Source organism: Ranitomeya imitator, chromosome 2, assembly GCF_032444005.1.
Source record: "Ranitomeya imitator isolate aRanImi1 chromosome 2, aRanImi1.pri, whole genome shotgun sequence".
Classification (NCBI taxonomy): Eukaryota; Metazoa; Chordata; class Amphibia; order Anura; family Dendrobatidae; genus Ranitomeya; species Ranitomeya imitator.
The window spans coordinates 652,740,762-652,863,282 of record NC_091283.1 but is presented as its reverse complement, the minus strand read 5'-3'; the positions used below and the strand labels follow the sequence as shown (position 1 = coordinate 652,863,282).

Sequence of the window (122,521 nt, the reverse complement as noted above, 5' to 3'; positions counted from 1 at the left end):
CGTCGCTGTGCCCGTCGCTAATTGGTCGAGGCCTGGCGGCCTCGACCAATCAGAGACGCGGGATTTCTACGTCGATACTGTGCCCGTCGCTGATTGGTCGAGGCCTGGCGGCCTCGACCAATCAGAGACGTGGGATTTCCAGGACAGACAGACGGAAAAACCCTTAGACAATTATATATATAGATGGAGGACTGAAATGCACATTATAATATATGGAGGACTATGGGGTGTATTATGCTAAACAAGCAGAATGCTGCCTATTCATCGAGTGATTGGATTGTTTATGGGGGAACATAAATCCTTGTTCTCAGCAGCACATCACCGGTGTAAACTGTAGTTGTGCTGCTGATAAAATGATACTGTATGGGGACAGATTAATCTAATTGTAACATAGCATATTAAGGTTGAAGGAAGACTTTAAGTCCATCAAGTTCAATCCATAGCCTAACCTAACATGCCCTAACATGTTGATCCATGTGATTGTTCTGTTCCCTTCATTCGTTCTCAGTTAGTGTAAAGAGGCCGGGAAACAAGCGAACAACTTCAGTATTGTCGATCACACTCGTTTAGCGGCCTGAGATCAGCGTATGTAAATACAACAGAAATGCTTCGCAGGGAGATGAGGTAAGGATGATGACAGTTGTAGTTAGCGCCTGGGAATAGCACTAACTCTACTGCTTTTCTCAGCCACCAAAGCATTTAATTCCTATATGTGTAATGATTTTTAGGGTTGATATCAGCTGCGCAATGTCAACTGCTATCAATCGATGGTGTAAGTAATGGAGAGGTGTCTATCAGACACCACCACTACTAGCCCAGACCTGGCGAGACCCAGCGACTCTGAAGAGCGGTGACGGTAGTAACAATACTGCTCTTCACAGTCGCCGAGCTCAGCGCAAGACCCTCGTGCTGCGCAGCGGAACCAAAAGTGGCTAAAGGCAAAGTTTATGGAGCATCAGAATGAGGTTTCATAGCCTTTGGTCGTCTCAATCCCTTCATTATCTACGAGATCCCATTAGGATTATTATTATTTATTTATATAGCACCATTGATTCCATGGTGCTGTACATGAGAAGGGGTTACAAATATCACATACAGTAAACAAACTAACAATGACGGACTGATACAGAGGGGCGAGGACCCTGCCCTTGCGGGCTTACATTCTACAGGATTATGGGGAAGGAGACAGTAGGTTGAGGGTTGCAGGAGCTCCGGTGTTGGTGAGGCGGTAGCTCCGGTGTTGGTGAGGCGGTAGCTTCGTTGGTGATGAGGCAGCAGCGGTGTCAGTGCAGGCTGTAGGCTTTCCTGATTGAATTGAGGAAAGGACTGAGCTGTAATGCTGGATACAGCTGGGATTATATGTTATATAGTCATGTTACACTCCCCTCACTTCTTGTAACCTACAAGTGTACAAAGTTATTATACAGTCACCATGTGACAAGTGGGCCTGTGTAACTTCAAATGCCAGGGCTGAATTTTAGTCCCAGTCCGGCCCTGCTCGCGGCAATGACACCAGATGACGTTGCATCACGCGAGACCGCTACGTCATCACAGGTCATTGTCGCAAGGCATTACTGGGAGCGGGAGCATCATGAGGGGCGGGAAGGCTGCGGGGGCCGCCGGAAGGCGAGAATATCACGATTTTTTATTTTAATCCTTTTTTTTATTTTTAACAGGTATATGGTTCCCAGGGGAGACTCTCCTCCACCCTGGGTACCAACCGCATATGATCCGCTTACTTCCTGCATGGTGGGCATAGCCGCATGCGGGAAAGAAGCGGATCAATGCATTCCTATGTGTGCAGAATCGCTGCGATTCCGCACAAAGAATGAAAATGTTGCGTTTTTTTCCGGAATGCGATTCCGCCGTGGATAAAACGCAGCAATTGCACAAAATATGCAGAATGCATTAAAAATGATTGGATGCTTATGTTAGCTTTTTTTTTAGCAGAAAACGGCCGAAAAAACTATATGAAAAAAAAAAAGCTAAAAATCCTGAACGTGTGCACGTAGCCTTGCTGTTTCTTAAAGCCAGAAAGTTGCCATTTGAAATGACTTTAGTTTTGTGCCATGTCTGTGATCTGCTTTTTTTCTACAAAATTAAACAACTGAATGAACATCCTCCAAGGCCGGTGATTCCATAGTTTTTGCCAGGGGTTATATTAACACATGAACGTGCTCACTCACCACTTGTTGCCATTAGTCAGGATTTGGCCTAGAGGCTGATATTCAACATGTCAGGGCAAAGGGCAGAAGTCTTGTGAAATAAGGGACAACACTGAAAATATTGAGTATTGTAGAAACTTGATGTATTTGTCAGTAAAAGTGGAAACACTTCTGAAATGCTTATAATTTGTAATTCAGCAACCATAGAAACATCTCACTAAAAGATCTAACAATACGGAGCAGGAAACTTTGTGATATGCAAAATTTGTGTGAGTTTCAAAACTTTTGGCCACGACTCTTTGTTTCTGTTAATATAACTGAGTTTTGCTATAAGTCAAGTTGTACACCATGTGATTAAATTTGTATTATATTTTTAAGCTATCATTTGGTAGCATTTCTCCAGTAAATTTTTATTTAACAAGATATTGAAATAATGTTATTGATGATTAAACATCTACAGTTACTATCTAAAATATTCACCCCCCCCCCCCCCCATTGCAAATTAGGAGTATTAGTAAAACTTACAAATGTTCTGCTCTTTGCAAAATTAACAGTCAAATAATAAAAATAATTTGGTTACCTGAAATTTTGTTTTCCTGTAGTGCGAAGGGCAGCACACGATAGGTTAAATCCTTGTACTATCCTGTTGATGGAAAACAACTGATCATAGTAGTTAAATGACTTAATGCATCACTCTCCATAAAGACAGACCCCACTCAACACAATAACCACATGCGGCGTATGCAGCAGTATCATTCATTGGGAAGGATGTTGTGGTGCCTTATCTCTCCAGGAAAACAAAACCTCATTAGAAAATTTTGAATATTTCTGCACATGCTCAGTCCCCAATGAACTATTAGAATGGTTTCCACTCTCCGCCTTGCCCATATATACATCTGCCTAGAACATGGTATAGCTGATTGTAACATGATCGAAGTTGTTCATGTCTCTTTCCCCATTAAAAATAAAAAAATATATATATACTTGGTATCGCCGCATCCATACAAGTATTATTTATCAAAATATTTAAAAAATGCTCTCAATTGGAAAACGCTGTAACGAGAAAAAAATTGAATCACCAGAATTGCATTTTCTTTCAGTCACCAAAACTCCCAAAAAAAATTCAATAAGAAGCTATCAAAATGTTGTATTTACCCCTAAATTGTATCAATAAAAGCATCAGTTTGACATGGAAATAAACAAGACCTCGAACCTCTCCTATGAATACAAAAAAAAGAAAATGTTTCAGGTCTTAAGAAATGGCAAGATTTTTTTTGTAAGTTTCCACACTTTTTTCACATTTAAAAAAATAAATATACTTTTGACATCACTGTAATCACAATGGCATGGAGAATTATGTTATCATATATACTCGAGTATGAGCCGAGATTTTTAGCCCATTTTTTTAGGCTGAAAGTGCCCCTCTCGGCTTATACAGTGGGGCAAAAAAGTATTTAGTCAGTCAGCAATAGTGCAAGTTCCACCACTTAAAAAGATGAGAGGCGTCTGTAATTTACATCATAGGTAGACCTCAACTATGGGAGACAAACTGAGAAAAAAAATCCAGAAAATCACATTGTCTGTTTTTTTTAACATTTTATTTGCATATTATGGTGGAAAATAAGTATTTGGTCAGAAACAAAATTTCATCTCAATACTTTGTAATATATCCTTTGTTGGCAATGACAGAGGTCAAACGTTTTCTGTAAGTCTTCACAAGGTTGCCACACACTGTTGTTGGTATGTTGGCCAATTCCTCCATGCAGATCTCCCCTAGAGCAGTGATGTTTTTGGCTTTTCGCTTGGCAACACGGACTTTCAACTCCCTCCAAAGGTTTTCTATAGGGTTGAGATCTGGAGACTGGCTAGGCCACTCCAGGACCTTGAAATGCTTCTTACGAAGCCACTCCTTTGTTGCCCTGGCAGTGTGCTTTGGATCATTGTCATGTTGAAAGACCCAGCCACGTTTCATCTTCAATGCCCTTGCTGATGGAAGGAGGTTTGCACTCAAAATCTCACGATACATGGCCCCATTCATTCTTTCATGTACCCGGATCAGTCGTCCTGGCCCCTTTGCAGAGAAACAGCCCCAAAGCATGATGTTTCCACCACCATGCTTTACAGTAGGTATGGTGTTTGATGGATGCAACTCAGTATTCTTTTTCCTCCAAACACGACAAGTTGTGTTTCTACCAAACAGTTCCAGTTTGGTTTCATCAGACCATAGGACATTCTCCCAAAACTCCTCTGGATCATCCAAATGCTCTCTAGCAAACTTCAGACGGGCCCAGACATGTACTGGCTTAAGCAGTGGGACATGTCTGGCACTGCAGGATCTGAATCCATGGTGGCGTAGTGTGTTACTTATGGTAGGCCTTGTTACATTGGTCCCAGCTCTCTGCAGTTCATTCACTAGATCCCCCCGCGTGGTTCTGGGATTTTTGCTCACCGTTCTTGTGATCATTCTGACCCCACGGGGTGGGATTTTGCGTGGAGCCCCAGATCGAGGGAGATTATCAGTGGTCTTGTATGTCTTCCATTTTCTAATTATTGCTCCCACTGTTGATTTCTTCACTCCAAGCTGGTTGGCTATTGCAGATTCAGTCTTCCCAGCCTGGTGCAGGGCTACAATTTTGTTTCTGGTGTCCTTTGACAGCTCTTTGGTCTTCACCATAGTGGAGTTTGGAGTCAAACTGTTTGAGGGTGTGCACAGGTGTCTTTTTATACTGATAACAAGTTTAAACAGGTGCCATTTCTACAGGTAATGAGTGGAGGAAAGAGGAGACTCTTAAAGAAGAAGTTACAGGTCTGTGAGAGCCAGAAATCTTGATTGTTTGTTTCTGACCAAATACTTATTTTCCACCATAATATGCAAAAAAAATGTTAAAAAAACAGACAATGTGATTTTCTGGATTTTTTTTTCACAGTTTGTCTCCCATAGTTGAGGTCTACCTATGATGTAAATTACAGACGCCTCTCATCTTTTTAAGTGGTGGAACTTGCACTATTGCTGACTGACTAAATACTTTTTTGCCCCACTGTACTTGAGTCATTGTCCCAGGGGGAGCGGCAGCTGTCAAATCATACTCACCTGCTAACGGCGCGTCTCTGCACGTCCCTGCTTGTTCGGCGCCCGCATCGCTTCCTGTGTTCAGCGGTCACATGGTACCGCTCATTAATGTAATGAATATGGACTCCCATAGGGGTGGAGTGCATATTCATTATGTTAATGAGCGGTACGATGTGACTGCTGAACATAGTCTCCGGGCCAGGCAGCTTCTTCCTATCTGTCAGTGAGAAGCTGCCGGGGACCACGCTGGGAGCAGGTGAGTATAACTGGGGAGGGTGAGCATTCCGATATTCACCTGTCCCAGTTCCACCGCCGGGCTCCATCTTCCGCGTCCTCTGGCTGTGACGTTCAGGTCAGAGGGCACGATGTCGTGTTTAGTGTGCACACCATCTTCCTGAACAGTCACTGTGGAGGACACGGAAGACGGAGCGGCACACAGCGGTGGAACGGGGACAGGTGAATATCGCAAGTGCCAGTGTCCCCTCCTGCTCAGGACAAGAGGTGTGTCCTTTTTTTTTATCGCAGCAGCATATGGGGCAAATGTTTCTATGGAGCATCTTATGGCGTCATAATCAACCTTTGTGCAGCATTATATGGGGCAAATACTTCTATGGAGCATCTTATGGGCCATTATTAACATTTGTACAGCATTATTTGGGGCATATTTTTGTATTAAATATCTTATGGGGCCCATCATAAACTATAACCCCTTTCTGCCATCGGACGTACTATTCCGTCCATGTGGGGTGGGCCTTAATTCTTACGGACGGAATAGTACGTCCAGCGTGATCGGCAGCTGACATCTATCGCAGCTGACATCCGGCGCTATGTGCCAGGAGCGGTCACGGACCGCCCCGGCACATTAACCCCCGGCACACCGCGATCAAATATGATCGCGGAGTGCCAGCGGTATAGGGAAGCATGGCGCAAGGAGGGGGCTCCCTGCGTGCTTAGCTGAGCCCCCCGCAGCAACGCGATGTGATCGCGTTGCTGCGAGGGTCTCCTTACCTCCCTCCCTGTAGCAGGCCCGGATCCAAGATGGCCGCGGCATCTGGCTCCTGCAGGGAGGGAGGTGGCTTACCAAGTGCCTGCTCAGAGCAGGCGCTTGGTAAGCCTGCAGTTCTGTAAGGCAGATCGTTGATCTGACAGAGTGCTGTGCAAACTGTCAGATCAGTGATCTGTGATGTCCCCCCCTGGGACAAAGTAAAAAAAAAAATTTCCACATGTGTAAAATAAAAAAAATTCTAAATAAATAAAAAAAAATATTCCCATAAATACATTTCTTTATCTAAATAAAAAAAAAACAATAAAAGTACACATATTTAGTATCGCCGCGTCCATAACGACCCAACCTATAAAACTGTCCCACTAGTCAACCCCTTCAGTAAACACCGTAAGAAAAAAAAAAAAACACGAGGCAAAAAACCGCTTTATTATCATACCGCCGAACAAAAAGTGGAATAACACGCGATCAAAAAGAGAGATATAAATAACCATGGTACCGCTGAAAGCATCATCTTGTTCCACAAAAAACGCCATACAGCATCATCAGCAAAAAAATAAAAAAGTTACAGTCCTCAGAATAAAGCGATGCAAAATAATTATTTTTTCTATAAAATAGTTTTTATCGTATAAAAGCGCCAAAACATAAAAAAAATATAAATGAGGTATCGCCGTAATCGTACTGACCCGAAGAATAAAACTGCTTCATCAATTTTACCAAACGCGGAACGGTATAAACGCCTCCCCAAAAAGAAATTCATGAATAGCTGGTTTTTGGTCATTCTGCCTCACAAAAATCGGAATAAAAAGCGATCAAAAAATGTCACGTGCCCGAAAATGTTACCAGTAAAAACGTCAACTCGTCCCGCAAAAAACAAGAAGTCGTATGACTCTGTGGACTCAAATATGGAAAAATTGTAGCTCTCAAAATGTGGTAACGCAAAAAATATTTTTTAAAATAAAAAGCGTCTTTCAGTTTGTGATGGCTGCCAATCATAAAAATAAAACTGAAAAACCCGCTATAAAAGTAAATAAATCCCCCCTTCATCACCCCCTTAGTTAGGGAAAAATTAAAAAATTTAAAAAAAATGTATTTATTTCCGTTTTCCCATTAGGGCTAGGGTTATGGTTGGGGCTAGGGTTAAGGCTACAGTTAGGGTTGGGGCTAAAGTTAGGGTTAGGGTTTGGATTACATTTACGGTTGGGAATAGGGTTGGGATTAGGGTTAGGGGTGTGTCTGGGTTAGAGGTGTTGTTAGGGTTACCGTTGGGATTCGGGTTAGGGGTGTGTTTGGATTAGGGTTTCAGTTATAATTGGGGGGTTTCCACTGTTTAGGCACATCAGGGGCTCCCCAAACGCGACATGGCGTCTGATCTCAATTCCAGCCAATTCTGCATTGAAAAAGTAAAACAGTGCTCCTTCCCTTCCGAACTCTCCCGTGTGCCCAAACAGGAGTTTACCCCAACATATGGGGTATCAGCGTACTCAGGACAAATTGGACAACAACTTTTGGGGTACAATTTCTCCTGTTACCCTCGGGAAAATACAAAACTAAGGGCTAAAATATAATTTTTGTGGGAAAAAAAAGATTTTTTATTTTCACGGTTCTGCGTTATAAACTGTAGTGAAACACTTGGGGGCTCAAAGTTCTCACAACACATCTAGATAAGTTCCTTTGGGGGTCTAGTTTCCAATATGGGGTCACTTGTGGTGGGTTTCTACTGTTTAGGTACATTAGGGGTTCTGCAAATGCAATGTGACACCTGCAGACCATTCCATTTAAGTCTGCATTCCAAATGGCGCTCCTTCCCTTCTGTGCCCTCCCATGCGCCCAAACGGTGTTTCCCCCCCACATATGGGGTATCAGCGCACTCAGGACAAATTGGACAACAACTTTTGGCGTCCAATTTCTCCTGATACCCTTGGGAAAATACAAAACTGAGGGCTAAAAAATAATTTTTGTGGGAAAATTTTTTTTTATTTTTACGGCTCTGCATTATAAACTTCTGTGAAGCCCTTGGTGGGTCAAAGTGCTCACCACACATCTAGATAAGTTCCTTAGGGGGTCTACTTTTAAAAATGGTGTCACTTGTGGGGGGTTTCAATGTTTAGGCACATCAGTGGCTCTCCAAACGCAACATGGCGTCCCATCTCAATTCCTGTCAATTTTGCATTGAAAAGTCAGACGGCGCTCCTTCCCTTCCAAGCTCTCCCATGCGCCCAAACAGTGCTTTAACCCCACAAATGGGGTAGCAGCGTACTCAGGACAAATTGTACAACAACTTTTGGGGTCCAATTTCTTCTCTTACCCTTGGGAAAATAAAAAATTGGGGCGAAAAGATAATTTTTGTGAAAAAAAAAAAAAAGATTTTTTATTTTTACGGTTCTGCATTATAAACTTCCGTGAAGCACTTGGTGGGTTAAAGTGCTCACCACACCTCTAGATAAGTTCCCTAGGGGGTCTACTTTCCAAAATGGTGTCACTTGTGGGGGGTTTCAATGTTTAGGCACATCAGTGGCTCTCCAAACGCAACATGGAGTCCCATCTCAATTCCAGTCAATTTTGCATTGAAAAGTCAAATGGCGCTCCTTCGCTTCCAAGCTCTGTCATGCGCCCAAACAGTGGTTTACCTCCACATATGGGGTATCGGCGTACTCAGGACAAATTGTACAACAACGTTTGGGGTCCTGTTGTGAATTCTGTGGCTGAATTCACTCCTGTGGTCACAAGTGGTACTGCAGCTTCTGAGCTTCCTCCCTCAGGTGTTCTGGTGAGCTCGTTAACTGCTTCATTACTTAACTCCGCCTGATGCTGCTATCCTTGCTCCTTGTCAATGTTTCAGTGTTGGATCTGAGCTTCTCCAGATTGTTCCTGTGACCTGCTGCTCTGTATAGCTAAGTGCTTTTTGCTTTTTTGTTGCTTTTTTTTCTGTCCAGCTTGTCTTTTGTTTTGCTGGAAGCTCTGAGACGCAAAGGGTGTACCGCCGTGCCGTTAGTTCGGCACGGTGGTTTTTTTTTGCCCCCTTTGCGTGGTTTTGCTTTAGGGTTTTTTGTAGACTGCAAAGTTCGCTTTACTGTCCTCGCTCTGTCCTAGAATATCGGGCCCCACTTTGCTGAATCTATTTCATCCCTACGTTTTGTCTTTTCATCTTACTCACAGTCATTATATGTGGGGGGCTGCCTTTTCCTTTGGGGAATTTTTCTTGGGCAAGTCAGGCCTATTTTTCTATCTTCAGGCTAGCTAGTTTCTTAGGCTGTGCCGAGTTGCCTAGGTAGTTGTTAGGCGCAATCCACAGCCGCTTTTAGTTGTGTTTAGGATAGGATCAGGTTTGCAGTCTACAGAGTTTCCATGTCTCAGAGCTCGTTCTTGTATTTTTGGGTATTTGTCAGATCACTGTGTGCGCTCTGATCGCTAAGCACACTGTGTTTCTGGATTGCCTTCATAACACCTGTCATTAGCAAACATAACAGTACAAGGAGCCAAACTAATGATTCTCAATAGAGGGAAAGAAAAAGTTCTGACATCATTTTTTTTTTTTTTCTCTGCTCTGTGTTCACTTTTTTTTTTTCCCCTAGACATTTGGGTGATTCTGGACACAGGTGTGGATATGGATATTCAGGGTCTGTGCTCTTCAATGGATAATCTCGTTATAAATGTACAAAAAATTCAAGATACTATTGATCAGAAATCTATGTTAGAACCAAGAATTCCTATTCCTGATTTGTTTTTTGGAGATAGAACTAAGTTTCTAAGTTTCAAAAATAATTGTAAGCTATTTCTGGCCTTGAAACCTCATTCTTCTGGTAATCCTATTCAACAGGTTTTGATTATTATTTCTTTTTTGCGCGGCGACCCTCAAGACTGGGCATTTTCTCTTGCGCCAGGAGACCCTGCATTGAGTAGTGTCGATGCGTTTTTCCTGGCGCTCGGATTGCTGTACGATGAGCCTAATTCAGTGGATCAGGTTGAGAAAAATTTGCTGGCTTTGTGCCAGGGTCAGGATGATATAGAAGTATATTGTCAGAAATTTAGGAAATGGTCAGTACTCACTCAGTGGAATGAATCTGCGCTGGCAGCTTTGTTCAGAAAGGGTCTCTCTGAGGCTCTTAAGGATGTCATGGTGGGATTTCCTATGCCTGCTGGTTTGAATGAGTCTTTGTCTTTGGCCATTCAGATCGGTCGACGCTTGCGCGAGCGTAAATCTGTGCACCATTTGGCGGTACTGCCTGAGGTTAAACCTGAGCCTATGCAGTGCGATAGGACTATGACTAGAGTTGAACGGCAGGAATACAGACGTCTGAATGGTCTGTGTTTCTACTGTGGTGATTCCACTCATGCTTTTTCTGATTGTCCTAAGCGCACTAAGCGGTCCGCTAGGTCTGCCGTCATTGGTACTGTACAGTCCAAATTCCTTCTGTCCATTACCTTGATATGCTCTTTGTCGTCGTTTTCTGTCATGGCGTTTGTGGATTCGGGCGCTGCCCTGAATCTGATGGATTTGGATTATGCTAAACGTGGGTTTTTCTTGGAGCCTTTGCGGTGTCCTATTCCATTGAGAGGAATTGATGCTACACCTTTGGCCAAGAATAAACCTCAATACTGGGCCCAGCTGACCATGTGCATGGCTCCTGCACATCAGGAAGTTATTCGCTTTCTGGTGTTGCATAATCTGCATTATGTGGTCGTGTTGGGGTTGCCATGGCTACAAACCCATAATCCAGTATTGGATTGGAATTCCATGTCGGTATCCAGCTGGGGTTGTCAGGGGGTACATGGTGATGTTCCATTTTTGTCGATTTCGTCATCCACCCCTTCTGAGGTCCCAGAGTTCTTGTCTGATTATCAGGATGTATTTGAAGAGCCCAAGTCCGATGCTCTACCTCCGCATAGGGATTGTGATTGTGCTATCAATTTGATTCCTGGTAGTAAATTCCCTAAAGGTCGATTATTTAATTTATCCGTGCCCGAACACGCCGCTATGCGCAGTTATGTGAAGGAATCCCTGGAGAAGGGACATATTCGCCCATCGTCATCACCACTGGGAGCAGGGTTCTTCTTTGTAGCCAAGAAGGATGGTTCGCTGAGACCGTGTATTGATTACCGCCTTCTTAATAAGATCACTGTTAAATTTCAGTATCCCTTGCCATTGTTATCTGACTTGTTTGCTCGGATTAAGGGGGCTAGTTGGTTCACTAAGATAGATCTTCGTGGTGCGTATAATCTGGTGAGAATCAGGCAAGGAGATGAATGGAAAACTGCATTCAATACGCCCGAGGGTCATTTTGAGTATCTAGTGATGCCGTTCGGACTTGCCAATGCTCCATCTGTGTTTCAGTCTTTTATGCATGACATCTTCCGTGAGTATCTGGATAAATTCCTGATTGTTTACTTGGATGACATTTTGATCTTCTCAGATGATTGGGAGTCTCATGTGAAGCAGGTCAGAATGGTTTTTCAGGTCCTGCGTGCTAACTTTGTTTGTGAAGGGATCAAAGTGTCTCTTCGGTGTGCAGAAAGTTTCATTTTTGGGGTTCATCTTTACTCCTTCTACTATCGAGATGGATCCAGTTAAGGTCCAAGCCATCCAGGATTGGATTCAGCCGACATCTCTGAAAAGTCTGCAAAAGTTCCTGGGCTTTGCTAATTTTTATCGTCGCTTCATCTGTAATTTTTCTAGCATTGCCAAACCATTGACCGATTTGACCAAGAAGGGTGCTGATTTGGTTAATTGGTCTTCTGCTGCTGTGGAAGCTTTTCAGGAGTTGAAGCGTCGTTTTTGTTCTGCCCCTGTGTTGTGTCAGCCAGATGTTTCTCTTCCGTTCCAGGTCGAGGTTGATGCTTCTGAGATTGGAGCAGGGGCGGTTTTGTCACAGAGAGGTTCTGATTGCTCAGTGATGAAACCATGTGCTTTCTTTTCCAGGAAGTTTTCGCCCGCTGAGCGTAATTATGATGTGGGCAATCGAGAGTTGCTGGCCATGAAGTGGGCATTCGAGGAGTGGCGTCATTGGCTTGAAGGAGCTAAGCATCGCGTGGTGGTATTGACTGATCATAAGAACTTGACTTATCTCGAGTCTGCCAAGCGCTTGAATCCTAGACAGGCCCGTTGGTCGTTATTTTTTGCCCGCTTCGACTTTGTGATTTCGTACCTTCCGGGCTCTAAAAATGTGAAGGCGGATGCTCTGTCTAGGAGTTTTGTGCCCGACTCTCCGGGTTTATCTGAGCCAGCGGGTATCCTCAAGGAAGGAGTCATTGTGTCTGCCATCTCCCCTGATTTGCGGCGGGTGCTGCAAAAATTTCAGGCGAATAAACCTGATCGTTGTCCAGCAGAGAAACTGTTCGTCCCTGATAGGTGGACTAATAAACTTATCTCTGAACTTCATTGTTCGGTGTTGGCTGGTCATCCTGGAATCTTTGGTACCAGAGAGTTAGTGGCTAGATCCTTCTGGTGGCCATCTCTGTCACGGGATGTACGTACTTTTGTGCAGTCCTGTGGGATTTGTGCTAGGGCTAAGCCCTGCTGTTCTCGTGCCAGTGGGTTGCTTTTGCCCTTGCCGGTCCCAAAGAGGCCTTGGACACATATTTCGATGGATTTCATTTCTGACCTTCCCGTTTCTCAAAAGATGTCAGTCATTTGGGTGGTCTGTGATCGCTTTTCTAAAATGGTCCATCTGGTGCCATGGAACTAGAGAGAGTACAAAGGAGGGCAACAAAATTAATAAAGGGGATGGGAGAACTAAAATACCCAGATAGATTAGCGAAATTAGGATTATTTAGTCTAGAAAAAAGACGACTGAGGGGCGATCTAATAACCATGTATAAGTATATAAGGGGACAATACAAATATCTCGCTGAGGATCTGTTTATACCAAGGAAGGTGACGGGCACAAGGGGGCATTCTTTGCGTCTGGAGGAGAGAAGGTTTTTCCACCAACATAGAAGAGGATTCTTTACTGTTAGGGCAGTGAGAATCTGGAATTGCTTGCCTGAGGAGGTGGTGATGGCGAACTCAGTCGAGGGGTTCAAGAGAGGCCTGGATGTCTTCCTGGAGCAGAACAATATTGTATCATACAATTAGGTTCTGTAGAAGGACGTAGATCTGGGGATTTATTATGATGGAATATAGGCTGAACTGGATGGACAAATGTCTTTTTTCGGCCTTACTAACTATGTTACTATGTTACTATGTGCCCTTGGCTAAATTGCCTTCCTCCTCTGATTTGGTACCTTTGTTCTTTCAGCATGTGGTTCGGTTGCATGGCATTCCTGAGAATATTGTTTCTGACAGAGGTTCCCAGTTTGTTTCAAGGTTTTGGCGAGCCTTTTGTGGTAGGATGGGCATTGACCTATCCTTTTCCTCGGCTTTCCATCCTCAGACTAATGGCCAGACCGAACGAACCAATCAGACCTTGGAAACATATCTGAGATGTTTTGTTTCTGCAGACCAGGATGATTGGGTGTCCTTTTTGCCGTTGGCTGAGTTCGCCCTTAATAATCGGGCCAATTGGTTTCTCCATTTTTTTGCAATTCTGGGTTCCATCCTCGTTTCTCTTCAGGACAGGTTGAGTCTTCGGACTGTCCTGGTGTGGATTCTGTGGTGGATAGGTTGCAGCAGATCTGGACTCGGGTAGTGGACAATTTGATCTTGTCCCAGGAGAAAGCTCAACTTTTCGCTAATCGCAGACGCTGTGTGGGTCCCCGACTTCGTGTTGGGGATCTGGTTTGGTTATCTTCTCGTCATATTCCTATGAAGGTTTCCTCTCCTAAATTTAAACCTCGTTTTATTGGTCCGTATAGGATTTCTGAGGTTCTCAATCCTGTGTCTTTTCGTTTGACCCTCCCAGACTCCTTTTCCATACATAATGTATTCCATAGGTCGTTGTTGCGGAGATACGTGGCACCTATGGTTCCATCTGTTGAGCCTCCTGCCCCGGTTTTGGTGGAGGGGGAATTGGAGTATATTGTGGAGAAGATTTTGGATTCTCGTGTTTCTAGACGGAAACTCCAGTATCTGGTTAAATGGAAGGGTTATGCTCAGGAAGATAATTCCTGGGTTTTTGCCTCTGATGTTCATGCTTCCGATCTTGTTCGTGCCTTTCATGCGGCTCATCCTGGTCGGCCTGGGGGCTCTGGTGAGGGTTCGGTGACCCCTCCTCACGGGGGGGGGTACTGTTGTGAATTCTGTGGCTGAATTCACTCCTGTGGTCACAAGTGGTACTGCAGCTTCTGAGCTTCCTCCCTCAGGTGTTCTGGTGAGCTCGTTAACTGCTTCATTACTTAACTCCGCCTGATGCTGCTATCCTTGCTCCTTGTCAATGTTTCAGTGTTGGATCTGAGCTTCTCCTGATTGTTCCTGTGACCTGCTGCTCTGTATAGCTAAGTGCTTTTTGTTTTTTTGTTGCTTTTTTTTCTGTCCAGCTTGTCTTTTGTTTTGCTGGAAGCTCTGAGACGCAAAGGGTGTACCGCCGTGCCGTTAGTTCGGCACGGTGGGTTTTTTTTGCCCCCTTTGCGTGGTTTTGCTTTAGGGTTTTTTGTAGACTGCAAAGTTCGCTTTACTGTCCTCGCTCTGTCCTAGAATATCGGGCCCCACTTTGCTGAATCTATTTCATCCCTACGTTTTGTCTTTTCATCTTACTCACAGTCATTATATGTGGGGGGCTGCCTTTTCCTTTGGGGAATTTCTCTGGGGCAAGTCAGGCCTATTTTTCTATCTTCAGGCTAGCTAGTTTCTTAGGCTGTGCCGAGTTGCCTAGGTAGTTGTTAGGCGCAATCCACAGCCGCTTTTAGTTGTGTTTAGGATAGGATCAGGTTTGCAGTCTACAGAGTTTCCACGTCTCAGAGCTCGTTCTTGTATTTTTGGGTATTTGTCAGATCACTGTGTGCGCTCTGATCGCTAAGCACACTGTGTTTCTGGATTGCCTTCATAATACCTGTCATTAGCAAACATAACAGGGTCCATTTTCTTCTGTTACCTTTGGGGGTAAAGGGGTTAAGGAGCATTATATAGGGCTCCTGTTTCAATATGGATATTCAAAAACATTTAACCTACTGATGTCTCAATTAATTTAACTTTTATTGGTATCTATTTTTATTTTTTTTTTAAATTTACAAGTAGCTTCTGCATTTCCCACCCTAGGTTTGTACTCGTCATTACGTTTTCCCATTTTTTGTGGCAAAATTAGAGGTCTCGACTTATACTCGAGTATATACGGTAAGTCTTTTTTACAACAGTGAATGCCATAAAAACAAAACTTAAAAAAATTGTGCAAAATTGCAGGTTTTTTTTTTTTTTGCAATTTCACCGCACTTGTATTTTTGGCCCGTTCTCCAGTAAATGATAATGAATGGTTCCAATAAAAATTAAAATTTTTCCAGGACTATGGCTATATGGATAGAAAATTGAAAAAAGGGAGGAAAATCAATCGGGTAAAAATGGAAAATAGCTATGTCAGAAGAGGTTAATGGGATGAGGAAAAGTGAAAATGTATGATTTATTAATATAGCGCCATTTATCCCATGGTGCTTTACATGTGAGGAGGGGTATACATAATAAAAACAAGTACAATAATCTTAACAACACAAGTCACGACTGGTACAGGAGGAGAAAGGACCCTGCCCGCGAATGCTCCGTAGGAGGTACACTGGGTCTGCTATTCAGACCAGAACTTTTCGGATTTTCTACTTTTTTATTCCTTTTGGACGAAGGGGCGACAAAACCTTTCAAGGCTTCGATGATCTCCCCGAACCAACAACAGGCGAGCATGGGAGTATTACCTCTCCGTATCCTCTCCTGCGACGTGGGATGCCACTGCCTGAGCTGATTCTAGGGGCAAAGGGCCCCTTCAAGGGCACCGATTTCCCCCCTCCCTATCAGACGAGCACTGGAGTGATACCTCCAGTATCCTCTTCTGCAGCCAGGCCGTATTGCTGGACATTTTGCCCTGCCCACCAGGTTTTACCCTCGGCTGTTCAGAGACACTTTTCCATTGTGGCGTCCGTTCAGCCCCCACTGCATCACCACTGTAAAGGCAGATGATGGAAGCAGGCGGACGGTTCCTCTCCTCCCCCCTTTCAGGGGATGGTGGATGGAGGCTCCCTAACCCTGCACCATCCTAACTACCCCGTGCACAGCTCTGACCTGCTGAACCACCCCCTTCATATCGGGATAAGTGCACCGGGAGGGGTCATTTTTTCGGCAGCATACAAGGGCTCTATAGCGGCAGGGTCCCCACAGAGCTCCACGGCACATTTCCCGGCGGTCCGCGGGTGCGCACCGCCCGAAGCCATAAATTTAGTCCCCAGCTTCGGCCTTGTGTAGGCCGTATCCCGGTAAGCTCCGCCCACCACTCGCATAATTCTGGCGGCTCCGCCCCCAGTCCTGGTGCTTCTCGCTCCTTGCGAGACTACCTCCCAGCTCTCGGCAGCCATCTTTTTTTCCCACTGCAGTCAGCTCTGCCGCCCTCTGCACGTGTCGCCATGGATGCCGGTTAACTCAGCGCCATCATCTTCAGATTGTGGAACACAGGACTTGGGTAAGGAGACGGCACTAGGTGCTTCCCTGCAGCTTTACCCCACATCGCTTCCACTAGCAGTGTTTTTTCACTTACCGTATATACTCGAGTATAAGCCGACCCGAGTATAAGCCACAAAAAACTGGGAAAACTTATTGACTCGAGTATAAGCCTAGGGTGGAAATGCAGCATTTACCGGTGAATTTCAAAAATAAAAATAGATCATTATTTCCCCATAGCTGTGCCATATAGTGCTCTGCACCGTTCATTTTGTCCCATAGCTGTGCCCCATATAGTGCTCTGCACCGTTCATTTTGTCCCATAGCTGTGCCCCATACTGTGCTTGGCACCGTTCATTATTGCCCCATATCTGTGCCCCATATACAATGCTCTGCACCGTTCATTTTGTCCCATAGCTGTGCCCCATACTGTGCTCGGCACCGTTCATTGTGCCCCATACAGTGCTCTGCACCGTTCATTTTGTCCCATAGATGCTCCACATAAATCTGTGCCGCCGCTGCTGCTGCAATAAAAAAAAAAAAAAACACATACCTCTCTTGCTTGCAGCTCCCGGCGTCTCGTTCCGGCGTCCGGTCCCGGCGTCTCTGCACTGACTGATCAGGCAGAGGGCGCCGCGCACACTATATACGTCATCGCGCCCTCTGACCTGAACAGTCAGAGCGCAGAGGCGCCGGGAAGATGGAACGACACCCGGCGGCTGGAACGCGGACAGGTGAATATTACATACTTACCTGGTCCCAGCGATCCTGATGCTCACTCTGCCTGGCACAGCTGGTCTTCGGTGCCGCAGCCTCTTTCTCTATCAGCGGTCACCGGCACCGCTGATTAGAAAAATGAATACGCGGCTCCACCCCTATGGGAGGTGGAGCCGCCTATTCATTTTTCTAATGAGCGGTCCCACGTGACCGCTGAAGAGGGGAAGAACTGCAGCACCGAAGACCGTGGGACAGGCAGAGTGAGCGTCAGGATCGCTGGGACTAGGTAAGTATGCCTCAGCGCCCTCTCCCCCTCACCCGCCGACCCTGCCACCCACCTTGACTCGAGTATAAGCCGAGAGGGGCACTTTCAGCCCAAAAATTTGGGCTGAAAATCTCGGCTTATACTCGAGTATATACGGTATATTGGGGTACATCATGTCGCAGTCAAAGGCTAAAAAGACTACAAAGGTACATACTACCTTTTTCACTGTGTGTACCACCTGCCAGGCTCCTCTCCCTCAGCCTCAAAGCTCCCCTCTCTGCTCAGCCTGTGATACCCAATGTGCCCAAGAGCCCTCCGCCTCTACCGACCCCAGTGTATCTAGCCCGCCTGAGTGGGCCGCGTCACTGTTACAATCCATGGCTCCGCTGGCCAAAGCGATTGAATCCCTCCATGACCCCTCTGGGGAGTGGGGCACTCGTCTACCTGGGTTAAGAGACTTTCAGGAGGATCATCGGCCAGCAGGGGCCGCTCTCACCTGAAGGAGGTACGGACATGCAAAAAACAGATCCGCACTACCTCTCCTGAGCATTTACCACGCTATTCAGCCTCTGGTAGCTCCACTTCTCGCTCTCCCTCTCCAGGGGTTCACAGCGATCATGACTCTGAGTATGAGTCTGAGGCATCCTTGGACCCGGATTCTCCGGAGTTTCAAGCGACTGTGGATTCCCTCATTGAAGCTGTCAATCATGCACTAAAGGTTGATGATGAGCCTAATTCCGGACTTTTTGGAGATAGGCGACACAGGGAGCGACCGGATAAGCGCTTTACGGGTAAAAAGACCCTGGGAACGAAGTATCCCTTTTCCCCAGATCTTGTCAAAGATTGGATGGAACCTCCACTAGTAGATCCTCCGGTATCGCGTTTGGCTACCAAAACGCTTTTGTCTGTACCTGATGGTGCTTCAATTAAAAATCCCACAGAACGCCAAATAGATTGCATGGCTCGCTCAGTGTATGAGGCCTCAGATTCCTCCCTATTCCCTTCCTTTGCTGCAGCATGGGTCGCAAAAGTAATGGTTTTCTGGGCAGATGCCCTTGCAAAATCCATTCAGGACCAGGCTCTTCCGTCTGAGGTGGCAGATCTCGCCAAACAAATCGGTATGGCTGGAGACTATGGGATGTATGCGTCTTTAGACGCAGCAGACTGTGCGGCAATTGCTTCCTCTAACGCCGTCACCATTAGAAGAGCACTATTGCTTAGAGAGTGGCGCGCGGATTCTTCTTCTAAAAAGTCTCTGATTTCTCTACCTTTTCAGAGCGGATGTCTGTTTGGAAAAAAACTAGACCAGCTTATTTCCGATGCTGCAGGAGGGAAAAGCAAATTCCACCCTGCTTTTTATCGTCAGCAACATTTTTCTGGTCCTCCTCCACAGCCTCGTCCAGATCAGAACATTCTCCACGTACAGACAGAGACTCTCGGCCCTCATACAAAATCAGTCCTGGCGAGGTTAGCCTAGGTAACCCAGAACTAGGGGATCCAGGTCCTCCAGATTTCCTTCACAATGACTCGGGGAGTAGACGGATGCCTGCTTCTCTTTCAACATGTCTGGCTTTCCGTCATTCACGGCGAATGGGTCAGAGACCTGGTGTCTTCTGGTTACAAAATAGAATTCATCGCCTCCCCTCCAGCTCTGTTTTTTCCCTCTCAACTTCCAAGTCCAGTAGCTCAGTCTCATGCGCTTCACCGCGCCATCGAGTCTCTCCGCCAAAGCAGGGATATTGTTCCAGCATCAACAGACATCAAAGATGCTTATCTCCATATCCCAGTCTTCCCGCCACATCAAAGGTTGCTGCGTTTTGCTATCCAAGAGGACCATTTTCAATTCACGGCCTTACCCTTCGGCCTTGCCACCGCGCCCAGGGTATTCACAAAGGTCATGGCGGCAGTCATGGCCATTCTTCACTCCTGAGGAGTGGTGGTGTTGCCATACTTAGGACAGACCTTTGATCAGGAGGTCGTCTATCTGGCCTGCGAAGCAGGCGTCCACATTACCTTGGATACCCTTTCATGCCAGGGCTGGCTAATCAACCTAGACAAGTCCTCCCCCATTCCATCCCGACGAATCTCCTTCCTAGGCATGATCCTGGACATGTCCAAGGGGCTGGTCCTACTTCCTCGGTCCAAGGCCCAAGCGCTTCAACAGGGAACCCAGACACTTTGTCGTCCCTTCCCTCATTACATTCGTTTTGCCATGAGGATCCTGGGGAAAATGCTGGCCGCAATGGAAGTGGTTCACTTCGCCCGACTGCATCTCAATCCCTTACAACAGGCTCTTCTGGACAATTGGACAGGAGTCCCTTATCCCTCGATCGGCCATGTCCTCTGCTCCCGCGGATCAGGCGAGTGCTCAAATGGTGGACTTTGGAGTCATCTCTCAGCCAGGGAAGGCCTTTTCTCCCAATTCACTGGCTGGTGGTAACTACCGACGCCAGTCTCCTTGGTTGGGGGAGCGGTATTTCGCCACCACACTGCCCAGGGACGTTGGACGATTCAAGAGTCGAGATTTCCGATAAACATCTTGGAGAATCGAGCGATCAGATTTGCTCTGAGACATTTCTACTTCTTCCTTGCGGGTCACCCAATTCGGATTCAATCAGACAACTTCACAGCTGGGACGTACATAAACCATCAGGGGGGTACCCCGCAGCAGGGCGGCGATGCGGGAAGTCTCACATTCTCCACTGGGCCGAGCTCAACTGCTCCACCATTTCTGAAGTGCACATTCCAGGCGTCGAGAACTGGGCAGCAGACTTTCTCAGCCGTCAGGGTCTTGCCTCGGGGGAGTGGGAACTCCATCCGGAGGTCTTCCAGCAGATTTGTCTTCGCTGGAGGACTCTGGACATGGATCTGATGGCGTCCAGACTGAACGCAAAGGTTCCCAACTTCATAGCGCGTTCTCGGGATCCTCAAGCCATCAGGGTGGACGCACTGATATTCCCATGGCATCAGTTCCATCTCCCGTATGTGTTTCCTCCGCTTCCTTTACTACCGAAGGTAATCCGGAAAATCAAGATGGAGGGGGTTCCTTTGATCCTAGTCGTCCCGGATTGGTCACATTGCGCGTGGTATGCAGAGCTCGTGCAACTCGTATCCGACGTTCCCTGGCGGCTACCAGATCGCCCAGATCTGCTTCGCCAAGGGCCGATCTACCACCAGAACTCAGGGGCCCTACGTTTAACGGCGTGGCTGTTGAAACCTGGATCCTAACTCAAGCTGGTTTCTCCCAGCAAGTCATTGCCACCATGATGAGCGCTCGCAAGATGTCTTCCGCTCGCATTTATCGCCGCACCAGGAAAGCCTTCTTCCCATGGTGCAGGCTCCATGGACGTCTTCCTCTCGCCTTTTCTATTCCCTCCATCTCCAGTCCGGCTTGGATTCCGGTCTGGCGCTCAGTTCTCTCAAGGGTCAGATCTTGACATTATCCATGTTGTTCCAACGTAGGATTGCTGCTAACCTGCAGGTCAGGACTTTGGTTCAGGGGGTCTCTCACGTGGTCCCCCCCCTATAGAATGCCGTTAGAGACTTGGGATCTCAATCTGGTTCTGAGTGTTCTTCAGGAGTCCCCTTTTGAACTTCTGCAAGATGTCTCGCTGATTGTCCTCTCCTGGAAGGTCGCCTTCCTTGTGGCAGTAACCTCTATCAGGCGAGTCTCAGAGTTGGCCGCCCTCTCTTGCCGAGTGCCCTTCCTTTCCTTCCACCAAGATAAGGTAGTCCCTATGTCCATCTCCGTCTTTTCTTCCCAAGGTGGTTTCATCCTTAATGAATATATTGTTCTTCCCTCCTTTTGCCCACAGCCAAGACATAGGGCTGAAAAGGCCCTTCACACCTTGGATGTGGTAATGGCCCTCAGGAGGTACATTTCTAGGACTGCCCCCTTCCCCAAGTCTGACTCCCTCTTCGTGCTCCCAGAGGGTCACAGAAAGGGTTTAGCTGATTCTAAAGCCACGATAGCCAGAGGGATCTGATCAGCTATTCAAGAATCTTATCGGATCAGGGGCAGACCTATCCCGGCACCAGGCATCGGCAGAGCAGGTTTGCAAGGCCGCAGCATGGTCCAGCCTGCATACCTTCACGAAGCACTACAATGTCCACACTCCATCTTCTGCAGATGTGGCCCTTGGAAGACGTGTTCTGCAAGCGGCTGTTGCGCATTTATAGTCCGTTGGTACACGGAGTTATTGGGTTTTATTGTTCCCCACCCAGGGACTGCTTTGGGTCATCCCATGGTTCTGTGTCCCCCAATGTGGCGAAGGAGAAATAGGGATTTTTGTGTACTCACCATAAAATCCTTTTCTTCGAGCCACTCATTGGGGGACACCGCTCCCTCCCTGTTAGCCTTATGGCTTGTTTTCTTTTTGGCTCTTTGCTTACTCTGTCATGTTGTACTCTAATATTGTTATGTTATATGTTGTTAATAATCTCCTACTGCTTTTACATTGAAGTGGGTCTCTGAAAGCCAGCATGAGGGTGTATACTGCAAGGGAGGAGCTAACTTTTTTTGTCTCAGCTTAGTGTCAGCCTCCTAGTGACAGCAGCATGACACCCATGGTTCTGTGTCCCCCAATGAGTGGCTCGGAGAAAAGGATTTTACGGTGAGTACACAAAAATCTCTATTTTTTGTTTTACAAACTGAAAAAACTAAACTTGATAAGCTGTCTTGGTATTGCAGTCCACCCATTCACTTAATAACCTTGGTCAATTTTCTTTGCACCCTTTTGAATTTAGCTATGTCCTTATACACTGGAGCCCAAAGTTGTACACAGTATTCTAAGTGTGACCGCACTAGTGTCTTGTATAGAGGCAATCTGTGTTCTTAGGCCAGGATCACACATACGCGTGATACGGTCGAGTCTCGCAGGTGAAATCCCTCCTCTGGCGCAGGCACTCCAGAGCGGAGCGTGCAGCCGCACAGCAACACATGGAGCTGCACGCTCCGCTCCCAAGTGCCGGCGCCAGAGGAGGGATTTCACCTGCGAGACTCGGCCGTATCACGCGTATGTGTGATCCCGGCCTTATCATGAGCATATATTCCTCTTTTAATGCCTCCCATGATTTTATTTGACTTGGCTGCAGCTGTCTGACACTGATCACTAAACTTTAGTTTGCTGTCCACCTATACAATAGTCTTTTTTTTTACTGTTTTACCATTTAGTACATAATTATACATTTTATTTCCTCTGCCCAAGTGCATGTCCTTACATTTATCTAAACTAAACTTCAGTTGCCATTTCTAAGCCCAAGACTCCAGTTTACAGAAATCCATTTGTAATATTAAATTATCCTCTTGTTTATTACCTGTAAGTTTAGTATCATCTACAAATATTGAAATTCTATTGTGTATACCCTCCACAAGGTTCTTAATAAATATGCAAGAATGAAAAGTGACCAATACTGTCCCCTGTGGTATCACAGTCAACTGAAACATACCTACTAGTGATGAGCCAGTGTACTCGTTGCTGGGGTTTTCCCGAGCACGCTCGGGTGATCTCCAAGTATTTGTTAGTGTTCGGAGATTAAGTTTTCATCGCCACAGCTGAATTATTTACAGCTACTAGACAGCCTGAGCAACGAGTACACTCGCTCATCACTAATACCAACCCTCTATATCACATCAATGAGCCAGTTATTAACCCAGTTACACAAATTTTTTCCCTAGCCCCATTTCTCAGTTTGTTCCAACTTTTTATGTAACATAGTATCAAACGCCTTTGAAAATTCCCAATGTACAACATCCATGGCGTTACCCTGAACTTACCTCCTCGTAGTAACTGATTAGATTAGTCTGACAGGACCAATCCCTCATAAACCCATGCTGATGCTGAGTCGTGAGGCTTTTCTTATTAAGACACTTCATGATTGAAGCTCTTAGGCTACTTTCACACATCAGGATTTTTGTTTCAGGCACAATCCGGCTAATTTTCTAAAAAAAACGGATCCGTCGCAAATAGTGAAAAACTGATGTGTCGGATCCGTTTTTCTGCTGGATTCGGTTTTTTGTTTTTTTTTTTCACCAGAATACAGTAACTTCCTGTTCCAGGGTGGAGGAGAGAGAGATTCCAATGGAAAAATGCATGACTTCTTTTAAAAACTGGATCCGGTCGTTGGATTTGGCCATTTCTACCTGCGTTTCATAAGTTTTTGGCCAGATCAGTCACTGTGCGGTTTTCCACCAGACAGAAAACACATTGCTCTGGACGTTTTCTCCGTCCGCTGGAAAACTAATTTTTGACGGATCCGGCAAAAAACGGATGAAAGTCGGAACATCAGGCACAATCCGGCACTAACACAACTCTATGAGAAAAAAACGGATCCGTCGGGAAAAAAAATGGATCCGTTTTTTTTTTTTTTAAATTCGCAGGATTGTGCCTGATGCAAAAAACCTGATGTTTGAAAGTAACCTTAGAAAACCTTCAAGGGTTTTGTCCACAATAGAGATTAAATTTACCAGCCTTAAATTTCCAGGCTCTGTTTTTGTCCCCTACTTGAAAACTGGCACCACATTTGCTATGCACCAGTCCTGTGGTACAGACCCTGTAATTATGGAATTATTGAATATTACACATAATGGTCTGGCCAGGGCCACCATTAGGGCCTTAGTGCCCTACCCTCTTTTGCTTCTGCTAAATGGGCCCAGGATATAATGTATTGTGCCATCAGTGGCGCATATCTCGGTGCAGGGAGTTTTCCTGGTGCTGCACAGCCGTCAAAACAGAATGGCAGAGCAGCTCCAGTGCTTCCTCTGCCTCTTCTGGGATGCGCTGGTGACTGCGCCTATGTGATGACGCCATCGTGTATGCGCACCACTTGCCAGGATACCAGAAGTGGAGCTGTGCCTGCAGAGGATCATCTGAAAAGTATGAAAACTTTTATATTTTTAATTAAACAGGTGTGTGTGTACGGGAGAAAATAATGATTAATTGAGGGTGGGTGACAGTGAACAATGAACTTAAGAACTGTCCCACACGTCTAGATAATTCCGGTACCGGAAAAATCAGTACCGGAATTATCCGTGTCCGTGTGCTTAGGTAGCACATCAGTGTGGCACACGTGCGGTAGCCGTGTGCCGACTGAGGACCACACGGACCGTGCAGGAGACAGCGCTACAGTTAAGTGCTGTCCCCTGCGTGTGGTGCTGAAGCCGGTATTCATCCCTTCTTCCTCCCACTCCCTCGGCGCTTCCATCCTCTCAACGTCACAGCTCTTCCTGTATGAGCAGTCACGTGGTGCCGCTTATTACAGTGATGAATATGCGGCTCCACCCCTATGGGAGGTGGAGCTGCATATTCATCACTGTAATGTGCGGCACCACGTGACCGCTCATACAGGAAGAGCTGCGACGCTGAGAGGATGGAAGCGCCGAGGGAGCTGGGCAAGTATTTTAATGCCAGTGGGAGGGGGGAGATTACCAGGAACTTTATTTAAAAAAAAAAAATAAATAAAAAGATTTTTCATTCCTTCTCTCCAGCGAACGCTGCTGGAGAGAAGAAATGAATGGGGCTTCAGTACCACAAGCTGGGGGGACAGCGCTTACAGTAGCGCTGTCTTCTGCATGGCACACGGACTGCACACGGACAGCATCCGTGTGCGGTACGTGTTTTACACGGACCCATTGACTTTAATGGGTCCATGTGATCCGTGCGTTCCCACAAACACTGACATGTCTCCGTGTTTTTCAAACGAACACACGGTCCGGGAAAACACGCTGACATGTGCAGAGACACATTTATTTTAATGTGTCTACGTGAGTCAGTGTCTCCGGTACATGAGGAAACTGTCACCTCACGTACCGGAGCCACTCACGTGTGAAACCGTCCTAAGGTGGTGAGCAAATTATTAATTGAAGGTGGAGAGGGCATATAATGATGAATTGAGGGCGGGGAACAGCAAATGATAATGAATTGAGGGTGGGGGGAGTAAATTATGTATTCAGACTGGGGACAACAACTTATGAATTGAAGGTGGGATAAGCAAATAATGATACATTGAGGGTATGTGCATACGTAGAATGGTCCTCTGCGGATTTTTCCGCAGCGGATTTGATAAATCCACAAGGCAAAAACACAGCGATTTTATAGCGGATTTACTGCATTTTTTGTGCGGATTCCACTGCGGTTTTACACCTGCGGTTTTCTATTATGGAGCAGATGAAAAACCACTGCGGATTCCACACAAAGAATTGACATGCTACGGAATGTAAACCGCTGCATTTCCGCACGTTTTTTTCCGCAGCATGGCAACAGCGTTTTTGGTTTCCCATAGGTTTACATTGTACTGTAAACTCATGGGAAACTGCTGCGGACCCGCAGCTGCGGATCCGCAGCAAAATCCGCATCGTGTGCACATACCCTGAGGGTGGGGGGAAAGCAAATGATGAATTGGGGATGGCAGAAAGCAAATTATGCTGTATTGAGGGTGGGTGGAGACAAAATGTTGCCGCATTGAGGGTGGGAGAGAGCAGTTGATAATGAATAGAGGGTGGGAGAGAGAGGACATCACATGAATTGGGGAGGAGGGGGGCATGTAAATATGAATCAGGGGGCCTGGAGGCACAGACTTGGGCATTGATGCAGGAGTGTGACTTGTAATGAATTGGGAGAAAGAGTACAGAGACTATATATTTATTGGGTGGGGAACGTGGCTATTTATCGTTACAGGGGGACCAGTGGTGAATTACAATTTATATTTGGAATGGTGGGTATAATGGTTGTGTAGAAATCGCAGGAACGCGGGATGTCACCAGACAGGATCAACATCGCAGGAACGCGGGATGTCACCACAGATCAAGAGTTAAAGAAGTTGTCCACTACTATAAAGTTTTTTGTTTTTTTTTCATAAATCTTGCTATTATGTGCCACTGAAAACATCTACTGTGTTTATTTTAGCAATATTAGCTGTTATCATGCTGTAGCAGCACATCTTCAGTGCTGGATTCACCTCTCATGGGGTTAATCGACAACTTCCTTTCTCCTGAGTTATTGTGCTCTAATACTACAAGTTCCATGATGCTTTGCACTGCCACTGAGCCCGAACCTAGCACACCCACTCCAAAAACACACCCAAACCTCTCCCTCCTCTCCCTCCTCTGCAAAAAGATTTGTGGTGTCATTTCTGTCCAACTCCTCTTTTACATTTGTCCAAATCACACTCCATTACACACAGAGATAGATAGATAGATAGATAGATAGATATTAGATAGATAGATAGATAGATAGATATCAGATAGATAGATAGATATGGGATAGATAGATAGATAGATAGATAGATAGATAGATAGATAGATAGATATGGGATAGATAGATAGATAGATAGATAGATAGATAGATATGGGATAGATAGATAGATAGATAGATATGGGATAGATAGATAGATAGATATGAGATAGATAGATATGGGATGGATAGATAGATAGATAGATATGGGATAGATAGATGTGGGATAGATAGATAGATATGGAATAGATAGATAGATATGGGATAGATATGAGATAGATAGATATGGGATAGATAGATAGATAGATAGATAGATAGATAATGATAGATATGGGATTGATAGATAGATATGAGATAGATAGAAGATAGATAGATATTAGATAGATAGATATCAGATAGATAGATAGATATGGGATAGATAGATAGATATGGGATAGATAGATAGATAGATATGGGATAGATAGATAGATATGAGATAGATAGATATGGGATGGATAGATAGATAGATAGATATGGGATAGATAGATAGATAGATATGGAATAGATAGATAGATATGGGATAGATATGAGATAGATAGATATGGGATAGATAGATAGATAATGATAGATATGGGATTGATAGATAGATATGAGATAGATAGATAGATATGGGATAGATAGCTAGATAGATAAATAGATATGGGATAGATAGATAGATAAATACATACAGACATACAGATATATCTATATATCTACATATCTATTTTCATAGATATGTCCATATCCATGTTTCTAAACCCCTTCACCCCTGGAGCTTTTTTCGTTTATCGCTCCCCTTCTTTCCAGAGCCATAATGTTTCCGTCAATATGGCCATGTGGGGGCTTATCTTTTGCGAGACAAGTTCTACTTTTGAACGACACCATTGGTTTTACCTTGTCGTGTAACAGAAAATGTGAAAAAAATTCAAAGTGCGATGAAATTGCAAAAAAAGTGCAATCCCACACTTGTTTTTTGCTTGGCTTTTTGCTAGGTTCACTAAATGCTAAGACTGTGTGCACACGTTGCGGATTTGATTGCAGATCCGCAGCGTTTTTTGCCGTACGGAATTGCATCAAATCCGTAGTGTAGTGCACAACCAATGTAAGTCTATGGGAACTGCAGACTTGTAGTGCACATGCTGCGGAAAAGGCCGCACAGAAACGCAGTTTTTTTTTTCTCCGCAGCATGTCACTTCTTTTGTGCCGAACTGCAGCGTTTCTGCACCCTTACGCCGGGATCACACACAGCGAGATACGGCCGAGTCTCGCAGGTTAAAACCAAGCTCTGGCACCGGCACTCTGGAGCGGAGCATGCGGCCACATAGCAATACATGGAGCTGCACGCTCCGCTCCGGAGTGCCGGTGCCAGAGCTTGTATTTAACCTGCGAGACTCGGCCGTATCTCGCTGTAGTGTGACTCCGGCCTTAGACTTTCATTGAGATGTAACAAATATCTGCAGTTTTGCTGCGAATGTGGGTCCAAGAAACGCTGCAGTTCAGGAGGAGGGAAGTGTGTGGGTGTTGACCAGGGCCGGACTGGCCATCGGGCACTTCTGGCAAATGCCAGAAGGGCCGGTGCCAGTAGTGGGCCGCTGCACTCTTTCCCCCCTACTCCCGCCAGTGCCGCCGCCGCATTCAACTATACCGGCGTCTATGACGCCGGTATAGTTCAATGCAATGATGAAGGAGAGAGCGTCCGCTGACGCTCCCTCTCCCATCATTCCCCACTGTGCCTCTGACACTGCGGGTGCGCAATGACATCATATCATATCACAGACCTGCTGTGTCCCGGGCAGACTGCAGACGCCGAGACAGGAGACAGGAGCAGCGTGGGCAAGAGGAAAGGTGAGGAGTGTTTTTTTTTTTTATTACTGGACTGTGGAGCCATTATCGGGGGGATGAGATGTGGGTTGTGCTGTATATACCACTGTGTGGGCAGTGCTGTGTATATACCACTGTGTGGGCAGTGCTGTGTATATACCACTGTGTGGGCTGTGCTGTGTATATACCACTGTGTGGGCTGTGCTGTGTATATACCACTGTGTGGGCTGTGCTGTGTATATACCACTGTGTGGGCTGTGCTGTGTATATACCACTGTGTGGGCTGTGCTGTGTATATACCACTGTGTGGGCTGTGCTGTGTATATACCACTGTGTGGGCTGTGTGGTGTATATACCACTGTGTGGGCTGTGCTGTGTATATATCACTGTGTGGGCTGTGCTGTGTATACTACTACGCGGGCTGTGCTGTATATACTACTACGCGGGCTGTACTGTATATACTACGACCCGGGCTGTGCTGTATACTACTACACGGGCTGTGCTGTATACTATTACGCGGGCTGTGCTATATTATGCAGGCTGTGCTACAGTGCATACAAGTAGTATTCAACCCCCTGCAGATTTAGCAGGTTTACACATTTGGAATTAACTTGGCATTGTGACATTTGGACTGTAGATCAGCCTGGAAGTGTGAAATGCACTGCAGCAAAAAATAATGTTATTTCTTTATTTTTTTTTAAATTGTGAAAAGTCTTTTCAGAGGGTCATTTATTATTCAACCCCTCAACCCACCAGAATTCTGTTTGGTTCCCCTAAAGTATTAAGAAGTAGTTCAGGCACAAAGAACAATGAGCTTCACATGTTTGGATTAATTATCTCTTTTTCCAGCCTTTTCTGACTATTTAAGACCCTCCCCAAACTTGTGAACAGCACTCATACATTGTCAACATGCGAAAGACAAAGGAGCATTCCAAGGCCATCAGAGACAAGATCGTGGAGGGTCACAAGGCTGGCAAGGGGTACAAAACCCTTTCCAAGGAGTTGGGCCTACCTGTCTCCACTGTTGGGAGCATCATCCGGAAGTGGAAGGCTTATGGAACTACTGTTAGCCTTCCACGGCCTGGACAGCCTTTGAAAGTTTCCTCCCGTGCCGAGGCCAGGCTTGTCCGAAGAGTCAAGGCTAACCCAAGGACAAGAAGGAAGGAGGTCCGGGAAGATCTCATGGCAGTGGGGACATTGGTTTCAATCAATACCATAAGTAACGTACTCCACCGCAATGGTCTCCGTTCCAGACGAGCCTGTAAGGTACCTTTACTTTCAAAGCATTATGTCAAGGCTCGTCTACAGTTTGCTCATGATCACTTGGAGGACTCTGAGACTGACTGGTTCAAGGTTCTCTGGTCTGATGAGACCAAGATCGAGATCTTTGGTGCCAACCACACACTTGACGTTTGGAGACTGGATGGCACTGCATACGACCCCAAGAATACCATCCCTACAGTTAAGCATGGTGGTGGAAGCATCATGCTGTGGGGCTGTTTCTCAGCCAAGGGGCCTGGCCATCTGGTCCGCATCCATGGGAAGATGGATAGCACGGCCTACCTGGAGATTTTGGCCAAGAACCTCCGCTCCTCCATCAAGGATCTTAAGATGGGTCGTCATTTCATCTTCCAACAAGACAACGACCCAAAGCACACACCCAAGAAAACCAAGGCCTGGTTCAAGAGGCAAAAAATCAAGGTGTTGCAGTGGCCTAGTCAGTCTCCTGACCTTAACCCAATTGAAAACTTGTGGAAGGAGCTCAAGTCCACATGAGACACCCAAGGAACATAGATAACTTGGAGAAGATCTGCATGGAGGAATGGGCCAAGATAACTCCAGAGACCTGTGCCGGCCTGATCAGGTCTTATAAAAGACGATTATTAGCTGTAATTGCAAACAAAGGTTATTCCACAAAATATTAAACCTAGGGGTTGAATAATAATTGACCCACACTTTTATGTTTAAAATTTATAAAACTTTAACTGAGCAACAAAACTTTTTGGTTTGTAAGATTTATGCATCTGTTAATAAATCCTGCTCTTGTTTGAAGTTTGAAGGCTCTCACTTATTTGCATCTTATTAAACCTGCTAAATCTGCAGGAGGTTGAATACTACTTGTAGGCACTGTATATACTATGCAAGTTGTGCTATATTATATGCGGGCTTTGATATATACTGTGGGAGGTATATTATATTCTATGAGGGAGGCCGTGTTATATACTATTGCGGGGGTATATTCTATTCTATGGGGGAGGCTGTCTTATATACTATGGGGGTATATTCTATTCTATGGGGGAGGCTGTCTTATATACTATGGGGGGCTGCATTATATTCTATGGGGGCTACATTATATATTATGGGGAGGTGGGCTGCATTATATTCTTTGGGGGGGTTACATTATACTCTGGGGTGGCTGCATTATACTCAGCAAATTCAGATGTAAGGCTACTTTCACACTTGCGTCGGTACGGGGCCGTCGCAAACCTTCGGCCAGACGTACCGATGGACGTTATGCTAAATTTAGCACAACGTGGGCAGCGGATAATTTTACAATGCATCCGCTGCCCATTGTGATGAGCGTGGAGGAGGGGGCAGAGTTCCAGTCACGCATGCGCGGTCGGAAATGGCAGACACGTCGCACAAAAAAAGTTACATTGAACTTTTTTTGTGCGTCGCGTCCGCCAAAACACGACGGATCCGTTGTTAATACAAGTCTATGGGTACAAAACGCATCCTCCGAGCACATTTGCAGGATCCGGTTTTTTTCGCCGGATCTTTTTTTTTGCGCCGCATCCGTTTTTTTCCACCTGATCGTTTTTTTCCGCCAGATCCGTTTTTTTCTCATAGAGTTGTATTAGCGCCGGAGTGCGTCTGATGGCCACACGTTTCATCCGTTTTTTGCTAGATCAGTCACTGTGCATTTTTTCGACGTACCGAAAAAACGTTCCTCTGTATGTGTTTTCTGTCCGGCGGAAACAGCTTTTTTGACGGATCCTGCAAAAATGGATTAAACGTGTGGCCATCAGGCGCAATCCGGCGCTAATAAAACTATGAGAAAAAACAGATCTGGCGGAAAAAAAAACATCCGGTGGAAAAAAATGGATCCGGCGGAAAAAAGCGGATCCGGTTGAAAAAACGATCCGGTGCAAAAAAACGGATCCTGAAAATGTGCTTGCAGGATAATAATAATAATAATAATCTTTATTTTTATATAGCGCTAACATATTCCGCAGCGCTTTACAGTTTTGCACACATTATCACCACTGTCCCCGATGGGGCTCACAATCTAGAATCCCTATCAGTATGTCTTTGGAATGTGGGAGGAAACCGGAGTGCCCGGAGGAAACCCACGCAAACACGGAGAGAACATACAAACTCTTTGCAGATGTTGTCCTGGGTGGGATTAGAACCCAGGACCCCAGCGCTGCAAGGCTGCTGTGCTAACCACTGTACCACCGTGCTGCCCAGGATGCAGGATGCGTTTTACCCATAGACTTGTATTAGCGACGGATCGTGACGGATGGCCAGACGTCGCCTCCGTCGTGCAACGGATCCGTCGTGTTTTGGCAGACCGTCGGCACGAAAAAACGTTGAATTGAAAACTTTTTTGGCCGTCGCGCGCCGCCATTTTCTACCGCGCATGCGCGGCAGAGACTCCGCCCCCTCCTCCCCGCACTTCAGAATGGGCAGCGGATGCGTTGAAAAACTGCATCCGCTGCACACGTCGTGCACAAATTTCACAGCGTGCGTCGGTACGTCGGCCCAACGCATAGCAATGGACCCGTATCGACGCAAGAGTGAAAGAGGCCTTAATGAGCGTTGAATTTAAAAAAAAAAAAAAAACGGCGTGGGCTCCCGCGCAATTTTCTGCGCCAGAGGGGGAAAGCCGACGGCCGGGGCCAATATCTGTAGCCTGCTATGAATACCAGCCCGCAGTGGTCTGCGTAGCCTTTACTGGCTATTAAAATAGGGGGACCCCCCCCCAAAAATGACGTGGGGTCCCCCTATATTTTATAGCCAGAAAGGCTACGCAGACAGCTGCGGGCTGATATTCATAGCCTAGAGAGGGGCCATGGATATTGCCCCCACCCCGGCTACAAATACCAGTCCGCAGCCGCCCCAGAAATAGCGTATCTGTAAGATGCGCCAATTCCGGCACTTAGCCCCTCTCTTCCCACTCCCGAGTAGTGGTGGGATATGGGGTAATAAGGGGTTAATGTCACCTTGCTATTGTAAGGTGACATTAAGCCGGGTTAATAACGGAGAGGCGTCAATAAGACGCCTATCCATTATTAATCCAATAGTAGGAAAGGGTTAATAAAACACACATTTGGAAAAAAGTATTTTAATATTCTTCATTTAACCATACTTCAGCGCCTGCAAAAAAAAAAGTAAAATAATAAACCGTATACTACCCGTCCGCCGTAGTCCAATTAATAACGAGTGTCCCACGACGATCTCCCCTATAGAACAGTGACATCGGGTGATGTCACTGCTCTATAGCAGGGGTCCCCAACTCCAGTCCTCAAGGCCCACCAACATGTCATGTTTTCAGGATTTCCTTAGTCTTGCCCAGGTAATAATTGCATCACCTGTGCAATGCAAAGGAAATCCTGAAAACATGACCTGTTGGTGGGCCTTGAGGACTGGAGTTGGGGACCCCTGCTCTATAGGACACTCAGTGACACACTGACAGGAGACAATGGCTCCTGCAGTGCATCACTGAGGTTACTCTAGTTTACTGGTCTCTCTTTATGGCAATTGCTGCGTGGGAAAATGTCTCACCCAGCAATGCCAATAGTGAGACTAGGGACTATTTTCTCACAGGGGCGTAGGAATACCTTGTGAGGAATACATGATGGAAGGATACCTTCCATCATTGTGTTCCTGGAGCCCCTGGAGAGCGATTGCATCAGTTGATGCTCCTGCTCTCCACGGGATATCGTCGTGGGACACTCGTTTTAATTGGATTTCTGCGGACAGGGAGTATATTGTTTGTTTATTATTTTAATATTTTTTACAGGTGACAATGGCTTTGGGGAACAAAGTGACAAGTGATGGTGAGTATGTACTGTATGTCTGTAGTATGTATGTATGTACTGTATGTCGCATGTCGTTGCATGGTGCATGTCGCCGCATGGTGCATGTCGTTGCATGGTGCATGTCGCATGTTGCATGTCGTCGCATGGTGCATGTAGCATGTCGTCGCATGGTGCATGTAGCATGCGTCACATGGTGCATGCAGCATGTCGCATGTCGTCGCATGGTGCATGTCACCGCATGGTGCATGCTGTCGCATGGTGCATGTAGCATGGTGCATGTCGTCACATGTTGCATGTCGTCGCATGCAGCATGTCGTCGCATGGTGCATGTAGCATGCCGTCATATGGTGCATGCAGCATGTCGTCGCATGGTGCATGTCGCCACATGGTGCATGTCGTCGCAATGTGCATGTCGCCGCATGGTGCATGTCGCCGCATGGTGCATGTAGCATGTCGTCACATGGTGCATGTAGCATGTCGTCACATGGTGCATGTTGCATGTCATCGCATGGTGCATGTAGCATGTCGTCACATGGTGCATGTAGCATGCCGTCACATGGTGCATGTAGCATGCCGTCACATGGTGTATGCAGCATGTCGCATGTCGTCGCATGGTGCATGTCGCCGCATGGTGCATGCTGTTGCATTGTGCATGTAGCATGTCGCATGTTGTCGCATGGTGCATGTAGCATGTCGTCGCATGGTGCATGTAGTCGCATGGTGCATGTAGCATGCCGTCACATGGTGCATGCAGTATGTCGTCTCATGGTGCATGTCGTCTCATGGTGCATGTCGCCGCATGGTGCATGTCGCCGCATGTTGCATGTCGTCACATGGTGCATGCAGCATGTCGTCGCATGGTGCATGTCGCCGCATGGTGCATGCTGTCGCATGGTGCATGTAGCATGGTGCATGTTGTCACATGTTGCATGGTGCATGTCGTCGCATGTTGCATGTCGTCACATGGTGCATGTCACAACATGGTGCATGTCGCATGTCGTAGCAATGTGCATGTCGTCGCATGGTGCATGTCGTCGCATGGTACATGTAGCATGTCGTCGCATGGTGCATGTAGCATGCCGTCACATGGTGCATGCAGCATGTCGCCGCATGGTGCATGCTGTCGCATGGTGCATGCTGTCGCATGGTGCATGCTGTCGCATGGTGCATGCTGTCGCATGGTGCATGCTGTCGCATGGTGCATGCTGTCGCATGGTGCATGCTGTCGCATGGTGCATGCTGTCGCATGGTGCATGTAGCATGGTGCATGTCACATGTCGTCGCATGTCGCATGTCGTCGCATGCAGCATGTAGCATGTCGTCGCATGCAGCATGTAGCATGTCGTCGCATGGTGCATGTAGAATGTCGTCGCATGGTGCATGTAGCATGCCGTCACATGGTGCATGCAGCATGTCGTCTCATGGTGCATGTCGCCGCATGGTGCATGTCGCATGTCTTCACATGGTGCATGCCGTCGCATGGTGCATGCCGCCGCATGCTGTCTCATGGTGCCTGTCGCCGCATGGTGCATGTCGCATGCCGCTGCATGTCAGTGCATGTCGCCGCATGGTGCATGTCGCCGCATGGTGTGTGTTGTATGTATGTATGTATGTACTGAGTGTTTTTTTTTTTTTTTTCATTCAACACATTAGCCGGATGATGGGACTACAACTGTCCCATCATTGGCTAATGTGTCACTCACTGTCAGTGTAGCAGGCAGAACCCGATGGGACTTGTAGTCCCATCGGACGATGCCTGCACACACACACACGACAACACACACGACAACACACACACACATGACAACACATACATGACCACACACACACGACAACCCCCCGCAGCAGACCCCGGCGCCGAGCGGCACATGCGGGCACACAGACCCCGGCGCCGAGCGGCACATGCGGGCACACAGACCCCGGCGCCGAGCGGCACAAGCCGGCACACAGACCCCGGCACCGAGCGGCACAAGCCGGCACACAGACCCCAGCGCCGAGCGGCACATGCGGGCACACAGACCCCGGCGCCGAGCGGCACATGCCGGCACGCAGACCCCGGCGCCGAGCGGCACATGCCGGCACGCAGACCCCGGCGCCGAGCGGCACATGCCGGCACGCAGACCCTGGCATCGGGCGTCCACACAATCATCCCAGCAGAGCCAGAACAGCCCCGCCCGCCCCCAGCACAGCCCCGCAGGCAGCCCCCAGCCCCGCCCACAGCCCAGTCACTCTTGCTGAGTGACTGATGACTGTGGGGGCTGGTCACCCCTGCTCCTGACGTCACGTCAATTTCGAGAGTCTGGAAATTGACGTGACATCGGCGGAAATAAGCGGCGGATGCAGCCTGGGGGTCATGTGACCCGTACCCAGCCGCCGGAATAGCGCCGCTCACAGGCGAAAACGGCAACAGAAGGTATTTACACAATTCATTAGGGGCCCTGGGGGGATACATTGGGGGGTTATATGAAAGTAGTGGACAACCCCTTTAACCCCTTCCCGACCTGTGACACAGCGTATGCGTCATGAAAGTCGGTGCCAATCCGACCTGTGACGCATATGCTGTGTCACAGAAAGATCGCGTCCCTGCAGATCGGGTGAAAGGGTTAACTCCCATTTCACCCGATCTGCAGGGACAGGGGGAGTGGTAGTTTAGCCCAGGGGGGGTGGCTTCACCCCCTCGTGGCTACGATCGCTCTGATTGGCTGTTGAAAGTGAAACTGCCAATCAGAGCGATTTGTAATATTTCACCTAAAAAAATGGTGAAATATTACAATCCAGCCATGGCCGATGCTGCAATATCATCGGCCATGGCTGGAAATACTAATGTGCCCCCACCCCACCCCTCCGATCGCCCCCCCAGCCCCCCGATCTGTGGCCCGCTCCCCTCCGTCCTGTGCTCCGCTCCCCCGTCCTCCTGTCCGCTCCCCCCGTGCTCCAATCACACCCCCCGTGCTCCAATCAAACCCCCCCGCACTCCGATCCCCCCCCGTGCTCCGATCCACCCCCCCTGCACACCGATCCACCCCCCTGCACACCGATCCACCCGCCCGCACACCGATCACTCTCCCCCATGCTCCGATCCCTCCCCCCCCGTGCTCCGACGCCCCCCCGTGCCCTGATCTCCCCCCCCCTGTGCCCTGATCTCCCCCCCTTATACTTACCGATCCTGGCGGGGTCCGTCCGTCTTCTTCCCCGAGCGCCGCAATGTTCCAAAATGGCGGGCGCATGCGCAGTGCGCCCGCCGAATCTGCCGGCCGGCAGATTCGTTCCAATGTGAATTTTGATCACTGTGATATAATCTATCACAGTGGTCAAAATAAAAAAACAGTAAATGACCCCCCCCATTTGTCCCCCATAGATAGGGACAATAATAAAATAAAGAATTTTTTTTTTTTTCCACTAAGGTTGGAGTTAGAACTAGGGTTAGGGGTAGGGTTAGGGTTAGGGTTAGGGGTAGGGGTAGGGTTAGGGGTAGGGTTAGGGGTAGGGGTAGGGTTAGGGGTAGGGTTAGGGGTAGGGGTAGGGGTAGGGTTAGGGGTAGGGTTAGGGTTAGGGTTAGGGGTAGGGGTAGGGTTAGGGTTTCGATATGTGCACACGTATTCTGGTCCTCTGCGGATTTTTCCGCAGCGGATTTGATAAATCCGCAGTGCTAAACCGCTGCGGATTTATGGCAGATTTACCACGGTTTTTCTGCGCATTTCACTGCGGTTTTACAACTGCGATTTTCTATTGGAGCAGTTGTAAAACCGCTGTGGAATCCGCAGAAAGAAGTGACATGCTGCGGAATGTAAACCGCTGCGTTTCCGTGCAGTTTTTCCGCAGCATGTGTACAGCGATTTTTGTTTCCCATAGGTTTGCATTGAACTGTAAACTCATGGGAAACTGCTGCGGATCCGCAGCGTTTTCCGCAGCGTGTGCACATACCTTTAGAATTAGGCTATGTGCACACGGTGCGGATTTGGCTGCGGATCCGCAGCGGATTGGCCGCTGCGGATCCGCAGCAGTGTTCCATCAGGTTTACAGTACCATGTAAACCTATGGAAAACCAAATCCGCTGTGCCCATGGTGCGGAAAATACCGCACGAAAACGCTGCGTTGTATTTTCCGCAGCATGTCAATTCTTTGTGCGGATTCCGCAGCGTTTTACACCTATTCCTCAATAGGAATCCGCAGGTGAAATCCGCAGTAAATCCGCAGGTAAAACGCAGTGCCTTTTACCCGCGGATTTTTCAAAAATGGTGCGGAAAAATCTCACACGAATCCGCAACGTGGGTACATAGCCTTAGGGTTAGGGTTGGGTTGGAATTAGGGTTGTGGTTAGGGTTAGGGGTGTGTTGGGGTTAGGGTTGTGGTTAGGGTTACGGCTACAGTTGGGATAAGGGTTAGGGGTGTGTTGGCGTTAGAATTGAGGGGTTTCCACTGTTTAGGCACATCAGGGGGTCTCCAAACGCAACATGGCGCCACCATTGATTCCAGCCAATCTTTTATTCAAAAAGTCAAATGGTGCTCCTTCCCTTCCGAGCCCCGACGTGTGCCCAAACAGTGGTTTACCCCCACATATGGGGTATCAGTGTACTCAGGACAAACTGGGCAACAATTACTGGGGTCCAATTTCTCCTGTTACCCTTGAGAAAATAAAAAATTGCTTGCTAAAACATCATTTTTGAGGAAAGAAAAATGATTTTTTATTTTCACGGCTCTGCGTTGTAAACGTCTGTGAAGCACTTGGGGGTTCAAAGTGCTCACCACATATCTAGATAAGTTCCTTGGGGGGTCTAGTTTCCAAAATGGGGTCACTTGTGGGGGGTTTCTACTGTTTAGGCACACCAGGGGCTCTGCAAACGCAACGTGACGCCCGCAGACCATTCCATCAAAGTCTGCATTTCAAAACGTCACTACTTGACTTCCGAGCCCCGACATGTGCCCAAACAGTGGTTTACCCCCACATATGGGGTATCAGCGTACTCAGGACAAACTGGGCAACAATTACTGGGGTCCAATTTCTCCTGTTACCCTTGAGAAAATAAAAAATTGCTTGCTAAAACATCATTTTTGAGGAAAGAAAAATGATTTTTTATTTTCACGGCTCTGCGTTGTAAACGTCTGTGAAGCACTTGGGGGTTCAAAGTGCTCACCACATATCTAGATAAGTTCCTTGGGGGGGTCTAGTTTCCAAAATGGGGTCACTTGTGGGGGGTTTCTACTGTTTAGGCACACCAGGGGCTCTGCAAACGCAACGTGACGCCCGCAGACCATTCCATCAAAGTCTGCATTTCAAAAGTCACTACTTCCCTTCTGAGCCCCGACGTGTGCCCAAACAGTGGTTTACCCCCACATATGGGGTATCAGCGTACTCAGGAGAAACTGGACAACAACTTTTGGGGTCCAATTTCTCCTGTAACCCTTGGGAAAATAAAAAATTCTGGGCTAAAAAATTATTTTTGAGGAAAGAAAACGTATTTATTATTTTCACTGCTCTGTGTTATAAACTTCTGTGAAGCACTTGGGGGTTCAAAGTGCTCACCTCACATCTAGATAAGTTCCTTTCGGGGTCTAGTTTCCAAAATGGGGTCACTTGTGGGGGGTTTCTACTGTTTAGGCACACCAGGGGCTCTGCAAACGCAACGTGACGCCCGCAGACCATTCCATCAAAGTCTGCATTTCAAAAGTCACTACTTCCCTTCTGAGCCCCGACATGTGCCCAAACTGTGGTTTACCCCCACATATGGGGTATCAGCGTACTCAGGAGAAACTGTACAACAACTTTTGGGGTCAAATTTCTCCTGTTACCCTTGGGAAAATAATAAATTGCAGGCTAAAAAATCATTTTAGAGAAAATAAAATTTTTATTTTATTTTCATGGCTCTGCGTTATAAACTTCTGTGAAGCACTTGGAAGTTCAAAGTCCTCACCACACATCTAGATTAGTTCCTTTGGGGGTCTAGTTTCCAAAATGGGGTCATATGTGGGGGATCTCCAATGTTTAGGCACACAGGGGCTCTCCAAACGTGACATGGTGTCCGCTAATGATTGGAGCTAATTTTCCATTTAAAAAGCCAATTGGCGTGCCTTCCCTTCCGAGCCCTGCCGTGCGCCCAAACAGTGGTTTACCCCCACATATGGGGTATCAGCGTACTCAGGACAAACTGGACAACAACATTTGCGGTCCAATTTCTCCTATTACCCTTGGCAAAATAGGAAATTCCAGGCTAAAAATCATTTTTGAGGAAAGAAAAATTATTTTTTATTTTCATGGCTCTGCATTATAAACTTCTGTGAAGCACCTGGGGGTTTAAAGTGCTCAATATGCATCTAGATAAGTTCCTTGGGGGGTCTAGTTTCCAAAATGGGGTCACTTGTGGGGGAGCTCCAATGCATAGACACACAGGGGCTCTCCAAACGCGACATGGTGTCCGCTAACAATTGGAGCTAATTTTCCATTCAAAAAGTCAAATGGCGCGCCTTCCCTTCCGAGCCTTGCCGTGTGCCCAAACAGTGGTTTACCCCCACATATGAGGTATCGGCGTACTCGGGAGAAATTGCCCAACAAATTTTAGGATTCATTTTATCCTATTGCCCATGTGAAAATGAAAAACTGAGGCGAAAATAATTTTTTTGTGAAAAAAAAAAGTACTTTTTCATTTTTACAGATCAATTTGTGAAGCACCTGAGGGTTTAAAGTGCTCAATATGCATCTAGATAAGTTCCTTGGGGGGTCTAGTTTCCAAAATGGGGTCATTTGTGGGGGAGCTCCAATGTTTAGGCACACGGGGGCTCTCCAAACACGACATGGTGTCCGCTAACGATGGAGATAATTTTTCATTCAAAAAGTCAAATGGCGCTCCTTCCCTTCCGAACCTTACCATGTGCCCAAACAGTGGTTTACCCCCACATGTGAGGTATCGGTGTACTCATGAGAAATTGCCCAACAAATTTTAGGATCCATTTTATCCTGTTGCCCATGTGAAAATGAAAAAAATTGAGGCTAAAAGAATTTTTTTGTGAAAAAAAAGTACTTTTTCATTTTTACGGATCAATTTGTGAAGCCCCCGGGGGTTCAAAGTTCTCACTATGCATCTAGATAAGTTCCTTGGGGCGTCTAGTTTCCAAAATGGGGTCACGTGTGGGGGAGCTCCAATTTTTAGGCACACGGGGGCTCTCCAAACGTGACATGGTGTCCGCTAAAGAGTGGAGCCAATTTTTCATTCAAAAAGTCAAATGGCGCTCCTTCCCTTCCAAGCCCTGCCGTGCGCCCAAACAGTGGTTTACCCCCACATATGAGGTATCAGCGTACTCAGGACAAATTGGACAACAACTTTCGTGGTTCAGTTTCTCCTTGTACCATTGGGAAAATAAAAAAAATGTTGCTAAAAGATAATTTTTGTGACTAAAAAGTTAAATGTTCATTTTTTCCTTCCATGTTGCTTCTGCTGCTGTGAAGCACCTGAAGGGTTAAAAAACTTCTTGAATGTGGTTTTGAGCACCTTGAGGGGTGCATTTTTTAGAATGGTGTCACTTTTGGGTATTTTCAGCCATATAGACCCCTCAAACTGACTTCAAATGTGAGGTGGTCCCTAAAAAAAATGGTTTTGTAAATTTCGTTGTAAAAATGAGAAATCGCTGGTCAAATTTTAACTCTTATAACTTCCTAGCAAAAAAAAATTTTGTTTCCAAAATTGTGCTGGTGTAAAGTAGACATGTGGGAAATGTTATTTATTAACTATTTTGTGTCACATAACTCTCTGGTTTAACAGAATAAAAATTCAAAATGTGAAAATTGCGAAATTTTCAAAATTTTCGCCAAATTTCCGTTTTTATCACAAATAAACGCAGAATTTATTGACCTAAATTTACCACTAACATGAAGCCCAATATGTCACGAAAAAACAATCTCAGAACCGCTAGGATCCGTTGAAGCGTTCCTGAGTTATTACCTCATAAAGGGACACTGGTCAGAATTGCAAAAAACGGCCAGGTCATTAAGGTCAAAATAGGCTGGGTCATGAAGGGGTTAAAGTATTTAACAATAAATGCACTCCACGCAGGGAGTAGTGGGTTGTAGGGTGGTGGTAGGAAATGGGGCAGATCTGGGAGAGTGGCAGGGCAGGACAGGGACGAACGATAGTTCAGAATTAAAGAGGTGAAACTCATGAGATTGTAGTCTTCTTTGCGGCGTCTCTGGGTTCCAACGGTGGCACCGACAACAGTGGCATGTGACATCTCAGCGAAGTCTGTAGCAGGAGGGAATCCAATGGCGGCGCCGACAACAGCGGCGCGTGACATCTTAACACAGTCTCTGGGAGTGGGTGCATTTCCTGTACTTAAAGGTGTCTAGCACGGTACTGAGTCCAACATAAGAGACCGCAGGAACGGGACTTCACTGCGCGGCGTACACTGGTATTGGGTGACAGGGCGTGGACGTAGTCACCTGCCTCCCTTGGCGTCGCACACCTGATACAGTCCCCGATGTCAAGGCTGCATCTCCTCCAGCTAGTAGTACATCAGCGGTGGGCCTATGTGAAGGAGTACTGTCGGGTTGGGATATACGCACGGCACACTCTGCCCTGTCAGCAGACACTGCACCCGACTCATCACTCAGCTTTCCTGCCCCAGCTCTGCTCTGTGCACATGGCTCTGCACGGCTCCGCCGGCACACTAATCTCCCCAGCACTACAGCTCCTTTCCTCCTGGATGGCAGCAGCACGACCGGTAATAGGCCTGGTACTCTCAGGTGGGGGAAGGGGCAGCCCAGCGCGCCGCTCACTGCTCTCCTCCATGCTGCTCTGCGCCGACGTCTGACTGACTGGCTTCGCATGCTTTTTCCCTTTTTGTCCCTGATGCTGTGTGCTTTCCAACAGCTCTCCCCGCCCCCTTCTGTCAACAGGAAACTCCATCTTGCAAGTGCTTCCGCTCGGCTGCAGAGAAAGGTCCGCCTCCTTAAAGCTTCCCCTGGGAACAGAGGTTGCAGCCCTTTCAGTTCCGGACCCGACATGCAGTTATCCGCGGTCCGGTCTATCTCCTCACATTTGCATAATAAGTAATTATATATTATTGTTGGGTGTACCTCTGTATTCAGCTGCGTAGTGTAGAAGTTGGGGGAAAAAGTGGATAATGTGCGCTGGTAGCACAAAAACTACCGCTGGTAGCGGTAAAAACTTAAATAAGATGCACTCAAGAAAGCCATTGAAAGAAAAAGGGTAGTATATGTACACTGACTAGCACACTGAGGGGTAGGTGACAAACCAGGCTGCAAATAGATGATTTATAAAAATTAAAGTTTGGAGATCAGCCTAATTTGACCACCCTGCTTTCATAGCATATGTGCCAATATGTATCCAGTTACAAATTTAAAAAAAAAAAATCAACAAAAATAGTGAAAAATACTATACACTAACAAAGTAGGTAATCACTTAGGCTAAGTTCACATTAGCGTTAGGGGGCTTTGCCGAGGGCTGCGTACGTCCTCCATTAAGCCCCGCCTACTTCAGCAAACTTCTGCATGCTTCCTGCATACCTATTTTTAATAAAACAAGAAAAAAGCAGCAACACTCCACTTCTTGATGAAAAAACAACCTTAGTCCTTTATTGCATAATGAAGATCATGGACAAGGTATTACGGGTAAAACAAGTGCAGGTTATGCAGGCAAATGAAGCAGGATGACGGCCGTTTCACGCAATATGCGCTTCTACGGGTCTATCATTTAGAATGCATTCTGCATGTTATGTGCACATGGATGCATTTTTTTCCGCGAAAAAAACGCATCGCGGTAAAAAAATGAGCATGTTCATTATTTTTGCGGATTTTCTGCGTTTGTCCCGCAATTCTATGCATTTTGGAAAAAACACACCAAAAACGTGTAAAAAACGCGTCAAAATCACGGTAAAATCGCATGCGGATTTCTGGCAGAAATGTCCGGTTTTTGTCAGGAAAATTTCTGCAAGAAATCCTGACGTGTGCACATACCCTAAGGTTGTTTTTTCACCAAGAAGTGGAGTGTTGCTGCTTTTTTCTTGTTTTATTGGACCCTGTATGCACCTTCTTCATAGCAAGCACCTCCAGCAAGGTGAAGGTTTCTGGAATGTGTCCGTGATTCAGAGCTCATTCATCCTTTATCAGTGAGTATTAAGAGCAGTTTTTCTCAGTGCCATTCATATCTCTTTTTATTGATACCTATCTTTAACATTTGGTATGCAGGACATGCTGATGTGTCACAAATGTGGACCCGGCCTTACTTCGTTAGTGTATAGTGTTGATTTTTTTTTAACAGTGTACAAATACAGGCCTTTTTTGTTGTGTTTTTATTGTTCATTTATATATACCTGTTGTGCTGTTGATGTGTATATATACATTTTTTTTTGTAATTTAGCACTTGTTGTGGGTCCTACGTGTGTCCTAGGGGCAAAGGTATAGACCTATTTATGATTTCCAGAGTGTATCTTACAGGACAAAGGACATTATTACAGGATGAGGGACCATTACTGCAGATTGACGGACATTATTAGAGAATTGGGGAGATTATTATAGGTGACCAGAATTAATATAGGGGGCTAATTGTAAAACAATAATACTGTATGGAGCAGACTGGGGGGAAAAAAAAAAATATATATATATATATATATTGAACAAATAGGAACAGCATCCAATACTACCTCAATGGTGTGCAAAGCTCTCCCAACCAGCAGTCCAAATGGCCTCCAGTAATAGTATGAAAAAAAGAAAAGCAGCACAAAAAATAATAGAAAACGTGGACTTTATTGCCTGAGCAGGCGTGGCAACGTTTCGGATATGAGAATCCTTTTTCAAGCAGTGAACATGTGAGTGAAACATCTCTTTATTTTTTGTGCTGCTTTTCTTCATACTAATCTATATATATAATTGTCTAAGGGTTTTTCCGTCTGTCTGTCTGTCCTGGAAATCCCACGTCTCTGATTGGTCGAGGCCGCCAGGCCTCGACCAATCAGCGACGGGCACAGTATCGACGTAGAAATCCCGCGTCTCTGATTGGTCGAGGCTGCCAGGCCTCGACCAATCAGCGACAGGCACAGCGACGATGATGTCATAAAGGACGTAGACATCCCGCGTCTGATTGGTCGATGCCGCTAGGCCTCCGACCAATCAGCAACGGGCACAGTATCGACGTAGATGTCATAATGGTGGCCATGGCGACGATGATGTCATAAAGGTTGCCTCGACCAATCAGCGACGGGCACAGCGACGATGATGTCATAAAGGACGTAGAAATCCCACGTTTCTGATTCAGCGACGGGCACAGTATCGACGTAGATGTCATAATGGTTGCCATGGCGACGATTATGTCATAAAGGTTACCTCGACCAATCAGCGACGGGCACAGTCTGCCGCGAATTCTGGAATCATCATTGTCCATATACTACGTGGACATGCATATTCTAGAATACCCGATGCGTTAGAATCGGGCCACAATCTAGTGTGTATATATATATATATATATATATATATATATATATATATATATATATATATATATATATATATATATATAATTTATTTTTATTTATTTTTTTTAACCCCTTCATGACCCAGCCTATTTTGACCTTAAAGACCTTGCCGTTTTTTGCAATTCTGACCAGTGTCCCTTTATGAGGTAATAACTCAGGAACGCTTCAACGGATCCTAGCGGTTCTGAGATTGTTTTTTCGTGACATATTGGGCTTCATGTTAGTGGTAAATTTAGGTCAATAAATTCTGCGTTTATTTGTGATAAAAACGGAAATTTGGCGAAAATTTTGAAAATTTCGCAATTTTCACATTTTGAATTTTTATTCTGTTAAACCAGAGAGATATGTGACACAAAATAGTTAATAAATAACATTTCCCACATGTTTACTTTACATCAGCACAATTTTGTAAACAAAATTTTTTTTTGTTAGGAAGTTATAAGGGTTAAAATTTGACCAGCGATTTGTCATTTTTACAACGAAATTTACAAAACCATTTTTTTTAGGGACCACCTCACATTTGAAGTCAGTTTGAGGGGTCTATATGGCTGAAAATACCCAAAAGTGACACCATTCTAAAAACTGCACCCCTCAAGGTACTCAAAACCACATTCAAGAAGTTTATTAACCCTTCAGGTGCTTCACAGCAGCAGAAGCAACATGGAAGGAAAAAATGAACATTTAACTTTTTAGTCACAAAAATTATCTTTTAGCAACAATTTTTTTATTTTCCCAATGGTAAAAGGAGAAACTGAACCACGAAAGTTGTTGTGCAATTTGTCCTGAGTATGCTGATACCTCATATGTGGGGGTAAACCACTGTTTGGGCGCACGGCAGGGCTTGGAAGGGAAGGAGCGCCATTTGACTTTTTGAATCAAAAATTGGCTCCACTCTTTAGCGGACACCATGTCACGTTTGGAGAGCCCCCGTGTGCCTAAAAATTGGAGCTCCCCCACAAGTGACCCCATTTTGGAAACTAGACGCCCCAAGGAACTTATCTAGATGCATAGTGAGCATTTTGAACCCCCAGGTGCTTCACAAATTGATCCGTAAAAATGAAAAAGTACTTTTTTTTCACAAAAAAATTCTTTTAGCCTCAATTTTTTCATTTTCACATGGGCAACAGGATAAAATGGATCCTAAAATGTGTTGGGCAATTTCTCCTGAGTACGCTGATACCTCATATGTGGGGGTAAACCACTGTTTGGGCACATGGTAAGGCTCGGAAGGGAAGGAGCGCCATTTGACTTTTTGAATGAAAAATTATTTCCATCGTTAGCGGACACCATGTCGCGTTTGGAGAGCTCCTGTGTGCCTAAACATTGGCGCTCCCCAACAAGTGACCCCATTTTGGAAACTAGACCCCCCAAAGGAACTTATTTAGATGCCTAGTGAGCACTTTAAACCCTCAGGTGCTTCACAAATTGATCTGTAAAAATGAAAAAGTACTTTTTTTTCACAAAAAAATTCTTTTCGCCTCAATTTTTTCATTTTCACATGGGCAGTAGGATAAAATGGATCATAAAATTTGTTGGGCAATTTCTCCCGAGTACGCCGATACCTCATATGTGGAGGTAAACCACTGTTTGGGCACACGGCAGGGCTCGGAAGGGAAGGCGCGCCATTTGACTTTTTGAATGGAAAATTAGCTCCAATTGTTAGCGGACACCATGTCGCGTTTGGAGAGCCCCTGTGTGCCTATGCATTGGAGCTCCCCCACAAGTGACCCCATTTTGGAAACTAGACCCCCCAAGGAACTTATCTAGATGCATATTGAGCACTTTAAACCCCCAGGTGCTTCACAGAAGTTTATAACGCAGAGCCATGAAAATAAAAAATAATTTTTCTTTCCTCAAAAATGATTTTTTTAGCCTGGAATTTCCTATTTTGCCAAGGATAATAGGAGAAATTGGACCCCAAATATTGTTGTCCAGTTTGTCCTGAGTACGCTGATACCCCATATGTGGGGGTAAACCACTGTTTGGGCGCACGGCAGGGCTCAGAAGGGAAGGCACGCCATTTGGCTTTTTAAATGGAAAATTAGCTCCAATCATTAGCGGACACCATGTCACGTTTGGAGAGCCCCTGTGTGCCTCAACATTGGAGATACCCCAGAAATGACACCATTTTGGAAACTAGACCCCCAAAGGAACTAATCTAGATGTGTGGTGAGGACTTTGAACCCCCAAGTGCTTCACAGAAGTTTAGAACGCAGAGCCATGAAAATAAAAATAAAAAATTATTTTCTCAAAAATGATCTTTTAGCCTGCAATTTTTTATTTTACAAAGGGTAACAGGAGAAATTTGACCCCAAAAGTTGTTGTCCAGTTTCTCCTGAGTACGCTGATACCCCATATGTGGGGTTAAACCACTGTTTGGGCACATGCCGGGGCTCGGAAGTGAAGTAGTGACATTTTGAAATGCAGACTTTGATGGAATGCTCTGTGGGCGTCACGTTGCGTTTGCAGAGCCCCTGATGTGGCTTAACAGTAGAAACCCCCCACAAGTGACCCCATTTTGGAAACTAGACCCCGAAAGGAACTTATCTAGATGTGTGGTGAGCACTTTGAACCCCCAAGTGCTTCATAGAAGTTTATAATGCAGAGCCGTGAAAATAATAAATACGTTTTCTTTCCTCAAAAATAATTATTTAGCCCAGAATTTTTTATTTTCCCAAGGGTAACAGGAGAAATTGGATCCCAAAAGTTGTTGTCCAGGTTCTCCTGAGTACGCTGATACCCCATATGTGGGGGTAAACCACTGTTTGGGCACATGCCGAGGCTCGGAAGTGAAGTAGTGACGTTTTGAAATACAGACTTTGATGGAATGCTCTGTGGGCGTCACGTTGCGTTTGCAGAGCCCCTGATGTGGCTTAACAGTAGAAACCCCCTACAAGTGACCCCATTTTGGAAACTAGACCCCGTAAGGAACTTATCTAGATGTGTGGTGAGCACTTTGAACCCCCAAGTGCTTCATAGAAGTTTATAATGCAGAGCCGTGAAAATAATAAATACGTTTTCTTTCCTCAAAAATAATTTAGCCCAGAATTTTTTAATTTTCCCAAGGGTAACAGGAGAAATTTGACCCCAATATTTGTTGTCCAGTTTCTCCTGAGTACGGTGATACCCCATATGTGGGGGTAAACTACTGTTTGGGCACATGCCGGGGCTCGGAATTGAAGTAGTGACGTTTTGAAATGCAGACTTTGATGGAATGGTCTGCGGGCGTCACATTGCGTTTGCAGAGCCCCTGGTGTGCCTAAACAGTAGAAACCCCCCACAAGTGACCCCATTTTAGAAACTAGACCCCCCAAGGAACTTATCTAGATATGTGGTGAGCACTTTGAACCCCCAAGTGCTTCACAGACGTTTACAACGCAGAGCCGTGAAAATAAAAAAATCATTTTTCTTTCCTCAAAAATGATGTTTTAGCAAGCATTTTTTTAGATTCACAAGGGTAACAGGAGAAATTGGACCCCAGTAATTGTTGCGCAGTTCATCCTGAGTACACTGATACCCCATATGTGGGGGTAAACCACTGTTTGGGCACACTTCAGGGCTCGGAAGTGAGGGAGCACCATTTGACTTTTTGAATACGAGATTGGCTGGAATCAATGGTGGCGCCATGTTGCGTTTGGAGACCCCTGATGTGCCTAAACAGTGGTAACCCCTCAATTCTACCTCCAACACTAACCCCCCCACACCCCTAACCCTAATCCCAACTGTAGCCATAACCCTAATCACAACCCTAACCACAACCCTAATTCCAACCCTAACCCTAAGGCTATGTGCCCACGTTGCGGATTCGTGTGAGATATTTCCGCACCATTTTTGAAAAATCCGCGGGTAAAAGGCACTGCGTTTTACCTGCGGATTTTCCGCGGATTTCCAGTGTTTTTTGTGCGGATTTCACCTGCGGATTCCTATTGAGGAACAGGTGTAAAAAGCCGCGGAATCCGCACAAAGAATTGACATGCTGCGGAAAATACAACGCAGCGTTTCCGCGCGGTATTTTCTGCACCATGGGCACAGCGGATTTGGTTTTTCATATGTTTACATGGTACTGTAAACCTGATGGAATACTGCTGCGAATCCGCAGCGGCCAATCCGCATCCAAATCCGCACCGTGTGAACATAGCCTAATTCTAAAGGTATGTGCAGACGCTGCGGAAAACGCTGCAGATCCGCAGCAGTTTCCCATGAGTTTACAGTTCAATGTAAACCTACGGGAAACAAAAATCGCTGTACACATGCTGCGGAAAAACTGCACGGAAACGCAGCGGTTTACATTCCGCAGCATGTCACTTCTTTGTGCGGATTCCGCAGCGGTTTTACAACTGCTCAAATAGAAAATCGCAATTGTAAAACCGCAGTGAAATGCGCAGAAAAAAACGCGGTAAATCCGCCATAAATCCGCAGCGGTTTAGCACTGCGGATTTATCAAATCCGCAGCGGAAAAATCCGCAGAGGACCAGAATACGTGTGCACATACCGAAACCCTAACCCTAGCCCTAACCCTAGCCCTAACCCTAACCCTATTCTAACATTAGTGGAAAAAAAAAATTTCTTTATTTTTTTATTGTCCCTACCTATGGGGGTGACAAAGGGGGGGGGGGGGTCATGTATTATTTTTTTTATTTTGATCACTGAGATATAATCTATCTCAGTGATCAAAATGCACTTTGGAACGAATTTGCCGGCTGGAAGATGGCGGCGCCCAGGGAGAAGACGGACGGGACCCCGGCTGGATCGGTAAGTATGATGGGGTGGGGGGGGGACCGCGGGGGGGGAATCGGAGCACGGGGGGGGGGGGGGGATCGGAGCACGGGGGGGGGGGAATCGGAGCACGGGGGGGGAATCGGAGCGCGGCAGGCGTGGAACGGAGCACGGGGGGCGTGGAACGGAGCACGGGGGGGCTGGAACGGAGCATGGGGGGGTGGAACGGAGCACGGAGGGGGTGGATCTGAATGCAGGGGGGGTGATTGGAGCACGGGGGGGTGATTGGAGCACGGGGGGAGTGGACAAGAGCACGGGGGGGGAGCGGAGCACTGGATGGAGGGGAGCCGGAGCAGTGTACCGGCCAGATCGGGGGGCTGGGGGGGCGATCGGTGGGGTGGGGTGGGGGCACACTAGTATTTCCAGCCATGGCCGATGATATTTCAGTATCGGCCATGGCTGGATTGTAATATTTCACCCGTTATAATGGGTGAAATATTACAAATCGCTCTGATTGGCAGTTTCACTTTCAACAGCCAATCAGAGCGATCGTAGCCACGAGGGGGTGAAGCCACCCCCCCTGGGCTAAACTACCACTCCCCCTGTCCCTGCAGATCGGGTGAAATGGGAGTTAACCCTTTCACCCGATCTGCAGGGACGCGATCTTTCTGTGACACAGCATATGCGTCACAGGTCGGATTGGCACCGACTTTCATGACGCATACGCTGTGTCACAGGTCGGGAAGGGGTTAAATATTAAAAAAAAAAAATAGTGTGAACAAAAAAAAAACAGAACTATTTGGCCACTAAAAATGCTGTTTTATGTAAAAACTGAAGTAAAAAGGAAGGCCTGTATCATAACCTGTATGATAAACACCATTAAAAATAAGCTAAGTTTGAGACCCGTGTTGTAGGCCGGGATCACACATACGAGTGATACGGCCGAGTCTCGCAGGTGAAATCCCTCCTCTGGCGCAGGCACTCCAGAGCGAAGCGTGCAGCCACACAGCAACACATGGAGCTGCACGCTCCGCTCCCAAGTGAGAGTTGATCTTCTGTAATGGTGGAGAAGTTGGTTTTGGAGGTGGAGGGCTGGGAAGTCGAAAGGAAGGGCTCTGGGGGTTGTTGACCAAAACTGTCTCTGATGCTATCAATCTTCTGCTTGAAAAATGAGGCAAAGTCTTCAGCGGAGATAAGTGGGGAGGGAAGAGGTGCTGGGGGAGGGAGGAGAGAATTGAAGTTGTGGAATAACTGTTTAGGGTTGTGAGACAGGGAGGATATGAGAGTTGAGAAGTAGGTTTGTTTAGCTGTGGCGAGTGTGGTCTTGAAAGTAGTGAAGGACTGTTTGAATGCGATGAAGTGCTCGTTTGAGTGGGATCTTTTCCATCTGCGCTCAAGCAGCCCTGGAAGCTCGCCTCAGTTCTTTGGTCAGGCTGGTGTGCCAGGGCTGTCTGTTGATTTTGCGAGCTTTGGTATGTGTAAGTGGGGCAGCAGATTCCAAAGCTACAGCTATTGTGGTGTTATATAGAGCGGCAGCGTCATCCGCATTGTGTATGGAACTTATGTCTGTGAGAGGGAGGAGGGATTCAGAGAATGAATGTAGGTCAAGATGTTTAAGATTTCTGCGAGGGTGTGAAAGTTTGTGGGGTGGGGATTGTAGACATGGAGTGGAGAGAGATGAGAATGTGAGAAGGTTGTGGTCAGAGAGTGGAAGAGGTGAGTTAGAGAGGTTAGATAGGAAGCAGAGGCGGGTGAAGATGAGGTCCAGTGTGTGACCATCTTTGTGAGTGGCTGCAGAAGACCATTGAGTGAGGCCGAAGGAGGAAGTGAGAGATAGAAGTTTAGTGGCAGCTGAGAGGGAAGTGTCAATGGGTATGTTGAAGTCGCCCATGATGATAGTGGGGATGTCCGCAGAAAGGAAATGAAGTAGCCAGGTGGTGAAGTTGTCAAAGAAGGTGGTGGCTGGCTCTGGGGGGCTGTAAATGACAGCCAGTTGGAGGGGGAGTAGATGCGCACAGAGTGCACCTCAAAGGAAGGGAGGGTAACAGAGGGTGGCAGTGGGATTGGGGTGAAGGAGCAGTTATCTGACAGGAAAAAAACCAACTCCTCCGCCATGCTTGCTGCTGAGGCGGTGTGTGAGAAAGGTGGAAGCCACCGTAAGAGAGTGCAGCAGGGGAGGCGGTGTCAGAAGGGGTGAGCCAGGTTTTGGTGATGGCGAGGAAGGAAAGTTTGGTAGTAACAAAAAGATCATGGATGTAGGAAAGCTTGTTGCAGAGCGAGCGTTCCACAGAGCTCGTTAGTGGGACTGGGGAAGCGGGGGCTGGGCGAATGGGTATAAGGTTAGCGAGGTTACGGAAGTTTGGGATAGAGCGTGGATGGGAGGTAGAAATGACTGTGGAAATATGCTGAGGAGGACCACGATTTGGAGTGATATCACCAGCAGTGAGAAGGAGCAGAGAAAGTGTTAGCAGGTAATAATGACACCATGCCGGGTCTATTTATGAGAAAAGGTGCCAGGAGGATGGTTCACAGGGGCTCTGGTGCGGCAGTCACATACTACAGATGGACCAGTGTCTTGTATATCTTTTTTTTCCTCAACTCTAGTGAATCAATTAGGCTTTTGGAAAAGTAACAGAGTCTACACAATTTGTGAAAGTTGTAAACTTTTTGCGCAACTAATCATTACTAGTAGAGGTGGCCCTGACTGTAGCCGCTTTCTGGAACCTCAATATGAACAAATGCATTATTTTAAGGAGTAGCTGTTTAAATCAGAGACAAAGATTCCATGTGGACTAATGACTAGAAAGATTTTTGTATTGCTCTATTTTGCCCTTGGCATATGGGAACATATCAGCAGATCCCACGATCCCATCCAATTTCTAAAGAAAACATTTTCCTACTTGCTCTTAAAAGGAACCAAGTACAACCATGTAAATGCAACCTTAGCATTATCTTATGTGACCTAAAAATGAATAAATACCTACATACATACACACACACACATATACATACATACAGTACAGACCAAAAGTTTGGACACACCTCATTAAAAGATTTTTCTGTATTTTCAAGACTATGAAAATTGTAAATTCACACTGAAGGCATCAATACTATGAATTAACACATGTGGAATTATATACCGTACTTAACAAAAAAGTGTGAAACAACTGAAAATGTCTTATATTCTAGGTTCTTCATAGTAGCCACCTTTTGCTTTGATGACTGCTTTGCACACTCTTGATGAGCTTCAAGAGGTAGTCACCGGGAATGGTCTTCCAACAATCTTGAAGGAGTTCCCAGAGGTGCTTAGCACTTTTTGGCCCTTTTGCCTTCACTCTGCGGTCCAGCTCACCCCAAACCATCTCGATTGGATACAGGCTTGGTGACTGTGGAGGCCAGGTCATCTGGTATAGCACCCCATCACTCTTTCTTGGTCAAATAGCCCTTACACAGCCTGGAGGTGTTTGGGGTCATTGTCCTGTTGGTTCAGTATGCCTTCAATTATGAATAAATCCCCAACAGTGTCACAAGCAAAGCACCCCCACACCTCCTCCTTCATGCTTCACAGTGGAAACCATGTAGAGTCCATCCGTTCACCTTTTCTGCGTTGCACAAAGACATGGTGGTTGGAACCAAAGATCTCATATTTGGACTCATCAGACCAAAGCACAGATTTCCACTGGTCTAATGTCCATTCCTTGTGTTCTTTAGCCCAAACAAGTCTCTTCTGCTTGTTGCCTGTCCTTAGCAGTGGTTTCCTATCAGCTATTTTACCATGAAGGTCTGCTGCACAAAGTCTCCTCTTAACAGATGTTGTAGAGATATCTGCTGCTAGAACTCTGTGTGGTATTGACCTGGTCTCTAATCTGAGCTGCTGTTAACCTGCGATTTCTGAGGTTGGTGACTTGGATAAACTTATCCTCAGAAGCAGAGGTGACTCTTGGTCTTCCTTTCCTAGGGCAGTCCTCATGTGAGCCAGTTTCTTTGTAGCGCTTGATGGTTTTTGCCACTGCACTTGAGGACACTTTCAAAGTTTTCCCAATTTTTCGGACTGAATGACCTTCATTTCTTAAAGTAGTGATGGCCACTCGTTTTCCTTTACTTGGCTGCTTTTTTTCTTGCCATAATACAAATTCTAAGTCTATTCAGTAGGACTATCGGCTGTGCATCCACTAGACTTCTGCTCAACACAAGTGATGGTCCCATCCCCATTTATAAGGCTGCTGTTAACCTGCGATTTCTGAGGCTGGTGACTCGGATAAACTTATCCTCAGAAGCAGAGGTGACTCTTGGTCTTGCTTTCCTGGGGCGGTCCTCATGTGAGCCAGTTTCTTTGTAGCACTTTTTGCCACTGCACTTGGGGACACTTTCAGTTTTCCCAATTTTTTTCAGACTGACTGACCTTCATTTCTTAAAGTAATGATGGCCACTCGTTTTTCTTTACTTAGAATTTGTATTATGGCAAGAAAAAAAGCAGTTAACAGTCTATTCAGTAGGACTATCAGCTGTGTATCCACCGGACTTCTGCTCAACACAATTGATGGTTCCAACCCCATTTATAAGGCAAGAAATCCCACTTATTAAACCTGACAGGGCACACCTGTGAAGTGAAAACCTTTTCCGGTGACTACCTCTTGAAGCTCAACAAGAAAATGCCAAGAGTGTGCAAAGCAGTCATTGAAGCAAAAGGTGGCTACTTTGAAGAACCTAGAATGTAAGACATATTTTCAGTTTTTTCACACTTTTTTGTTAAATATATAATTCCACATGTGTTAATTCATAGTTTTTATGCCTTCAGTGTGAATTTACAATTTTCAGTCATGAAAATACAGAAAAATCTTTAAATGAGAAGGTGTGTCCAAACTTTTGGTCTGTACTGTACATACATACACACTAGATGGTGGCCCGATTCTAATGCATCAGGTATTCTACAATATGTATGTAGTTTATTTATGAAGATTTCAGAATAATGCAATGAATACACAGGATTCGGCCGGCCGGGCGCGAAAAGTTAGCGAAGCGTGGTTCAAATCCTGCGGCAATTTGCGGCCTGTCGCTGGTTGTTCGCGGCCGGCCGCGACCAATCAGTGAAGCCAGGGCCAGCTGCAGGTTTTTGAGGGCCCCGGGTCAAAGAGTCTCACAGCTCAGGTAGTACATAGCACAGCCATGTAGTATATAGCACAGCCATGTGGTATATAGCACAGCCCATGCAGTATGTAACACAGCCCACGTAGTATGCAGCAATGTGGGCACCATATCGCTGTTAAAAAAAAAGAATTAAAATAAATAGTTACATACTCACCTTCCGGCGCGGCCCCCGGATCCAGCCCAGGCCTTTAGCGATGCTCCGTTCCCAGTAATGCCTTGCGGCAATAACCAGTAATGATTTAGCGGTCTCGCGAGACTGCTACGTCATCACGGGTCGTTGCCGCAATGCATTCTTGGGACCAGAGCGTCGCGAGGAGCGGGAAAGGCTGCCGCGGACGCCGGAAGGTGAGAATAATTTTTTTTCTTTTATTATTATTTTTAACATTATATGTTTTTACTATTGATGCTGCATAGGCAGCATCAGTAATAAAAAGTAATAATAAAAGTAATAATAAAAAGTTGGTCACACTTACAGGGTTAATGGCAGCGTTAACGGACTGCGTTACACCGCGTTATGCCGCAGTGTAACACAGTCCATTTAACGGACTGCTAAAACACTATGTGGGCGCTGACTGGAGAGGAGAATGGAGGGGACACTGACTGGAGGGGAGTAGGGAGAGGCCAAGTTGTGGCCGGACTGTGCCCGTCGCTGATTGGTCGCGGCCTGCTGGGCGCGACCAATCAGCGACGCTGGATTTCCGTGACAGACAAAAAGACGGAAGTGGACCTTAGACTAATTATATATATATATATATTTATATTAGACATACACGACAAGTGAGACCTATATCCGTCATAAAATTACTAAAATGATTGGTCCCTTGTAGCAAGCTATGTACTGGTAGACGTCCACCAGCTTTAGCACCAACTCTTGCCTAGGTGGTTACATATAGCGATGATCTTCATAAAATACTCCTTCCACAACAGTTTGTATTTAAATGTTTATTAGTAGGAGACAGTTACATTGACAATGACTAGTACAACCACTAAAACGTAGAATTCTACTCATCAGTCCAAAAACAATCCAATGCATGTGAACAGAAAGGCCAAGTCTTCATAAATGATTGTGACTTTTCTGATGTCTAATGAGATGGGCCTTCTGGTTAAAACTTTTATTGCATTCAGGACAACAAAATGGCTTTTCCCCTGTGTGAACACGCACATGTTTGAGAAGCCTAGACTTGCTTGTAAAGCCTTTCCCGCACTCAGAACATGGAAATGGTTTCTCCCCAGTGTGTATTCTATGATGCTCTACAAGATGAGATTTATTCTTGAAACATTTCCCACATTCAGAACATGGGAATGGCTTCTCTCCTGAGTGAACTCGAAGATGTTCAAGAAGATTGGACTTTGTGGAAAACCTTTTCCCACACTGAGAGCATACGTATGGCTTATCGCCTGTGTGAATCTTTAAATGATTTGCAAGATTAAATTTCTCCTTAAAACACAGTCCACATTCATAGCACAAAAATGGTTTATCACCTCTGTGAATTTTCAGATGTTTGTTGAGATGCCATTTATATCGGAAAGGTTTTCCACACTCTGGACATGGAAATGATTTCACAACAGGGTTAGATGCTAATGAAAAATCAATATGAGGATAGGAACCTGAATATATCGTATTACCTAGATGGCCTGAATTGTGAGGGATACATGATGGATCAAACGCAAAGCTGCCATGTATGGTGGAGTCATATAAGAGTCCTAAGCCATGAGGGATCGAGTGTATATTGGGGGCAATAGGATTTTCTTCAAAGAAACTTCCTCTGCTATTCACTTCTTCTGCTCCACAATGTGAGTATGCACCAAGACGTCTCTTCGACTTCTTTCTACTCTGGTTTTTGCCTGCCAGGGATTACACAAAGTAAAAGAAAAAATAATTGCATTATTTAAAAAAAAAAAAAAAAACTACCCCCTTTCAAAGACTCAGAAAAATGATAATTACTTACCGGTAACTATATTTTCCCAAAACCCATGATGGCAGTTGGGAGAAAGGGAAATCTGCCCTATCACTGCACAGGAAACTAAGAGCAAAAAATAAAAAGGCCACTTCCTCCTTCAGTGGCTCTCCCAAGAAGTCAAGTAGGAGTAACCCAAATTTCTTATCCTTATTCTTGTTATGATTTATACATTCACTCAAGCTCATTCTTCACTGTGAGAAGAGAAAGACCGAAACCTCAACAACCACAAGCCAGAGGTAGAGAATAAATATGGGTGTCTTCATGGGTTTCGGGAAAATCAAAATCACCAGTTAGTTATTTTTGCCCCTCATCCAAGACAGCACCTGAGAAACGATAAAGAAATCCTCTGATAGGGAGTGCCACTTGTAAGATCTCACACCTGAAGAAAGATCCCAAGAAAATCCTGGTTAACTTTTTTGGAGGATCTATATTGATAGACTTTACTTTTGTGTATGCTTGGTTATTTCTCTGAATTTAGTTAAATATTTTGGACTTGTCAAACCACTTCAACAACTGAAGTGTTCAGGAACTGGTAGTAAAACTTAGTATGTTATCGAAAGCAGAAGTCAAGTGATCCAAGGAACATGGTAAGCCCAACAAGTCATAGTGTAGGGTGCCATGTGGGGTGATAAACAACTGGAGCCACTGGGTACTTACACCTAGTAATGGAACTTCCTTTATTCTTCTCTCTTTTGTGATGTTTAGTGTTTATCTTATTACTTGACTCATTTATTATGGAATATTAGGTCTTAATGCATATGTATGCACAGTTACTTCTGCCATAGACGATATTTATGGAAGCCCGAATGTTGTATAGCTATTATACCCATTATCAACTCCTTGCAGCGAGTTCCTTGTACAGGACTGTGTTTTTACCATTTTCTATTTTTATTTATTAATTGAATAAAAATGTATATTTTTTATTTATCCATGTTTAGTGTCTTCACTTCTTTGAGTAGGTAAAAACATTTGATTAGTGAATATCCAGATTATTTATGTTTAATTACCAGTAATTTTTCACTCTGACCTTGTATTTCTATATTAAAACAAGGCCCCCTAAGACCAATATCTTGAACCTTAAAGAAATCCTACTTATGACAGTTAATTAATTTTAACAAGAAACCCCTATGGATTAAAAAAAAAAACACACTAAACCATCGAGTGCAGATTGAACACTTAAGTATACCAAAAACAAAGATTAGTATTTCCCCAAGGTATTAGTACGTCCAATCCATTTCATGACTACAATTAGGAGGATTAACTGGACTTACTCTGGTTTACTCAACTTACCACAACCATATCCATCTTACTCCAACTAGGAGGAAAAACTGGAACATTGATGTTCACCGACCTAAATGCGACCCGTTCACCTTCTGGCTCCAAACTAGGAGGATTAACTATGGTTTTATTCATCTTGGCACAAGTATCACCATGTTACGACTCCAACCAGGAAGATAAAACTGGGGCATAGATGTTTATCGACCTAAATGCTTACCAGTCCATCTTCTGTCTCCAAAATAGGAGGATTAACTGTACGTACAATGGTTTCAGTCTGTTTACATTGCCATGTCTTCACAAAACTACTCCAACTGGAAGGACAGATTAAGGACATACAGTTAAGTCCAGAAATACTTGGGCAGTCACAAGTTTTGGCATTTTAGTAGTTTACCAAAACACATTCAAGATACAGATGTATAATCAATATGGGCTTAAGGTGTAGACTCCCAACTTTAATTTGAGGGTATTCACATCCCAATTTTAGTAAGGGATTATAAATTACAGCTCTTTAATATGTAGCTGCCTTTTTTTGTTTTTAAATGGCCAAAAGTAATTGGACAATTATCTCAAAAGCTCTTTAAATGGGCTGCCTCCTTAATCCATCATCAATTAAGCGGCTAAAAGGGTGAAGCATTTTCATTTGGAAGCTGTTGCTTTTAATCCACAACATGCGGTCAAAGGAACTCTCAATGGAAGAGAAAGAGACCATGATTAGGTTTGTAAAAAGAAGAAATTCATCAGAGAGATAGCAGAAATGTTAGGATTGGCCAGATCAACATTTTGGTACATTCTGAAAACAACTCCATTGAGCATGCATTTCACATGATTAAGACAAAATTTAAGGCAGAAAGATCCACAAACAAGAACAACTGAAGTCAGCTGTAATAAAGGCCTGGCAAGGCATCATAAAGGAAGAAACACAGTGTTTGATTATATCCATAGCTTTAATATTTCAGGTAGTCATTGTCGGCAAGGATTCTCTACAAAGTATAAAAAATTGACATCATAGTTATGATAAAGTTAACTTTTCCAATTACCTTTTGAGTCCCTAAAATGAGGAGACTTTATAGAAAAATGGTTGCAGTTCCTAAACATTTCATAGGATATTTTTGTTCAACCCTTTTTATTAAACCTGGAAGTCTACACTTCATCTCAGTTGTTTCATTTTAAATACAAAAAATAGTGACTTGCAGAACCCAAATATTTCTGGACCTAACTGTAGATGTTTACCAGATTAAATGCTGACCAGTTCATTTTATGCCTCCACATGTAGGAAAAATGACTTGGCTGATTTGATTTAGTGCAATATGCACATCTCAAGTAGGAGGGATAGACTAGGAATCTGTTCGACTCCTGCTGCAGGACTGCATTTTGGCACCCTACCTAATTTCAAGAGACGTTATCATCTGGAACTCACCCTTCACCAAGTTCAGCGGCATTGAGCTGCATGCAAAGAAAAGGTAGAATCCAACATATTGTGAGGCAGTAATGAAAAACCATGTAGAAAAGCCGCGGAGACACCATCACGTGTTTCTCAACGCAAGCAATAAATAGCCAGGTCTTTCACCGGGAAGGAACAACCACGGGAAGGGCAGCATCCAAAAAGGAAAACCACCTATGCCAAAACATGGTATCCATCCACAGACAGCTGTTTCGGGGTATTTGTCCCTCATCAATGTGGAGTAGGAAACTGGCTATTAGGAGCAGTGCCTGGTACAAGGACTATAAACCTAAGGATGAATGACCTCGGGGAGATCAAAACATCCAACACCGCGGAGACACCATCACGTGTTTCTCAACGCAAGCAATAAATAGCCAGGTCTTTCACCGGGAAGGAACATCCACGGGAAGGGCAGCATCCAAAAGGAAAACCACATAAGCCAAAACATGGTATCCATCCACAGATGCTGCCCTTCCTGTGGTTGTTCCTTCCCGGTGAAAGACCGGGCTATTTAGTGCTTGCGTTCAGAAACACGTGATGGTGTCTCCGCGGCTTTTCTACATGCATTTGCATATTTCCCATAAGGGATGGGGGCAGTGTTCTGGATCACTGCGTTGAGAAACACGTGATGGTGTCTGTTAGATATTTTGATCTCCCCGAGGTCATTCATCCTTATGTTTATAGTAATGAAAAACCAGACCTACCAAACCAAGAGTCAGCTGGCTAATTAGGCAAAGCCACATATCCCAAAGTTAAGGCATATCACCGAGGGTCATACCAGGCTAAAGGCTACATCAAGCCAAGTCATAAGGCAGAGATAGCAGGACATACAGCCAACACAAGGGCTAACATCAGGCCACCATCAACCCTGAGGGTACAGGGCCGGCACCAACCATGAGGCTGCAGGCTCCACATAAACCATGAAGCTGTAAGCCAAACATCAAATCTGAGGCAAAAGGTACTGTAAACATGAAATTTCGCTTTCCCAAAGCGAATGTTAAGATTTCAGGGTCCAACTGGGCCAATATACTCACTGTGATTCTTGCCAGAGGTTGCTGTGTAACAGCCTAAGGGTGCTCCATGATCCACGGCTGCCCCTGCAGTGTGCTCAAGGCTCCACTGTCCACAGGACAGGAAACCACTGACAGAGGACACGCGAGTGGCCTTTTCATTTTTTGCTCTTGGCTTCCTGTCCAGTGATAGGGCGGGTTCCTCTCTCTCAGGTACTGTCATGTGAGGGGAAAAATGATTCCATTGAGATTACAGATTTCTAATATGGAAGAAAACATGAACTGTTGCTCTGTTCAGGGACAGAACTAGAATAAGGTCGGCCCTGGTGCAAGATTTGTACTGGGCCCGAGTGGAAAATTCTGAAGCACGGCTATGTATAGCAGAGGTGTCAAACTGCATTCCTCGAGGGCCGCAAACAGGTCATGTTTTCAGGATTTCCTTGTATTGCTCAAGGTGCTGGAATCATTCTCTGCAGGTGATTAAATTATCACCTGTGCAATACAAGGAAATCCTGAAAACATTACCTGTTTGCGGCCCTCGAGGAATGCAGTTTGACACCTCTGATGTATAGCATAGGCGATCAGATGATCGTAGCATCAAGTCTCCTAAGTGGACTATTAAATAAAAGTAAAAAAGTTTTTAAAGTAGGAAATAAAAACAAGATCAGATCACACCCCCTTTGCCCCATTGAAAAGAAAAAAAAAAAAAAAAAACACATACTTCGTATCACTGTATTCAGAAACCAATCAAAATATGAAAAATTAATCTGATCAATAGACAGCGTAGTGAGAAAAGAAAAAAAAAAAAGCTCATCACTTCAGGACGGCATTGCAAGCCTCTCTGTGCAGGTAAAGTCTACAAAGTGTTTTCTTCCTTTCCTTTTTGTGCAGCCTTAACATTTTTGGGATGGTGCTCTTGGTGGGTGCCCGCTTCTGCCGGCTCTGCCCAGTGGCCAGAGTGAAAACAGCAACATTTCAGGGGGTAACAATTAATACACGCGATATGGAAAATTAGGAAAGAAAACAAAAATAAAACCAAAATGTATTATGATTAGTACGCTATTTTCTGATTATACATTCCCTTTAACCCCAATAAAGGTGGACACTCGCTTTGTTTTTGGCCTGGAAACTAATTATGAATTACAAGGGCAAAAAAAATTGTATGTTTGTTATGGCATGAAGTAAAAAAAAAAAATGACAGTAAAGGAAGTGAAGACTGAAATAAGACCAACGATAACGGGAACTCTTCTGTATTTAGGAACCGTTACTCACTTGGACTGTCATCTGTAGAAGTGTCATCCTCCATAAGATATTGATCTCCACTCATATAGGTCTCTTCGTCTCCTCCTACAATACACACTTGAATATCAATTTGGTCTTCCCCCTAAATTTGCCAAAATCAACAGAAGTATCATAGTAGATGCGTTCAGCAATGCAGACCGGTATTTTGACACACGTTGAGACCTCTGAACTAGCTACCTGAGGATAGTCACTGTCATATTTTGCTGGAGAATCTGGAGAATATAGAGGACTACAACAATTTTTTGGTAGGCTTCTCTTCATGGATCCATCTGTAGGAGACAAATTCACACCATTGCCTAAATACATAACATAATATGGTAAAGATACCCAAAAAGTGTCTTACTGCTGTGAAGAATACACTAATATGTGAGAAGATCAATGGGGAATGAGACTTCTAGTATTAAGAGGAGACTGAACTTGAATATGGGACTGTTCCACGTTTCTCACCAAGGAAGATCTCCTCCTGCTCACAATCCAGATTGCTCCTTCCATACAGCTCCTCTTCATCATCTAGTACTTCAACTTTGATCATCTCCAGATCTTCAACCTCAATAATCAAACATAGAAGCTTGCTAAAGCGAATGGCCCATAATAAATAGGTTAGTTGAAGATTTATTCCCAGTTACCTGATTCACCTGTGGGGTATGGCAAGGATTTTTGGGACAATCCTTGGAACTAAAACATTTCTCTGATAGATTTCTTTTGTGGGATCCAACTGTAGGAATCACACACAGAGTGAATGAATACACATCCCATGGACAGGATTGGAGCTTTTTCTGCAGGAAAGCAATACTTTTTTTCCAATCTCATATAACCTTTTTAAGGAAAAAAGAAGAACATAGCTAGTTAGGACTAATCATAGACCAAGGATATTTCTGTAGTAAGAAATGGCTTGGGATAACAGAAGCAACAACATTACATTGATAGATTTTGTCAAACCCACAAGCCATGTCTTATTTGAAGCAGATTTTTCTGGATTTGGACCTTTGATTTTTTTTTGTTATAATTGTAGGGAAAAAAAGTAACAAAAAATAGAATAATGTACTTCTCTTTATGTAGTGCTCGACACCTCTAGAACTTTCCCATAATGTTTACCATGCATCACATATGTCTCAATCTTCCTCTTTTCTAATACCAAATGGACAATCCTAAGTAATATTTTACCACAATACCTGGTGTTGAATTCAGTATTACTTTATTTTCCGATGACACCTTAGCTTGACCTTTCGGATGATCTTGGGACAATTGAGAGGCATTTTGATTATCTTTTGAATTTGTACTTTTTTGCAGATTTTTCTTACTGAATCCATCTGTCTCTGTAGGAAACACAATGATTGAATACACAGTTTATATGCAAAGCTGGGGTATCCTGGTGAGATGTGAAATTACTCTAACCTGTACTGGGAGACTTGATGGGCTGGGAAATCTCCATAAAGTCCTTGTACAGATTCTTGTGTCCTTCTATGTACTCCCACTCCTCCACGGAGAAATAGACAGTGACGTCCTGACATCTTATAGTAATCTGACACATAATGATACAGTCATTATCCACATACCACTAGTGGTATTTTAGCACAACGTCCCCGTATTCCCAGCAGCGCTCACCTCTCCAGTCAGCAGCTCAATGATCTTGTTGGTGAGTTCCAGGATCTTCTGATCGTTGTTCTTCTCTTCTCTCAGCGAGTGAGGTGAAGGCTCCATTGGACTCTGGTTTCCACTCCAACCACGTGAGATGTGCGGCTTCCACAAAGCTTTCATTTGTTTACTTGACTTCTTTAATGGTCCATAATTCTAATTTCCAAAAAAAGAGGGAATAAAATATCATCCAACAGCATAACCTGTAATGATCTGGAGTTGATCTCATTTCTTCAGAGGCCTCACCTCACCAGTCAGCAAATATATAATCTTAAGGGTAAACTTTAGTATCATCTCTGCGTTATCCTTCCTCACTCCATCCATCATGACCCCTCAGTCTGTAAGAGATACAACAAAATAAATATATTATACATCTTATATTCTTATTTCTTGAGCCAATTAGATATGGAGTTAATTCTGTATTCTGGATCAAAGTCTTGCCCTACATTCCAATTTTTCTTTTCTTAAAGAGGTCCTGTACCAGTTGAGATTTCATGGTCAACTCATTAGTAACAAGAGTTTAGTGTCAGCAGATCTTTATGGAACTACATCAACCAGTCAATTTCTGTATGTTGATCTGGCTAGAGCCTGCTGGATAACATCTGATATAACGGGACCCACAATGTCCACAACACCACAATCCATATAGAACAGTACATCACATCGCTCAGAGACAACCCAGAAGTTTGTTTCATTCATTTTCAATGGACAATGCCTGCCTGGAAGTGAGGGAAAGCAAGTTCCAGCTATTACAATGTAATATCATAATCAAAGAGTGGACGGCAAATTACAAAGCATGATATTAATAAAGCAATGAATTATCTTGAATGTCACGCTGTGAAGGTCTTCTGTAAGGAAGAGGGGCTTCAAACTGTCCCTTGAGCTGGGACCTTAACTATCCTTGTCCCGGGGATACTCTTGATGGTAGAGAGGCCAGAGACTCCAACTTTACTATGCTCCTGTTAAAATCTGTCTTTCTCCCCCACCCCATGAGGCATGGAACAGAAATGAAAGGTAAACAAGACACAAAGACAAAACAGTGGTAACAGAATACCTCTATCATACAAAAGCATTACCCAACAATAGGGAGCAGGATAGGGACAGGGAGGAATAAACTAAAAGGGAAAAGGGACCAGGAGATAAACACACACACACATACGACAGCAACCTACAGGACACCACAACTCCAACCTGCAACTACTTCGCTTTAGCACAGGAAGACGAATCTCCAAGAGCAACAACAATCTCCTATTCAGCAGTGTCTCCTTGGAGCAAGGAAGCAGAACTTTCACTGGCAAGACAGAGAGGGTCTGGGCAGGTTTTATAAGAAGAGTTTGTGACCAGATCAGAAGCAGCTGAAAGGGAGCTGCATGTTTCTGACCAGCATTTAAAGGGTCGTTAACCCCTTCAGCACCAAAGGAAACCAAATCCATTTAAATGGAATCCAAACAACACAGGCTAAATGGAAGATCTGCGATTCACAATACGCAGTGATCTATCCTCAGATCGCTCAGGTTGGCGTGACTAACTCGTGACAATTAACTGGTATGTGACATCCACATTTGCACATTTTCCAGTTTGCTTTGTAACCCAGTCGAGGCTGATACATTTCAACAACCTTCTCTTTTGAACCCTTCTGGTAAAGTGTTTATTGACCAGCTAACATCAGGGCAGTGCGGCACTGCATGGCTGCCAAATGAGGCCAATCACCAGGTCCATGAGCAGAGTCTTTGTTCTTTCCACAAAGAGAGGAATAGCCCAAAAAGAACATATTCTTCATTATACCTATATAGGTACGGCACACAACAGCAACTAGAAGGCTAGTACTAGGATTCAGATACTTCATGTAGACGAGACACCACATCCCACTCCTCCTGTTATTGATCCCACAGAGGACACTACATCCCACTCCTCCTGTTATTAACCCCACAGAGGACACTACATCCCACTCCTCCTGTTATTAACCCCACAGAGGACACCACATCCCACAGAGGACACTACATCCCACTCCTCCTGTTATTGATCCCACAGAGGACACTACATCCCACTCCTCCTGTTATTAACCCCACAGAGAACACTACATCCCACTCCTCCTGTTATTAATCCCACAGAGGACACTACATCCCACTCCTCCTGTTATTGATCCCACAGAGGACACTACATCCCACTCCTCCTGTTATTGATCCCACAGAGGACACTACATCCCACTCCTCCTGTTATTGATCCCACAGAGGACACTACATCCCACTCCTCCTGTTATTGATCCCACAGAGGACACTACATCCCACTCCTCCTGTTATTAACCCCACAGAGAACACTACATCCCACTCCTCCTGTTATTAACCCCACAGACAGGACACCACATCCCACTCCTCCTGTTATTGATCCCACAGAGGACACTACATCCCACTCCTCCTGTTATTAACCCCACAGAGGACACTACATCCCACTCCTCCTGTTATTGATCCCACAGAGGACACTACATCCCACTCCTCCTGTTATTAACCCCACAGAGAACACTACATCCCACTCCTCCTGTTATTAACCCCACAGACAGGACACCACATCCCACTCCTCCTGTTATTGATCCCACAGAGGACACTACATCCCACTCCTCCTGTTATTAACCCCACAGAGGACACTACATCCCACTCCTCCTGTTATTGATCCCACAGAGGACACTACATCCCACTCCTCCTGTTATGAATCCCACAGAGGACACTACATCCCACTCCTCCTGTTATTAACCCCACAGAGAACACTACATCCCACTCCTCCTGTTATTAATCCCACAGAGGACACTACATCCCACTCCTCCTGTTATTGATCCCACAGACAGGACACTACATCCCACTCCTCCTGTTATTGATCCCACAGAGGACACTACATCCCACTCCTCCTGTTATTGATCCCACAGAGGACACTACATCCCACTCCTCCTGTTATTGATCCCACAGAGGACACTACATCCCACTCCTCCTGTTATGAATCCCACAGAGGACACTACATCCCACTCCTCCTGTTATGAATCCCACAGAGGACACTACATCCCACTCCTCCTGTTATGAATCCCACAGAGGACACTACATCCCACTCCTCCTGTTATTAACCCCACAGAGAACACTACATCCCACTCCTCCTGTTATTAATCCCACAGAGGACACCACATCCCACTCCTCCTGTTATTAACCCCACAGAGGACACCACATCCCACTCCTCCTGTTATTAACCCCACAGAGGACACTACATCCCACTCCTCCTGTTATTGATCCCACAGACAGGACACTACATCCCACTCCTCCTGTTATGAATCCCACAGAGGACACTACATCCCACTCCTCCTGTTATGAATCCCACAGAGGACACTACATCCCACTCCTCCTGTTATTAACCCCACAGAGAACACTACATCCCACTCCTCCTGTTATTAATCCCACAGAGGACACTACATCCCACTCCTCCTGTTATTAACCCCACAGAGGACACTACATCCCACTCCTCCTGTTATTAACCCCACAGAGGACACTACATCCCACTCCTCCTGTTATTAACCCCACAGAGGACACTACATCCCACTCCTCCTGTTATTAATCCCACAGAGGACACTACATCCCACTCCTCCTGTTATTAACCCCACAGAGAACACTACATCCCACTCCTCCTGTTATTAACCCCACAGAGGACACTACATCCCACTCCTCCTGTTATTAACCCCACAGAGAACACTACATCCCACTCCTCCTGTTATTAATCCCACAGAGGACACTACATCCCACTCCTCCTGTTATTAACCCCACAGAGAACACTACATCCCACTCCTCCTGTTATTAACCCCACAGAGGACACTACATCCCACTCCTCCTGTTATTAATCCCACAGAGGACACTACATCCCACTCCTCCTGTTATTAACCCCACAGAGGACACTACATCCCACTCCTCCTGTTATTAATCCCACAGAGGACACTACATCCCACTCCTCCTGTTATTAATCCCACAGAGGACACTACATCCCACTCCTCCTGTTATTAACCCCACAGAGGACACTACATCCCACTCCTCCTGTTATTAATCCCACAGAGGACACTACATCCCACTCCTCCTGTTATTAATCCCACAGAGGACACTACATCCCACTCCTCCTGTTATTAACCCCAGACAGGACACCACATCCCACTCCTCCTGTTATTAATCCCACAGAGGACACTACATCCCACTCCTCCTGTTATTAACCCCACAGAGGACACCACATCCCACTCCTCCTATTATTGATCCCACAGAGGACACTACATCCCACTCCTCCTGTTATTAACCCCACAGAGGACACCACATCCCACTCCTCCTGTTATTAACCCCACAGACAGGACACCACATCCCACTCCTCCTGCAGTACAATACTGAGGTTAGCCCCAGCTCTGTGCTTCCCATATGGTCTATCACAGCCCTAAGGCCAGTCCGTCACTGGTTAATCCCGCCACTAGTGCCCTCCGCCTGTGGCATGTACGGAGGGCAGAGCGCCATCGGAGGACACTACAGTCCGCGTCACCCATTCTGCTCTGCTCTCCCTGTGCTATACCAGACACTCCATTCTGCATCTGCTCGGCCTGCTGTGGTCCATCCCGCAGCCCCTAATTCTGCTCCCGAGTGGTACACTCCACGCCTCCAGCCGCACAAGCCCCGTTACCTGCACCTCCTCTTTGTTACCTGCACCTCCTCTTTGTTACCTCCACTTCCTGTCTCGCCGTTGTTTTCCTGAAGGCAGGTGGTACCGCTATCTGCCTGGCCACACCCCCTCACTCGTAGTCAGCTCCCTTTCATTTTCTGCTGTGCAGTGCCCATATATGGGTAGAGTGACGTCATTGTGTTGCCCTAGTTACAGTAACCTGGGAAAGGCTCTGTAGTTCTAAATCTGTCCTCAAGGCAGGTGAATGGCAGCCATTATCTTGTGGTCTAAATTCTTAAAGGGGTTGTCTCGTTAGAATTCTTCCCCAGGAGCAATGCACTGTCTTTAAATGTACCATTGTATGAAATACCTAGCGTAACTAGTTCACATTCAAATTACAATTATAGCACATGTACCTTAAGCTTCTTTTACACATACCGTTGTTTTGCGGCCCCAATAGATTTTTATGGGGCCACAAAAACGGCAGCAATACTTTCACGGTGCCCCATAGTCCTCCATATAGTATAATGCACATCTCACAGTGCTCCACATACAGTGCCTGGCGAAAGTATTCGGCCCCCTGGAACTTTTCAACCTTTTCCACATATCATGCTTCAAACATAAAGATACCAAATGTAAATTTTTGGTGAAGAATCAACAACAAGTGGAACACAATTGTGAAGGTGAACAAAATTTATTGGTTATTTGACATTTTTGTGGAAAATCGACAAGTGGGGCGTGTAATATTATTCAGCCCCTTTAAAGGGACACTGTCACCTGAATTTTGAGGGAACAATCTTCAGCCATGGAGGCGGGGTTTTGGGGTTTTTGATTCACCCTTTCCTTACCCGCTGGCTGCATGCTGGCTGCAATATTGGATTGAAGTTCATTCTCTGTCCTCCATAGGACACGCCTGTGCAAGGCAAGATTGCACCTTGTGCAGGCGTGTACTACGGAGGACAGAGAATGAACTTCAATCCAATATTGCAGCCAGCATGCAGCCAGCAGGTAAGGAAAGGGAGAATCAAAAACCCAAAAACCCCGCCTCCATGGCTGAAGATTGTTTCCTCCAAATTCAGGTGACAGTGTCCCTTTAACTTAATACTTTGTTGCGCCACCTTCTGCTGCACTTACATCTGCAAGTCGCTTGGGGTATGTCTCTATCAGTTTTGTACATCGAGATACTGAAATTCTTGCCCATTCTTCCTTGGCAAACAGCTCGAGCTCAGAAAGGTTTGACGGAGATCGTTTGTGAACAGCAGTTTTCAGCTCTTTCCACAGATTCTCGATTGGATTGAGGTCTGGACTATGACTTGGCCATTCTAACACCTGGATACGTTTATTTGTGAACCACATTCCATTGTAGATTTTGCTTTATGATTGGGATCATTGTCTTGTTGGAAGAGAAATCTCGGTCCCAGTCTCAGCTCTTTTGCAGACTCCAACAGGTTTTCTTCAAGAATGGTCCTGTATTTGGCTCCATCCATCTTCCTTGTCCTTGCAGAAGAAAAGCAGGCCCAAACCATGATGCTGCCACCACCATGTTTGACTGTGGGGATGCTGTGTTCAGGTTGATGAGCTTTGTTGCCTTTACACCAAACATATCGTTTGGCATTGTCGACAAAAAGTTTGATTTTGGTTTCATCTGACCAGAGCACCTTCCTCCACATGTTTGCTGAGTCTCCCAGGTGGCTTGTTGCAAACTTTAAACAACACTTTGTATGGATATCTTTGAGAAATGGCTTTTTTCTTGTCACTTTTCCATAATGGCCAGATTTGTGCAGTGTACGACTGTGGACAGACTGTCCCACCTCAGCTGTAGATCTCTTCATTTCATGGGCCTTCAGTGATCATGGGCCTCTTTGCTGCATCCCTGATCAGTCTTCTCCTTGTTTGAGATGAAAGTTTAGAGGGACGGCCAAGTCTTGGTAGATTTGCAGTGATTATTAAAACCATATGTGTGCACTTACAAACCCATCACCAAAAAACAAGCGTACTACAGGAAAGGCCGGGACAGTGCCAAGCCCTACACTCACTGGATGCACCCTTCCTGCCTGCGGAGGTTGGCACCCTGTGTCCTGCGCTGTGGCGCCCCTGCTCCTCGTCGGCTCTCCCTACTATCCCTGTTTTACCCTGCTGGGATAGGGGACAGAAATATTCATGCACTCAGTGCGCAGATAGGAATAACTTGAGTCAATCAAGATAAATCAGTATGACTATCTAACTAAAGCCAGTGTTCTAAACTAACTTGGTAAACTGTGTCCCTAGTTTCTCATGGTAGAGCTCTAGCCTTATTATTCTCGATCATTAAACAAAAAGACTAAAGTAGGCAAAGGTGCTCCAGTGTTTCTTTGTCAGAATCTAGGACTAGATGCATATATCATCTCGGTTGGTTTTGCACATGCTGGGGATATTTCTTAGGGTGTTATCATAACAATAGAAAAAGGTACCTGCTGTGATATCCAATCATACCTCACGTTGCCATACAGCGTTTTGATATCATGCCGCAACATAAACACATTAGTAGGTACTTAGAACAGCCACCACTGCGCCATTGGTGGATGTAACAATAGTATATTTACAACCCCAGTGTAAACCAAACCGTTAAACCACATTGTCCTATATCAAAACTATATCCCCTTGGACTCAACGCGTTTCTCCTCTTCCAATTCTAAGAGGTTCATCAGGAGTACATCCAGATATCAAAGGGTTACTTAGCTTATTAATGTTTTCAGCATATCAGCGATGTAGACAGCTGCAGCACCGGGCCGATCCCCTATCCATGTATAAACTGGAGAAAAAAAGGAGCATGAAGTATAGATATTTTTTTATAATAAACAAGTGTCTTTATTAACCCCTTTCTGCCATCAGACGTACTATTCCATCCATGTGGGGTGGGCTTTACTTCCCACGGACGGAATAGTACGTCATAGGCGATCGGCCGCGCTCACTGGGGGAGCGCGGCCGATCGCGGCCGGGTGTCAGCTGCTTATCGCAGCTGACATCCGGCACTATGTGCCAGGATCGGTCACGGACCGCCCCCGGCACATTAACCCCCGGCACACCGCGATCAAACATGCTCAGAGCAGGCACTTGGTAACGCTGCAGCGCTGTTTGACAGATCGGTGATCTGTCAGAGTGCTGTGCAAACTGGCAGATCACCGATCTGTATTGTCCCCCCCTGGGACAAAGTAAAAAAGTAAAAAAAAATTTTTACAAGTGTGTAAAAAAAAAAAAAAATCCTAAATAATGAAAAAAAAAAAATATTATTCCCATAAATACATTTCTTTATCTAAATAAAAAAAAACCAAAACAATAAAAGTACACATATTTAGTATCGCCGCGTCCGTAACGACCCGACCTATAAAACTGGCCCACTAGTTAACCCCTTCAGTAAACACCGTAAGAAAGAAAAAAAAAAGAGGCAAAAAACAACGCTTTATTATCATACCACCGAACAAAAAGTGGAATAACACGCGATCAAAAAGACAGATATAAATAACCATGGTACCGCTGAAAGCGTCATCTTGTCCCGCAAAAAAACGAGCAGCCATACAGCATCATCAGCAAAAAAATAAAAAAGTTATAGTCCTGAGAATAAAGCGATGCAAAAATAATTATTTTTTCTATAAAATAGTTTTTATCGTATAAAAGCGCCAAAACATAAAAAAATGATATAAATGAGGTGTCGCTGTAATCGTACTGACCCGAAGAATAAAACTGCTTTATCGATTTTACCAAACGCGGAACGGTATAAACGCCTCCCCCAAAAGAAATTCATGAATAGCTGGTTTTTGCTAATTCTGCCTCACAAAAATCGGAATAAAAAGCGATCAAAAATGTCACGTGCCCGAAAGTGTTACCAATAAAAACGTCAACTCGTCCCGCAAAGTTTCCAATATGGGGTCACTTGTGGGGGGTTTCTACTGTTTACGTACATTAGGGGCTCTGCAAACGCAATGTGACGCCTGCAGACCATTCCATCTAAGTCTGTATTTCAAATGGCGCTCCTTCCCTTCCGAGCCTTCCCATGCACCCAAACGGTGGTTCCCCCCACATATGGGGTATCAGCGCACTCAGGACAAATTGCACAACAAATTTTGGGGTCCAATTTCTCCTGTTACCCTGGAGAAAATACAAAACTGGGGGCTAAAAAATAATTTTGGGGGGAATTTTTTTTTTTATTTTCACGGCTCTGCGTTAGAAACTGTAGTTAAACACTTGGGGGCTCAAAGTTCTCACAACACATCTAGATAAGTTCCTTTGGGGGTCTAGTTTCCAATATGGGGTCACTTGTGGGGGGTTTCTACTGTTTAGGTACATTAGGGGCTCTGCAAATGCAATGTGACGCCTGCAGACCATTCCATCTAAGTCTGTATTTCAAATGGCGCTCCTTCCCTTCCGAGCCTTCCCATGCGCCCAAACGGTGGTTCCCCCCCACATATGGGGTATCAGCGTACTCAGGACAAATTGGACAACAAATTTTGGGGTCCAATTTCTCCTGTTACCCTTGGGAAAATACAAAACTGGGGGCTAAAAAATAATATTTGTGGGAAAAAATTTTTGTTTTATTTTTACGGCTCTGCATTATAAACTTCTGTGAAGCTCTTGGTGGGTCAAAGTGCTCACCACACATCTAGATAAGTTCCTTAGGGGGTCTACTTTCCAAAATGGTGTCACTTGTGGGGGGTTTCAATATTTAGGCACATCAGTGGCTCTCCAAACGCAACATGGCGTCTCATCTCAATTCCTGTGAATTTTGCATTGAAAAGTCAAACGGCGCTCCTTCCCTTCCGAGCTCTCCCATGCGCCCAAACAGTGGTTTACCCCCACATATGGGGTATCAGAGTACTCAGGACAAATTGTGCAACAACTATTTGGTTCCAATTTCTTCTCTTACCATTGGGAAAATAAAAAATCGGGGGCGAAAAGATCATTTTTTTTCACAAAAATTATTTTTTATTTTTACGGTTCTGCATTATAAACTTCTGTGAAGCACTTGGTGGGTCAAAGTGCTCACCACACCTCTAGATAAGTTCCTTAGGGGGTCTACTTTCCAAAATGGTGTCACTTGTGGGGGGGTTTCAATGTTTAGGCACATCAGTGGCTCTTCAAACGCAATATGGCGTCCCATCTCAATTCCTATCAATTTTGCATTGAAAGGTCAAACGGCGCTCCTTCCCTTCCGAGGTCTCCCATGCGCCCAAACAGTGGTTTACCCCCACATATGGGGTATCAGAGTACTCAGGACAATTTGTGCAACAACTATTTGGTTCCAATTTCTTCTCTTACCATTGGGAAAATAAAAAATTGGGGGCAAAAAGATAATTTTTGTGAAAAAAAATATTTTTTATTTTTACGGTTCTGCATTATAAACTTCTGTGAAGCACTTGGTGGGTCAAAGTGCTCACCACACCTCTAGATAAGTTCCTTAGGGGGTCTACTTTCCAAAATGGTGTCACTTGTGGGGGGTTTCAATGTTTAGGCACATCAGTGGCTCTCCGAACGCAACATGGCGTCCCATCTCAATTCCAGTCAATTTTGCATTAAAATGTCAAATGGCGCTCCTTCGCTTCCAAGCTCTGTCATGCGCCCAAACAGTGGTTTACCTCCACTTATGGGGTATCGGCGTACTCAGGACAAATTGTACAACAAGGTTTGGGGTCCATTTTCTCCTGTAACTCTTGGCAAAATAAAACAAATTGGAGCTAAAGTAAATTTTTTGTGAAAAAAAGTTAAATGTTAATTTTTATTTAAACATTCCAAAAATTCCTGTGAAACACCTGAAGGGTTAATAAACTTCTTGAATGTGGTTTTGAGAACCTTGAGGGGTGCAGCTTTTAGAATGGTGTCACACTTGGGTATTTTCTATCATATAGACCCCTCAAAATGACTTCAAATTAGATGTGGTCCCTAAAATAAAATGGTGTTGTAAAAATGAGAAATTGCTGGTCAACTTTTAACCCTTATAACTCCCTAACAAAAAAAAATTTTGGTTCCAAAATTGTGCTGATGTAAAGTAGACATGTGGGAAATGTTATTTATTAAGTATTTTGTGTGACATATCTCTGTGATTTAATTGCATAAAAATTCAAAGTTGGAAAATTGCAAAATTTTCAAAATTTTCGCCATGTTTCCGTTTTTTTCACAAATAAACGCAGGTAATATCAAATAAATTTTACCACTATCATGAAGTAGAATATGTCACGAGAAAACAATGTCAGAATCACCGGGATCCGTTGAAGCGTTCCAGAGTTATAACCTCATAAAGGGACAGTGGTCAGAATTGTAAAAATTGGCCCGGTCCATAACGTGCAAACCACCCTTGGGGGTAAAGGGGTTAATACAAAAAATTGCTAAAAACAGTAATACAATCCAATAGGAGGTGTACCCAAACAGGCACAGGAAAGGGGACCACCCCCCCGTAGCCCCCATACATATACTCAATAGATAATAGAGGGGGAACAAGGAAAGAACCCCCACATCAAATCAAATAGTAAGTAAACCCACATGTCCCTCAGCCAATGTAGTGCGGTGACCAAATGGCAGGCTATATTAGTAATAGTGTATGCTCTAAAGTAGCAAGATGGGGCTGAAGAGTAGGCTTACCAATGGAGGGCACAGGAGGGGGTCCCACCGGACAAGAAAGAACGCCCCGACGCGCGTTTCGCGGCTAGAGAACGCCGCTTCCCCTTTCCTGTGCTTGTTTGGGTACACCTCCTATTGGATTGTATTGCTGTTTTTAGCAATTTTTTGTATTAATAAAGATACTTGTTTATTATAAAAAAATATCTATACTTCATGCTCCTTTTTTTCTCCAGTTTATACATGTATTCTATGGAGCTTTTCTGATTTGTCTGGGGGCACCAAATTTTTGTGTGCTGGTTCAGACTACCGCTATGATATTGGGATTCTTGTTAATATCGATCCCCTATCCATGTAGCGCCTACAGACAAGTGCCAAATGCTGTGCATTTTATGGACTCTCAATTACCGCTGCACTCGTATCACCTGGGTGGTTTGAACGCCATCTATACTTCCGGTGTTTCCTGGCAACCCTGACGTATGTGTCACATGATGAGGGGACTTCAGCCAGAAAGTGCGCAGGCGGCATACAGGCCCGTTCCACCACGATGTATGCCGGTGAACGATCTGCGCAGGCTAACCAGTAGCCGCGCACGCGCCGTTCGAAGTGGAGGCGCCGGCGAGTCAGATGCGCCACCTGTCTGGACCAATTAAGACATGCGCCGACACACAATCGGCGCACGCGCCGACACACAATCGGCGCACGCGCCGAGGAGATATTATTCTGGGGACGCTACATAGATGATGTCCTAATTTTGGGGACGGGTGATGTAGCTTCATTTCATGTGTTTGTCCAGGACCTTAACATAAACAACATAGGCCTCACCTTTACATCTGAAATAAATAAGGAAAAAATCAACTTATTGGATGTCACAATTAGTAAAGATAAGGATGGTCATCTTGCAACCCCGGTGTACAGAAAAGCTACCTCAACAAATAACTTACTTAGCTGGAGCAGTCATCACCCCTATGGGCTCAGGAGGGGGATACCGAAAGGACAATATATGAGAGTAAGGAGGAATTGTTCCTCTGACGCATCCTTTTATGCTGAAGCACATGAATTAAGAGATAGATTTCTGGACAAGGGGTACCCGAGGAACATTCTCCAGAGCACTTTCAAGCAGGTGGAGGCAACTCCTAGATCTAGCCTCCTCCAATCGAGGGGTAGAGATGAATCAGACCCCCTGGTGAGACTCATTGGGAGTTTTGATGACTGCTCTCAGGAAGTGAGGGACATCGTTAATAAATACTGGGGTATACTACTGGCAGATACGGACATCAATGAGTATTTATCTGAAACACCTATGATCACCTATAGGAGGGGGAGATCCTTGAAGGACCAACTCGTGCATAGCACCTTTATTCCCCCCTTGAAGGGCACGTGGTTAGAAAGGAGACAACTTGGTACATTCCGCTGCGGCGGGTGTTCTTTCTGTGGGTATATGGCCACGGGTAATCATTTTTCTAGTGCCAGTACAGGACAAACTTTCGAGAGCAGACACTTTGCTAACTGCAAAACTAGCGGGGTGATCTACCTATTCAGCTGTACCTGCCCAGTTAATTATGTGGGCAAAGCGAGAAGGGAGTTCAGAAGAATTGGGGATCACCTGGGTGACATTAAACATGCCAGAGATACACCCATATCTCGACATATACGATCTGTACATCAGGGTGATTTAAAATCTTTCTCTTTGTGTGCCATTGAGGTGGTGATTCCCTCCATTTGAGGTGGAGATTAGGACCGTAAAATATTGCAAAAAGAACTTAAGTGGATCAATAGATTAGATACGGTATCCCCGAGGGGATTGAATGAACAAATGAACTTTGGCTGCTACCTATCACTCTATGTGTTGAGAAACATTTGGCGATAGGATCACCTGTGATATCGACCCTAATGGGTCATGTGTACCGTATTTTCCGTAGTATAAGACGACCTTTTAACCCCTGAAAATCTTCTTAAAAGTCGGGAATCGTCTTGTACGCCGGGTGTATATGGTGGATGGGTGGGTGAGGAGTGGTCCCGATGACGGAGGGGGCGTCTCACAGGAAAGTGTGAGTGGAGTATGCCCCATTACCTCACATTGTAGCTGCAGCCAGCGTCAGCGTGGGGTGCTGGGGAGCGGCGGCGGCTGCTCCTCTTTGTGCCGCGTGGGTGCTGTGGGGCGGCGGTTCCTCTTGGTACAGCGTCGGGGCTCTGTGCTGTGGGGCGGCAGCGGTGGCGTATCTTCCCGCAGAGTCAGTCGGGGCTCCTCCCACATGTCCTGAAAGCCCGGAGGCGCCGGCAGCTCCATTGCTGCGATGTGGTGGCCTCCGGGAAAATGGCCGCTGGGGGCGGCGCATGCTCAGATTCAGATCTCGTCCCGAGATGTGCTGAAAACATTAACCCCTTAAGCCCCGAGGGTGGTTTGCACGTTAATGACCGGGCCAATTTTTACAATTCTGACCACTGTCCCTTTATGAGGTTATAACTCTGGAACGCTTTAACGGATCTTGGCGATTCTGACATTGTTTTCTCGTGACATATTGTACTTCATGGTAGTGGTAAAATTTATTCGATATAACTTGCGTTTATTTGTGAAAAAAATGGAAATTTGGCGAAAATTTTGAAAATTTCGCAATTTTCCAACTTTAAATTTTTATGCCCTTAAATCACAGAGATATGTCACGCAAAATACTTAATAAGTAACATTTCCCACATGTCTACTTTACATCAGCACAATTTTGGAACCAAAAATTTTTTTTGTTAGGGAGTTATAAGGGTTAAAAGTTGACCAGCAATTTCTCATTTTTACAACACCATTTCTTTTTTAGGGACCACATCTCATTTGAAGTCATTTTAAGGGGTCTATATGATAGAAAATACCCAAGTGTGACACCATTCTAAAAACTGCACCCCTCAAGGTGCTCAAAACCACATTCAAGAAGTTTATTAACCCTTCACGGGTTTAACAGGAATTTTTGGAATGTTTAAATAAAAATGAATATTTAACTTTTTTTCACACAAAATTTATTTCAGCTCCAATTTGTTTTATTTTACCAAGGGTAACAGGATAAAATGGATGCCAAAAGTTGTTGTTCAATTTGTCCTGAGTACGCTGATACACAATATGTGGGGGGGAACCACTGTTTGGGCGCATGGCAAAGCTTGGAAGGGAAGGAGCACCATTTGGAATGCAGACTTAAATGGATTGGTCTGCAGGCGTCACATTGCATTTGCAGAGCCCCTGATGTACCCAAACAGTACAAACCCCCCACAAGTGACACCATATTAGAAACTAGACCTCCCAAGGAACTTATCTAGATGTGTTGTGAGAACTTAGAACCCCTAAGTGTTTCACTACAGTTTATAACGCAGAGCCGTGAAAATAAAAATTCATTTTTTTCACAAAAATGATTTTTAGCCCCGTTTTGTATTTTCACAAGGGTAACAGAATAAATTGGACCCCAAAAGTTGTTGTTCAATTTGTCCTGAGTACGCTGATACCCAATATGTGGGGGGGAACCACTGTTTGGGTGCATGGCAAAGCTTGGAAGGGAAGGAGCGCCATTTGGAATGCAGACTTAAATGGATTGGTCTGCAGGCGTCACGTTGTATTTGCAGAGCCCCTGATGTACCCAAACAGTACAAACCCCCCACAAGTGACACCATATTAGAAACTAGACTTCCCAAGGAACTTATCTAGATGTGTTTTGAGAGCTTTGAACCCCCAAGTGTTTCACTACAGTTTATAACGCAGAGCCGTGAAAATAAAAATTCTTTTTTTTTTTTTCTTCACAAAAATGATTTTTTAGCCCCCAGTTTTGTATTTTCACAAGGGTAACAGAATAAATTGGACCCCAAAAGTTGTTGTCCAATTTGTCCTGAGTACGCTGATACCCCATATGTGGGGGGGAACCACTGTTTGGGCGCATGGCAGAGCTCGGAAGGGAAGGAGCGCCATTTGGAATGCAGACTTAAATGGATTGGTCTGCAGGCGTCACGTTGCATTTGCAGAGCCCCTGATGTACCCAAACAGTGCAAACCTCCCACAAGTGACCTGATAATGGAAACTAGACCTCCCAAGGAACTTATCTAGATGTGTTGATAAAACTTTGAACCCCCAAGTGTTTCACTACAGTTTACAACGCAGAGCCGTGAAAATAAAAAATCCTTTTTTTTTCCCACAAAAATGATTTTTAGCCCAAATTTTTATTTTCCCAAGGATAACAAGAGAACTTGGACCCAAAAAGTTGTTGTCCAATTTGTCTCGAGTACGCTGATACCCCACATGTTGGGGTAAACCCCTGTTTGGGCGCACGGGAGAGCTCGGAAGTGAAGGAGCACTGTTTTACTTTTTCAATGCAGAATTGGCTGGAATTGAGATCGGACGCCATGTCGCGTTTGGAAAGCCCCTGATGTGCCAAAACAGTGGAAACCCCCAATTATAACTGAAACCCTAATCCAAACACACCCCTAACCCTAATCCCAACTGTAACCCTAACCACACCTCTAACCCTGACACACCCCTAATTCTAATCCCAACCGTAAATGTAATCCAAACCCTAACCCTAACCCTAGTCCTAATGGGAAAATGGAAATAAATACATTTTTTTTAATTTTATTATTTTTCCCTAAGGCTAGGTTCACATTGCGTTAGGGCAATCCATTTAGCGCTAGCGGATTGCGCTAACGCAATGTCTTTTTAGGTGTCGCATTTAGTGGTCGCGTTAACGTCCCCGCTCTGGAAGATCGGGGATCAGATCTCGGGCGCGCCGCGGACGCTGCAAGCAGCGTCCGAGGTGCGCCACAAAAGAACGGCACCTTGCTAGCGCGAGCCGAAAATAGCACACCCGAAAATCACATTGCTGTCAATGGGTGCGCTAACGAACCCGTTGCACGGCGATAATTGCGACATTTTCGCCGTGCAACGCTGTCCGTTAGCGTTAACCAATTAACGCAATGTGAACCTAGCCTAACTAAGGGGGTGATGAAGGGGGGTTTGATTTACTTTTATAGCGTTTTTTATATCGGATTTTTATGATTGGCAGCCGTCACACACTAAAAGACGCTTTTTATAGCAAAAAAGTTTTTGCGTCTCCACATTTTGAGACCTATAATTTTTCCATATTTTGGTCCACAGAGTCATGTGAGGTCTTGTTTTTTGCGGGACGAGTTGACGTTTTTAATGATAACATTTTTGGACACGTGACAGTTTTTGATCGCTTTTTATTCCGATTTTTTGTGAGGCAGAATGACCAAAAACCAGCTATTCAGGAATTTCTTTTGGGGGGAGGCGTTTATACCGTTCTACATTTGGTAAAATTGATAAAGCAGATTTATTCTTCGGGTCAGTACGATTACAGCGATATCTCATTTATATCATTTTTTTATGTTTTGGCGCTTTTATACGATAAAAGCTATTTTATAGAAAAAATAATTATTTTGGCATTGCTTTATTCTGAGGACTATAACTTTTTTATTTTTTTGGTTATTATGCTATATGGCGGCTCATTTTTTGCGGGACAAGATGTCGTTTTCAGCGGTACCATGGTTATTTATATCCGTCTTTTTGATCGCGTGTTATTCCACTTTTTGTTCGGCGGTATGATAATAAAGCGTTGTTTTTTGGCTGTTTTTTTTTTTTTTTCTTACGGTGTTCACTGAAGGGGTTAACTAGTGGGACAGTTTTATAGGTTGGGTCTTTACGGACGCGGCGATACTAAATATGTGTATTTTTATTGTTTTTTTTTTTTTAGATAAAGAAATGAATTTATGGGAATATATTTTTTTTCTTCTTTATTTAGGGATTTTTTTTTTTTTTTTTTTACACGTGTGGAAATTTTTTTTTTTACTCTTTCACTTTGCCAGGGGGGGACATCACAGATCACTGATCTGACACTGTGCACAGCACTCTGTCAGATCGGTGATCTGACAAACAGCCGGGCAGGATTAGAGCTGCAGCCTGCTCCTGACCCGGAAGTGCTCCCTGCAGGACCCGGATGCAGCCCCGCGGTCATTTTGGATCCGGGGACTGCAGGGAGAAGACGCTCAGTACACGGTGAGTACATCACCGTGTACCGATCGTCTCAGGGAAGCCCGCAGGGAGCCCCCTCCCTGCGTGATGCTTCCCTGCACTGCCGGCACACCGCGATCATCTTTGATCGCGGTGTGCCGGGGGTTAATGTGCCGGGAGCGGTCCGTGACCGCTCCTGGCACATAGTGCCGGATGTCAGCTACGATAGGCAGCTGACACCCGGCCGCGCTCCCCCCGTGAGCGCGGCCTATCGCTATGACGTACTATCCCGTCGGTGGGAATTAAGGCCCACCCCACCTCGACGGGATAGTACGTCATATGGGATTAAGGGGTTAATAAGCTAAGTAACCCTTTGATATCTGGATGTACTCCTGATGAACCTCTTAGAATTGGAAGAGGAGAAACGCGTTGAGTCCAAGGGGATATAGTTTTGATATAGGACAATGTGGTTTAACGGTTTGGTTTACACTGGGGTTGTAAATATACTATTGTTACATCCACCAATGGCGCAGTGGTGGCTGTTCTAAGTACCTACTAATGTGTTTATGTTGCGGCATGATATCAAAACGCTGTATGGCAACGTGAAGTATGATTGGATATCACAGCAGGTACCTTTTTCTATTGTTATGATAACACCCTAAGAAATATCCCCAGCATGTTGAAAAACCAACCGAGATGATATATGCATCTAGTCCTAGATTCTGACAAAGAAACACTGGAGCACCTTTGCCTACTTTAGTCTTTTTGTTTAATGATCGAGAATAATAAGGCTAGAGCTCTACCATGAGAAACTAGGGACACAGTTTACCAAGTTAGTTTAGAACACTAGCTTTAGTTAGTCATACTGATTTATCTTGATTGACTCAAGTTATTCCTATCTGCGCACTGAGTGCATGAATATTTCTGTCCCCTATCCCAGCAGGGTAAAACAGGGATAGTAGGGAGAGCCGACGAGGAGCGGGGGCGCCACAGCGCAGGACACAGGGTGCCAACCTCCGCAGGCAGGTAGCGTGCATCCAGTGAGTGTAGGGCTTGGCACTGTCCCGGCCTTTCCTGTAGTACGCTTGTTTTTTGGTGATGGGTTTGCAAGTGCACACATATGGTTTTAATAATTACTTTAAATAAAGGTTTAATTTTATGGTATCTTTGAAATTCTCTTTTGGGGAATTTTTCTGTGAGCTAAGTCTGATTTACCCCAAATTGTTATATTTTCGTCTGTGAAATATTAGATTTGCAGTGGTATGATAATCCTTCCATTTCAATATGATCGCTTGCACAGTGCTCCTTGGGATGTTTAAAGTTTTGGAAATCATTTTGTTGTGTTTTGTGCGGTTGTGTTCCTTGGTCTTCATGATGCTCTCTGTGCTTCAAACAGAACCCTGAGACTATCACAGAGCAGGTGCATTTATACGGAGACTTGATTACACACAGGTGGATTATATTTATCATCATTAGGCATTTAGGACAACATTGGATCATTCAGAGATCCACAATTAACTTCTGGAGTGAGTTTGCTGCACTGAAAGTAAAGGGGCCGAATAATATTGCACGCCCCACTTTTCAGTTTTTAAATTTCCACAAAAATTTAAAATAACCAATAAATTTTGTTCAACTTCGCAATTGTGTTCCACTTGTTGATTCTTCACCAAAAATTTACATTTGGTATCTTTATGTTTGAAGCATGATATGTGGGAAAAGGTAGAAAAGTTCTAGGGATTCGAATACTTTCGCAAGGCACTGTAGTATAGTACACTCCCCATAGTCCTCCACATAGTATAATATACTGCCCGTAGTCCTCCATATAATGTAATGTGCCCCATAGTCCTCCGTATAGTATAATACACATCTCACAGTGCTCCACATAGTATAGTACACTCCCCATAGTCCTCCACATAGTATAATACACACCCCATACAAAACATCCAACACCACGGAGACACCATCATGTATTTCTCAACGCAGTGTTCTGGATCACTGCGTTGAGAAACACGTGATGGTGTCTCCGTGGTGTTGGATGTTTTGATCTCCCCGAGGTCATTCATCCTTATGTTTAAAGTTCTTTTACTAGGCACTGCTCCTAATAGCCAGTTTCCTACTCCACACTGATGAGGGGAAAATACCCCGAAACAGCTGTCTGTGGATGGATACCATGTTTTGGCATAGGTGATTTTCCTTTATGGATGCTGCCCTTCCCATGGTTGTTCCTTCCCCGTGAAAGACCTGTCTATTTATTGCTTGCGTTGAGAAACACGTGATTGTGTCTCCACAGCTTTTCTACATTCCTCTAACTCCTGACCCAACAGCCAGCCACTGCCCCCACTTACGCTTGATTACTTATACGTCTGTAGGTGTGGACAGTGTCGCCGGTACTGATAGAGCGCAGGCCTCACTTGACATAACTGCCCTAGTTGTGGACAATTCCTTTAAAGAGAACCTGTTACGAGGTTTGGCCGATACGAGTTACAGCCATCACTTTTCAGGGCTTATCTACAGCATTCTATAAGCCCCCAATACGACCTGCAAGAGAAGAAAAATCTGTTTTATTATACTCACCTGCAGGGCGAACCAGTCCGTTGGGTGTCGCAGGTCCTGGTTCGGCGCCTCCCATCTTCCTGCGATGCCACCCCCCCGTGAGTATAATAAAACTTAGTTTTCTTCTCTTACAGGTCAGATTGGGGGGCATATATACAGAATTACAGAATGCTTTATATAAGCCCTGAAAGGTGATGGCTGTAATTCGTGTCAGCCAAACCTGGTGACAGGTTTGCTTTAAGGGGATAAAAACTTTGATGGGAGTGCTTTCTTCATAAAGTTAAGTTTATTCACCAAAAAGGCGGCAAATACACACCCAAGCCTGTTTTCCACATTTTTTGCAGTGATAATGCACTCCCATTGCTTTCTATAGGTGAAAAAAAAGCTGAAAGAATCGACATGCTGTAGTTTTCAAAAACGCTGCAGTTCTCAAATTCAGACAGGGAAAAAAATAAAAAATTGTGTGCCTGAGACTCTTTCAAGCTTTCAGCCCTACTGCAATAATTGCCATAATTTTCACGGTCTGCCGCAAAAACGGGCAGCAAAAATCTTGCGGATCGCCTTTTTTCTGGTTTCGAATAGTAGGGAAAAAAAAAAGTTGATCTGCAAATACGGTCTTCACAGTGCACCGCAAAAACAAGCTTCCATTGTTTTTGCGACCTCAGGCTCCATATTTTTTTACGGCCGTAAATACGGCCATACAGCGAACGGCGCTCCAACGAATTTTGCGGCCCCATAGAAATCTATTGGGGCTGCAAAAAACACGGCAAGTGTAAAAGAAGCCTTAGGCTACATTACAATAGGCTTTTAGTGAGTTTTTCCCGCTGCACATTTTCTGCACCCATTACATAAATTAGGTTACTTTTGTTTTTTCATTGTGTTTTTTTGTGCAGTTATTTCTGCAGTCTTCACGCTGTGAGTGGTGATGTCGGTAAGCTTAAAGCAGTTCACAGGCCGCCTCACACAGAGCTTACTGAGAGAACCGCTGCCGGTGACCTGCGTAACCTTAATGACGTCACCGCTCATCACTACAGAGGGAAATTTCTCACGGTATTTTCATTGTGTACAGGCTGGCGTGGTGAGTTGTCACATCATTGATGTCACCTCTCACCACACCATCCGGATGTAGCAGAGTTGTGGAACGCTGTAGAACCTCATCATTATGGATTAACGGCGGACAGGTGAGAATTACTTTGATTTTTAGGTTAATAAATGGATAAAAGAGGGTAATTGTCAGGGGAGTGATTTGTACAATTAAAGGATTTTTCTCTGTGTCTCCTTACTCATTTTGACTACTGCATTAGCAATGGGGGTGTCTGATAGACGCCTCTCCATTAATAACCCCTGGGCTTGATGTCAGAGGATATAAAACAGCTGACACCAACCCCAAAGCTATTACCACAAAGGCCAATGCACCAGGGCAAGTGGGAAGAGCAGATACGCCAGAATTGACGCATCTAATGAATGAGCCATTTCAGGGGCGACTGAGGTCTTGGGTTCTAAGTCTGGGAGGGGACCAATATCCATGTCCCCTCCCCAGACTATTAATATCAGTCCGCTGCAGTCTGTTTAGCCTTTTCTGGTTAGTAAAAATAGGGAGCCCCCTTTTAACTAACCAGTAAACGCTAAGCAGACAGCTCTGAGCCCTTATTAACAGGCTGGGAACATTTATCACTATTGACCCCTTCCTGGAAAAATAACAGCCCCCAGCAGTCTGGTGTCTCTCAGCTTGTTAGGAAAAATAATGCCAAAAGTAGTTTTTTTTTATGTTTACTTAATACGCGCGATACACAGACGGTGGGTGCTGACTGCAACTGTCATCAGCGTCACCTTGTCTTGCTGATTACAGCGAGATCAGGTGATGATGAGAGTTGTAGTTAGAGCTATTACCTCTTCCTAGCAAAGGGCGTGCAGCATCACCCCAGTGATGCCGCCATTGGCTTCATTCAGCAGCGTCCCTGCGTCCTGTGATCCCACTCCACCGAAAGCTAAATGCGGACTACAAGACGGACACCATTTTAACATTATTTTCTCCATTTTGCGCCCCAAAATTTGGGGTGAGTCTTATGGTCCGGTACATCTTATAGTCCACAAAATACGATAGATTACATTTTGATTTCTATTGAATTTTTAGTGTTTTTTACATGCGTTTTTATGCTGAAATTTTTGTCTCTTATTGGTATCGTGCTCTAAATAAAGCTGTTTTGATTTTGATTCTTCTTGATATTTGGCTTTGACATAACTTTATTGATACTGTCATGTGCAGATTACGTGCATTTTAGTGCGTTTCCGCTTCAAAATTGCACTAAACACACATGCATTTTTTACCAGCAGATTTTTCATGTCTAATGCCATTCTATGGGGAAAATTTGCACATAAAACTCAGCGTCTCTGCAAGAGAAATGAACATGTTGCAGATTAACAAAAATGCACCACAGGTCAGTTTAGGCTGCATAAAAAAACGGATTGTGATTTCTATAAATTCCATCCACTTTGCTGGAACTGTAAGACACTGCGGTTATTGATCAGCGAAAATACGCAGCATCAAAAACTCATCATGGGAACTTATCCTTAGAGGGTTTAACCTATAGAAAAAGAAAGGTGTAAGGATGACACAGCCAATGAATGGTGACATAGTTAAGCTGTAAGGGGAAGTTGAATGGCCACAAACGGATTCTTGCAGTTGAGAAACACTTACCATGTGGAGTCGCTGGAGGCGACAGGTGATCCGCCTCTGAATAAAATAATACACAACATTGGCAATATAGATAATACAGTGGGAGTCATCTCAATGCATTACCATTCATTGTTAGAATCAGTACCGCATAACACCCAGTACAATGTGAGGATAAATGGAAAGGGGACATAGGGCCCATTCAAAAAGAGCAATGGAGAAAAATTCTAGAGTCGCCCAACTTTCATTGGGTGAGGCACACACATCTGTCTGTCTGTCTATCTATCTACAGCAGAAAAATGTCCCTGCTGCCCAGAATCCAGAGCTGGGGAAACCACATGGTCCCGATGATTAAAGTGCAGTAAATATTCATTAGCCGCTTCCCCGCCCACCTGTCAGCTGAGCAGGGAACAGCAAAAGAATAGTCCTGCACTTAAGCAGGGACACACATGGTTTCTCCAGCGCTGGATCAGCTGCAGCAGCTGGGGAGATCTGTGTCCGGTGGAGGAGGTGGCAGCAGCAGGGGCCGGAAGGGACAAGATCGCTGCATACCTGCCTGCCGGGGCTGTGCTGGATGCTGAGGCATAAGGACCTGTGTGATGTCATGAAGTCGGCGGGCTGGAGCATTACATGAAGATACAGAGCCCTCCCTCTTCTGATTTCATCACAGGTCCTTCTGACACAACACTAGAATCTGCAAGCTTCCTCTTATAACCTGTGCTGTGGAGAGGCAATAAGATGGAGGGTTCTGTGTATGCAGTCATGGGTTGCTCACAGCCTGAACAACTATGAAATACTTAAAGGGAACCTGTCACCCCGAAAATCGCGGGTGAGGTAAGCCCACCGGCATCAGGGGCTTATCTACAGCATTCTGTAATGCTGTAGCTAAGCCCCCAATGTTACCTGAAAGAGGAGAAAAAGAGGTTAGATTATACTCACCCAGGTGTTATGAAAGGCAATTCAGTACTACAATGGACATAGCGGTCAGAGCACATACAGTGATCTGACAATAACCCAAAATCATAGAACGAGCTCTGAGACGTGGGAACTCTGCAGACCGCAATCCCTAATCCTCTCCAAACAACACTAGAGGCAGCCGTGCATTGCGCCTAACTCTGCCTATGCAACTCGGCACAGCCAGAGAAACTAACTAGCCTGAAGATAGAAAATAAGCCTACCTTGCCTCAGAGAAATACCCCAAAGGAAAAGGCAGCCCCCCACATATAATGACTGTGAGTTAAGATGAAAAGACAAACGTAGAGATGAAATAGATTCAGCAAAGTGAGGCCCGACTTTCTTAACAGATAGAGGATAGAAAATGTAACTTTGCGGTCTACACAAAACCCTAAAGAACACCACGCAAAGGGGGCAAAAAGACCCTCCGTACCGAACTAACGGCACGGAGGTACACCCTTTGCGTCCCAGAGCTTCCAGCAACAAATTAGACAAGCTGGACAGAAAAAATAGCAAACAAATAGCAAAAAAGAACTTAGCTATGCAGAGCAGCAGGCCACAGGAATGATCCAGGGAAAAGCAAGTCCAACACTGGAACATTGACAGGAAGCCAGGATCAAAGCATTAGGTGGAGTTAAGTAGAGAAGCACCTAACGACCTCACCAGATCACCTGAGGGAGGAAACTCAGAAGCCGCAGTACCACTTCCCTCCACCAACAGAAGCTCACAGAGAGAATCAGCCGAAGTACCACTTGTGACCACAGGAGGGAGCTCTGCCACAGAATTCACAACACCCAGGGGCGGTCCCGCTGCTGGTCCGGTCAAATGGGCGTCTTTGGTCCGCTGCGGCGCCTCCTATCTTCATTCCAAGACGTCCTCTTCTGATCTTCAGCCACAGCTCCGGCGCAGGCGTACTTTGTCTGTCCTGTTGAGGGCAGAGCAAAGTACTGCAGTGCGCAGGCGCCGGGCCTCTCTGACCTTTCTGGCGCCTGCGCACTGCAGTACTTTGTTCTGCCCTCAACAGGGTAGACAAAGTACGCCTGCGCCGGAGCCGTGGCTGAAGATCAGAAGAGGACGTCTTGGAATGAAGATAGGAGGCGCCGCAGCGGACCAGAGACACCCATCCGACCGGACCAGCAGCGGGACCGCCCCTGGGTGAGTATAATCTAACCTCTTTTTCTCCTCTTTCAGGTAACATCGGGGGCTTATCTACAGCATTACAGAATGCTGTAGATAAGCCCCTGATGCCGGTGGGCTTACCTCACCCGCGATTTTCGGGGTGACAGGTTCCCTTTAAAAGGTTAGTCAATGCAACACACAATAAAGCACGCTGACACTCCTGTGGTGAACTATACCTCCCTGCATGTCATAGGATCTGCAGGACAGGCTGGGAGTTATAGTTCTCCCACGGGTTCTTAAGGCAGCACTCCAGTGTTATTTATCAGTGCTGGAGTGGTGCTTTAAATATAAGCCCTGTGCCCCCATTCTTATACTCACCCTCCAGCGTCTTCATATAGTACTTTACAGACACCACACTGGTCCCGAGGCACCATCTTCTACCTGTAGCTTCCAACGTAATAACATACCGTATATACTCGAGTATAAGCCGACCCGAGTATAAGCCGACCCCCCTAATTTTGCCACAAAAAACTGGGAAAACTTAATGACTCGAGTATAAGCCTAGGGATAGCAGCAGCTATCGGTAAATTTCAAAAGTAAAAATAGATGCCAATAAAAGTAAAATTAATTGAGACATCAGTAGGTTAAGTGTTTTTGAATATCCATATTGAATCAGGAGCCCCATATAATGCTCCATAAAGTTTGATGGGCCCCATTAGATGCTCCATATTAAAATATGCCCCCATATAATCCTGCATAAAGGGTAATAAGGGCCCCATAAGATGCTCCATAGAGATATTTGCCCTATATAGTGCTGCACAAGCGTTATGGCCCCATAAGATGCTCCGTACAGTCACTTGCCCCATATAATGCTGCACAAGTGTTATGGCCCCATACAGATGCTCCATACAGTCACTGCCCCTTATAATGCTGCACAAACGTTATGGCCCCATAAGATGCTCCGCACAGCCACTTGCCCCATATAGTGCTGCACAAGTGTTATGGCCCCATAAGATGCTCCGCACAGCCACTTGCCCCATATAGTGCTGCACAAGTGTTATGGCCCCATAAGATGCTCCATACAGTCACTTGCCCCATATAGTGCTGCACAAGTGTTATGACCCCATACAGATGCTCTGCACAGCCAATTGCCCCATATAATGCTGCACAAGTGTTATGGCCCCACACAGATGCTCCGCACAGCCACTTGCCCCATTTGCTTTTGCGGCCATAAAAAAAAAAAAAAAAAAAATCACATACTCTCCTCTCTTCGCTCAGGACCCCGGCACTTTTACCTGCTCCTCGTGCGGCTCCGTCTTCGGCACTGACGTTCAGCAGAGGGCGCGCACTGACTACATCACCGCACCCTCTAACCTGAGCGTCACTGCCAGAGGACGCTGAAGACGGAGTGGCACTGGAACGAGGAGAGGTAAATATCGCGCTGCGCTCCCCCTCCCCGTATACTTACCTGCTCCTGGCGCTGTGCAGGTCCCTGCTTCTCCCGGCGCCGCATCTTCTTCCTGTATTGAGCGGTCACCGTTACCGCTCATACAGTAATGAATATGCGGCTCCACCTCTATGTGAGGTGGAGCCGCATATTCATTACTGTAATGAGCGGTACCATGTGACCGCTCAGTAAAGAAGAAGCTGCAGCGCTGGAAGAAGCAGGGACGTCCAGGGACCGCGCCGGGAGCAGGCAAGTATAATTACACAGCCCCCGCTCCCCCTCCCCTGCCGACCCCCGGGTATGACTTGAGTATAAGCCGAGAGGGGGACTTTCAGCCCCAAAAAATGGGCTGAAAATCTCGGCTTATACTCGAGTATATACGGTACTATTATATATAACACCACCACATAAAATAATATGTTATTTATGTTATTAAATATTTTACCACATTTTTTGATTCAAATATTTTTTTTCCCCATTTTCCACCTCTAAAACCTGGGTGCGCCTTATAGTCCGATGCGTCTTATAGTCCGAAAAATACTGTAACTTATAAAAATAAGCAAGTCTGCAATGAATTGCTTTTTCTATCTGCTATTGTTATCCTACTGGTAGAGCTTTTGTCTTACATTGTTTACAGCTCTCTGACAAGGGGACTAACCATGGGAGCAACTACATTCAAGGGTCTAACAATTAACTCCAGAGATCCCAGTCATCTCTCTCCAGACCATTATTTTTATAAAAGGTGTTTGCTCAATCCCGCCTCCCTCTTAGTTTCTGACCCAGTCCCTACTCATCTTCTGCTTGAGCAGTTAATCGGACCAAGATGGCTCTGTAAACTGTTGGCCTCTATTCACATAGCATGCATTTTGTGGCACTGGGCAGCCCCCATATATGTGCGTCAGTAATAGGTTGTAAACCAGATGTTTTACATTGCCTGTGTGAACAACGCCACATACAGACTATTATCGTTTATCTTTTTGTGCACTAATGCCAAACAGCCAACACTGGATTGAAAGTTGTTGTTTCATCTGTATTTTTTGCACCTGTGTTTTTGCCGTCATAAATCGTGTCCGCTGCGCCCTGCTGGTGCATTTGGTTGGAGGCTTCAGCAGGTAAACATCTCTGCATTTTTCTCTTTGACTTTGAGCAGTTAATCCCCAGAAAACAGTACAGTCTTTAAAACCTCACTCACAACCACAGTAGGATATTCAGTTCAGCAGAAAGACGATGGTGCTAAACCTGAACTATAAGCGGCATAGTCCACAAGGAGTGTCGGCTCCTTTGATATAAGGAAGTCAAGGAGGCTGAAGAGCATTGCATGGTTTCAGACATGTGTTGAGGTACAGTGGGGAAAATACACTGCCAATTTTGCAAGTTTTTCCACCTACAAAGAATGGAGAGGTCTGTAATTTTTATCGTAGGTGACTTCAACTGTAAGACACAGAATCTTAAAATAAAAAAAACTTTAAAAAAAATCCCGAAAATCACATTCTATGATTTTTACATATTTCACGTAATAAAATGAAAATTAATTATTTGATTTGAAAAATCCAAAAAATAGTTGTGGAATTGCACTTTTTTTTACAATTTCACCACACTTGGAATTTTATTCCCATTTTCGAGCACACTACATGGTAAAACCAATGGTGTCATTCAAACGTACAACTCGTCCCACAAAAAACAAGCCCTCACCTGGCCAAATTGATGGAAAAATAAAAAAGTTATGGCCCTGAGAAGAAGGGGAGTGAAAAACAAACACAAAAATACAAAAAAGGGCTGCAACGTGAAGGGGTTAAGAAGCTTTCCTACTCTGCACTCATTACTTGTATTAGTTGCATCTGTTTGGACTTATTACCTGTATAAAATACACCTGTCCCCTACACTCAATCACACTCCAACCTCTCCACCATGGCCAAGACCAAAGAGCTGTCAAATGACACCAGGGACAAAATTGAAAACCTTCACAAGGCTGGGATGGGCTACAAGGACAATAGGCAAGCAGCTTGTTGAGAAGGAAACAACTGTTGGCACAATTATTAGAAAATGAAGATGACTGTCAATTTTCCTTGGTCTGGGGCTCCATGCAAGATCTGGCCTCATGGGGCAAGGATGATTCTGAGAAAGGTGAAGAAACAGCCCAGAACTACACAGGAGGACCTGGTGATTGACCTAAAGAGAGTCGGGACCACAGTCTCAGACATTACCGTTAGTAACACATTACAACATCATGGATTAAAATTCTGCAAGGCACGCAAGGTCCCCCTGCTCACGCCAACACATGGCCAAGCCCATTTGAAGTTCGTTAATGAACATTTGGATGATCCAAAGGAAGCATGGGAGAAAGTCATGTGGACACATGAGACCAAAATACAACTTTATGGTATCAACTCCACTAGCCTTGTTTGGAGGAAGAAAAAGGATGAGTACAACCCCAAGAACACAGTCCAAACAGTGAAGCATGGCTGGAAAAACATCATACTTTGGGGTGCTTTTCTGCAAAGGATGGATGGGGTCATGTTTCGCAAGAATTTGACCAACAACCTCCTACCCTCAGTAAGAGCACTGAAGATAGGTCGTGGATGCGTGACAATGATTTGAAACACACAGCCAGGGCAACTAAGGAATGCCTCCGTAAGAGGTATTTCAAGGTCCTGGAGTGGCCTAGCCAGTCTCAAAAACCTGAACCCAATAGAAATTATTTGGAAGGAGCTGAAACTCCATGTTGCCCAGTGACAGCCCTAAAACCTGAAAAATCTGGAGATCTGTATGGAGGAGTGGGCCAAAATCCCTGCTGCAGTGTGTGCAAACTTGGTCAAGAACCACAGGAAACGTCTGACCTCAGTCATTGCAAACAAAGGTGTCTGTATCAAATATTAAGTTCTGTTTTTCTATTGTATCAAATAAAAATTACAGACCTTTTCATTCTTTGTAGGTGGGAAAACTTGCAATCAGTAGTGTATCAAATACTCATTTTCCCCACTGTATGAAGGCTGCAGTCAGAGACTTATTTCAGCAGAATTTGCAGCAGAATGTCTGTAGCTGCTTCTAGATCCTCCATTCTTCGCCTAGCCATAGAGCTTTTAATGTTCAGCCTCCTTAATTCCCCACAGATTCCGTTCAAGGGCACACCTGTTCTCTGCTGGTCTCTTCTTCCTAGACCCATCCTTGACATACCATAAGTGGAAGGAAATGCCCACTCAGCCATCCAATGATTTGCTGAATGGCCATCTTTGGTGTATTGAGGATTTTATGGAGAAGCAGAGACTAGCAGGAACCAAGTCAACACCGAAATGGAACCTGCAGGAAAATTGAGGAGGGGAGGTGGTGTTACTTCTTTGAGGTTTCCAACCCATCTTGAGGCAGTCAATTCAGTCTTCCATTTAATGGCCATGGTTTTAAAAACAGATATTTAACAAGCATGGATGTTTCAGTGCCTACCTATGTTTACGCACAAGGGTACAGTCCAGGAAGTGTGATTATAACAAACATTTCAGGTTTTCTCACTGTCCTTTATGTTTGTTTTACCAATAAATGAGCAAAATCAAGAAAGGTCCTTACACACTGTATATTGCAAACATGTTTTTTTCCTGTAATTATACATGATTACGACTTCTCTGATGTATTCCAAGGTTTGATTTCTTTGTGAATGACTTCCCACACTGTGAACATGAAAATGGCTTTTCACCGGTGTGTATTCTCAGATGTTCGAGTAGTCTGGATTTGTTTGTAAAACCTTTCCCACACTCAGAACAAGGATACGGCTTCTCCCCAGTGTGAATTCTCCGATGCTCCACCAGGTGAGATTTATTCTTAAAACATTTCCCACATTCAGAACATGGAAATGGCTTCTCCCCTGTGTGAACTCTTAGATGTTCAAGGAGATTGGACTTCTTGGTGAATCGTTTCGCACATTGAGGACATTCAAATGGCTTTTCGCCCGTGTGAATCTTCAGATGATTCACAAGATTAGATTTTTGTGCAAAACATCGTCCACATTCGTAGCAGGAAAATGGTTTGTCCACTCTATGAATCCTCTGATGTTTGGAAACATACATTTTGAATCTAAATGGATTGTCATACTCAGAAGATGAAAATGGTTTCATAACAGGATCATTTACTAGTGTAAAATACTTCTGAGAATCTGAACCTGTATATATTGCATCACTGAACTGAGGTGAGCTGTGCTCAATGATATGCGAAAGGTCAGAGGGAAAACCACCATGTATAGTGGAATCGTAGGAGTGATCTAAGCCGTGAAAGGCTGGGTGTAGATTCAGAGTAGCAGGATTTACTCCTGATAGATTTCCTATGATGTTTTCATCTTCAACTTCATAATCTGGATATAGAAGATGTCCAGCCAGACTATTATGATTGCCATGGGTTTCTGCTAAAAAGGAAATAGAGTCTAATTATAACAAAACTTTTAAAAATCAAGCTCTAGAAATGATCATTTTGTAATTGAATCATTCAATTTTCAATTGAATAATGAATAAAATGAGTTGATGGCATCAAAATTGAACTAATTCAGTCATAGGCTTCTTATTTCAAGGTAAAGGAAATCTGTTCCTAGGTATTTGCTGACCTATCTGATAGCATGATGTAGAGCAGATTGATTACAACAATAAATCACTTACTGGCCTGCTTGTTACAGTTTTTATAAAATCTGCAGATCTAGCAGTTCTCTGAATACTGAGCTCTATATGACCCGGAGCATGTCACTGATTGACTGCTTTCTGTGTACAATGTGCATAGGCAGAAAGCGGCCAATCTGTGGTATATGGCAGCAGGTTTAACAGTCCTTTAGTGATCATCTCCTGCTGATAAAACACCAATATTATAAAAAATACAACAAGCAGGCCAAAAAGTTACACATCGCTGGAATCAGCCCCTACATTATGCTGCTCTCATATTAGTTGGCAAAACATGGCGACAGATTCCTTTTAACAGGACTATCAAGAATAAAGACATATTCTATAATTGAGATAAATCACCTCAATGCTTTTAAACTGTATTTCCCCCTTTACATGTCAATTCTGTGATGTAATATGTGGGACATACTGCTTCGCTACCTGGCATTCACAATACAAGATCAACTGCCACTCTCCTGCTTTTGGATGCCAGCTGTCTGCTCAAAAGCTGGGGTTACATGAGCTTATCATTGCCATTTGTATTTTCAGCCTAGTACTCACCAATTTTGATAGGAGTAGAACATTTCTCATATTTCTGTTTATCCATCACATATATCACTTCGTCTTCATGTATTTCCTCCACTTTAATCCGACAGGAGTCTTCACCCTACACAACCATATAAAACGTATTCCTTACCAAATACAGTGGGGAAAAAAAGTATTTAGTCAGCCACCAATTGTGCAAGTTCTCCTACTTAAAAACATGAGAGAGGTCTGTAGGTGACATCATAGGTAGACCACAACTATGAGAGTCAAAATGAGAAAACAAATCCAGAAAATCACCTCGTCTGATTTGGCAAGATTTATTTAGCAAATTATGGTGGAAAATAAGTATTTGGTCACCTAAAAACATGCAAGATTTCTGGCTCTCATAGACCTGTAACTTCTTAAGAGGCTCCTCTGTCCTCCCCTCATTACTTGTAGTAATGGCACCTGCTTGAAATTGTTATTAGCATAAAAGACACCTGTCCACAACCTTAAAGGGACACTGTCACCTGAATTTGGAGGGAACAATCTTCAGCCATGGAGGCGGGGTTTTTGGGTGTTTGATTCACCCTTTCCTTACCCGCTGGCTGAATGCTGGCTGCAATATTGGATTGAAGTTCATTCTCGGGGGCGTGGCCTAGCAGGAGATGTGAGAGGACGCTTGCCGGACCTCTCCCGCTGCCCGAACGGAGATTTAAGTGATTCTGAAGGCGCCGCCGAACGCCAAACACCGGAGGAGCAGCTCCTGAGTGGCCGGGGAGCAGGGAGAGCGAAAAGCGCGCTGCAGGAGCCGGGGGAAAATGACGCGCAAAAGGCAGAAAGAAGCCGGGGTGGCCGGCTGCACGCGCTCCCAAGATGGCGCCGACAGCGCAGCGGAGGAGGCGGCAAAGGCAGGCGCTGCTTACCAGAAGCGGCTAGAAATACTAGCAAAGCTGGAGCAGTTTGCCAGAACAGAGGAGGCAGGACGGATGATGCAAGGAGCTGAAGGAGAGGTGACAGGAGGAGCAGTGGACTCAGTGGAGCAGACGGGTGAGCAGGCTGGGGCACAGAGGGAGGTGGTGGAGAGCGAATCCTGCTTAGCACCCACCATAACACCAGCCATAAGCAATGCCCCACTAGATAAGGGGGCTGGGCTGGCCCTGGATTGTGCAGCACAGCTGGGAACTGTATGTATTGATGAGGCTGCGGAGCCGACCCTGAGGGACATTTTCTCTGCTATATTGTCTTGCAAGACTGCTTTAACAACCCTAACTGCTCAGGTGGATGGCCTGAAGGGGGAGGTCTCCTCGTTTCGCTCAGCCATGCACAAAATGGAGGGGAGAGTTGAACTGTTAGAGGAACGTGTAGGGGGAGCGGAGGACCAAATTGCCGAAATGACTAAAAGGGAGAAAAAATACATCCAGCGCATTTCAGAGTTGGAGCTTAAAACTGACGATCTGGAGAACCGCTCACGTAGGAATAACTTGAGAATTGTTGGTGTGCCTGAAAAGGCAGAAGGAAACAACCCCACGGAATTTATTGAAACATGGTTGAAAACTAAGGTGGGAGGAGATAGTCTCACTAAGTTATTCGCGGTTGAAAGAGCGCACAGGGTGCCGTCCAGACCTTTGCCCCCTGGATCCCCTCCAAGGACCTTTCTGGCTAAAATCCTGAATTATAGAGACCGAGATATTCTGATGAGGAAGGCCAGGAATATGGAGGAATTAACCATCGATGGAAATCGAGTATCCATCTATCCTGACTATTCCACAATTGTGCAGAGGCTTAGGATGAAGTTTGGAGAGACTAAAAGACGTCTGCGTGAACTGGGCCTGGCTTATTCTATGCTGTATCCGGCAAAACTACGCGTGGTGGCTATGGATAAGGTCCACTTTTTCCAGAGCCCTGAGGAAGTGTCACACTGGTTGGATCTGAACGCGAAGCGTATTGAAGCGGAAGGGAACCGCTGAGGAGGATCAGGAGTGATTTTCTGTCTAAAGTGTTCATCTGACAGAATTAACTGAGCTACGGGTTCACTGTGACAGAATACTGGAGTAACTTGTTTTGAAGGACTAGTGCGCTTTGGTTGTGTTCGGCGGCGCAACTGTTTTTACATTATGTTTCAGATGGGCGGGGGGAGGGGAACGACTGTTGGATAGTGGGAAATTTATTGTGGGTGAGTGTCGGCTTCTAAGTCACTGGTAGGAGTGTTAGTACGTTCCCCTTTTTCTCATATAGAGAGGGAGTAGTTTTGTGAGGGAGGAGGTTATTGAGGGAGGGAGAGGTAAGGTTTAGGTTAATTTGTAATAATGAGGGATGGGGGGGAGGTTTGGGGGGGGAGGGGTCAGTTTAGGGGAGGGGGGAAGAAGATCAAAGGATGGGAGAAGAATATTTTCATTGTTTGGCAATATGATGGGAGATAAAGTTAAAATTTTGAGCTGGAACATTAGAGGTCTATCAAACAATACAAAGCGTACGGCGATTTTGCAATATATCTTGAAACAGAGGCCCTCGCTGATATGCCTTCAGGAAACCCATTTAGTAAAAGAAAAAGTGGATATACTGCATAAAAGATGGGTGAGGAGGGCGTACCATGCGACGTTCTCGAACTATGCTAGAGGGGTGTCGATTCTGGTGCACACGAACGTACCGTTTGAGGAGGTGGAGGTGACGATAGACAGTGATGGACAATATGTATTCCTAGTGTGTAAAGTATTCGCTAAATTGATATGTGTAGTGTCGGTATATATTCCTCCACCGTACTCGGGGAAAAAACTGCAGGAAATTCTTAATATAGCCGGTAGATGGGGAGGAGTTCCTTTGCTTATATTGGGAGATGTCAATAACATTATTAACGATCACTGGGATAAGGGTCAACACGCACAGCTGAGGGCGGAAGGGAATGAGACAGCGTTTGGTAGTTATTTGAAAGAAGTAGCATGGAGGGATCTGTGGAGAGTCCGTAACACTGACACGTACTGCTTTTCCTGCTATTCGGCGACACATGGCTCGTTGTCTCGCATCGATTTGGCCCTGGGCAATGAAGGAATGGACGGGCTAGTGGAGGAGGTGGCGTATATGGCTAGGGTAGTCTCGGACCATAGTCCGCTTGTGGTAACACTGAAAATTGAAAGCCAGGGGGAGATAGCTAAGCGGGGGTGGAAAATTAACCCTTTCTGGTTGCAAATTCTGGATATGGGAAAGATAGGGGAGGAGCTGGAGGAGTTCTTTCTAATTAATAAAGGTAGTGCAGCGAAATATGTGGTGTGGGATACCATGAAGGCATTCTTGAGGGGGATATTATTTAGAGAGATATCTAGGCACAAAACATGAACAAGGGAATCTGATAAAGCGATAATGGAAGAATTGAAGGTAGCGGAGGCTGCATTGAATGATCTGCGCTCACAGGACACCATAAAACGTATGAAGAAGGCTCAGGAGGAGGTGAATAAGTTACACTTACGTAGAGCAGAAAGGACAAGGAATTTCCAAAGAGAGGCATTTTATGCGGAGGGAGAGAAAGTGGGGCATCTGCTGTCGGTGGTGGCATCGGCGCAAAGGGAATCGGCACATGTACATGCCCTAGAATTGGAAAATGGCAGTATTGTTACACAGGGGGCCCAAATTATGGAAGGATTTAAGGGTTTTTACAGCAAACTATATACATCACGATTGGAACAGGGAGAAGAAGAAATTGACAGGTTCTTAGAGGTGGCAGACTTGCCTAGAATAGAGACAGAGGATAGAGACTGGTTGGATAGGCCGTTTACGGTGGAGGAATTGGAGGGGGCCTTGAGGTCCATGGCGGGAGGGAAGGCGCCGGGGGCGGACGGCATTCCTGTCGAACTATACGGCAACTTTGCTGAGGAGCTGATGGCTCAGTTGTTGGAGGTCTTTGAGGAGTCACTGGAGAGGGGTATATTGCCTGATTCCATGAGGGAGGCCATTATTGTGGTCATCCCCAAACCAGACAAGAACCCAAGATTGCCGGAGTCATATAGGCCGATATCACTCCTAACGACAGATGTCAAGATTCTGGCTAAGGCCCTGGCGAACAGGCTGACCCGGGTGATAGAAAAAGTGGTTCATTCGGACCAATCAGGCTTTATGCCTAATAAATCAACTGCCATTAACTTGAGAAGGCTATTTCTTAATATGCAAATACCGGCTGATAATGCTGGCAAGAGAGTGGTGGTTTCCCTCGATGCACACAAGGCCTTTGATAGTATAGAATGGCAATACCTGTGGTCGGTGCTGAGTCGTTGTGGGTTTGGGCCAGTCTTTGTGTCATGGGTGAGACTCCTATACTCCTCTCCGGTGGCCAAAATCAGGGTGAACAATATGATGTCAGACAGCTTTCAGCTTTTTAGAGGTACAAGGCAGGGGTGCCCGTTGTCCCCGCTGCTGTTTGCTTTGGCGGTGGAACCACTGGCAGCGACTATCAGACGGTCTCAAATGGTGAAAGGGTTTTTATATGGGAAGATGGAGGAAAAAATCGCCTTATATGCAGATGACATACTGCTTTTCCTTGAGAGCTCTGGGGAACCACTAAGAAATGTAATAGCATTAATCGAGAGATTTGGGCAAATTTCAGGGCTAGTTATTAATTGGGACAAATCGAGCGTTATGCAGATAGATAGAGAAGTGGATTGTACAAGGGAGGTGGAAGAAGATACAAAATTAAGGGTGGTCACTCAGTTTAAATATTTGGGGATTCAGGTAGCTCTTCCCTTAACTAGATTTGAGGAACTTAATCTCGAGCCTTTAGTAACTAAGATACGCACTAAGATCTCAGCTTGGAGTAAGCTAAATTTGTCAGTGGTAGGAAGAGTAAATCTCCTTAAGATGGTGGTGATGCCTCAGATCCTGTATGTCCTACATAATTCTCCGGTATGGATCCCGATGAGAACATTCCGTAAGCTGAAATCGATATTTGGAGAGTTGGTGTGGGGAAAGAAGAGCCCGAGGATTAGGCAGGAGACTTTGCAGAGACCCAAAGATGAGGGGGGGCTTGCGTTACCCAACCCATGGTTATACTTTCTGGCTGCACAGAGCCAACATCTTAGGGGATGGGGGAAAGGGTTAGTGGAAGAAATGGGTCACAGTAGTCTGGTGCATATTAGCGGGGTATGGCCCTTGAGTTTGGGTCTGGAATCAGGACTATTTAGGAAATTGGGGAATGGCTTTCCCACCATGAATTTAATTCATAGAGTATGGCAGATGCTGAAGCGTATTAGGGGAATTGGGGGCTTCACGGAATTTTCACCTATCTGGGATAACTCATCTCTTCAAGAATTTAACCATATGGAAGGAATGGGAGAATGGAGAGAAAAGGGTATTAGGCTATTAGGACAATTGATTCACAGTGGGAGTCTTAGATCTTATGATGCGCTTCGGCAGGAATTTCAGTTTCCGGGATTAAAATGGTATCAATATAGGAGAGTTCAGCACGCTTTTCAGGCACAGAGGAAGAGGGGGCCCATAGTGGTTCAGAAAGATCTCATGTTAGACTGTATTCTAAATAACAATGGAACAAAGGGGGCTATATCGGAAGTATATGGGGATTTACTACACACATTCTTGGAGGATTACCCGATTAAAGCTAGAGGAAGGGAGAAGAAGAAATTGACAGGTTCTTAGAGGTGGCAGACTTGCCTAGAATAGAGACAGAGGATAGAGACTGGTTGGATAGGCCGTTTACGGTGGAGGAATTGGAGGGGGCCTTGAGGTCCATGGCGGGAGGGAAGGCGCCGGGGGCGGACGGCATTCCTGTCGAAATATACGGCAACTTTGCTGAGGAGCTGATGGCTCAGTTGTTGGAGGTCTTTGAGGAGTCACTGGAGAGGGGTATATTGCCTGATTCCATGAGGGAGGCCATTATTGTGGTCATCCCCAAACCAGACAAGAACCCAAGATTGCCGGAGTCATATAGGCCGATATCACTCCTAACGACAGATGTCAAGATTCTGGCTAAGGCCCTGGCGAACAGGCTGACCCGGGTGATAGAAAAAGTGGTTCATTCGGACCAATCAGGCTTTATGCCTAATAAATCAACTGCCATTAACTTGAGAAGGCTATTTCTTAATATGCAAATACCGGCTGATAACGCTGGCAAGAGAGTGGTGGTTTCCCTCGATGCACACAAGGCCTTTGATAGTATAGAATGGCAATACCTGTGGTCGGTGCTGAGTCGTTGTGGGTTTGGGCCAGTCTTTGTGTCATGGGTGAGACTCCTATACTCCTCTCCGGTGGCCAAAATCAGGGTGAACAATATGATGTCAGACAGCTTTCAGCTTTTTAGAGGTACAAGGCAGGGGTGCCCGTTGTCCCCGCTGCTGTTTGCTTTGGCGGTGGAACCACTGGCAGCGACTATCAGACGGTCTCAAATGGTGAAAGGGTTTTTATATGGGAAGATGGAGGAAAAAATCGCCTTATATGCAGATGACATACTGCTTTTCCTTGAGAGCTCTGGGGAACCACTAAGAAATGTAATAGCATTAATCGAGAGATTTGGGCAAATTTCAGGGCTAGTTATTAATTGGGACAAATCGAGCGTTATGCAGATAGATAGAGAAGTGGATTGTACAAGGGAGGTGGAAGAAGATACAAAATTAAGGGTGGTCACTCAGTTTAAATATTTGGGGATTCAGGTAGCTCTTCCCTTAACTAGATTTGAGGAACTTAATCTCGAGCCTTTAGTAACTAAGATACGCACTAAGATCTCAGCTTGGAGTAAGCTAAATTTGTCAGTGGTAGGAAGAGTAAATCTCCTTAAGATGGTGGCGATGCCTCAGATCCTGTATGTCCTACATAATTCTCCGGTATGGATCCCGATGAGAACATTCCGTAAGCTGAAATCGATATTTGGAGAGTTGGTGTGGGGAAAGAAGAGCCCGAGGATTAGGCAGGAGACTTTGCAGAGACCCAAAGATGAGGGGGGGCTTGCGTTACCCAACCCATGGTTATACTTTCTGGCTGCACAGAGCCAACATCTTAGGGGATGGGGGAAAGGGTTAGTGGAAGAAATGGGTCACAGTAGTCTGGTGCATATTAGCGGGGTATGGCCCTTGAGTTTGGGTCTGGAATCAGGACTATTTAGGAAATTGGGGAATGGCTTTCCCACCATGAATTTAATTCATAGAGTATGGCAGATGCTGAAGCGTATTAGGGGAATTGGGGGCTTCACGGAATTTTCACCTATCTGGGATAACTCATCTCTTCAAGAATTTAACCATATGGAAGGAATGGGAGAATGGAGAGAAAAGGGCATTAGGCTGTTAGGACAACTGATTCACAATGGGAGTCTTAGATCTTATGATGCGCTTCGGCAGGAATTTCAGTTTCCGGGATTAAAATGGTATCAATATAGGAGAGTTCAGCACGCTTTTCAGGCACAGAGGAAGAGGGGGCCCATAGTGGTTCAGAAAGATCTCATGTTAGACTGTATTCTAAATAACAATGGAACAAAGGGGGCTATATCGGAAGTATATGGGGATTTACTACACACATTCTTGGAGGATTACCCGATTAAAGCTAGAGGAAAATGGGAGGCCGAACTGGGGGAAATAGACGATGACAAATGGGGGTCTATTCTGGAATACATACCTAAATTGTCAATGAGTGAGCCTGGGAGACTCTCGCAATTGTATGTGGTTAATAGGGCCTATAGGACACCTGACTTGTTGTTCAAAGCCGGAGTGAGATTGGATTCTGAGTGCCCTAGGTGCACTCAGACTGAGGCGGGTATGCTCCACATGTTGTGGGTGTGCCCCAGGCTCTTTTCATATTGGGTAGCAGTGTTGAACCAAATTGGAGTGCTTTATGGATGTGCGATTCCCAGGGATCCAGTGGTTTGTATACTTGGGTATGTGGAGGAGTTGTCGGCCGATGAAACTGCCAAAATGGCAATAGCTAGATTGCTCTTCGTTGCAAGGAAAGTGATTGCGAGATACTGGATTAGGGAGGAACCTCCAACCAGACGAGAATTTACCGCACAGGTGAATCATATTGTCCAGCTCGAAAAAAGCATTTATACCAAGAGGAATAGGATGGGGTTTTTTCAAAAGCTATGGCAGCCATGGCTAAATGGGAATGATTAAGAGGTTGTGGTAAATAATGTTAATAATACAATTTGTCTGTAATAAAAATGATCTTCTTGGGGAGGAGGGGGGAAAGTTGGGGTTGGTTATCTGAAGGAGGGAGGGGGGAGAAGGGGTATATTTTCTTGTTAAAATGAAAAACACAAATGCACTTTGTTGTATGAATAGATAACATTTATTATGTTCAATAAAAATTTATCTGATAAAAAAAAAAAAAGAAGTTCATTCTCTGTCCTCCGTAGTACATGCCTGCACAAGGCAATCTTGCCTTGCACAGGCGTGTCCTATGGAGGACAGAGAATGAACTTCAATCCAATATTGCAGCCAGCATGCAGCCAGCGGGTAAGGAAAGGGTGAATCAAACACCCAAAAACCCCGCCTCCATGGCTGAAGATTGTTCCCTCCAAATTCAGGTGACATTGTCCCTTTAAACAGTCACACTCCAAACTCCACTATGTGAAGACCAAAGAGCTGTTGAAGGACACCAGAAACAAAATCGTAGCCCTGAACCAGGCTGGAAAGACTGAATCTGCAATAGGCAAGCAGCTTGGTGTGATGAAATCAACTGTGGGAGCAATAATAAGAAAATGGAAGACATACAAGACCACTGATACTCTCCCTCGATTTGGGGTTCCACGCAAGATCTCACCCCGTGGGGTTCAAAATAATCACAAGAACGGTGAGCAAAAATCCCAGAACCACACGGGGGGACCTAGTGAATGACCTGCGTAGAGCTGAGACCACAGTAACAAAGGCTATCATCAGTAACACACTACGCCGTCAGGAATCAGATCCTGCGTTGCCAGACGTGTCCCCCGCTTAAGCCAGTACATGTCTGGGCCCGTCTGAAGTTTGCTAGAGAGCATTTGGATTATCCAGAAGGGAAACCAAAAGCAGAACGGTTTGACAGAAAGAAAACTTGTCGTGTTTGGAGGAGACAGAATGCCGAGTTGCATCCAAAGAACACCATACCTACTGTGAAACATGGGGATGGCAACATCATGCTTTGGGGCTGTTTCCATGTATATGAAAGAATGAATGGGGCCACGTATCATGAGATTTTGAGTGCAAACCTCCTTTCATCAGCAAGGGCATTGACAATGAAATGTGGCTGGGTCTTTCATCATGATAATGATCCCAAGCACACTGCCAAGACAATGAAGGAGTGGCTTCATAAGAAGCATATGAAGGTGCTGGTATGGCCTAGCCAGTTTCCAGATCTCAACCCCATAGAAAACCTTTGGAGGGAGTTGAAAGTCCGTGTTGCCCAGCGACAGGCCCAAAACATCACTGCTCTAGAGAATCAGATATGCATGGAGGAATTGGCCAACATACCACCAACAGTGTGTGCCAACCTTGTGAAGACTTACAGAAAATGTTTGACCTCTGTCATTGCCAACAAAGGATATATAACAAAATATTGAGATGAACTTTTGTTAATGACCAAATACTTATTTTCCACCATAATTTGCTAAATAAATCTTGCCAAATCAGGCAGGGGGATTTTCGGAATTTGTTTTCTCATTTTGACTCTCATAATTGTGGTCTACCTATGGTGTCAATTATAGGTCTCTCTCATCTTTTTAAGTGGGAGAATTTGTACAATTGGTGGGAGAATTTGTACAATTGGTGGCTTACTAAATACTTTGTTTCTCCACTGTACCTGATCTGATGTTCTGGTATTCTGCGAGGCCCTAGTTCGATCTACCTGATGATCCTGATGGTCGTTAGATTTTTGCCGTTGGTGAACCTGGAAATATGGAGGACTCAGGCACTTTTCTGGGAAATTAGTATAACTGGATCCATCTAAGAGAAATTAAAGTTACACATTATTGTTAATGTGTGACGTTCATATGCATTCTTGTGTCTATATGAGTGCCCAAATGTTGGCCTTAGGCCTCATTCAGATTTCTATGTTGCACGTACGTGGAAAAAACAAAACATGTAACTATTATAATTTATGGTGCTATTCACATGTCCGTGTTTTTACAAGGACCATGTGTCTATGCAAAATACACAGAGACTTGTCCTTTTCTTCCCGTTATCGTGGATGACAAAGGTCAATATAAATCTATAAGTCCATGAAAATCACGTTAAGCACAGAGACCCATAATTATTTTTCCTCAGAAAGTCATGGAAGGCTTTATGTTTTGTTTCGCAACAAACTGTAGAACTTATTGTTACCATTTTGGGATTTCTATGTCACTTTTTTTGTGACGTAGGATGAACAAAATTGTTAATTCTGGTGTATTTTCTATTAAAAAATTTTGTGGCATGCAATGTGCAGGATAAATAATAACATAGTGTTATAATGAATGTTGTTACAGATGTAGTAATACCATATTTGTGACTTTTAAGCTGCAGTTATATTTTTTTACTGATTAAACCTATTTTTATTTGGAAAACTGGGATTTTGAGGAGGATAGCTTTACTTTTTTTTTTTTTTAACATGTTAAAAAAAAATTTCCCATTTTTATTTTAAAATATTTCTTAGTTCCCCAAGGGGGCTTGAACATGCAATCTTATGATCACACTATTAATACACAACACTACTTTAGTGGTGTATTACACAATCCTGCTGGTGCTTGACAGACACGTAACCTGCAACTGATTGCACAGTACCGTGTGATCAGCATGATGGACATAGCGGTGACTGATATATACATCACATGGCGTTAAGGGGCTAATATTCAAGGCCAGCTTAAACCTTTATATCTAGGAAATCATCGAATCAGCGCTATTGTTTACAATAAAGGAAAATCTCCTCTTTCCTGATGAACTAAGGTGTTGGTGCTTCTCCATCATGACGTCCTTGTACTGATCCTTGTGTCCTTCTAAATACTCCCACTCCTCTACAGAGAAATAGACCGTGACATCCTGACACCTTACAGGAACCTGAGACAGAGAACGATAACATCATTATCCATGCACTACCCTTGGTGCTACTGTGTAATGACCCAACATTCCCAGTGACGCTCACCTCTCCACTCAGCAGTCCCATAATCTTGTTAGCAAGTTCTAGAATCTTCTGCCATTCACTTTTTTCTTGTGTCTGACTTTTCCTCAATCCCTCTGAACCTTGTGATTCCCAAATAGGTGTCAACATTTTACTGGACTTCTTCACTGGTCCATATTGCTGGAAATCAAAAAGAAAATAAACCATAACGAGTCACCAACTCCTGTGAGAATGCAATTCAAAATTCTAACACTCTTAGAGTGCAAGTGTTTTCATTTTGCCCGGGTCTTTCAGAATCCACTGTATGCTGCAATTTTACCACAAAGTATTTTCCATACCTAATGCTCAGCGTTCCTGAACTTCCCTCCAGAGTGCGTGGAGAATAACTGTCCCTCATACAAAGCACAGAAAAGAGGAGACCCTTTCAATCAAACCAGGACCAATGCAGGACCAGCGTGGAGAAAATTATGCAGTCGTTCATTATGAGGAGTATTGATACTACTGTAGAACTACCAGCTGCGCCTTTGTGCCTCACCACTCCACAGTCAACTATTGGATGTAACTGACACCTAATCTTTTATTCAAGGGGTTGTCCATCCTTAGGCTACAGGTATACAGTAACTATGTGAGTGCAGACTTGTGAATCCTCATACGCCATGCTGTGAGGGTTCTCTGCTGCTGGGAGCCGTAGGCACGCGACCACAAGTATGTGATCTGCATACATGCGGTCACATGACCACTAAACGTGTGTGACCTCACTCAGTGCAACTATATGGAGCGAAGCCAGACACGTCTAGTCGGAATGTGGCCAAAAGTATGCAAATCACATTTTCACAGTCACATGACCACCAACTCCCAGCACCGGCGAATCCTCTCAGCGGGCAATGCAGGCGATGTGAGGATTCACAAGTCTGCACTCCCGTAGAATGACTGCAGACTTTTAGCCTAAGGACGGACAACCCCCTTTAACCTGAAAATCTGTTTTAAATGTTGATGGAACTAACCAGTGAATTCAGATTGAATGATCAGGGCTTGGGGAGAGAGGACAGGAGTCTGATAAAAGAATAAATAGGTACGGTAACTTGTGTAACAATACCTTATACTTGTATTACTGAAGAAAAAAACCCAATGATTACTGTTATAGAGGACCTGTGACTGGATTTTGTCATCTAAACTGGAGTACCTTCTCCCATTCGTGCTGTTCTACTGATTCTGGAACAGTTTTTCTTTTCCCCTCTGTTCCAAGCTATACGCCCAGGAAATAACAATGGAAATATTCCCGTTAACCAACTGGGTGTTTACCACAGAACTTCTCTGTGGGCGTTTGCCTTTTCTTCCCTGGTCAATCAAAAAATGTCTGTGCCCACAGAGAAAGTCTGTAATATAAGCCCAGTTGGATGAAGGGAAACGTGCACTTTATTACAGGGTATCAGGGTTCAGGAGGAAAAAACCCGAAAAGTGGACCCTCTGGCTTCAGAGCCCCCGAGGACGAGCGGACCAGATGGATCCACCCCCTATACAGGGAGTGTTTGGAACAGCCCAAAGGAAGATGAAAACCACAACTGCCAGAGCCAAAGGGGCGACTAAGGGCTAAACAAGGAAGAGAAGAAGACGGAGTATGGACGAAGACACAGGGGTGGCAAGAATGGCAGAGACACTGGGCTGGCAGGGACGGCAGAGACACTGGGTGGGTAGGGACGGCAGAGACACTGGTTTTGTGGAAAGGCAGAGACACAGGGCTGGCAGAAACGGCAGAGACACAGGGCTGAGAAACAGAAAAAGACAAGGCTGTCACTAAGCGGAGTAAATAGAAAGAGGGAGCCTAGGTACCAGGGAAGGCACCAGCAAGATTGCTAGCGTGAGCACAATAGATACTTAGGCGCCTTACCTGAGTAGACGAAAGATAGAAATACCCGATGGGCGCCGACATGTTGGGGAGGAGCCACTGGGTCAAAACCTCCCAGAAACCCTAGCGGCGGGAGGGGCCACAGAAGCTTCACGAGCCTGAGAACTCAGGTGATAGACAGCGAGGGACACCGTCGGGAGCGCACCGGCCGGACAGGTAAGTATCCGACGACGTGACAGACGTGACACAGGGGGGGGCATAACTTTAGAAGGAAAAGAAAAACTGTTCCAGAATCAGTGAAGCAATAATAATTGGAAGACGGCTTGCACTGTATATTAACAATAGTTGTGCCAATACTGTTTTGTTTGTTTTTTTCCATAAAAAAAAAATCGTAGTTACTTACCGATAACGGTATTTCTCTGATCCCATGATGGCACCACGGACAGAGGGGTCCGCCCCCAGGGACAGGAAACCTACAGGTGAAAAAGGGCGTACCTCTCTCCCACATCAGTTGGTTTACAGAGCCTTATACAGAACTTCAGCTGCAACTCAATATTTGCACAAATTAAACTTAACCAATTTAACTTAACAGAGGCACCATGACTAAAGCTAACGACTAATACATTATAATGTGCACAACTGTGTGTGAAAAGGGAGGGAATATACGGGTGCCATCATGGGATCAGAGAAAAACTGTTATCGGTAAACTGTTTTCTCTTTCCCCCATGATGGCACCACGGAGAGATTTGCATAGATTGTAACTCTTAGGGAGGGACCACTGCCTCTAGAACCCTTCGCCCAAAGGTGAGATCAGAGGAGGTCAAGTCTAAACGGTAATCTTTGAAAAATGTAGACTGGGAAGACCAAGTGGCAGCTCTACATATCTGTTGTATTGAAGTGCCAGCTCTCTCCGCCCAGGATGATGCCACTGCTCTGGTTGAATGGGCTTTTATATTCTCCGGGATGGTTGTCCCACAGGATGAGTAGGATAGGGCGACGGCATCTCTTATCCATCTCGCTAACGTGGCTTTCGATGCTTTCTGTCCCTTCCGTGGACCCTGGAAGCAGACAAACAGAGCCCTATCCTTCCTGCACTCCCTAGTGGCTGATAGATATTGGACCAGACACCTTTTTACGTCTAGGGTATGCAATGTTTTTCCCGCCTCATTTTTGGGGCTGGGACAAAAGGAGGGCAAAGAGATCTCTTGAGTTCTATGAAATTGTGACGCGATTTTAGGGAGGTAAGCCGGGTCAGTTTTAAGAATGACTCTGTCTTCGAGTATCTGAGTAAAGGGTGGGCATGCAGATAACGCTTGTATATCGCTAACACGGCGGGCCGAGTTAGGGCCACCAGGAGCCTGGTTTTTAGAGATAAGATTTTTAAAGGAGCGTCTGCCAGGGGCTCAAAGGGAGGTTTGGTTAGAGCATTTAGAACAAGGTTTAGATCCCATGGAGGAGTAGTATGGAGAGGAATAGGCCTGGACCTACTTGAGGCTCTAATGAATCTCATGATCCAGCGATTTCTGGCTAGATCATGGTTGTACAAAGCTCCCAAGGCTGCTACCTGAACCTTTAGGGTGCTTGTAGCTAGACCTTTTTCCAGTCCCTTCTGTAGGAACTCAAGGATTTTCTCTATTGGGGTTTCCCCGGATGGGTCTGCGCCAGATACTGACATAAATTTTTTCCACACTTTCCCATATATTTTGATGGTTACGAGTTTCCTACTCTGTAATATAGTGGATACTAAATTGGGGGAGAAGCCTTTATCACTTAGTAGCTTCCTTTCAAAAGCCAAGCTGTCATGTGTAGATTCTTTACATTGGGGTGAAACACCGGTCCCTGGGATAAAAGTTTCGGAGTGTCTGGTAGAACCCAAGGGTTTGATATGGATATTTTTCTTAGCCAAGAAAACCATATTCTGCGGGGCCAGAATGGAGCTATTACTATCACTGTTGCTCCGTCCTCCCGAATTTTCCTCAGCACTAAAGGAATGAGGGATATCGGAGGGAATGCGTAGGCGAGACGATAGTTCCAGGGAATTGTAAAGGCGTCTAGAGCTACTGGGCCCCCCGGGGATCGATTGAGCAGAATGTTTTTACTTTCTGGTTTTGACTGTTCGCAAACAGGTCTATTTCTGGCTGCCCCCAAAGTTTTACGATCTGGTTGAATATCGATTGTTTTAGCTCCCACTCCCCCTGTTTTAAAAGCATGTCCTGCTCAAGAAATCTGCAGTTTGGTTTTCTGAGCCTTTTATGTGGAGAGCTGTCAAGGACTTCAGATTGTGTTCTGCTATGTGGAAGATGGATTGGGTTACCTCCATTAATGCTCAAGACCTGGTGCCCCCTTGGTGGTTTAGGTATGCAACCACTACCTGGTTGTCCGAAAAGATTTTTACGTGATGGGAGTAAATGAGTTTTAGAAAGTGCGTTAGGGCCAATTTTACCGCTAACAGTTCTTTCATGTTTGAAGAGACTAGCTCTTGATTTTTGCTCCAATTCCCCTGTGCCACTTGATTGTCTACGTGTGCTCCCCACCCCCAGGGGCTTGCATCCGTCGTTAGGATTTTTTCCGTCGGTAGTGCCCAAGGAACCCCCTTGGTTAAATTCACTGGGTCTGCCCACCATACTAGAGAGTGTATCATGCTTGACGAGATACTTAATTGCCCGTCTAAATTTCCGCGCAGAGATATGCTTGAATCTAAAGTTTCCCATTGCAGGTCCCGGGTATGACATTGTGCCCACTGCACGGCCGGGATACAGGCTGTTATGGATCCCAGCAAGGACATCACTTTTCTTAGAGTAGTGACTGGAAACATCTGTAACACTGCCTGTGTCATTTTTTGGATCTTCTCCTGAGGAAGATATACATTTCTGCATGATCAAGTCTAGGACTATCCCTAAGTACTCCTGTACCTGGGTTGGCACTATTCTGGATTTGGGTATGTTTAGTAGCCAACCTAGACTCGACAGTGAAGCCATGACCAAATCCAACTGTTGTTTGCAATGTTGAGATGAGGTCCCTACCACCAGGAGATTGTCCAGATAGGGAACTATTAGGACATTCTGTTCCCGTATGTGGGCCATTACTTCTGACATTATTTTCGTGAACACCCGTGGTGCGATGGCTAACCCGAAGGGTAGAGCCCTGAATTGGTAGTGTTTCACTTCCCCCTGGATATTCACTGCCAGTCTGAGATATTTTTGATGGTCCCTGTTAATAGGCACATGGTAATATGCATCTCGTAAATCTAGAACAGTCATGAAACACAAGGGAAAGAGCATTTTTACGCAAGATTTTATTGTCTATATTTTGAAATGTTGAATCTCGAGGAAACTGTTTAGTCTTTTGAGATTTATGATCGCCCTGTACGATCCGTCCGGTTTCCTGCGAAGGAAGAGGGGAGAGTAGAAGCCCATGCCTTTTTTCTGGTAGGGGACTTCTTGTAGCACTCCCTTCTGAATTAAGTTCAAAATTTCTTCCTGTAGAGCTGACTGTTCGTGTGATTGTCTCTGAGGTGTTACCATGAACATAAAGCCTCTGTTCTTATTCCTTTTGTCTTCCCATCCATCTTTGTTCCCTTTTGGGGGTCTCCTCCGCATGAACTTTCTGTTCCCAAAAGGGACGCCTGTAAGACTGATTGGGGAACCCGGGAAAAGATTTTTTCTTATCTCCGGCTTTGTCAAGGATATCGTCTAATGTCGGCCCAAATAAAAATTCGCCTTCACATGGTATTGAGCATAGTTTGGTTTTGGTTTGCAAATCCCCTGGCCAGCATTTTAGCCACAGGGCACGTCTCGCGGCGTTTGCGAAGGAGGCTGACCTAGCCGCTAATCTAGCCGAATCTACCGATGCGTCAGCCAAAAAGGCTGCCGCACCTTTCATCACAGACACTGACTTTTGAATTGTCTCTCTTGAGACTTTTTCCTTTAATTGGGAATCTAAGTGCTCGAGCCATACCATTAAGGTGCGGGCCGTACAAGTGGCCGCACTGGCCGGTTTTAGTCCACACCCTGCCGCTTCCCAGGAGCTTTTCAAGAAAGTCTCGGCTTTTTTGTCCATTGGGTCTTTTAAGGTACTCATGTCCTCGAAGGGCAGGGTGAATTTTTTAGAGGCCTTTGCTATGGCCACATCCAATTTTGGCACCTTACTCCAAGATGAGCAGGCTGGGTCATCGAAAGGGTATTTTCTCTTGGGAGTTAAGAGAACTTTTTTGTCCGGTTTCTTCCATTCTCTCTTGATTAGAGAGTGAATTTTTTCATTTATTGGGAATGCTCTTCTTTTCTTTTGTTCCAGACCACTGAACATTATATCCTGCGCCATTTTTTTAGGGCGTTCATCTACCAGACCCATTGTTGTCCTGACGGCTTTTACGAGAGCGTCTGTCTCTTCGATAGGGAAGCAACTGCGTCCCCCTTCTGAAGATAAGCAATGAAATAGGGCGCACTACCAAAATATAAACCTAATGGAAAAAATATATCCATAAATACGGGGTGCAAGCGAGTGAGAAAACGACTAAATTTCACCAGCAGAAAGAAAAGTATCACTCCAGTTATGCACACCACGTATAAAAAATGAAAACATAGAAGGGAGGTCTTAAGGGATATGATTTTCAACGGAACCTCAGACAGAGGTTCAAAGGGAGCTTTAGTTTATGCATTCAGTACTAAGTTTAGATCCAGGGAAGGAGTAGTATGAAGGGGAATACGCCTGGATCTACTTGAAGCCCTAATAAATCTTATTATCCAATGATTTTTAGCTAGGTCATAGTTGTACAAAGCTCCTAGAGCAGCCACCTGGACTTTCAAGGTGCTTGTAGACAACCCCTGTTCCAACCCTTTCTGTAAAAATTGTAAGATTTTGTTTATTGGGACTTCCCTGGTTAGGTCGGCACCAGATACTTTTTCCACACTCGCCAATATGCTTTAGTAGTTAGTGGTTTCCTACTTTGTAGTAGGGTGGATATCAAGTTTGAAGAGAAACCCCTACTGCTTAGGAGTTCCCTCTCAAATGCCAAGCTGTTATGTGTAAGTTTTTTTATGTGTGGATGATACACTGGGCCCTGGAACAAAAGATCTGGAGTGTCCGGCAAGACCCAAGGGTCTGAGATGGACATCACCTTCAGCGACGAGAACCATATTCTTCGTGGCCAGAAAGGTTCCATTACAATAACCCTTGCATTGTCCTCCCAAATTTTCCTCAATGCTAAGGGAATTAGAGCTACTGGTGGGAAAGCATAAGTGAGATGGTAATCCCAGGGTATTGTGAAGGCGTCTTAAGCTACTGGGCCCCCCCAGGGATCGATTGAGCAGAAAGTTTCTATTTTCAGATTCTGACTGTTCACGAATAGGTCTAATTCTGGTCGACCCCACACCTCTACAATCTGATTGAATACTGATTGATTTAGTTCCCACTCCCCTTGTCTTAGGCGTGTCCCGCTTAGGAAGTCCGCTGTTCGGTTCTCTGTGCCTTTTATGTAGAGAGCTGTCAATGACTCTAGACTGCCCTCTGCCAGATAAAGGATGGATTTTGTTACCTTCATTAAGGCCCGAGACCTGGTGCCCCCCTGGTGGTTTAGGTGTGCCACTACGACTTGGTTGTCCGAAAACACCCTTATGTGTTGGGATCGAAGAGAGTCCAGAAGTGGATGAGAGCCAATTTTACTGCTAGTAATTCTTTCATGCTTGAGGAGGCCAATTTTTGTTCCTGTGACCAAGGGCCCAGTGCTATTTGATTTTCTAGGCGTACCCCCCCCCCCCCAAGGGCTTGCGTACGTGGTTAGAGTTTTGGATGTTGGCCATACCCAGGGAACCCCCTGGTCAAATTGACGGATTCCGCCCACCATGCCAGGGAGTGTACTGATTTTGATGAGATGCTTAACTGCCGATCTAAATTCCCGCCTAGGGAAGCGCCTGCGTCTAATATTTCCCATTGAAGATCCCGGGTATGGCTTTGTGCCCACTGGACTGCCGGGATACAAGCTGTCATTAATCCCAGCAGGGACATTGCCTTTCTCAGGGTAGCGACAGGGGAGTCGCTCATGTGTGATACCATCTGTATTATATTTTGAATCTTCCCCGGTATGAGATAACATTTTTGTTCGTTCGAGTCTAGGATTATCCCCAAGTACTCATTTACCTGACTTGGTACGATTCTGTACTTGGGTAAGTTAAGCATCCATCCCAGACTCGTTAGAGACCTCATGATTATGTCCAACTGTTGTTTGCAGTGATGTGAGGAGATGCCTATTACTAAGAGAGTACATTTCAAAAACCTGACCTGCACATCCAAACATAGACTGAGTGTGAACAGGTGCTGAACCCAGAGTCGCCAACTCGTATATAGTTTTTGAAATGTATTCTTTGGCCTTCTGATCGTGCACTCCCCGCCTCCTAGCCACAGGTGTTTTAATTATAGTAGGTCCAATACCCCTCCACAGAAAGAGAGAATTTGAGTCCAAGAAGAGGTTTCACATGTACCCATTCAGATGGAGACGTTTATTCTCGGTGAGGTAGGTCAAGCGTAGGACCTCGTATAAGAGAGATGCCGTAAAGTGGCTACGAGGTACACATAAATATGGCCATTTTTATGCGCTAAAAGCTCTCATTTTTCATATTTCTAGTGCAGTAATGCAGTTCAAATTTCGTGTTTTCAAGTTTGCATGTTTTGGCGCTGCAGTGTGCTGCCCTTTTTACTTAACTATTACTAAGAGAGTGTCCAGATATGGAACTATTAGCACATTTCATTATCTTATGTGGGCCATAACTTCCATTATTTTGGTAAATACTCTTGGAGCAATGGCCAGGCCGAAGGGGAGCGCTCTGAATTGTAATGTTTTACCTCCCCCTGAATCGTTACAGCTACACTGAGAAATTTTTGGTGGTCCCTGTGAATGGGTACATGGCAGTACGCATCTCTTAAGTTTAATACAGTCATGAAGCACGATGGGAAAAGCATTTTTACACAGGATTTTATTGTTTCCATTTTGAAATGTTGAATGTTAAAATTTATGATTGTCCTGTATGTCCCGTCTGGTTTCTTCCGGAGAAAGAGAGGGGAGTAGAAACCTTTGCCTCTTTCCTAGTAGGGGACTTATTGTAACACGTCCTTCTCTATCAGTACTTCAAGGAGACATTTTGAACCTAACTGTTCTTCTGCTGTTTTTTGGGGGATTATTATGAAGGAATTGTTTGGAAGGACATGGAACTTCAATTTTAGGCCTTCTCTTATTATGTCCAGGATCCATGAACTGCAGGATATTTTTTCCCAGGCCGGAAAAAATAGGCCAATCTTCCTCTGACCCGGGGAACACCTTCATTGTTTCTTTTTTGTTATTAGGGGGTTTATTGGACAGTAATCCTTTGTTTTTATTTCTTATATCCTCCCATCCATCCTTATATCCTTTCGGGGGCTTTCGCCGCATAAATCTTCTGTTCCGAGAAGGCCGTCTATAGGACTGGCTGGGGAACCCAGGAAAAGATTTTTCTCTTGTCCCCTGCTTTGTCTAGGATGTCATCCAGAGTTGAACCAAACAGGAAGTCGCCTTCACACAGGATGGAGCATAATTTAGACTACGTTTGCAGATCCCCCGGCCAGCAATTGAGCCATAGGGTGCGCCTTGCAGCATTTGAGAAGGAGGCAGATCTGGCTGCCAACCTGGCCGAGTCAACCAACGCGTCCGCTAAAAACGCTGCTGCCCCTTTCATTACAGAAACTGATTTTTGAATGGTTTCTCTGGGTGCTCTCCCTTTCAATTGAGAATTTAAACGATCTAGCCATACCATTAAGGCTCGGGCAGTACACGTGGCTGCCATCGCTGGCTTCAATCCTCCCCCTGCCGCTTCCCAGGAACCGCTTTTTTATCCATGGGTTCTTTTAATGTCCCCATGTCTTCGAAGGGTAGGGCAAACTTTTTGGAGGCTTTTGCTATTGCTACGTCTAGTTTCGGCGCTTTCCACCATAGGGAACATGCCGGGTCATCAAAGGGATACTTCCTTTTAGGGGTCAGGAGAACCTTTTTGTCTGGTCTTTTCCATTCTCTTTTAATTAGGGAGTGGATTTTTTCATTTATTGGGAAAGCTCTCTGCTTTTTTTGCTCCGTGCCGTTTTGCCGGAGCTTCTGCTGAGCTGAGACCCTGAACGACCAATGCTGCTACGCTGCTGGGAAGAAATGTCTCCCTTGCGCTGCTGTCGCTGTGGGTGCTGGCATTGCTGGTGCCTCCTTGGAGCCTGCTGAGGGGACTGCACCTGGACATCCCGCTTCTCTGGCTGCTCATAGTCACTCATGATGACTGGGCACTTTTTTACCCCCATTCAGGGGTTTAAATATCTTTCCATAGGCGCTCCCCGCTCTCAGGTAATGCGGCGTCGCGCAATCACTGATTTTCTAGGGATGCACCGTGCCGCCGCCGGAAACATCCCTAGCGCATGCGCATTACTGATTACCCAGCAATGCCCTGCATCGCACACGTCATAGGGGGTCTCACACACGCGTGCACCGGCGTCTCAGCTTCACACCGAGCTCCAGGGATACCCAGCGGGGTGCGCTGCAGTCAGGGTCTGCGGCGTGCAAAAATGAGGTGACCGCCGTCACCCTTACGCCGTCTTGAAGTCGCTCCGGCGCGGGATCCTCCCCAAGTGACCGCTGTCACTCAACCGCCATGGAGGATATTTTTTTTTTCTCTTTTTTCCCGGGAGAGGCAGACTCTGTCCTTTCTTCACTGCCTCTCCCAACGCACCCCCAAGGTCCGCCGACCCCGGCGGTGGTGCTTCGGGGAAGAGGACACAACCGCCCCAGCCGAGGCAGGGAGCCCCGCTGTCTAAATCGCACTGGCTCGGCCCCCGGCATCCCACGATGATCTCAAGGTACGTGCTGTAGGTTCCCCATCAGGGACAGGAAACTAACTGAGAAGTACTGCCTTTTTCACCTGTATGTCTCCTGTCCCTGAGGGCTGATCCCTCTCTCTCCCTGGTGCCATCATGGGGGAAAGAGAAAATACAACTCAGCGTTTCCGAGTGGTATTTTCTGCACCATGGGCACTGCGGATTTGGTTTTCCATAGGATTACATGGTACTGTAAACCGCATGGAAAACAAATGTGAATCCGCAGCGGCCAATCCGCTGCGGATCCGCAGCCAAATCCGGAGTGTGTGCACATAGACTTAAGGGGATAAACAGACGGGAGTAGTAGGGGTACAACTCCTGGCACGGACAGCCAGGGATCGGCTATAATATAAGCTGATCTCCCGGTGACTATCACGCAGGCACAGCTCCTATGTGCACATAATCGCCATATCACACACATACTTCTACAGTCTGGAACTCCTACCCGACCATGATATAAGGGTACGTCAAAGGTCATGAATGGGATTGTCACTTTGGTATGTATAGAAATTCTTACCTCTCCAGTCAACAAGAATATAATCTCCAGAGTTAGATTTAAAATCAAGTCAGTATTATTTCTTGTTTCTTCAACCATCCTCAATGACTTGCTTTGATGACCTTCGCAATATTTAATCTTGACCCAGCAACCTGTCAAAAAAAACAAATGAATTACTTGTAGATGAGAGACTCAAAGGTAACCACAGTATCAAGGTGGAAAAGAACTCACCAAAGAACATTGTACTATTAGGCTGTTATCTATTGTAACTTACAGGTGTAATCATATACTCAGCATTAGATAAAACCTATTGGTCAATTGGATGGAGTTCCGACTCATTAACAGTAGTGAAAATGAGGTAGGGTACTCCTGGTAGTAGGTGCACAAGTACGATCCTATCCCGGAATACATTAGTAAGAAAACTTGGAACTCAAATACAGAAGGATTTTATTGCCACAAACAATCCATGGATATATTATTAATGTTTCGATCTCGGAACCAGAACTTTACCAGTAATATTTATTATGCTTTGCTTATATAGCACTATCATATTCCACAGCGCTTTACAATAATGCTGCCCCCATTGGGGCTCACAATCTAGATTCCGTATTAGTATGTCTTTGGAGTGTGGGATGAAACCAGAGATCCCGGCGGAAACCCACACAAACACGTAATACAGATTGCCAAAGAATTAAATGTAGACAAAAGAAGTCAGTGCTGTAGGAATGAGCGGTGCACGCTGCAATGGAGATGGTCTCATTAACTTTAGTCTTACATAAGACTATTCTAAATGCACACACTAAGTACACAGTTAACCCCTCCCAACATCCCCCATATAGGGATGAGAGGTGTTTTTATGGAACGGGCTCAGGATCCAAGCCAAAACCATACACTGCAGGTGCTGGCTGTGTTAGCTAGCTCTGACTGTTGCTGTTTAACCACTTAAAAGTCTTTGTTAATTTATTACAGTAGCAATTAAGTGCTAAAATCAATCAAGGTTACAGGTCCGTTCTGATGCCAATTGCACCCATGACTATATTGAAGGGCGGCCCCTCTACACTCCTGTACTCTATTCAGATGGGTCATTGCATCTTCGTATTACCATCATTTTACTACTACACTGCACGTTTAGTCCCCTAGGGCTGACTGAGCACAATGTCCTTTATTAATTGTTTTGCCCAGCCTCAGTCCTGCTGCATGCTCAATTAGTCTCTGCCTCCTGCTGTAATGCTGTCAAACTGAATAAGCAGAAATCAGCACGGAAGAGGATGCAGCAAGGGGATTTATTTTTCTCATCGCAGTCCCAGGCTGCGGCTGAGTGAAGTATGTTTGTTCATGATGACAGTCGAGATCCATCTTGAGCTGTGCTTCTTCAGTCTACAACCCACCCACACACTTGACTAGGACAGGCTGCAGTTTGAAATGTGTGACAAGGGCAATTCATATCACATTCACGGAGAACTCTTTTAAGATTTATATTATTCACTTATAGCGCTTCATAGACACAATCATCAGTGATTCCATTGGGGCTCACAATCTAGATTCCTTAGCAGTATGTCTTTGGAGTGTGGGAGGAAACCTGAGTACCAGGAGGAAACCCACACAAACACTTTGAGAACATACAAACTGATTGCAGATGTTGTCCTTGGTGGGATTTGAACCCAGGACTTCAGCGCTGCAAGGATGCAGTGCTAACCACTGTTCAGTTTTATTGCTTTGACATATCTGAATACTGCGTCACCTAATCTACAATAAGGAGAACCAAATCTGAAGGCTGCCATTACTCTTCACCTGATCCCTGGATAAGGATGTTCAGCACTGACATACATACTAAAGACCAGGGGACAGGACTGTAAACCACTCTTACAGATACCAAATGAGAGAACAAACAATCCCCAAACCCAAACCATTAAAAACACTCTCACTTATTTGTATCTCTAAATCCCCCCAGACACACACCTCATTATGCACATCTCACTATCAATATACACCCCCTAAATCTCCCTAGACACCCACCATATTACAAACCACAACTTCATACACTGTGAGAATACTACCCCTCCCTCACTGGGGGCATAACTATAATAGGTGCTGAGGTCCTGGAAACTAGGGGGCCCAAAAAGACCCTTTACCAGATAAGAATAATAATTTTATTTATATAGGGCCGACATATTCCGCAGCGCTTTACAAATTATAGAGGGGACTTGTACAGACAATAGACATTACAGCATAACAGAAATCACTGTTCAAAATAGATACCAAGAGGAATGAGGGCCCTGCTCGCAAGCTTACAAACTATGAGGAAAAGGGAGACACGAGAGGTGGATGGTAACAATTGCTTTAGTTATTCGGATCAGCCATAGTGTAAGGCTCGGGTGTTCATGTAAAGCTGCATGAACCAGTTAACTGCCTAAGTATGTAACAGTACAGACACAGAGGGCTATTAACTGCATAAAGTGAATGAGAACATGATGTGAGGAACCCAAATATGTTTTTTTTTTGTTTGTTTGAATGGGCCACACAGGGATAGTTAGGTTAATGCGTTGAGGCGGTAGGCCAATCTGAACAAATGAGTGTTTAGGGCACGCTTAAAACTGTGGGGATTAATCGTATTAACCTGGGTAGTGCATTCCAAAGAATCGGCGCAGCACGTGTAAAGTCTTGGAGACAGGAGTGCGAGGTTCTGATTATTGAGGATGCTAACCTGAGGTCATTAGCGGAGCGGAGGGCACGGGTAGGGTGGTAGACTGAGACCAGAGAGGAGATGTAGGGTGGTGCTGAGCCATGGAGTGCTTTGTGGATGAGGGTAGTAGTTTTGTACTGGATTCTGGAGTGGATGGGTAGCCAGTGTAATGACTGGCACAAGGTAGAGGCATCGGTGTAACGGTTGGTAAGGAATATGATCCTGGCTGCAGCATTCAGGACAGATTGGAGCGGGGAGAGTTTGGTAAGAAAAGACCATTACTATTAAAATCCTGTGATAGTTGGGGGCAGAGTAGGAGATTTTGCATTGGGGCCCACAAACTTCAAGTTAGGCCACTGCCCCTCGTCCATTTTTAACGGTTACTCACTTTTAGAGTAAATGACAGCAAAACAAGGGATGAAAGAAGAACGGGCCTGCTGCGTGACCAGGTGACCATAGAGATCAAAGGGCATCATAACTCCCGGAGAAAGGGCCGGTGTTAAAGATAGGCAGTCTAGGCGTTTGCCTAGGACCCCCACTCCACCAGGGGCTCACAGCCAGTGGTGTACTACCAATAGTGGCACACTATGAAAGCTGCTATTGTACCGCGAGTCAGAGGGGTCCGGTGCCAGCACCTCCCTCCCCACATTGCACATTCAATTGTATCAGCATCATAGATGCCGATACAGTTGAAAGCAATGGTGAAGGAAAGAGCGTCAGATGACACTTGCTCTCCTATCATTCCCCTCAGCCACTGACGCAGCGAGCGTGATAATGCCACTTCATTGCACGCCATGCTGTGCCAAGCAGTGGAGCTGCTGAGAAGCGCTGCAGAGAACAAATGCAGGGTATGAGGAGAGGTGACTACAGGACTGTGGGGCTGTGTTATTCTATATCAAGGACTACTATGGGGAGTGCATTATACTATATGGGACCTGTATTATACAGTATTGAGGTCTGGGGGAATGCGCTATACACTATGAAGGACTGTGGGGTGCATTATACTATGAGGATTGCATTACACTATATGGAGAACTATGAGGGGTGTATTTTACAATATGGAGGACTATGGGTTGCATTATACAATAGGGAAGATATTGGGAGTCTATTATACTACATGGATGACTACGCAGTGCATTATACTATGTGGACATTATGCTATATGGATATGTATGGGGTGCATTATGCTATATGGACAACTATGGGGTGCATTATGCTATATGGACGACTATGGGGTGCATTATGCTATATGGATGACTATAGGGTGCATTATACTATACGGAGGACTATGGGGTGCATTATGCTATACGGAGGACTATGGGGTGCATTATGCTATACGGACGACTATGGGGTGCATTATGCTATACGGAGGACTATGGGGTGCATTATACTATACAGAGGACTATGGGGTGCATTATGCTATACGGAGGACTATGGGGTGCATTATGCTATACGGACGACTATGGGGTGCATTATGCTATACGGAGGACTATGGGGTGCATTATGCTATACGGAGGACTATAGGGTGCATTATGCTATACGGAGGACTATGGGGTGCATTATAGTAAACAAGAAAAATGCTGCCTATTCATTGAGTGATTAGACTGTTTATACCGGAACAGAAATCCTTGTTCTCAGCAGCACATCACCGGTGTAAACTGTAGATCTACTGCTGATAACATGATATGTATGGTGATCTGTTAGTGATCTACTAGTGATCATTCTGTCCCCATCATTATTCCTCAGCTGGTGGAAAGAGGCCTGGAAACAAGCGTTGAAGGACTTCAGTATAGTCGATCACACTCACTTACCGGCCTGAACTCAGCGCTTGTAACTACAACCAGAATGTTTCTGTGTGATGGAACAACATGTCAGCATTCGGGGGCCCCACTTTGCCTAAAACCGGCCTTGCCAGGAGATAACACACTCTAGCATGTGCCACCTGTATGTGCTCTTTATGCACAGTAGTCACAGCAGTCCCCCTGACCCTGGAATCTGTATTCCACAGAGGACACTGCAGCGCACTGCTCCTGTATAAGCACACAACGCCACGCTGCACTAATCAGTCAGGACGCAGGGCTCCTGCACATGTACGTTACCCACTGCCGCCTCACCAGTGTCTCTGCCAGGCTCTGTACCGCCCCTCCTCACCTCTCTGACCTGGATGTTATGACACTTTACTTCCTCTCATTTCACCCTGGTATTTTGATTGCAGGCCGTAGCTATGCAACCCTGGCCGCGCCCCATGACTCTCATTGGTTAAGGTGGCGGCCATTTTCTTGTAGCCTGTCTAGCTGCACAATATATGGGCAAAGCTCACGATGCAGTGGTTAGTATCTTATTCCTCCAATCTGTTATCCAGTGTCTTCTTCTCTTCACAATTTCTTCCTCGTCAGTCTTAATGAGCATACACAATGCCGTGAGGAGCCCTGAGGTGAATTCACTTGAAAGCAGCTGCAAAACATTGAGAACTGGCACAGAAATGGGCCTTCATATATCATATGTGTTGTGGACAGGCTGTCTGATACACTGATATCACATTGCCAACACAAGGACATCATGCCCACGTCAGAATCTTTTCTCTTCAGGCGATTTCAAACAAGAAAGCTGGC

General features: G+C 45.2%; 1 protein-coding gene across 1 annotated transcript; it reads right to left on the bottom strand.

Moving 5' to 3' along the window:
* Nucleotides 1–56,110: 56,110 nt before the first annotated feature.
* Nucleotides 56,111–122,095, bottom strand: LOC138666785 (zinc finger protein 84-like). Its single transcript, XM_069754959.1, has 17 exons — nucleotides 122,024–122,095; nucleotides 117,248–117,378; nucleotides 106,029–106,184; nucleotides 105,822–105,943; nucleotides 104,712–104,856; nucleotides 94,986–95,091; nucleotides 93,393–94,183; nucleotides 64,057–64,143; nucleotides 63,781–63,966; nucleotides 63,571–63,697; nucleotides 63,348–63,491; nucleotides 62,802–62,890; nucleotides 62,623–62,722; nucleotides 62,353–62,444; nucleotides 62,146–62,257; nucleotides 60,898–61,089; nucleotides 56,111–57,028 (listed from the first exon to the last, which is right to left on the bottom strand). The coding sequence occupies exons 2-17, from the start codon at nucleotides 117,323–117,325 to the stop codon at nucleotides 56,238–56,240; spliced, it is 3,318 nt and encodes a 1,105-aa protein (XP_069611060.1). The 5' UTR covers nucleotides 117,326–117,378; nucleotides 122,024–122,095; the 3' UTR covers nucleotides 56,111–56,237.
* Nucleotides 122,096–122,521: the final 426 nt, after the last annotated feature.

Excerpts from the sequence above, each read along its gene's own strand:
- LOC138666785 (XM_069754959.1), bottom strand. The coding sequence starts at position 117,325 with ATGGTTGAAGAAACAAGAAATAATACTGACTTGATTTTAAATCTAACT. Across the intron at positions 104,857-105,821 it reads CACCAACACCTTAGTTCATC|AGATGGATCCAGTTATACTA; the intron begins AGGAAAGAGGAG and ends TTAATTTCTCTT. Across the intron at positions 62,258-62,352 it reads ATGACAGTGACTATCCTCAG|GGGGAAGACCAAATTGATAT; the intron begins GTAGCTAGTTCA and ends TGGCAAATTTAG.